Source organism: Apodemus sylvaticus, chromosome 7, assembly GCF_947179515.1.
Source record: "Apodemus sylvaticus chromosome 7, mApoSyl1.1, whole genome shotgun sequence".
Lineage (NCBI taxonomy): Eukaryota > Metazoa > Chordata > Mammalia > Rodentia > Muridae > Apodemus > Apodemus sylvaticus.
The window spans coordinates 95013383-95157561 of NC_067478.1; the positions used below are offsets into that span (position 1 = coordinate 95013383).

The 144179-nt window shown below is 42.4% G+C and overlaps 3 protein-coding genes across 11 annotated transcripts; 2 read left to right on the forward strand and 1 right to left on the reverse strand.

Annotated features, from left to right (window-relative positions):
- Positions 1 to 444: 444 nt before the first annotated feature.
- Ccdc15 (coiled-coil domain containing 15) lies at positions 445 to 83141 on the forward strand. 6 transcript variants are annotated; one of them, XM_052188688.1, is made up of 15 exons: positions 445 to 519; positions 890 to 1075; positions 6370 to 6519; positions 7686 to 7877; positions 20478 to 20591; positions 25446 to 25565; positions 26016 to 26741; positions 28267 to 28389; positions 29816 to 29926; positions 44567 to 44662; positions 45980 to 46083; positions 70759 to 70935; positions 71376 to 71524; positions 72702 to 72825; positions 73620 to 83141. In XM_052188688.1, the coding sequence occupies exons 2-15, from the start codon at positions 896 to 898 to the stop codon at positions 73621 to 73623; spliced, it is 2370 nt and encodes a 789-aa protein (XP_052044648.1). In that variant the 5' UTR covers positions 445 to 519; positions 890 to 895; the 3' UTR covers positions 73624 to 83141. The 6 variants fall into 6 exon arrangements, with proteins under 6 accessions (XP_052044648.1, XP_052044654.1, XP_052044649.1 ...); XM_052188694.1 differs by adding an exon at positions 27615 to 27671 and having other exon boundaries at positions 452 to 1075; XM_052188689.1 differs by having other exon boundaries at positions 452 to 1075; positions 44570 to 44662.
- An 11785-nt stretch (positions 83142 to 94926) lies between these two features.
- On the forward strand, positions 94927 to 119847 carry Slc37a2 (solute carrier family 37 member 2). The gene is made up of 18 exons (XM_052188695.1): positions 94927 to 95279; positions 108285 to 108366; positions 108804 to 108897; positions 109013 to 109091; positions 110456 to 110591; positions 111000 to 111076; positions 111994 to 112160; positions 112587 to 112624; positions 112913 to 113065; positions 113445 to 113535; positions 114940 to 115002; positions 115343 to 115428; positions 116067 to 116115; positions 116271 to 116344; positions 116547 to 116625; positions 116749 to 116846; positions 117087 to 117148; positions 118798 to 119847. Exons 1-18 carry the CDS (start codon positions 95221 to 95223, stop codon positions 118811 to 118813), a joined length of 1503 nt encoding a protein of 500 aa, XP_052044655.1. The 5' UTR covers positions 94927 to 95220; the 3' UTR covers positions 118814 to 119847.
- A 5969-nt stretch (positions 119848 to 125816) lies between these two features.
- Tmem218 (transmembrane protein 218) lies at positions 125817 to 143737 on the reverse strand. 4 transcript variants are annotated; one of them, XM_052188697.1, is made up of 4 exons: positions 143569 to 143737; positions 132854 to 132964; positions 131952 to 132054; positions 125817 to 127832 (listed from the first exon to the last, which is right to left on the reverse strand). In XM_052188697.1, the coding sequence occupies exons 2-4, from the start codon at positions 132961 to 132963 to the stop codon at positions 127698 to 127700; spliced, it is 348 nt and encodes a 115-aa protein (XP_052044657.1). In that variant the 5' UTR covers position 132964; positions 143569 to 143737; the 3' UTR covers positions 125817 to 127697. The 4 variants fall into 4 exon arrangements, with proteins under 4 accessions (XP_052044657.1, XP_052044656.1, XP_052044659.1 ...); XM_052188696.1 differs by lacking the exon at positions 143569 to 143737 and adding an exon at positions 142345 to 142900; XM_052188699.1 differs by lacking the exon at positions 143569 to 143737 and adding an exon at positions 133924 to 134079.
- Between the last annotated feature and the right edge of the window lie 442 nt (positions 143738 to 144179).

Below are 144179 nucleotides of genomic sequence, written 5' to 3' on the forward strand. Positions count from 1 at the left end.
TGGTTCTCAACCTTCTTAATGCTGCGACTCTTTAATACAGTTTTTTATATTGTGGTGACCCTCAACCATAAAATTTGGTTGCGACTTCATAACTGTAAGTTTGCTCCTGCCGTGAATTGTAATGTAAGTATCTCATTGTAGGATATCTGATATGCGACCGCACAATGTGGGGGCGGCCCTCAGGTTGAGAACTGCTGTGTCTTTTCCCGAGATTTCCTCAACGGTGACCGCTTACTCGCTTGTTCAACAAGTCAGAGCTCACAGTGAGATTTGAGACCACTACAGCGCCAGCGTCCACACACCGGCGGAGTCTAAGTCTCTGCGGTTTCCCCAACACGCCCTCGCTCTCCCAACCAAAGGGCAGGAAGCGGACGTGACGTAACCCCAGCGCTCGAATCCCCGCCTTCCCCGCCCAGGGCGGGTGACGAATACGGAAGGGGCAGGGCGGACTTCCGCCGCGGTGTGGCAGTTTGCTGTTTGTCCATTGCGTAGCAGCCCGCGGAGTTTGAGTGTGAGCAGGTCCGGATCGCGGCGGGCTCCAGGCTTCCCAGGTCCCCTATCCAACTGCGCGGGTCTTACAGGAGCCCGCCTTCCTGCCCGGGCTTCAGACGCCACACCTCCTGTGCGCAGGCTTCTTAGGACCCAGGCTCCTACCGGGGCCGCAGGCACCCCCTCCAGCCCCCTGCGGTGGGCCGCAGTTCCGCGGTCATCTCTCGGACTTAATAATAAGTCTTGTCCCCAGTGCTCGCCTATGCTCACCTCCGGGCAGTTTCTCATCTCCCAAGTGAATCCTCGAGTCTTCGACCTCTCGTCTCCGTTCCTTCCAGAAAGTAATTTTTAGACCTTTCCCCTCGTCTTTATTTCTTGTCCCTCTTTCTCTTCTAACCAGAAGTCAATGCCAGGAGGTATGGCGCCCCTCAAGAAGCCTCGGAATCCCAACAAATTGCCCCTGGCTTTAAACCCCACGAAGAGCAAGGACGTTTTGGCAGTGCTGGCTGAGAGGAACCAGGCCATAGTACCAGTTGGGGCTTGGGTGGAACCTGCCTCACCAAATTGGTCGGGAATTCCAGCACATGTGAGTGTCAGTTGGCCCGATTACTGTGATCGCTGCCCGCCTTTTTTATTATTATTATTTTTTTTATTAGCCTCTAATTTTTGGTGCTTAAAGATGAACAGTTGGAGGATGCTGTTTCCATTCTGATACAGGTTATATTCTTGCGTCAAAATTATACAATAATGATGTATTTCCCAAAACTTGCTTCATCTTCAGTTGGCACAATCAAATATTACTTAGTTCCTTCTACATACCAGCAAGTGGACTAGTTTACTTCACAGACATGATTGTTTGCTGTGGAAGGCATAGGTACTGTGTACATCTTCCCGACGCTCTGTAACATAAGAAGAATGACAGTTGGTCACTCTTCAAATGTTAATTAGTTTCTCAGAGTTTATAAGTTTTTAAATGAAGACCCTGGCAAAATGAAATAAGAAATTGAAAGAAAGAGGTCAATCCTGACAGAAACTCTGAGGAAGTTATAAATTCCACGAGGACAAGGAACTTCTTGTTTATTCTTGTTTTGGGGTAAAGTAGGCCCTTCAGGTTGCTGAATGAATGAGGAAATAGGGTGGTAGTTGGCTGTAAAAGAATGGAAATGCAGTAAATGCAGATAGGGTAGAAGCATTTCAGGTGATGGGATGTTTCAAAAGTTTACACATGTAAATATTTGATTCTCTTGCTAACAAATGAGAGCCATTTTGCAAGGTTTTTGTTTGGCTTTGCTTAGAATTTCAACAGACCGTTCCTTAGCTTTGTTCAAATTTTATTGTGTATAGAGAACAAGCCAAGTTCCACACTCCTTTTTAAATTAAATAATATTGCCTAATATACATAGTATTTATGGAATGAATGTAGGAAATATGCAATGTTCTTAGAATATGCAAGGTACTAAACGTGGGTGATTTTAGAGGAAAAACAAGACATTTAAATATTACATAGGGATCTGGGAGGTGGCTTACAGGTAAAAATACTTGTGTGCTAGCCTGATGGACTGAAGTTCTAGTCCCGGAGTCCAGGCGTGAACTGGGTGGAGCCGTGTAATCCCCATAGTCCTGTGTGAGATGAGAGCTGGAGAGACCAGAGGATCTGCCGGGAGCTTGTGGCCTGGAGGGAAGCAGCAGAGAGCAGAGAGACCCTGTGTAGCTGGTCTCTGCTACTTTGCTGGTTCTTCTTTCTTTCACCCTTCTCCACCCCTTCTTTTCTAACCTTTCAACCCCCTGACACTAGACAACAACAACAACAACAAAAGATAGGGAGGAAAGGAAAGAGATCCTTGAGTAAAGTCAGGGGTTAGAAAGGGGGCAGCATTGCTAGTCTACTTTCTGTCTAGAGGCATCAAGTTCCTTGTGGCAAATTTGATCTTTTGTCATCAGGATATCTAATTTCTTCTTGTCTCTTCCTTGAACACAACTACTTAACAAACCCTAAACAACAACCAACTAACCAATGACCCAGCATGTTTTTCAGGGCCCTAACATTTGTATACCATACCCTTTGAAAAGTCCCCAGAATTCCAAACATTACACAGTTGTAGAAACTATCTGCAGCTGGCAAAGTCATGTCCCTGCTAGAGCACGAGGCATCTCATAGTCACCTGCTGTGGACAGTGTTCTGAAGTAGCTGTATATCTCTATACCTAAGATCAGAATGAAAACACATTCTCATAATTTTTTGTGTGTTTTTAGAGAAACTAAAACTCCAAAATGTCACTATAACTGTGCCTAAAACCAGGAAGAGAGCCAACTTCTGAAAAGTCCTCTAATCTCCACATATGAGATCATATTATCAAATGCACACATTTGTACACACATGTATACTTGTATACACTAAATTTTAAAAATGTTGGGCTAGAGAAATGGATGGTTCAGCAGTTAGAATTGGTTGCTCTTCGATAATTCTCAGCACCCATGTATGTGACAGCTAACATCTGTTTTTTAACTCCCAATTCTAGAGAATCTAAAGCTTCTGGTCCCTGAGGGCACTACAGACATGTAGTGTATAGACCAACACCCAAGCAAAACATGCATACACACTTAAAAGATTAAAAACTAATATAAAAAATTATAAATGGCTAGATATAGTGGTATGTGCCTTTTATTCTAGCACTGGGGAGGCAGCGACAGGTACATTTCTGAATTTGAGGACAGCTTGGTCTACGTAGGGCATTCTAAGTCAGACATGGTAAGACCCTATCTCAAACAAAACCGACTCCAAAATATTGATGCTCCCAGATTATAAGTGTTAATAACAATGCAATATAGTAAGTTAATTGTATTTATATTCATAGTGTATATAGTTACACATTCATTGATTTATGCTTACTTTGCTACCTTTTAGGAAGGAACTTAAAAGTTGGACTGCATGTGATTAAATACCAAGAATATCTCTCTTTTTGTTTTTGTTTTTTTTTTTTGTTTTTTTTTTTTTTGTTGTTGTTGTTTTTTTGTTTTTTGGATTTGGTTTTTTGGAGACAGGGTTTCTCTGTATAGCCCTGGCTGTCCTGGAACTCACTCTGTAGACCAGGCTGGCCTCGAACTCAGCAATCCACCTGCCTTTGCCTCCCAGAGTGCTGGAATTACAGGCGTGCACCACCACTGCCCGGCAAGAATATCTCTCTTAATCAAAGAAGAAAGATATGACTAGGTTGGTTGGGAAAGTTTAAAAGAATCTGTATAAGTAGATATGAGGTGATTCTCCTATGAAGGGGATTAAAGACAGTAGGAAGTAAGGAAGTGGCTTTAAAAGGTGGGTTAGGCTGGCTGAGGGAAGGTTTAGTGGAAGGATGGAGGCTGACAGGATTTGAAGATAAGGGGAAACTATAGAAAGTCTTGACTTTATTCACTATTTAATATTTATAAATAAGTTCCATAATCAAGCTGTTTTGATTAGATTAATTGCTTCAAAGTTTTAAGGGTTAGGGAGAGATTAGATTGAGAGGAACAAATTAGAATAAATTAAGACAATTTAGACATACGGCATAACAGAATTTCTTTAGTAATGGGGAATGGAGGAAGGGAATACCTTGAAAAGGGTGTGTGAAGTAGGAATCAGTAAGTAAGAGTTGGTACAAAGTTCTGTTATTACTGAAGTCAGTATACTCTAACAAACTTTATTCCATCTGTTTATGTCTGCGTGTAGTGCAGAGGCCTGAAGGTTTGTAGACATTGGCTCTTTCCTCCCAGCACAGTTTGGAGCTTGGCGATGGACTCAGCTCCTCAGAGCCTTTACCTGCTGAGCTATCTCACTGCCCAATACACCTTTTTAATAACTAAGCCCCCTTTAATCCCCCAGTAGTATTATACTGCTCAAAATCTTTTACCATAACACCCTTCTTCTTTAAGTTCTCATATAGTCAGAATATTAAAGTCTTGAAACACATACAAATTGTCTCCTTTCCTCCCTTTAAATAATTCTACAATCAGTTCCAGACAAAGGGAGTTTGATCAAGCATCTGGTAGAACTCTTTATTACTAAAATATTGGAAATCCATTCTTACTAATAGCCCTGACACTGTCAATTTAGAAACACAGTAAATAGTTACTTCTAAAGCTTGTCTTCTTTAAGGGCATTCCTATTCTAAAGAAGAATTTGACATTTCAAGGTTTGTAAAAGCCTCATAGCTTCAGAAATTCATTTCTCTTTGATAATTAAATTACTGGTAAATTAAATTAATTTGGTAAGTTATACTATTATGAAAAGTCACTGTAGCTGGGTGGTGGTTGCACATGCCTTTAATCCCAGCACTTGGGAGACAGAGGCAGGTAGATTTCTGAGTTCGAGGCCAGCCTGGTCTACAGAGTGAATTCAAGGGCAGCTAGGGCTAAACAGAGAAACACTGTCTGGAAAAAAACAAAACAAAAAAATAAAACAAAACAAAAAAGAAGAAGAAGAAGAAGAAGAAACAACATTACTGTGGTCTTATATATGATTTCTCTCACATGTTAACCCTCCCTCTCCTTATCTTTTGTCATATAACAAATCACATCAGAACATAGTGGCGTAAAGCAGGTAATGCTGTGCATCAGAGTTTACATAGGAGAGTGTGCCTTGTCTTACATGCTTCAGTGTCCTGGGCCTCAGCTGAGGGCTTAAGTAACTGGATAGTTGAGACATCTTAATGGGTCTGCATGTTAAAGTTCTTAGTTCTTTGAAAGCTGTAATGTCCAGTAAGGCTTTTTCATGTGTGTGGACTTGGCCCTACGATGGTTAGAATACCTGGGGCTGGCTGGACATCTTTCCACATCATATGCTAATTTGGCTAGTTGTGCTTCCCTCCAACATGGGAGTCTTAGAGTAGTCAGACTTCTTTTGTGATACTGGCTTTCCCCACAGTAGGCATTCCAGAGTTCCAGTAGAAGTTGCTTAATGATCTTGTTGGGGAAGTCATAGACCCAATGCTTCTGCCTCATTCTGTTGTTTATACAAAGATAAAATTCAGTGTGGGAAACGACTAGGCAATATCATCAATACCAAGAGACTTGACTTATTTAGGTTAAGTTATATCATTTTTGAAGAATAATTTCTATATAATTTAAGCATTAATTCTATCATATGTAAATTATCCAAAGAAAGGAGTGTTAAACATCTTCTGCTCTCAATTCATAATCTAGGAGGAGAGTTAATAAGTGCTACATTTTAATCATATTAAAATCACATTTAATCATTTAAATCATAATCACATATGAAATGTGCTGTAGCAAAGGGCCCATATGAAAGTGCTGGGATGCGGGATAGTTTTGAAGACTTAAGGAGGCCATTGCTAGGAGGGTGAAAGGAAAGCTAAGTTAAAAATGGAGTGAAAGGCACTTGGGAGACAGAGGCAGGAGTTTGAGGTAGCTGCATCTAGTGGTCTGTAGACTAGTTAGGGCTATCACAGTGACATGCCCCTTCCACCCACAGAGTATGGCTAATTCTAAGTATGAAGACATTGAACATTGGGAACATGTCTGGTGAATGGTGAGTCTGTGTACTTATATTAGGAACCATAACACAAATGGGTCAAAATCAGTTTCTTAAGAATTAATGAAGACATCTTTAGTTTTAGTTTAATAAAACATTAAAATTTGATACAAATATTCACGAATTCCATTTTTTTTTAAAACTTTTTCTGGTTTGCTTTGCGTTCTTGGGGCTCCTAACTACACTTAGATCAGTGGTTTCAAACTGTTATTTCCTTGCTCTTCTGGAGAGAGCAGATTATAGAATTGAGCTTTTCTTATTCACAATTATATGCTAATTTTTTTCTGTATTCATGAGTTCCTCATGGGCCAAATCAATGACATCTAAGTCACTTTCTATTTTTTTCATTAAAGACTTCAGCATACATAGTTGAAGAGGAAATAAAGGAACAGCAGCGAAGAAAGCAAGAGTCTCTGAGACATTTTCAGAGACAAGTCAGACAGCGGGTCAATCAGCAGGTTAAGCTGAGGAAAAAGCAACAACTTCACAAGTCGTACAAAGCAGTAAGTTCTGAAGCGGGGTCACGTGAATGGACACGCTGTGAGGCTGTAGCATGGTCACTTGATTTTGGTGGTTAAAAGTCCAAATTTCTACTTTGCATAACCAATTTTCATGTAGCGAAACTATTTTTATTTTTGTTCTATTCTGACTCGCTTTTTACCCCTTTCACTAAATATGTAAAAAAAAAAAAAAAAAACAACAACAACAACAACAACAAAAAAACAGGATTTTGGGTACAGATTTAAATTTGAATTCTTTGTCACCTAGCTATGTGACCTTGGACTAATTACTTCACTTTTCTAATTGCATAATAGTTTCCTTATTTATATAGTAGACAATTGCTGAGTATGGTGGCCCATACCTATAATCTCAGTACTTGGGAGGCTAAGGCAGGAGGATTGCCTAGACCTGGATTTCAGAATGAAACTCTGTGTCAAAAAAATCATCAGTATATACATGTGTATGATTTATGTATCTCCATATGATATATGTTATATATACATGATATTAAGTTTCTATAAACGAACAGAACAGATACGGAATTTATTAGAGTGACTTACAGTCTATGGTTTGACGTCTGTCTGCAGTGGAGAGGCCAGGGATCCTGTACTCATTCAATCCATGGGACTGGATGTATTTGCAGTCCCGGACTGGTGCTATAGTCCAGAGGATCCTTAGAGAGCTGCTACTCTTTGTTTAGTCTGTGCTGGAATCCCAGAGAAGTAGCTTCTGACACCAGCGAGTCAGCAACAGGATAGATGATCTTGCCAGCGAGAGTGAGAACAAGCAGGCAAGAAACCTTCCGGTTTCTTCTTCCATGTTTTTTTATGTGGGCTGCCACCAGAAGGTGGCCTGGATTTGGGGTGTGTCTTCCACCTCATCAAAGAAATCCTTCACAGTGTGCTCAGCTGCTTAGCTTTTAGTTGATTCCGGAAGTAGTAAAGGTGTCAGCCACAATTAGCTATCACAATATGATATGATACTTACAGGATTGTAGAGGAACTAGATGAGATAGCCTGCTTAAATTATTATCACGTTAGTTCCTCGTCAGCTGAGGCCTCCTTCCCCAACTCCCTTGTCCCAGTTGAAAATCTTATAGTTGCTAGAAGGTATTACTTATGTTACAATGGAATAGCATCTCATTTTGCCTCCTCTTTCCTTTGTGTAGGCAGAAAAGGAAGGCTCTATAGTCATGCGGTATTCAGATTCGGCATATTTAACTTCTAAAAGGACAAGTGTTTTCCCTAGCAATTTGAGTGCTGCTGTTGGAAGTTTTAGGTTACCCACTTCCCAGGTGCTTGGTGATGCAACAGAAGATGGAGAGAATCAGAATCAGTTATTTCAACAACAAGCTCAAGCTGTAAGTACAGGTACATTTTGTTTTCTATTTTGATGTTTCCCTTCAGTCCTCTAATGTATAGAGACGATATGTTCAGGGTATAAAACAGATATTAGTTGACCTATTGAGCTTTCCTTTTTCTCCTGTGTATGGGCTTCTTGGGTGTGTGTATGTCTGTGTGTATATGCGTGTACATGTGTAGGCTTGAGTTTCACATCAGTTGACTTTCTCAGTCACTCTCCACCTTATATATTGAGGCAGGGTGTCTTACTGAACTTGGTGCCCACTCCCTATCTCTGACTCCCCTATGTGGGGTCTGCCTTTTTAGATAGCTTCTGCTCTTCACAGTTGCACAGCCAGCTGAGCTCTCCTGCCGCTTCAAACATTTTTTTTTTTTTGGCCACTTTTCATTTATTAAAAATGGGATAGTGTCTATTTTCAGTTTTAAAAAATTGTTTATTTATGGATTGAATGGCTGGTTGGTTGATAATGTCTTGCTGTGTAGCTTAGGCTGATGTGAGACACACAGTCATCTATCACCCAAGTACTGGGGTTATAAAGACACACATTTACACAGCACTGCAGAGGCAAAGGTAGGCAGGTCTCTTAGTTCAAGGCCAACCTGGTTTGCAGAGGAAGTTCCAGGATAGGCAAGCTTAGGCAGTGAAGGTAACTATCAAAACCAGTAAGCTAATAAAGATACAATTGCATGAGGGGGCCATGTTCCAGCCCCAGCAAGCAGAACCTGGCAGCTTCAGCCACGTGTTTCTAGCTTTAGAGTCTAGAGGTCATGGAATTCTTCCTGAGAGACTGAGGAGAGACACAAACCAGGCATGTGTCAGGGGTGTGTCCCCGCTTGGAAGTTTAAAGAGGCCATTAGATGACACTGTGAAGGTGAGGCTTTGATTGCTTTGGCGACACCCTAGTATTGTAGATGACTAGTATCATGCGATATGTGCTGAGGAGAGCTGCCAGCAGGGAGCAGAAACAGCCCAAGAGAGAGAAGTATGCTGCAGTTAAGAAAGCTGACACGAGTTGGAGATCTGAAGAGCCTTGTGTATGGAGATACAGAGTTTGGAGCTTGCCCAGCTGGTTTTGGTCTTGCTTTGATCCAGTGTTTTCTCACTATGCTCCTTTCCTACCCTTCTGGAATGGGAATGTATGCCATGTCATTATATGTTGGAAATATGTAATCTGCTTTTCATTTTGATTTTATAGGGGATTATAGTTAAAAGATTGCATAAGTGTCAAGAGATTTTGAACTTTGGACTTTAAACAGTGGTGAGCCAGTTAAAGACCATAAGGACTTTTGAAGTTGGACTTAATGCCTTCCTGCATTATGATATGGCTACAAGCCTATAGTGACCAGGGAGTGGAATGTGGTAGTTTAAAAGAAGATGGCTCCCTTAGGCCTATAGGAAATGGCACTATTAGGAGGTGTGTCCTTGTTGGAGGAAGTGGTCATTGTGAGGAGGCTTTGAAGTCTCAGATGCTCAAGCCATACCTAGTATGGCAGTCATTTCTTAATGCCTGCTAATCTAGATGTAGAACTCGCAGCTACCTCTCCAACACCATGTCTGTCTGCATGCTTTCTGCCATGATAACAATGGACTAAACCTTTGAACTGAACACTAGACCCAATGAAATGTTTCCTTTATAAGAGTTGATGTGGTCATGATATTTCTTCACAGCAGTAAAACCCTAAGACTTGGTGCTTGACATGGTTGTGTCCATTCAGCAATGCACAGTCATTCAGAATTTCCTCATTTCCCACAGTGCTTGGTTATTATTGAATTGTCATCTATGTAGAAGTAGAGAAAGTATTAGGAGAGACATGCTATCATCTTCAAATCTTGTTCTTAAATTTCTTTTACCCCAAACTTTTTTCACTGTTTTATTTTAATTTTCCTTTTTAAGTTTGTAAATAGGAGCCAGACATTGTGATATATACTTATAGTCTTAGCTTTCAGGAATCAGGTCAGAAATATATAAAGTTTGAGGCCATACTGGGCCATGTAGACTTTGCCGTAATAAAAAAGAAAGAAAAGAACAAAATGAAGAATTTATTAAACTAGACTCTGGATACATTTTAAGCAATAGAAGAGTGAAGGATAGGTTCAGTCTTTACCATTATGATAATATCTATAAATTTTATTGTAATTGTAATAGAATTTTTTCTGACTTGAACACATGTAAGTGAGTCAGCATGTTGAGTGAACACATTATATGTGTTGAGCATTGTAGGGGGTACTAATAATATGTGAAGTAGAACCCTCTATGGGTTTATATTTCCAAAGAGATATACTAGAGTCTGTTATACCCCAAATATTGTGCCATGGGAATTCCAAAGTTTAAATTACAAGGGAAGAGTACAGGGAGAATTCCTGCAAGACAGAATTGAACTATTTATTTTGAATTGGTATGCTGAACTGAATTGATAAATTCAACATTTTGAGATAAGAACAGTAAAACATGTAGGATCTGTTTTGTGCTTGGTATCGTCTAGAATAAGTGATGAAGTTCATAGTTGGTATTTTGTGAAGAAAAAGAACAGAAATGAGGTGAGGTAGGAAATCAGGTTGTAAAGAACCTTAGTATTATGAAACTTTAAAAGTTTGTATACCTTCCTCCTCCTCCCCTTTTTTTCTTGAAAAGAGATGAGTTACTTAAGGATATTGGGCGACGTATTATTAATTAGGTCCTGTGAACTTTTGCCCACACAGCCAATAGTTGTTTTCATTCTTACTATTTCTATTGCACTTTTAATCCACTAGATGTCATTATGAAACCAAACAATGAAATTGTTGAAGCATTAACTCCTTTACTTTATCTAGGACCGATTACATAATGACAAATACAATTTAGTTTCTGAATGTTAGTGCACTTGTCAGTTTTTGTTTTTTTAAGCTGTACAAAAATAGAATAATGGGGTTGGGGTTTTAAGGTTTTTGTTTCTTAACTTTTTATTTTATTATTTAATATGATTGGGTATTTTGCCTGTATATGTATGTCTGTGCATTATGTGTTTTACAGTGCCTGAAGAGGCCAGAAGGAGGCATTGGAACCCCTGGAACTAGGGTTACAGAGGGTTGTGAGCGGTTGTGGGTGCTCAAACTTGAACTAGTGTCCTCGGGGAAGAGCAGCAGTCAGTGCTCCTAACTGCTAAGTTGTCTCTCCAGCTTCTGGCATTGATTTGGTTTAGTTTAGTTTAGTTTAGTTTGTTTTTTTTTCAAGACAAGGCTTCTCTTTGTAACAGCTCTGGCTGTCAAAGACCTCTGCCTGCCTCTGCCTGCCTCTATCTTGGGAGTGCTACCATGCCCAGCCAGCATTGGGTTTTAAAGCTTATCTGATGTTTAAATATTTTAAGGATAAAAATCACTTGGCATCTGGAATATACTTGATAATACAAACATCAGATATTGTCTTAATTATCTTGCTGTTGCCTTGATAAAATACCTTTACAAAAGCAACTTAAGGGAGAAAGGTTTTATTTTGGCTTATAGTTCAGGGCAGTAGTCCACAAGGTAGCAGGCAAGGAAGGGATGGTGGCACAAGCAGGAGGATGGCTGTTTACATTATGCCTGTGCTCAAAAAGCAGAGTCTGTAGGAAATGCAGCCATGCCAAAGCCTCAAGGCTCACCTCAAGTGACCTACTTCCTTCAGCAAAGCTCAGTCTCCTAAAGGTTTCATAACCTTCAACAGCACCTCCAGCTGGAGATCAAGTACTCAAACATATGAGCTTATGTGAAACATTTGACAGTCAAACCACAGGATGTAGAGAGTTATAGGTAAGGCAGGTTTGTCTAGGAGTTAATGCTAAATCTGGGTAATATGCTTGAATTTTATGTACTTAATTATACTTAAATGGAAGGAAGGAGGGAAGGAGAAAAGGAAGGAAGGAAGGAATTGGCTGTAGAGATTGTTCATAGGTTAAGGCTGCTCATCCAAAGGACTCAGGTTCAATTCCCAGCATTCACATGGCAGCTCACACCTGTGATTCCAGTTCCAGAAAATCTGATGCCCTCTTTGGCCCTCTGCAGGCACTGAACACACATGGCACATGGAAGTACAATGCCCATACACATAAAACTAAAATGAATAAATTATAAAAAAGCAAAACAAAAGCAAAACCACACTCAAGCATATAAAATAAATAATTCTAACACTCTTTTGAAAGGTGAATAAATAACATTTTTAGAGGCCAGTGACTCAGAGTAGGAAGGCACTCGCTGCCAAACCTAATGATCTGAGTTCAAGCTCAAAGACCCACATAGTGAAAGGAGAAAACTAATTTCTGCAGACTGTCTTCTGGCCTCTGTACTTCAACTGTGACTTGGTAGGGACATTTGTTTCAACAGGGAAAGGTGCTTGGCACCAGGCCCGATGACTTGAGTTTGATATCTGGGACTCATATGGCGGAGGGAGAGAACCAACTCCTCCAAGTTGTCCTCAGTCCTTCCAGCATTGGTGCACATGTGCGCAAACACACACACATACACACACACACACACACACACACACACACACACAAATAATAAATTAACTGAAGTAAAATAAAAAAAAAATGTGTTTTGGCTAGTTTTCTTCTTTGTCTTACTACCCAACCTTCTTCTAATATTTGATATTCTCTACCTATTGAGTGGCCAAATGTGATTAGGATCAGAAACTAAGGAACCAGAGCTACAGAGTGGGAAGAAGTTCCAAGTGGCCATTTCTTCTTTTAATATGCATTTTCATGGTACCTAAGGTTTTTGAGCATTTGAAAAAAAATACTTCCTGCCATTTGTATTTTTCCTTTTGAGAACTGTCTGCAGTTCATTTGTCCTTTTATTTATTTACACGAGATTTCCCTCTTGTAGCGTTTAACTTTTTCAGTTCTTTTCTTAGTACTGATATTTATCCTTATAGATTTGGATGTTGTGGTGTCTCTTGGTTGTTTCATTTAACTGTATTTTCATTCTTATCATATAACACATTTATCTTTAGATTGTGTAGTTTAGCACTGTTTCTTTTCAGACTATCATGGTTTGTTGTAGTTTTCTGTTTCTCACTGAATATTTTGCTATCTTGTTTTTTAAAAAATAGCTTTTTGGGTAGTATATACAGTAATTAATTTCATTATGAGATTTGTATGTTTATTGCTGTAGCTTGCTCTCAATTGCTCTCTTCTGCTGCTTTCTGTTCTCTATCCTCTCTTGTGCTAGTCTGCCTGTCCCCACTTTTTCTCTCTCTAAAACCTAGGTACTTTAGAAGTGAAAATGTGGTATTTTGTTCCTTTCCTTATTATCTTCTTGTTCTTCTCGCCATTTTAGACCTCTTCTTCTTTCTTAACCCCCTTTACTTTCATATTGTGTTTATGTGGTGTTCACACACACATGTGTGTGTACAGATTGTATGTGTACATTGATTTTGTATATAAGAAAAAATGTGATAATGCACTTGTCTGAGTCTTGTTTCATTTAGCATGGTGATCTCCAGTTCCAGCCAGGTGTAAATGGCATTTCATTACTTTTTATGGATGAATACAATTCCAATGTGTATATCTATCATATATTTTCTCCATTCATTGATAAGTGTTTAGGCAGGCCTTCTATCTTGGTTATTGTAAATAGTGTGCAGTAATAAAATGGCTGTGTTACCATCTCTGTGGTATACTGACTTAGGTTCCTCTGGGTGTAGTCACAGAAATGCTGGAGCTGGCTCACTTGTTAGCTCTGTTTTTAGTTTTTGAGATACTACCTACTGATATTTTCATAGTGGATGCAGTTTGTGTTCTACCAAAAATATATAATAGTCCTTCCCTCTTACATCTTTGCCAGCATTCTAAGTGGGTTTAGATGGAATCTCAGAGCAGTTTTTCTTCTTTTAATATGCATTTTCATGGTACCTAAGGTTTTTGAGCATTTGAAAACATACTTCCTACCATTTGTATTTTTCCTTTTGAGAACTGTCTGCAGTTCATTTGTCCTTTTATTTATTTACACAAGACTCCCCTCTTGTAGCGTTTAACTTTTTCAGTTCTTTATAGATTTGAGGTAGCAATCCTGTCAGTTGAGTAGCCAGTAATGGTTTTCTCTTGTTCTGCAAGGGAAAGCAGTCTGCTGATGGCTTCTTGTGCTATATAGAAGTTTTTTTTTTTTTTTTTTTTTTTTTTTTTTTTTTTTTTTTTTAATCTCATGCAATCCTGCTTGTCAATTAATTCTTGGAAGTATTTTCTGTGGTATTGGACTGCTTTTAGAAAGTTCTTAAAAATCTTTTTTAAATTATTTTTTCATGTTCTTTTTTTTTTTTTTTAGATCCATTTACTTATTATATGTAAGTGCACTGTAGCCAGAAGAGGGCATCAGATCTCTTTACCAGATGGTTGTAAGCCACCATGTGGGTGCTGGGATTTGAACTCTTGACCTTCAGAAGAGCACTCAGTGCTCTTACCCACTGAGCCATCTCTCCAGCCCAGTTCTTACAAATCTTGAAGTGTTTGCTGTGGTTTCCTCTAACAGTTGAATTTCAGGTCTCATATAAAGATCTTATATTTGATCCATTTTTTAAATTTTTATTTATTTGTTTATTTTGGTGCAGGAATGTCATGAATTTAGTTTCTTTCTTTTACATCCTATGTTGTCTCTATTCCCTCATTATGCCACCAGATTTCTATTCTTTATTTTTCCTGGAAATAATTGCTTTTGTAGTTAAGATTTATTTTTTATTTATTTTGGTTATGTATGTCTGTGTGTGGGTTCAAGGAATCTAGAAAAGGACATCAGATCCCGAGCCAGAGTTAAAGGCAGTTGTGAGCCATCCACCTGATGTGAGTCCTCGGAACTAAACTCAGGTCTGGAAGAGAAACCAGCACTCTTAGTCATTAAGCCATCTCTCTTAACTACTTAAATGAGGTGAAATAATTATTATATTATCTGTAAGGTGCTGTCTCATTTTTCTCTATCTGTGCTAAGATACCATGACCTAGGTAACTTACAGAAGAAATAGTTTGTTGGGGCTCATAGTTTCAGAGTGAGTCCATGACCATCATGTTGGGAGGAATGGTAGCAGGCAGGCAGGCAGGCAGGCATTGTGCTGGAGCAGTAGGGAGTCAGGGAGAAGAGGGAGAGAGGAGAGCGTTCTAGTTAGGAATGGTTCAGGCTTTCTAATCCTAAAAGTCCACCCCAAATGACATACCTCCCTCAAGAAGACCACACCTCTTAACCCTTCTCACACAGTTACATCAACTTGGCACCAAGCATTCAGATATACTCGCCTGTGGGGAGTATATCATTTTCATTCAAACCACCACAGGTTCCATTCAGGTAATTCAGGCCAACCCAAGCAAGAGACGAGTTTGCATCAAGAATATACACAGTTGGTACCGAAGAGATTGCATATTGGTCCTTCATAGTCAATATCAGGCTTACTACATGAGACCTTACATCATACTCACTCCCCTACTTTAAAAAATCAGTATAATTTGCAAATTACTGCATTATATTTAAATAAGTTCAACTTTGGTTAGCTATTATGGCATTGCACATATCTTAAATTGATAATGAGTTCCATAGCAACAAAGTAGGGTAGCATTTTTTAGCATTTAGGTTAGCAATATTAATCCCTATCTATGACCTAAATAGTTCTATTATTTTTAGTTCAGTTATGTATAAATTCTGTCTTTCCAATGAGCAGAATCACATGTGAAGGGGGCATAAAAAGAGAGAGAGGGGTTTAGAGAGTGTGGCACGGTGGTGTGAGGGAAGGGAAGGGAAGGGAAGGGAAGGGAAGGGAAGGGAAGGGGGTGCCTAGGCGGGCCCATGGCCATGACCACGTGGAGAGAGGGGGAGGGGAGGAGAGCCCAAGAGGGGCTGAGAGGAGAGAGTGCCAAGAGGCAAGAGCACTCTCATGAGTGATGAGAGAGATCAATGAGAGAGCTATGAGAGAGAGAGAGAGAGAGAGAGAGAGAGAGAGAGAGAGAGAGAGGGAGGAGGAGAGAGGAGAGGAGAGGCAAGTAGCCCTTTTATAGTGGGCCAGGTCTATGGGGCGCAGCATACCTGGCTGTTGCCAGGTAAGTGTGGGGTGGAGTTTAGACAGAATACTAACAACATGGACAAATTAAAAGAGCTAAAGAAAAAAATAATAAACATTGTTAAATTTTACCCTGTATACTTGCTGATTGCTTTAAATTTGTTTTATAATGTAATAATACTGGTCTAGATTTTGACTTTTTTTTTTTAATGGTTTTAGAACTTTATTGTAGAAAAGTAGAGAGAGAAGGTAGAGAAGTAGAGGCTGGCCTTGGCCATGTTGAGGCCATGGAGGGGGGGAAGGGAAAGGGCGGCAGGGGGAGGGGACAAGAGAGTGAAAGAAGAGAGAGGGGAGCAAGAGCAAGAGTTTGACATTTAAATCAACATTTGTATATATACTATAATTTTTATTTCATCAGGCTAAAGTCTTTTTGCTAATGAGTAAAACTGCTTTAGAGCATGATAGATTTTTTTCTGTTTTTGTTACATGTAAAAGACACTGTACCAAGACCTGTATTACTTGATATGCAGCTATTTGGCCACTGTTTCAAGCAGCTAAGGCTGGGGAGGAGTTTGTCAATCTCCAGTAGAGCTTGTGAAATACCTGTTTTCCTCAGAAGACACTGGAAATGGCCCTCTATCAGACAGAAAGAGGATAGTGTCTCTTAAGAGTTAGTGTAAGTGAACGTTTGTTGACTGATGTTTCTATTGGATGGAAGAAAGCGTAGGCATGTGTTCTCTAGGATATGTCTAAGGTCTGAAATAGTATGTATATGTAGTTGTGTACACAAATAAAAGAATAAAGTGTATGTAATATCCATATTTTAAAAACAGAAATACTCTGCCCATTTCTCCCTCCTCAAAAACAACTAATAAGCTGTTCTGTGAGAAAACTTTAGCTGGGGAGATTCAACACACAGCTCTACTCATCCTAGTTAGGGGACACATAACAAACAGATACCATCAAAGTCCAATTTGATGAAGAAGTGTGTTTTATTAGGGTTACTTACAGAAGCAGAGGGAGGGGCTACTAACAGGAATAGAAAGATTCAAAGAGAACTCCCCAGCATGGGTGACAGCTCACTCAGCGGGGAACTGGAGAACACTGCAAAGCCTTCAGGCAGCTCCACAGGTTGGAGAGTGTCCTTCCCAGGTATCTCAGTTGGGCTGAATCTTTTCTAATCTAGTTGGTCTGGTCTGAGTTTCCTTGTGGATTTTCTTCTCGGAGAGTCTTCTTCAAAGCTCAGCTTGTTTGGGTCTCCGGCAGCTGAGTTTTCTAGTCTTCCGTGCATCTCAGCTTCGGTCAGAAGAAGATGCTCAGACTTTATTGCTTACTTTGGGAGAGGCCTAGTGAATCTGGTCAATTCAGCTACTTTGAGTTGCTTACCATCCTGTTTAAAGGCGTCCCTGCAGGATGGGGAATGTTTCAATTTTAGAGGAAACTGTTAGCATACATAAGCATATGTTAGGGAGTGCCACTGATGTCCCGTAGGAGAGGGGACAGTCTGGCCTCTTTTCTTCCCTCTTCATTTCATTACGCATGTACTTTACACCTCTTACCCTGTCTTTATAGTACTATATTATAATTTTGTTTAGATTGAGATTGAGCACAGCTGAATGTGGTAACTGCAATTACTTTTTTATCTGGACTTATATTATTTTTTATTTGTTAGGTTTTCTGTACAGTTTTGAATTTTTCATTTCCAGTAGGTAATTGTTTGATTTTTTAAATTACTGTTTATGTTGATGCATGTGTTGCAGAGTGGGGCTCATGGAGGTCAGAAGAAGGGGTCAGTTCTTTGGAGCTAAAGTTAAGGCAGTTGTAAGTTGCTGCACATGGGTGCTGGAACTAAACTCAGGCCCTTTGGAAGAAGAATATGTGCTCTTAGAGCAGCCAAGCCATTTCAGGATCTTACGTGTTTGTTTTGAGGCAGAGTCTTACATAGCTGAGGTTTTTCTGGAATTTACTACTTAGCAGAGGCTGGCCTTGGGATTGTAGCAATCCTATTGCCGGAATCTCCCAAGTGCTGGGACTCCATCAAGCAAGTTTAAGTCTTGGTTAATCATTTAGTGCAAGTATGTTATAATAAGTAATAGGTGGTAAAAGGATGAGTTATGTGTCTAGTTTTATATAAAAACTTTATATAAATACTTTAAAGTTTGTATTTTGAATATACTTTTAAACATATACATGTAAGTACATTCACATAGTAATTATCATTATCTTGCGATACAAGCGTTCTTTTATACTAGTTTCTTTTAATTATTAAATAATTTTATACTAGTAATAGCTATTTTCTGTTTTTTGTGTGTTGTGTACATCCAGATTACACAATTTAAATGGTTTCAAGTATCAGAAATGTATTTGTTCATGGTTCTAGACTCTAGATATCTAAACTTGATCCTAATCAAGGTAGCAGTAGTATCACACACCTATGGATTTTAGAAAATATGTTCCTTTTCTTCTCCAGCTTTTGGTGTTTATCCACTGCCATGGTTTTGCTTGTAGCTATAGTCTATCAGCCTTTGTGTGCATCTTCACATTATCTCCTCCTTGCTACTGTTCTCTTACAAGGACACTTGTGATGGCAGTTAGTGCCCATGTGGATAATCTGAGATTGTTTCCGTATATCAGTGTTCTTATCCAAACCTGCAAGGACTCTGTTTTTCCTTATAAAGTGTCATTTAGAGTTCTAGGGATTGGGATGTAGTATTTTTGGATAGTCAGTATTCAGACTCTTAAAGTGTCATTGAAAAGTGTTTCACAAGATTTAAGTTTGGCAAAGTGTTAGGGGAGTGAAAGAGAAACAGAACACAGTGCTTTTTCTGGCTGCTGGACCAGTTGAAAAACCTACTTATGACTCAGACTCTAAAAGAAATTAGCAATTGATGGGAAATGAGGATTTTAAACACCTGTTTTTAGATACTTTACAACAGACTACAACAGAAATTTGGAATACTTGGCCTAGTGATCCAGTGGGTCATTGAAACTTATTTTACTTGACAGTAAATAATGCAGCACATGGCTCACTTTAACTCCAACTGCACAGAATGTGTGTTTGCATTGTGAATGGCTGCCTTGATTTCTGTAGCCACTCTGCACTTGATCCAGAAGTCTTCCTTTTGGTAGAATAAAGAGTAATGCTTCAAATTGTTTTATCTGGCTAGAAGTGTAGCTCGCTGGAAGCAAGGATTAAGGAGAGAAGATATACTGTGGAATGTAGGTCTGGTAGTAAGAGTGTTTTTTGTTTTTATCATTAGCTCATTATTAGTAAAAATTATATAGTATTGATTACTATATTGGTAAGTCACAATTTTCTTCAAGGAAGACTTGATACCATTAGCACTTTTTTAATGAGTGGATTAGAAATATTCCTAGCTTTGCTATAATTCCTTTAGTGTAGAGATGCTTATCCTTTACCTAATGCCTTATTTATCCTAAAATTAAAAGATACATAGGCTCTTTTTCTTCTAAGTGAAGAAAATCTTCTTTGAAGATTTAAGAGAGATAAAATAGGTTGTGCTATTGTAAAAGAAAATAGTCATGTGCTAAAATCACTAGAATAAGGAGTAAATGTAAAACTGTGTGATGGTCACATATCAGTTATTTCTTAGAATAATTCAAACAAATTGGTTCTTTTATACACATGTTCAGTCTCCATGAACTTAATGTGATGGTTAGCCTTCATTGTCAACTTGACACACTTTAGAATCACCCCGGGAGAGAGTTTCAGTGAGGGAATATCTGCATTAGGTTGGCCTGTGCACATGTCTGTGGAGGGTGTTTCAATTAAGTTTATTGATGTGGAAAGACCCAGCCCACTGAGGGTGTAGGTACCATTCCCTAGGCCAGGGGCTGAATTATAACAAGAAAGGAGAAATCAAAATGATTACAAGCAAGGAATCAAGTGAGCATGTATGCATTCGTTTCTTTCTGTTCCTGGCTACAATGTGGCTAGCTCTTTGAGTTTCCTGCCTTGGTTTCCCTACAATGATATAGTATAACCTGGAGTTTTAAGATGAAATAAACCACTATTCCCACCCCTACTTCAATCCCTGAGTTGCCTTTGTCAGGTTATTTTTATCACAACAGCAGAAGAAATAATATTTCGGATATTTAGGAAGGCTTCCTGGATGAAAAGGAAATCTGAGAAAAGGCTAATGTTAGTTTCATGTAGTGTTAGTTAGATTCATGTAAATAAGGACGTAAGAGTTTTAGGGGAACTAGGTATGGATACTAGGTATTATAGGAAGGAGTAATAAAAACATTAATGCAAGATGAATAAAGGTAAGGAATGTACTTGGTCAGTAATTTCTAAGTATATTTAGATATTTGGCATTCATGTATAAAACATATATCATTTAAAATAGATTTGATTAATAAACTTTAAATCAAGTCATGAAGTTGCTATTCTAAGATTTATCTTAGAATATTGGCAGCAGTATTATAAAGCACTACGAGCAGATTAAAGTCTCCTTTGCAAGTAATCCTCTTGTCCTAAGTCTGGCTTCTTTTAATAATAGAGACCTGATTTCCTGTTGGAACGACAGTGCATTTGGTATTAAGACTTTAACCTGTTTTTGTTTTCTTTTTTCCACCTTTCCCTGGCAGCTTAGTCAAACTATGAAACAGGCACGTCACCAACTGGCATCCTTTAAAACTGTGAGTGAAAAAAAGACATCAGTGTTTCCAAATGGTGGAAGGAAAAGTTCTCCCACCCAAGAGGTATATTAATTTCCAATATGCTGCTTTAAAAACATACATAAAAGGATAGTTAGCAATTTATTTTTATATCAACATAATTTAGAAATGCAAAATAATTGGAAGTAATCTTTAATAGGGAATGCTTGAATAAATTAAGACATATCTAAATACAGCCATTCTTTTTTTTATTTATTTATTTTATTTTATTTCATTTTATTTATTTATTTATTTATTTTTATTTACATTGCAAATGATTTCCCCTTTTCTGGGTCCCCACTCCCCGCAAGTCCCATAAGCCCTCTTCTGTCCCCCTATTCTTCCATCTACCCCTTCCCACTTCCCTGTTCTGGAATTCCCCTATACTCTTGCACTGAGTCTTTCCAGAACCAGGGCCCACTCCTCCATTCTTTTTGGACCTCATTTAATTTGTGGGCTGAGAAACACCTTAAGAAATGTTCAACATCATTAATCATTAGGGAAATCCAAATCAAAACAACCCTGAGATTTCACCTCACACCAGTCAGAATGGCTAAGGTCAAAAACTCAGGAAACAGCAGGTGTTGGCAAGGATGTGGAGAAAGAGGAACACTCCTCCACTGCTGGTGGGATTGCAAGATGGTGCAACCACTTTGGAAATCAGTCTGGAGGTTCCTCAGAAAACTGGGCATGTCATTTCCTGAGGACGCTGTTATACCACTACTGGGCATATATCCAGAGGATTCTTCAGCATGCAATAAGGACACATGCTCCACTATGTTCATAGCAGCCCTATTTGTAGTAGGCAGAAGCTGGAAAGAACCTAGATGTCCTTCAATGGAGGAATGGATACAAAAAATGTGATATATTTATACAATGGAGTACTATTCAGCCATTAGAAACAATGAATTCATGAAATTCTTAGACAAATGGATTGAGCTGGAGAACATCATACTAAGTGAGGTAACCCAGTCTCAAAAGATCAATCATGGTATGCACTCACTGATAAGTGGATATTAGCCTAGAAACTTTGAATCTTTTTTTTTTAAAGATTTATTTATTGTTATATATAAGTACACTGTAGCTGTCTTCAGACATGCCAGAAGAGGGCGTCAGATTTCATTACGGATGGTTGTGAGCCACCATGTGGTTGCTGGGATTTGAATTCGGAACCTTCGGAAGAGCAGTCAGTGCTCCTAACCACTGAGCCATCTCACCAGCCCAAAATACAGCCATTCTTTAAAAAAAAAAAAAAAAAAAAAAATTATGTGTTTGAATAGTTCCTGAAAATTAGGGAAAACTTTTAGCTGAAAAAAGTAGGATATACACTTACATATTCTGTAGTGTTAATTTAAAAGATATATGTGTTTATTTAACAAATGTTGACATTATGTTTGTGAAAATAAAGACAGATCTGTCAGGGGACTTCTGTACTAGTATGGAAATATATAATTAGTAAATAACCAGAATCTGAAATGAGAAGTTGTGTGTGATAAAGAAAATTGAAAGAAGGAGAGAATGCTGTGTGTACAAACATTTAGAATAGAAACATGGAAATGGTACAGGAAGTTAGGATTGCTCTTCCTTTCCTCCCTTGAACTTGCTGAGAATCAAATACAGGACCTCATAGTTTTGTATCATATTATAGAGGATTTTTATTTCCTTTTGTCTTTTTATTTCATAATATATATGTTTTACTTTCTAATAAGGAAATAGTAAATTTTATTTTTGTTTGTTTTTCAAGACAGGGTTTCTCTATGTAACCTTGGCTGTCTTGGAACTGACTTTGTAGATTAGGCTGGGCTTGAGCTCACAAAGATACCCCTGCCTCTGCCTCCCGAGGGCTGGGATTAAAGGTGTACCACCACTGCCCGGTGTGAGTACTATTTTTTAAATAAAGGAATTTAGTTTTTTTTTTTTTTTTTTTTTGAGACAGGGTTTCTCTGTGTAGCCCTGGCTGTCCTGGAACTCACTCTGTAGACCAGGCTGGCCTCGAACTCAGAAATCCACCTACCTCTGCCTCCCAAGTGTGGGGATTAAAGGCGTGCGCCACCACTGCCTGGCTATGAATTTAGTTCTAAACTTAAGTTTAGAATGCAGAATTAGAAACTAAGTGTAGATTCAAGCTTAAAAATATATTTAGGCCTATATTTGAAAAATGGCATTGTTTGGATGTCCTACTGATTTTAGATTTTACTAGATGGATGCTCAGTTCGTATGTTTTCATGTGTTTGCTCATTGACTTTGACATTCTGGTAGCATGTAGTAAAGCAGACACTTAGGCTTTTCAGTGTGTTTATGCCATAAATGGCTTCTCAGTTCTTTCCCAGTTTCAGTGCCTACTTGGCATATGGCGTGGACCATACACATTGTGTGTTGCTTAACTGCAGCAAGACAGACATTCAGGGAAATGTGCTGCTAGTCGACTTCCTTACTGTGTAAACTCATAATGCATATGTATACAAACCAAAGGTTACAACATCATTCATTAGGCAATAGTCTTATGGGACCCCCACCACATAGGTGGGCTTTTCTTTAAGTGTTGCAACATGGCCTTCAAAGACATCTGTCTCTAAGTTTGTAATTGGCTGGGTACTAAACTATGAATATCTTCCTCTTCAATATTAATTAAAACTTTAAAAATTAAATTTAAAAAGCAAATGGGCATCTATATGTTCACATATGGTAGCCCATCCTAGATATATAGTCACATGGTAACTTCTTCTTAGTATCCTGTTGTGACTTTTGAAATACCTTTTATTTTGTGCCTTGTTTCTTCTTAAGCCTCCCATGGATTCGGACTGTTAGAGTCTATTAGAAAAAGGATTGGACACTTTGTAACATGCCAGGAAAAAGGTGTTGTTAGTTCCTAGAGACTGATATTCTACATTGTTTGGAATATACTCAGACATTTCAATTGGTGTTTTTCCAGAGAAAATAGTGTTCACATAATTAATCCTGTAGAAGAGAGAATTAGTCCTGAGATAACATCCTTGTATAAACCAGTTTCACACGTCAGAGGTGCCATATGACAGTAATTTATTATTATGATGATAATGAGTTCAGGCTCGCTGCTTGTTTCCAGAGAATGTCATGTTCCTTTCCAGACTAAAGAATAGAAATAGATCCACTCCATATAACTGGGAATGATCTATGAAATTAGTGAAACTTTTCTTAGATTTATACTTTCATTATATTTGGCCCATGTTCTGCCTTCCCATATATGTGAAGCAGAAACTACCAATCAAAAAGAAATACATTGTAACCCAGTTAAGTTCTGCAGTCATTTTTTAAATTAGACTTTAGTGGCATTATTTGTTATTGTCATTCAAAATTTGAGATACAAGCACAGCATGTTCTTGCTTGACCCCTGTCAGATTGCCAAGACTGAAATTATGGTCTTCTGTAATCATTAGTGGCTAGAAGAAGCAGGTTACCATTTCCAAAGTTCTTCCAGTAAATTTTATTCCATATGTTGATGTGCGATTTATTTGTATGTTTGAAGTGCAAATAATATTTTTCCCTTTATTCTGAGTAACTGTTTATTCTAGATCATTCATAAAGATTGAGTATCATGAGGACATTGCTTTCTCTAGACCATTTATATATAGATTGGCTTGTTTTACCTCCCCAGAAAGCCCTTTTTTAGAAAACCAGCATATATCAAGATTAATAAATAAACAGAAGAAGAATCCCCCCCCCCCACGAGGTCCATTTAGGCACTTTAATTACGTTGTACTTAAATCAATTACAATGTAATTCCTTTAATTACAGAACTTTATAGAAAATCAAGTAGAGAAATGTAGATATAAATACTTACTGCCCATTTGTATCTCTTGTGAAGAAATGTCTATTGAAAAATTGTAATTGGATCATGTTTTTAATTGTAAAGGTTTATATGTTCTATGTTATGAATATTAGTTTATTAGAAAGTAAACATGTGACCTTCTCCAATTCTGTATACTATCATTTCACTTTATTAGTAGCATCATTTATAGGCTGCAAATTTTAGTTTTGGCGTGATCTAATTTGTTGTTGTCTTTTGCTGTTTGAACTTTTTGTGTTGTAGTTCTTACCCATTGATTGCCCATCATCAGGTTTTACTCCTAGGTCTAAGTACATTAGACTTTGGCTCTTACTTTAAGGTCTATATTCATCTTGAGTTGATTTTCATGAGAGAATTGAAGATGTTGTTCGCATCATTCTTTTTTCATTTGATGCCCAGTTGTCTTAATGCCATTTGCTAGAGTTGTTCTTTGCCCATTGAGTTGTCTTGGCACCCTTGTCAGATATCAGTTCACGATATCAGTTCACGTGTGGGTTTGTTTCTTACCCCTCATCTTTCTAATATCTGTGTTCTGTACGATTTGCTTGTTAATTCTGTTGGCTTTTTCTGTCTTGCTTTTTTATTTAAGCCAGCTGGCATTTTGATAGGGATTCTTGAGTCTGTAAATCAACCTGTAATCTGCAATGTTGGAAATGTGGCCATGGTGTGTGTGTGTGTGTGTGTGCATGTGTGTGTGTATTCAATAAGGTTTGAGGATATTTCCCAGGTTTGTTTCCACTTATGAGTTCATGTTGTTACCTTTAAGTTCTGGGATTACAGATTGTCTACCAAATTCTGTAATATTGCCAAAGAACAATATTGTCTCCCACTGTGAATGTGGGATATCTTTTCATTTATTTAGATCTTTAATTTCTTTTAATTATGTTTTATAGTTTAAAGTATACAGTCTTGTACTTTATAAACATTTAAAGCTATTTGAATATATTCTTTTGTTAGACTTGTTTGCAGTATCTAAAGTCTTATTGTTCTTAAAGTTTTGTTGCAAATATATAGTTTCTACTTATAATGGCTACATTTGGTGGTTTTTATGTAATTCTTTGCTTTTTCTTTAGGACCTTGGCTGTGAGAAATTTTCAGTTGTTGCAGTAAGTGAGGAGAGAGACAAATTGTTTGTGAGCTGCCAGCAGGATCTTCTTTCTGAAAGCAAAGAAAAGGTTTTCAGCAAAGTTCAGGTAAGGCAATAAAATAAACCAAGGCTCTAAGGGCTCCTATCTACAGTCATAGCTACTTGGGAGACTGATGCAGAAGGATTTCAAGTTCCAAGTCAGCCTTGGATACAGAGTGAGTTCAAGGCCAGTCTGAACAATTTTGTAAGAACTTATCCTAAACTAAAAATAAGATTGAGTATGTAGCCCAGTGGTAGAGTGTTTGTCTATTATGCATGAAACCCCAGTTCAATCACCAGTAATGCAAAAAAAAGTGGTTTTCTTTTTTTAAAAAACGTTGACTAAAAGAATTTATATTGACTCAGGCTATTTTAAAGTTGAACAAATACTAATGTTTCATCTTTTATTCTAGTTTTGTTTGATTATGATATCATTTAATAATATTTTAGGACTCAGAAAAAAATCTGGATTTTTGTTACCATCTAACAGTCTGTTTTTATTTATATTTCCTTTTAGAAAGTAAAATTCAAAAATCCCTTATCTGTTGTGATAAAAGAAGACGAGCAGAAGCAGTTATATCCTCATAGCCTTCAGGCTGCTCTTCCAGACACCCAGGATGATTTTGTACAAGTTCAAAATAGACTTCCAGAATCTCAGAGCGATGTGATAGACTTCCAGAATGTTGAGCTTAAAGCTTCAAGAATTGAACCTAAAGCTCCAGGTGTTGACCCAGACACCCAGGCCACTGGAATGGAGTTTCAGACTACAGAGCCAGAGATTCAGGACTTTCCTAAAGTCCAGACTGTTGAGCTAGATGGGAATACTAAGTTGGAAGCCCAGGATTTTCTACCCTCACACCAGGCTTTTCTATCCAGAGACCAAGAATGTCTGCCCAGTTGTCAATACCAGGATTCTTTACCCAAAGATCGCTGTGTTCTCCCTAATTTCCAGAATGATTTACCTAAATACCAGGATCAGCATTTTCTACCAGTAGACCAGGAATTTCTACCTAGAAACCAACTTGCTTTACCCAAAGAACAGAATCATCCACTCAAATACCAGAAGCAGGATCTCCCACCTAAAGAACAGTTTCCCCTGCCCAGACATCAGTATATTTTACCTATATATCAGGACCAAAGAGATCCACATGTTCTTCCTAAATGTCAGGTTCTTGATGTTCTTTCCAAAGGCCAGAATTATCTACACAATTATCAGGAGCAGGATCTTCAACTCCAAAACCAGGTAAAGTAGAACAGGAAGTGGGGTACAAAACACACATGACTCTGAGTTTGCAGTAGAACCTGAAGGATTTCTCTACAGCTGATTTGGAGATTCCTAGCTGGAAATGGCAGTTTCCTGATGATTCTTTTCAAAATGTCAAGGTTCTTACAAAATGGTAAAGTAATGTCAGCAATATATCTCATCTATTTGGGAAATTTATGTATAAAAACAATTCTTTATTAGGATAAAGATTTCTGGTAGCAATCATTTGTTTTGGCAGCTGGAAGTTGGAAAGAGGCATGTCCCACAAGTACCCAATTGTATCTTTCAACAGGTTCCAGGCCAGTTTTCTGCTAGAGATCATTTAGAGGTGAAGGAAGGAGGAGATGTGCAGCAAGAACAGCACTTAGGGTTGTAGTTGGCCAAACTCACCCAAGCTGACAGTTTGTTCCTCTTAACTCACCAATCAGCACATTGTGTTTGCTCTTTTTAAAGCAAATACGGAGAAGCCAGAATCAGTTCTGAGAGGTAGACAAGCGAGTAAAACGCACGCTCTGGTGTCTGTCAAGATCTCCCTGGTGCTTTCAAGTCTCCATCAGCAGCAAAGGAGAGCAGAGAAAGGACAGAGATTAGCAGGAACTTACTGGGGTTTAACTTGGATTTTCAAAGACCCCCAGCTGAACTTGAGAACTGACAAAAAAAATGGCATCCTGCCATTATACTTCATATTACTCTGAATTTAAAAATTACCTTGAAGGCTGGAGAGATGGCTCAGCTGTTAAAGGCTAGGCTCACAACCAAAAATAAAAATTACCCTGAGGTTTTCGCAAGTCTTAAATATCATTTCTGTCATATATTCCACTACACAATGTTTTTTTTTTTTTTTTCTTTTAGGAAGTAAACTTTAAGGAGCCATTCTCTGATGTGAAAGGGAGAGAAATATTTTCTCTGGCAAGTTACCAGTATCTACCTCCCAAACCGCAAGTTCAAGACTTTATCAGAGACAGAGTAGGGCAGAATGGCATTAGTGGGAATGTTGCTCTGAGATTAGAATGGCACTCTACTTTAGGAAGGTTGAACATTGGGTGTAAATCCTCAAGCATTCCACTCTTGGTGGTCTCTTTCTGATCTACCTTACACCTAATCGTAATATGACCCTGTTTTATTTAGTAAACCGTGTAAGTCAAATAAATTCTCCCACTGAAAAAGCAGTTAAACTGTTTTAATTTACCAGTATCATTGTCTATTGCTGATTCCCACAGTATTATCACAAACTCATTGCCCTGGCAGGAAGAATGCAAAAAATAGTAGTTGACCTTAAGCTATGTTAAGGTTGGCGAGTTTGTTAGACTCTCTTGTGTGTAGTTTAGGATTAAGAACTAAAATCGAAAGAGTGTAGCATTGTCACATATTCTAGACTTTCAATATTTCCATGGATTTCTCACTGAAGCAGTTTTGCAATCATGCAAAGATTTTGACTAGCTTATTACCCTGTCTGTTATTATCATGATATTATGTCATTATTACTGTTTTTGTTACCTTTTAGGACATTTTTCTCAAGCAACCCTCAACTTTTATGAGAAGAGAGACAGGGGATGAGGAGTTAGCTTTGGAGTCTCCTCAGTATGCTCCACCTCAGATCCAGGACCAAGTCTTCCTTAGAGAGCAGGTGAGAGCATCTATAGGATGAGGGCCGTGTAACCCCTAAGAAAGGAAAAAAGACCATTACTTCAGTCAGGATTTATGTGGAATACATAAACTTAAGGCTGAGAGTAAAATGTCTAGGTATTTTGAAATGTGCCAAAATAATCTGTGGTTAACTTTAAAATACTCCTAAAAAAAGTTAGAGAAAGAACTGCTCAGTGGGTTAAGAGCATTGGCTGTCTTCCAAAGGAATCAAGTTCAGTTCCTATCACTCATACCGTGGCTTACAGCCTTCTATAGCTACAGTTCCAGGGAATCCAATGTCCCCTTCTGACTTCCGCAGGCACCAGATATACATGGAATGCACAGTCATACACATAGAAAATAAATTTTTAAAAAAATTGGAGAAGTCATAGATGAAAAAAATAAAAGTTGCTAGTAAGGATGCCTTCAAGGGTTTATTATATTAGTTTATTCCTACTTCATGGTGTATTTGAGACACAGACTCACATAAACACACACCTTCTGTTCTGTCAATAGTCTAGGATTTTCTCTCGTATTATAATGAGCCCATTATTTCTGTTGATACAGTTTGTAGTTCCTTTTGATCAAGTGTATCAGACAGACTTTATGTGGAGAGAAATGGAAGTTTGCAAGGGGAGTTGCTGTGGAAGACTACGCATGTTTCCCACAGTATTTGCTACCTAACCTTCCGAGAGAATAAGTAGAAGGAGGGAAGAATGTGCTGCAAAGAACAAAATGCTTAGATTTGGGCCTCAGACTTGACAGGCAGTGCAGTAATTGCTTCAGGTGTATACTGTTAAGGTCAGTAATAATGAACAAAGAACAGAAACAGACTGCCTTTTGTTCTGCTTGCCATTCTGATCGATTAAAACCACTACAGTCCTCATCATAAGCTCTAATTGCTGCTGTAGATGGCATCCTCGTGTTTGGGCAATTTATATTGATATTTATACTGTCTTATAGTACAGGAGCTATGAGCTGGCATCACATGATAGATGAGAAATGGCAAAAGGAGTTATATCCAGAGTACTATGGATTATATGAAATCCAGGACTCACACTCTGCCAGCAAGCAGGTAGAGCGCTGTTTAGTACAGATGGTGTAAGCAGTGGGAAAAATGCTATCTTCATTAATAACATTTTAAAATGATAGCTATCTTCATGAAGTATTAATAGCCAAAACAACTATTTTAGAACCTTATATTCATTATCTTACTGAATTCTTACATAATCTGAGAGATAGATACTGATACCTTGTCTTATAGGTAAAATTTATGATGGTTTTACAGATGGTGCTAAAATTGACAAATATTTCTACTTTTGTAGTATATAACATTCTAGCTTATTTAGATTACCTGGAGCTATGACAGAAGCCTGTAGTATTTTCACTATTATGTCCCGATTTACACAGTCTGATGTGTCTTTCAGAGCCAGCAGCCCTCTGTTAGGACAGCTGAAAGGTGGCAAGAGGCTTTGTATCTCAGGGGCCATGACTGTCTTCCACCCAGACAACGGAGAGATGGGTGTAGCAGGCGACAGGTATGGCAAACCACAGAGTATATATGCTGTCGCAGACATCTTAGTAAGCAGGGAGGCTGATCAAAAACCACATTGCTGTGAAGATTATTTTAGAGCTTGTGCCAGAACTTCTTAGGGTAACATTGGCCAAAGTTTGAGGATATTGAATTAAGATCTCCTGTGTTAAAGGAAATGTCACAAGGCTGTGATCTTATGCACTTCTACTAAAATTCTACTATCCTCTATATTGTTTCTATTTGTGGCTTTATGAACTATTAGAATAAAAGGCTCTAGTGACTAGTAGTGTTAGGGTGCCTGAAGGAGCTCAGCAAATTTCCTCTTGGCCTCTTTAATGGAGTCAAAACGATAGAATGTGGGCTGAGGCTTCTGATGAAGTGCTGCTCTTTGGAACTTTCAGTCTGGACCTGCAGGGTTGGCCTAGGATGTACTGTCATAGCTTCTCCAACACTGTCATGTACATAGTCTGAAGGACCTGGGGGACAAGACCCTTCATCAGTTCTTTCTGTCTCTTATAGTTTATGCTTAAAATGTCCCCCAAAGCTCATTTGAAGGCTTTGTCTCCAGGTGGTGGTGCTGTTGAGAAGTGATTGGATTATGAAGGTACTGACCTCATAAATGGGCTCTAGTAGATCATCACTAGGCCTGTGTCTTGGAAGAATGTACCTTTTCCTGGCCTGTGTCTGTCTCACTCATTCCTGCTCCTGCAATGATGATCTATCTTACATGATCCCAAACAATAGTCCCATAGCATGGTCCCAGAAACAACACATTCACATGAACTTAGGCTGATATCTCTGAAACTAAACCCACACAAGTCTTTAAAGCTTCCCTTAGTTTACTTTATCAGGAATTTTGTTGCGTAAAGAAAATCAAAAGGTGGACATGGTGGCATACATCTTTAATCACAGCACTTGAGGCAGAGGCAGATGGATCTCTCGAGTTTGAAGCCAGCTTGGTCTACATAGATCTTGTCGCAAAAAAAAAAAAAAAAGAAGAGGAGGAGGAGGAAGAGGAAGAAGAAGAAGAAGAAGAAAAGGAGGAGGAGGAGGAGGAGGAGGAGGAGGAGGAGGAGGAGGAGGAGGAGAAAAACTAGAGAGAGAAAGAAAAAAGGAAGGAAGGAAACCAATGCTTTCATAACTATTACTGTGATTACTAGTTATAGATTTTTTTTTTGCCAACATTACCTATTCTGACTATATTAGAGCAAGAGTGGTTTCTTTTTGGATATATATTCTACATTCCTTTATTTTTTTCTTGTAGACTCTTGTACCATTAACTATCTTATATCATTCATGTATCTTAAACTACCTCTCTTGTATAGATGTTCTCAAGTGTTTTCTATTTAAAGAAACAAACAAAAACCCCAAAACTGCTTTGGACCAGAGAGATATGAGTCATTTGTAGAGAGCTTGCCGAGCACGTGCAAGGTCCTTTCTTCCACAGCACCACAGAAACGAAATGAAAATAAGCATTCTCTTGAGTTCTATTCACAGTGGTTTTGAAGATACATAATTCTTCATGATACTCAGATTCTTTTTTACCTAATTGTAATCTGCAAATAATTTTATTGATCATAACAACCAGTTTTTAAAAGTAATCCATGATGACTAGCTTCTTTTTTATCTTCCACTGACTTAGACATATAGACAATTTCTCAGTTACCTATATTCTGATTTCTGTCCTCATCAGTACCCTTGAGCTTGAATACTGTTTGGAAGGTCCTAGATCCATTCTTTTTTTTCTCTTTTTAAAATTTTTTTTATTATATTCAACACAATATTTTTATAACAGTCATAAAAATGATGGACATGTTATTAAATGAACATAAAAAAGATAAGTCTTTTTGTTTGTTTGCTTGTTTTTAACAGAGCTTAAAATCTTGGCTCTTGTTGTGGTATAATCCCTAAATAAGAACAATTTTTATACATTGGAATTCATTGTAATAAGGCTGTACTTCAGTGTCCCTCACATTGCCAAAGGATTTTATTTCCATAGTCGCTAAGCTATGAGTTGACAGTTTTGCTGCGCCAAGGAATGAATTGTAGGCACAATTATTTGGATACAGATTTACTGCTATGGTCAAATCTATTTGACTTGAGTGATTGTCATCATTCTCAGCCCACAAGGAACAGGTTACATTCATTTAAGAAATGGTGTGTGTATTAAGATGGTCTATCCATGAAGTCACTCATCAACTGTTTCAATGAACAATGGTTCTGCTTGAAGGGTGGCACAGAGAGAGGGTAAGATTCTGGTTCATTGGCTGTGATAATTTTTAAAAGCATTCATCTCAGAAAAAGGATAACTTGTAAAGTCATCATCTTCAAAGTTGATACAATAATTATAAATATCAAGCAAAACATTAAGTCTCACTCTTTGTTGTTTTCTTACAAGCCACTTCCCAAATTTATTGTCTACATTTCTTTTGGCTGTATAAATAATATAATACACTGTATAATACACATAGTATAGTGTAAAAACATCAAATAAACAATCCTACTAATAGAGAGGCTGAGATAGAAGCATGATTTCAAGACCATTATGTGGTACACAGCAAGACACTGTCACATACAAACAAACAGAAAGTGTATATGGATTGTACAATATTGGACATATTTCTCCAATTACCAAATTAGACGACTGGGTGACAGCCAACAAATTTCTAATTCTTCATATTTTTGAATTTTAATCGATTAGGATATGTTGGTAATATTAATTTTCATATTAAGAGATAGTAAAGAAAAGTGACTGTTACTTCCTGTTATTTTTGTTGTTAGAGGTAGAATTATGTTTCTGTGGCTATCTTCTTTTGGGTTTGATGAAAGATTCCTTCTTGCTTTTTCTAGGGTGTAGTTTTCCCTCCTTGTCTTGGTGTTTTCCATCTACTATTCTTTGTAGGGCTGGATTTGTGGAAAGATATTGTGTAAATTTGGTTTTGTCATGGAATATTTTTTTTCTCCATCTATGGTAATTGAGAGTTTTTCTATAGTAGTCTAGGCTGGCATTTATGTTCTCTTAGGGTCTGTATGACATCTGCCAAGGATCTTCTAGCTTTCATAGTCTCTGGTGAGGAGTCTGGTGTAATTCTGATAGACCTATCTTTGTATGTTACTTGGCCTTTTTCCCTTATTGCTTTTAATATTCTTTCTTTGTTTAGTGCATTTGGTGTTTTAATTATTATGTGATGGGAGGAATTTCATTTCTGGTCCAGTCTATTTGGAGTTCTGTAGGCTTCTTGTATGTTTATGGGCATCTCTTTCTTTAGGTTAGGAAAGTTTTCCTCTATAATTTTGTTGAAGGTATTTACTGACCCTTTAAGTTGGGAATCGTCACTCTCTTCTATACCTATAATCCTTAGGTTTAGTCATTGTGTCCTGGATTTCCTGGATGTTTTGGGTTAGGAGCTTTTTGCTTTTTGCATCTGCATTGACTGTTGTTAATGTTTTCTATGATATCTTCTGCACCTGAGATTCTCTATTCTATCTCTTGTATTTTGTTGGTGATGCTTGCATCTATGACTCCTGATCTCTTTCCTAGATTTTCTAGCACCAGGGTTGTCTCTCTTTGTGATTTATTGTTTCTAGTTCCATTTTTAAATCCTGGATGGTTTTGTTCGTTTCCTTTGCCTGTTTGATTGTGTTTTCCTGTAATTCTTTAAGGGATTTTTAAAAAAGATTTATTGTTATATGTAAGTACACTATAGCTGTATTCAAACACACCAGAAGAGGGTGTCAGATCTCATTACAGATGGTTGTGAGCCCCCATGTGGTTGCTGGGATTTGAACTCAGGACCTTTGGAAGAGCAGTCAGTGCTCTAACTGCTGAGCCATCTCTCCAGGCCCCTTTAAGGGATTTTTGTGTTTACTTTTTAAGGGCTGCTAGCTGTTTACCTGTGTTCTCCTGTACTTCTTCTTCTTCTTTTTTTTTTTAAAGATTTATTTATCGTTATATGTAAGTATACTGTAGCTGTCTTCAGACACACCAGAAGAGGGCATCAGATCTCATTTTTGATGGTTGTGAGGCACCATGTGGTTGCTGGGATTTGAACTCAGGACCTTCAGAAGAACAGTCAGTTCTCTTAACTCCTGAGCCATCTCACCAGCCCTCTCCTGTACTTCTTTAAGGGAGTTATTTATGTCCTTCTTAAAGTTCTTTATTATTATCCTGAGAAGTGATTTTAGATCCGAATCTTGCTTTTCCGGTGTGATGGTGTTGCTGTGGTGTGATTTTCTATGGTAGAAGAATTGGGTTCTGATGATGCCAAGTAACCTTGGTTTCCGTTGCTTCTGTTCTTATGCTTGCCTCCTGACATCTTGTTATCTCTAGTACTATTTTCCCTCGATATATCTGATTGGAGCCTGTCCTTCCTGTGATTCTGGTTGTGTCAGAATTCTTCAGAGTTAAGCTGTCTCTGTGATCCTGTGATTCTGGGATCCTGTAATCCTGTGATCCTGTGATTCTATAATCCTGGGCTTGTAAGAGCTCCTGGGAATGGAGCTTTCTCTGGGTGTTGTGGGACTGACTGTGGAGTTTGTGCCTAAGGACTGCTCAGGGCACTGGCCCAGACTGGAAGCCCTAGATCCATTCTTGTAATCAGTGGGTACTTGTCTTCTGATATGCTGTTGACCCTTTGCAGCATTGCAATAGAAAACTGCTTGTTCCCCAACCCTTTCCCCTTTGTGATTCACTCCTAAAATTTTGATCACCTTTTTGAGCCTTCCTGTTTACTGAATTTGTTTTCTGTTGGTATGCTGTATTTTTAAAATTACTGAACAGTTTCAGCTTCTGTTTCTCAGTTTCTCTCCCTTCCTTCCTTTCATCCTCTCTACCTCTCCCTTACCATATCCATAGCATTTACTTCTGTGACTTCAGCTGCCAGATATTTTATTTTGATGATTTTGAAATCTATTTAAGAATACCCAGTGACTATCTCAATTCTTATATTCTACAGCTACCCCAAATTGAGGATGTTCTGTGTGCTCATTCCATAATAGTCACTTTACCCACTTAATGGTGCAAGATACAATCCTAGGGATGATTTTTATATCTGCCCCACACCCTGATTTTAGGTCCTTTTTTCTTTTCTTTCTTTTTTTTTTTTTTAAAGATTTATTTATTTATTTTGTGTATATAAGTATACACTATAGCTATCTGCAGACACACCAGAAGAGGGTGTTGGATCCCATTATAGATGGTTGTGAGCCACCATGTGGTTGCTGGGAATTGAACTAAGGACCTCTGGAAGAACAGTACTCTTGACTGCTGAGCCATCTCTCCAGCCCTAGGTCCTTTTTCAATTAGAAAAATTTTATTTTTATTGTGTGCTTATGCTGTAACGTGATTCACATTCCATGGAGTATATGTAGAGGTCAGGGACAGTTTAGTAGAGTCAAGTCATCATTAGCTTCACTGTCATCGTGACCCACCTGAGAAGAGGGAACCTCAGCTGAGGAATTGCTTCCATCAGCTAGGCCTTCGGGCATGTATGGGGGGAATCTTCTTATTTGCTCCTTGATGTAGGAGGTCCAGCTGACTGTGAATGATGCTACTCATGGCCAGGTGGTCATGGGTTATATAAGGTAGGAAGATGAGCAAGTCAGAGGAGGCGGGCCATGGAAACAACATTCCTCCATGGTCTCTGCTTCAGGTCCTGATTTAGGTTCAATGGTGGGCTATAATCTGTGAGCCAGATAAACCCTTTCCTTTCCTAGGTTGCTTTTGGCTAGTGTTTATCCGTCACAGAATGGAGACCCAAACTAGAATAGTAGGCCGTCTCTAGTCTACAGTTCCTTGAGTTCTGGAATCAACCTTAAGCCTCCAGGCTTGTGCAAATCTCCTTTCCTCAAGTCATCTTGCCTCCTCAGATCCTTTTGATAAGGCAGATTGGGGCAGTTTCACGTTAAACTTTTCTTCTTGCTATCATTTTAGCTCAGGCCTTTGACATTGGTTAACTGGTTTTTTAATTGACGCCCACTGTCTATCTCCACTTTGTCTGATCTAGGAAACTGACTTCCTGGCCTTGACATTTTTATTCTCTTTCAATTTATCTTTAACAATACAGTCAGACAGAGCCTGTTATTTGTAGATGCCAATTTAACTTTAGTACTCCCAAATAGATCAATTAGGAAGATTCATTTCAATAATTTTCAATACAAAATTTTAAATGCAGAAGTATAGATAGTATAAAGATCAAAGTTATCTTTCCATATTCTGTTTCCTCAGCCTTTCCTTTTCTCTAGCTATACTACTGTCAACAGTTTAAAGCTCATCAATCTGGACCACTTAATTTGCATACACATGCATAGATGCGTACATTCAATTTTTTTTTTTTTTTAAGACAGGGTATCTCTGTGTAGCCCTGGCTTTCCTGGAACTCACTCTGTAGACCAGACTGGCCTTGAACTCAGAAATCCACCTGCCTCTGCCTCCCAAGTGCTGGGATTAAAGGCATGCACCACCACCGCCTGGCTTCAAATTTTTTATTGGACTGTGTATCACATATGTTTTTAGATAATGACATTGTGTATCGAGCATTCAGCTTTATAAACTTCAACTATTAAACTGTGATACTATATTTATTTTTATGTATAGTAGAAAAATATAAACAATCAGGTATACTTATACCCTCTTGAATATGTTTGTAAATTCTTACATCTGTGACTTCTTTTCATTTACCCCCTGGAAGCCAATAGCAGACACCACTCCAAACTAACCCCTTGCCCCAGATTATGACAAACAGAAATGTATGCAGGCATTATCACAAGTGCCTGGAAGATAGTTTTATCCATAGATAAGTTTTAAAAGGAAAAAATTTTAAAAATGAATATGAGGAAGAAATAATGAAATATGAAGAAGTAATTCTTTTTTTCTTATATGATGAAAACCTTATAAAATATTTAAAACAAAACGTTTGGCTATGTGCATGTAATTCACAGATAAATTCTTGTGGAAATTTTTTCCTTTTTTGATATGTATGTATGTATGTATGTATATATGTATGTATGTATTTATTTATTTATTTTTATACTCCAGATTTTATTTTCCCCTCCTGGTGGTCTACCTTCCTACTGTTCCACATCCCATACTTCCTCCCAACCCTTCCCGTCTCCACAAGGATGTTCCCCACAACCCCTATCCAACTAGATCTCTAAACTCTCTGGGGCCTCCAGTCTCTTGAGGGTTAGTTGCATCTTCTCTGGCTGAACCCTGCAATCCTCTGCTGTATATGTGTTGGGGGCCTCGTATCAGCTGGTGTATGCTGCCTGGTTGATGGTCTGGTGTTTGAGAGATTTCTGGGGTCCAGGTTAATTGAGACTGCTGGTCTTCCTACAGGGTTGTCCGCCTCCTCATCTTCTTCCAGCCTTTCCCTAACTCAACCACAGGGATCAGCAGCTTCTGTCCATTGATTGGGTGCAAATATCTTCTTCTGACTCTTTCAACTGCTTGTTAGGTTTTCTGGAGTGCGTTCATGATAGGTCCCTTTTGGTGAGCGCTCCATAGCCTCAGTAATAGTGTCAGGCCTTGGGGCCTCCCCTTGAGCTGGATCCCACTCTGGGTCTGTTGCTGCACCTTCTTTTCCTCAGACTCCTCTCCATTTCCATCCCCGCAGTTCCTTCAGACAGGGACAAATATGGGTCAGAGTTGTAACTGTGGGATGGCAACCCCCTCTCTCACTTGATGCCCTGTCTTCTCACTGGAGGTGGGCTCCATAAGTTCCCTCTCCCCACTGTTGGGCATTTCATCCAAGGTCCCTCCCTTTGAGTCCTTAGAGTCTCTCACCTCCCAGGTCTCTGGCACATTCCAGAGGGTCCCCCCAACCTCCTACCTCCTGAGTTTGCCTGTTTCCACTCTCTCCACTGACCCTCAGGGCTTTAGTCCTTTTCCCTCACCTAATACCAGATCAGGTTCCCCTCTCCCCCCTACCCCCCCCCTTCACTTTCCCTCCCGAGTCCCCCTCTCCCTCCCTACTTGTAATTGCTTTCTTCTCCCTCCCAAGTGGGACTGAAGTGTCCTCAGGTTGTTGACCTATTTTAGTTCTGTGGACTGTATCTTGGGTATTCTGTACTTTTCTTATTTCTCTCTCTCTCTCTCTCTCTCTCTTTCTCTCTCCCCCCCCTCTGTTTCTCCTTCTTTCTTTCTTTCTTTCTTTCTTTCTTTCTTTCTTTCTTTCTTTCTTTCTTTCTTTCTTTCTTTCTTTCTTTCTGTCTTTCTTTCCTTCTCCTCCTCCCCCTCCTTCTTTTTTTGGCTAATATCCACTTATTAGTACATACGATGCATGCCCTTTGGGGTCTGAATTACCGCATTCAGGATGATATTTTCTAGTTCCATCTATATGCCTGCAAAACTCAAGCTGTCCTTGTTCTTAGTAACTGAGTAGTATTCCATTGTGTAAATGAACCACATTTTCTGTATCCATTCTTCTGTCATGGAACATCTGGGTTGTTTCCAGCTTCTGACTATCACAAATAAGGCCTCTATGAACGTAGTGGAACACATACCCCTGTGGCATGGTGGGGCATCGTTCAGGTTTATTCCCAAGAGTGATATAGCTGGGTCTTCAGGTAGATCTATTTCCAATTTTCTGAGGAACCTCCAGTTTGATTTCCAGAGTGGTTGTACCAGTTTGCAATCGCACCAGCAATGGAGGAATGTTCTCTTTCTCCATATTCTTGCCATGTGCTGTCACCTGAGATTTTGATCTTAGTCATTCTGATTGGTATAGGTGGAATTTCAGGATTGTTTTGATTTTCATTTCTCTGATCAATAAGGACTTTGGACATTTGTTTAGGTGCTTCTCAGCCTTTCAGGATTCCTCTGTTGTGAATTCTTGGTTTAATTCTAGACACCATTTTTTGATTGGGTTTGTTTTTTGTTTGTTTTTTTGTTTTGTTTTGTTTTGTTTGATGTTTAGTTCCTTAAGTTCTTTATGTATTTTGGATATTAGCCCTGTATCTGATGTCAGGTTAGTGAAGATTTTTTCCCAATCTGTAGGTTGCCAATTTGTCTTATTGACTATGTCCTTTGCCTTACAGAAGCTTTCCAGTTTCATGAGATCCCATTTATCAATTTTTGATAAACCCAGAATAGCCAAAACAATTCTTTACAATAAAAGAATGCTCTGACTCTCTTCCTCTCTCTCTTGCCTCTTGTTCCCTTTTCCCTGCTCCCTTCCCCCTTCCATTCCTCCCTCTCCCCATGGGTGGCCTCTACTCCTCTACTCTCTTCTTCTCTCCGCCTTTCTCTGCCTCTACTGCCCTCCTAACTCTCCTCCCCATGCCCTGAATGAACTCTATTCTATACTAAAACAAAACAACACAACACAACAACAACAACAACAAACCAATAAAAGAATGGCTGGGGAGATCTCCAACCCTGACCTCAAGCTTTACTACAGAGCAATAGTGATAAACATTGCATGGTATTGGTACAGAGACAGATATGTGAATCAACGGAATAGAATTGAAGACCCAGAAATAAAACTACACACTTACGGACACTTGATCCTTGACAAAGACATCAAAAATATACAACGGAAAAAAGACAACATCTTCAATAAATGGTGCTGGTTTCTCTGTATGTATGTAGAAAAATGAAAATAGAGCCATATTTGTCACCTTGCACAAAGCTCAAGTCCAAGTGGATTAAGGACCTCAACATAAAACCAGATATACTGGATCTAATAGAAGAGAAAGTGGGAAAGTGTGCCAACTCATTGGCACAGGGGGAACGTTCCTAAATAGAACTCCAATGTTCATGCTCTTGTGGAATGTTTAAACACTAGAGAAAGACAGAGGGCTAGGGATAGTAGTGCAGTGCTTGATGGATGAGAACCTGGGAAATCCTGTGGTCCCAGAATACTTGAATATTTAAGACATGTAACAAAATTTGCCATGCAAACCATTTTATTTATAATATAAATATATTTTTGAATTCTTGAAACAGAGTCTTCATATACAGCATATATAGCTCAGATTAGTCATGAACATGAAATCTTGCCTCGGTCTCCAAATATTGGAATTACAGGTATTAGCCACCAGTCAGCTCATTTTAAACATTTTCAAATATATGCTCCAGTGGCAGTAAGTATCTACACAGTATTAGTCTATCACCTGTCTGTATCTAAAACATTTTTAACCATATATATCTGAAACTGTATACTAATTAAAAGCCTGCCACTCTCCTGCTGTACCATCCTGCTTCCAATCTCAGAGTCTGATTATTTAAGTACCTTATGACAAAGTTTCATACAATATTTGTTGTCTTATGACTACCCCACTTCATTTAGCATAAAGCTATAGCATAGTACAGTATTTTCCTTTTAAAATCTTCAATAATGTGTATATGTATGTGTGTTTATGTGTTATATTTTATTCATCCATTAATGGACACTTGTGTTGTTTGTAAATAAGATCTAACAAACATGGGTGTATAACATTGAAATGTCCCTTTCTGCTGCTGAATCCAGTGACTAGAGTGACAGTAATGGGACAAGCTACCAAGTGTGAGATGGAAGGCTTTTCACACCCAAGTTCCATCTTGTCAGAGGTTAGAGGTTACAAACTGGAAAGCTTACATGGTGGTTCTGGAAATCTAAATTTAGCTGTAGCCGGGTGAGCACCGGGCTGATGATTGACTTTTTTTTTTTTTTTTTTTTTTTTTTGGTGTTTGTGGTGGTAAATCAGGGACTCATGCATGCTGGCAACTGTTCCACTTTGGGGCTTTACCGCTAGCCTGACAATTCTTGTAGTAATTGTGTTACATGATTTTGATGCTGTCTATAGGTCACCGGGAATACCGGGGATTCCTGGTTTCTGTAAACTTAATGCTGATGAGTAGGAAGTCATCCCGCCAGTGACTCTTTTGGATGTTTTTCATTACTTTTATTTTTAGGCAATGCTGATGACAGTATTAAGTATTTGGAAAATGGAGCCGGGCGGTGGTGGTGCAAGCCTGTAATCCCAGCACTCTGGGAGGCAGAGGCAGGCGGATTTCTGAGTTCAAGGCCAGCCTGGTCTACAGAGTGAGTTCCAGGATAGCCAGGGCTATACAGAGAAACCCTGTCTCGAAAAAACCAAATCCAAAAAAAAAAAAAAAAGTATTTGGAAAATGGGTCATAAGGGAGCAAGGCAAAATAGACACAATGAAAAATAGATTTGCTCTGCTTTTAGGACATAAGTTAACCCATTCAGTTTCAGTTAACAGACTTATCATGTACGAGTGAATTAACCTACCTGCTTTGGGGTGTATAATACTTCTGATCTCTGGGATAAAAACTTAAAGGAGGAAACACTTATTTTGGTTCATGATTTTGAAAGGTTCACTCCATAGTTTCTTGATCCCAGGTACTTGAGTAAAATATCATTGTGGTAGCAGTATGTGAGCAGGGAGTTCAAGTCTTGGTAGACAGAGGGGAAGGGACTGGGAACCCAGTGTAAACTTCACTGTCACATTCCCAGTGGGCTACTTCAACTAGGCCCTATGTCCTAAATGTTCTAAAACCTAGCAAAAGAGCACCAATACTATGTATGTTAATAGCCATTTCTCTAATACTATTTGTTGAAGAGACTGTTTTTTCTCCACTGAATGGTCTTGGCTTCCTTATCTAGAGCATTTGACCATATGTGCCATGGTTTATTTAAAGTCATTTAGTTAATATACATTTTATATTTGTTTTACATATTTTTATATAAAGGTCTTGATTTAATTTATATGCTTTGGCTGGGGATATAACCCAGTAGTAGAGTGTTTGCTTCATGTGCTCAAGCCTCTGGGTTTCAGCCCCAGCACCACAAAGAGAAAATACATGTGGTTGACCCTTAGCATTGATCTCAAGCAGCAGCATCTTAACTCAAACCTGAATAAAACTTATCTCACATGTATTTTCTCTGTGATAGGTGAAGATCTTTTCCCAATTTGTTGGTTGCCGATTTGTCCTTTTGATGGTGTCCTTTGCTTTACAGAAACTTTGTAATTTTATGAGGTCCCATTTGTCAATTCTTGATCTTAGAGCATACGCTATTGGTGTTCTGTTCAGGAACTTTCCCCCTGTACTGATGTCCTCAAGGGTCTTCCCCAGTTTCTTTTCTATTAGCTTCAGAGTGTCTGGCTTTATATGTAGGTCCTTGATCCATTAGGAGTTGAGCTTAGTACAAGGAGACAAGGATGGATCAATTCGCATTCTTCTGCATGCTGGCCTCCAGTTGAACCAGCACCATTTGTTGAAAAGGCTATCTTTTTTTCTATTGGATGTTTTCAGCCCCTTTGTCGAGGATCAAGTGACCATAGGAGTGTGGGTTCATTTCTGGATCTTCAATCCTGTTCCATTGATCCTCCTGCCTGTCACTGTACCAATACCATGCAGTTTTTAACACTATTGTTCTGTAGTATCGCTTGAGGTCAGGGATACTGATTCCCCCAGAATTTCTTTTGTTGTTGAGAATAGTTTTAGCTATCCTGGGTTTTTTGTTATTCCAGATGAATTTGAGAATTGCTCTTTCTAACTCTATGAAGAATTGAGTTGGGATTTTGATGGGTATTGTGTTGAATTTGTATATTGCTTTTGGCAAAATGGCCATTTTAACTATATTAATCCTGTCAATCCATGAGCATGGGAGGTTTTTCCATTTTTTGAGGTCTTCTTCCATTTCCTTCTTCAGAGTCTTGAAGTTCTTGTCATACAGATCTTTCACATGTTTGGTAAGAGTCACCCCAAGGTACTTTATACTGTTTGTGGCTATTGTGAAGGATGTCATTTCCCTAATTTCTTTCTTAGCCTGCTTATCCTTTGAGTATAGGAAGGCTACTGATTTGCTTGAGTTGATTTTATAACCAGCCACTTTGCTGAAGTTGTTTATCAGCTGTAGGAGTTCTCTAGTGGAGTTTTTTGGGTCACTTAGGTACACTATCATGTCATCTGCAAATAATGATAGTTTGACTTCTTCCTTTCCAATTTGTATCCTTTTGACCTCCTTAGGTTGTCTAATTGCCCGAGCTAGTACTTCAAGTACAGTATTGAAAAGATAAGGAGAAAGGGGGCAGCCCTGTCTAGTCCCTGATTATAGTGGGATTGCTTCAAGTTTCTCTCCATTTAGTTTGATGCTGGCTACCGGTTTGCTGTTTATTGCTTTTACTATGTTAGGTATGGGCCTTGAATTCCTGTTCTTTCCAAGACTTTAAGCATGAAAGGATGCTGAATTTTGTCAAATGCTTTTTCAGCATCCAATGAAATGACCATGTGGTTTTTTTCATTGAGTTTGTTTATGTAGTGGATTGCATTGGTGGATTTCCGTATATTGAACCAACCCTGCATCCCTGGGATAAAGCCTACTTGATCATGGTGGATGATTGTTTTTATGTGTTCTTGGATTTGGTTGGCAAGAATTTTATTGAGTATTTTTGCATCAATGTTCAAGGGAAATTGGTCTGAAGTTCTCTTTCTTTGTTGGATCTTTGTGTGGTTTTGGTATCAGCGTAAATGTGGCTTCATTGAAGGAATTGGGTAGTGTTCCTTCTGTTTCTATTTTGTGGAATGGTTTGAAGAGTATTGGTGTTAGGTCTTCTTTGAAGGTCTGATAGAATTCTGCACTGAAGCCATCTGGTCCTGTGCTTTTTTGGGGTTTGATGAAAGAAGGTAACTATCTTGCTTTTTCCAGGGTGTCGTTTCCCTCCTTGTATTGGAGTTTTCCTCCTATTATTCTTTGTAGAGCTGGGTTTGTAGAAAGATACTGTGTAAATTTGGTTTTGTCATGGAATATCTTGGTTTCTCCATCTATTGTGATTCAGAGTTTTGCTGGATATAGTAGTCTTGGCCGACATTTGTGTTCTCTTAGAGTCTGTTTGAGATCTGCCCAGGATCTTCTAGCTTTCATGGTCTCTGGTGAGAAGTCTGGTGTGATTCTGATAGGTCTTCCTTTATATGTTCTTGGCATTTTTCTCTTGCTGCCTTTAATACTCTTTCTTTGTTTAGTACATTTGGGGTTTTGATTATTATGTGACGAGAGGTATTTCTGCGCAGGTCCAGTCTGTTTGGAGTTCTGTAGGCTTCTTGTATATTCATGGGCATCTCTCTCTTTAAGTTGGGAAAGTTTTCTTCCATAATTTTATTGAAGATATTTGCTGGCCCTTTCAGCTGTAAATCTTCACTCTCATCTATACCTATAATCCTTAGGTTTGGTCTTCTCATTGTGTCCTGGATTTCCCGGATGTTTTGGGTTACTAGCTTTTTGCATTTTCCATACTGATCTGAATGCGTATGTAGTTTGTGAATAAGATAGTACAAATGTACAGTTTGGTATTTTCTGAGCACTCAGGGTTGGCAGCCAGCAGTCAGTATGAAAACACTTTCATCACTTCCAAAAGATTCTGTTGCCTGGAGCCGTCTGTTTCTACAGTCCTCTTCCCTCTAGTACTGAAGATCAATACTTTTTAAAATAAGGAATTTTAAAGTAATTTTTTCTTTTTAAAAGTTAGAAATTATTGCTTGGCTTATGAAATGCCCAGGTGGGTATACTAACATTAAGACTTTTTCTAGAAAGTATAGTAGGTAATCAGCCCCAGGTTCTTCCATGCCAAACCAGACAGAATCGAGAGGATTCCCAGAGCTTTTGGCAGTTTTGTCACGTTTGTCATTGGGCTTTGTAGCAGGTCTTTGAGGAGTATCAGTCGGGACTGAGCACCGAGCAGCAGGCTCTGCTGGCATTTCAATCTGGAGTGGATCGAGAAGAAGACAAAAAAGAGGTATGCAATGGTACTGCTTCTGAATTCTGTGTGAAGTTAGACGCAGTTCACTAGTCTAACTCATTAGAACCCAGGCTCCGGGGCTGGAGATATAGCTCAGCAGGTAAGAGCCCTTCGAGAGAACCTGAGTTCAGTTCCCAGCCCCTATATGGTAGCTCATAGCCACCTTACAGCACCAGTCTCGGATGCCTTCTTCTGGCCTTTGCAAGCACTGAGTGCACTTGGTATAGAGGCCTACATATATGCAAAATACTTTGCGAACATACACAAGAGAAACGAAAGATGATTTGAGTGACCCAAAATGCCTATTACCTGCTGGGATATATAAAAATCAATATTTTTTTTAATGGAAAAGAAAAATCAGAAATTTCAACAATATTAAGTCAGTATGATATGCTTACCTTCTCTTACAGGCTCTTGGGCTGTAAGAGAACTTAAGCATATCATACTTAACTGCATTATCTTAGCTTATCATTTGAGCTGCATTTGTGTGAAATCAAAGATTTGATTCAAGTGAATTTCTAGCCGTACATATTTGCCACTATAACTTATATAAGGGAATACTTTTATGTATGGCTTCCTTGGCCCTTCTGTGAAAAGGTACAGTTTTAAATCCTAGCCGTCCATGTGCCAGTGTTAAATGGGAAGCATTCTTCTGATGCATCTTCAATAATGAGAGTCACTCTTCATATTAAGATTCTTTAACCAAAGTGTATGTGCAGCTATGTCATCTTGTTGAGAAGCCTGTGTCCTTGAAAGAGAGCATGTTAATCCAGAGGTGTAAACAGATCATGCGCAGAATAGGAGCTCTTGCTTTTATTATACTCATTCTGTTTATGAGCATGATTCTCTGATATGCTTTATCTCTTGCCATGTGTGGCTAGGCTTGGAGTACAGTTTTGTGATGTGATTTTAGTCTTTACTAGTTAAATGGCTATCGTTCTATTATAGAATGCCTCCCTTCCTTTCTCTGCGGCCCTGCTTTTATGATACTGCTTGAGAGCACAGAGTAAATACAGTATGTGCCTTATTGTGTCAAATATAATAATTTCTTAGGTACTGTTGACAAGTGGACTGTACTGAGAGCAATCTCATACACTTGTGTGTGTGTTTAGATCATATTAACTATTTCAGCTTTTACTAAGGGTAAATAAACTAAATTTTCACTTTTACTAGTTTGTCTATTAACAAAATAGCTATGTACTTGAAAATAGTCCTGTTGTCAATGCAGAAGAAAGTTAATGGCTTTATCACTTGTAACTTTGTTATGTGACACTTGTCTGAATGGACTTGATGATGTTAACTTCTTTCCTTTAGCGTCAAAAGCAGTATCTGAGACACAGGAGGCTTTTCATGGATATTGAGAGAGAACAAGTGAAAGAACAGAACAGACAAAAGGAACAAAAGAGGAGGATTGAAAAGTAAGTTCTTTGATTCTTATGCTGAGACTGAAATGACCAGTCAGGGTAAGGGAATGCTTGCTAACACCAAGGGCTAGAAGTCACCACATGGGCTCATTGGTAAAGCACATGCTTAGCGTTCGTGGCACCTTGGGCTCAGTCCACAGCCGCTCACCACCCACTACCCTAAAGGGAAAAAGGAGGAGGGGGGAGGGGGAGCAGTAATCAGGCAGTAGTCTCTGTGGGTGTTTTTTTTTATTGTTATTTTCTTTTTTTTTTTTGAGACACATTCACTTTGTAGGAACTCATTATCTAGACCAAGCAAGCTAACTTCAAACTTGTAGTCATCTTCCTGCCTCTGTGTCCCAAGAGCTAGGATTACAGGTGCACTGCCATGTCTTACTTGTTTGATTTTTTTTTTATAAACTTAATTTTTTAAAAGTTTTTAAGTTCATAGTGAAATTGAGTACTATAACCTCCCGCCTCCAGACACATACAGCTTTCCCACCAGTACACTTTGTTCTGTAGATGAGCAGACATGAGCACACTAGCACCCACAGTTCATGGCGTGCTGTAAAATTCCTTTTTGGTGTTGCATATTCATTTCCATTGCCCTGAAACCTGTGCTTGGCCATTTCCTCCTCTAAGGCCATCACTCCTCAGGCTCTGTGGTTTCACTTCCTCCAGCGTGTGTGTCAGCTTTTCAGGTCAGTTTCCTATGGTTAGTGATATGCATTTAAGGTTCTTGCACTTCCTTTCATGTTTCCATAGTTGTTTCTTTTTAAAATGTATTGTGTGTATTTGGGGAGTACTCTTATGTAGAGGTCAGAAGACAGCCTATGAGAGTTTTTTTTGTATCCTAAGGATCAACTCAGGTTGTCAAGTTGGTGGCAAACACTTTTACTGGTTGATCCATCTTATAGGCCAAATAGCTATTTTGAATAAAACTACTATAACAACTGCTATGTGAATTTTCCTAAGGACATATATTGTTGGCTCATTTGGGTAAATATGAAGTGCGATTTCTAGATCATGTGCAAAGTGTGCTTTTCTATCTTTGTAAGAAATGTCCATAGTATCTTCCACAGAGGCACCTTTTGCATTCCCACCAGCAGTGAGGATTCCTGTTGCTCATGTCCTTGTCAGCATGTGGTGGTGTCAGGGCTTGAGGTCTGGACGCTCTAATAAACGTATATTAGAGAAATGGTGTCTTACTGTCACCGTTCAGCTCCCTGATGACCTGTGACATACAGTATCTTCCCACAAGCTTACTTGCCATCTGCTGATCTTCTTGGGTTCGGCGTCTCTTCAGGTCTGTTGTCTATTTTTTAATTGGGTCATTTGTTTTTATTTTTATTGTATATTTTTATTAATTTTCTGTACAATATATTTTGATCATATTCTTTCCTGTCCTCAACTCTCCACAGATCCTCCCCACTCCCTACCCACCCAGCTTTATGTTCTTTTTTTCAAAACAAACAAACCTAAAATATCAAAATAAACTAAAAAAAACCCATTAAGACTAAAAAACAAACAAAACAAAACATGCACAGAAATCTCTGAAATCTGTCTTTTGGTGGCCAGCTACTCCTGGGTGTTGGGTGGTAGATAATACCCAGTGAGACTCCATTTGAAAAATTCTGGTTTTTCTTTTCCTGTCAGGTATCAGTTGCAAGTAGCCTCTGGTTAGGTGTGGCACTTTGTGTCTATGTCCCTTTCTCAATGATGAGGTTTTCTGGTTTGAACCTGTGTAGGTCATGCTTTTTTGGTCTCTTTGAGTTCATATGTTTATCCGTCTACATCTGGAAAATGCTTTTTCCTTAGAGCCATCCCCCTCCCACCTCTGACTCTGGCACTTTTTCTGTTTCCTCTTCACATAGACCCTGAGCCTTGAGGGGAGGGGTTTGGTAAAGACATCCTATTTAGGACAGACCGCTCCAAAGTCTCACTCTCTGCACACTGTCCAGTTGTGGATCTCAATGTTAATTTCATCTACTTCAGGAAGAGTCTTCTCAAATGAGAATTGAGTGGTTTTTGCACTATAGGTATAACTATGTCATCAGGAGTCATTTTATTGCTATGTTCCTTTAGCAGAATAATAGTATTAGGCTCAAGATAAAATTCCTTTAAGCTCGTGACCTGTCTCGTCTCATGTTCTCAGACACTTTAGCAGTATTGCAGTGGGTCGTTAAACCCAATCAGAAGATGGTTGGTCACTCCTATAACGTACCATTCAGGCCTGTCTCTGTTAAGGTACAAAGCTTGTAGCTGCGTGATCTTGATGCTTGCTTTGCTCCTTCAGCAGCGTGCCTAGTCCCTTTCAGCACCGTGAAGGCAAGTCAGGAGGGAAGCGTGATACTGGATTTTATTTTGATTTTTAAGACTCATATAGAGTACAAGATCTTTTTTAAAATTTTTTTGAAATATTTTCTTTCAGTCTCTGTCATATCTTTTCATTCCTCTCTCATACCTTTTCAGAGCAGAAGATTTTAATGAAGTCTAATTTATTATTTCTTTTTTGTAGATTAATTCTACCACATGCACATCATCTAGCTTTGTCAGTTCTGTTATATTCTAGGAGCTATATGGTTTTATTTTATGTTTGGCTCCATAATTCATTTTGGGTAGGGGTTGTTTTTGCTTTTTAAGACAAGACCCAGGCTGGTCTGGAACTCAGTGTATATAAGAATACTTCTGAACTGTTGTACCTACTTCCTGCTCCTCTCAGTACTGAGAGTACAGATCTTGATTGCACTATGCCTGCTTTAGAAGTGGTTTTTGTTTCTTCTTGTTGTTTATTGTTTCGCTTTGTTTTTTTTTTTTTTTTTTTTTGAAAACAGGATCTTGCAGTTAAGACCAGATTGGTCTTGAACTCATAATCTTTCTGTTTAAGGCACTGAAGCTTTGGGATTATAGATATATGTGTCACCATGCCTGACTGCACTGTTTGACTTAAGTTTTTATAAGTATACAAGGTCTGTGTTTGAAGTAATTTATTTTGCATGAAGATAATCATATTTTTCCCATAACCATTATTGAAAAGACTGTTTTTTTCTTCATTATGTTCCTTTGTTCCTTTGCGATTTATGTCCTTCTGAAATCTCTGTCCAAGCCTATTGATCTGTTTGTTCATTCCTTTGAAAATATCACAGTCTTGATTGTTTTAGATGCTTATTAAGTCTGGAGCTACAGCCTTCCATCTTCTTTCTGATCCTCTTCCACTGTCTCAGCTCTCCTTTTACTTTACAGACTTTACAGTTACTTTATCTGAGTCCAAAAGTATTTGCTTGGCTTTATAACTTGGGGAGGGGGTTATTGTTTGTTTGTTTTGTTTTTTGGGGGTGGGTAACTTTATGTGTGTGAGTGTATTGCTCACATGTATGTCTGTGTACCACATGAATACATGTCTGTTGCCTACATAGGTCAGAAGTCAGAGTCAAATCTCCTGGACCTGGAGTTACAGACAGTTGTGAGTTGCCATGTGGGTGCTGGGAATTAAAGCGGGGTCCTCTGGAAGAGCAGCCAGTGCTCTTAGCTGCCCAGCATCTCCCTAGCTCTGCTTTGTTACTCTTTCTTCTCTTTTCTTTCCCCTCTGCCTCTCTGATTGCTAACATAGTCAAATCTTCTCTTTTTTTTTTTTTGAAGATTTTTCAAATTAATTTATTTCTTTTTTTATTCAATATATTTTTATTTACATTTCAAATGATTTCCCCTTTTCTAGCCCCCCCACTCCCCGAAAGTCCCGTAAGCCCCCTTCTCTCCCCCTGTCCTCCCACCCACCCCTTCCCACTTCCCCGTGCTGGTTTTGCCGAATACTGCTTCACTGAGTCTTTCCAGAACAAGGGGCCACTCTTCCTTTCTTCTTGTACCTCATTTGATGTGTAGATTATGTTTTGGGTATTCCAGGTTTCTAGGTTAATATCCACTTATTAGTGAGTGCATACCATGATTCACCTTTTGAGTCTGGGTTACCTCACTTAGTATGATGTTCTCTAGTTCGATCCATTTGCCTAAGAATTTCATGAATTCATTGTTTCTAATGGCTGAATAGTACTCCATTGTGTAGATATACCACATTTTTTGCATCCACTCTTCTGTTGAGGGATACCTGGGTTCTTTCCAGCATCTGGCAATTATAAATAGGGCTGCTATGAACATAGTAGAGCATGTATCCTTATTACATGGTGGGGAATCCTCTGGGTATATGCCCAGGAGTGGTATAGCAGGATCTTCGGGCAGTGAGGTGCCCAGTTTTCGGAGGAACTGCCAGACTGATTTCCAGAGTGGTTGTACCAATTTGCAACCCCACCAGCAGTGAAGAAGTGTTCCTCTTTCTCCACACCCTCTCCAACACCTGCTATCTCCTGAACTTTTAATCTTAGCCATTCTGACTGGTGTAAGGTGAAATCTCAGGGTTGTTTTGATTTGCATTTCCCTAATGACTAATGAAGTTGAGCATTTTTTAAGATGTTTCTCCGCCATCCGAAGTTCTTCAGGTGAGAATTCTTTGTTTAACTCTGTACCCCATTTTTTAATAGGGTTGTTTGGTTTTCTGGAGTCTAACTTCTTGAGTTCTTTATATATATTGGATATTAGCCCTCTATCTGATGTAGGATTGGTGAAGATCTTTTCCCAATTTGTTGGTTGCCGGATTTGTCCTCTTGATGGTGTCCTTTGCCTTACAGAAACTCTGTAATTTTATGAGGTCCCATTTGTCAATTCTTGATCTTAGAGCATACGCTATTGGTGTTCTGTTCAGAAACTTTCTCCCTGTACCGATGTCCTCAAGGGTCTTCCCCAGTTTCTTTTCTATTAGCTTCTGAGTGTCTGGCTTTATGTGGAGGTCCTTGATCCATTTGGATTTGAGCTTAGTACAAGGAGACAAGGATGGATCAATTCGCATTCTTCTGCATGCTGACCTCCAGTTGAACCAGCACCATTTGTTGAAAAGGCTATCTTTTTTCCATTGGATGTTTTCAGCCTCTTTGTCGAGGATCAAGTGGCCATAGGTGTGTGGGTTCATTTCTGGATCTTCAATCCTGTTCCATTGATCCTCCTGCCTGTCACTGTACCAATACCATGCAGTTTTTAACACTATTGTTTTGTAGCATTGCTTGAGGTCAGGGATACTAATTCCCCCAGACTTTCTTTTGTTGCTGAGAATAGTTTTAGCTATCCTGGGTTTTTTGTTATTCCAGATGAATTTGAGAATTGCTCTTTCTAACTCTGTGAAGAATTGAGTTGGGATTTTGATGGGTATTGCATTGAATCTGTAGATTACTTTTGGCAAAATGGCCATTTTAACTATTTTGATTCTACCAATCCATGAGCATGGGAGGTTTTCCCATTTTTTGAGGTCTTCTTCCATTTCCTTCTTCAGAGTCTTGAAGTTCTTGTCATACAGATCTTTCACATGTTTGGTAAGAGTCACCCCAAGGTACTTTATACTGTTTGTGGCTATTGTGAAGGATGTCATTTCCCTAATTTCTTTCTCAGCCTGCTTATCCTTTGAGTATAGGAAGGCTACTGATTTGCTTGAGTTGATTTTATAACCAGCCACTTTGCTGAAGTTGTTTATCAGCTGTAGGAGTTCTCTAGTGGAGTTTTTTGGGTCACTTAGGTACACTATCATGTCATCTGCAAATAATGATAGTTTGACTTCTTCCTTTCCAATTTGTATCCCTTTGACCTCCTTATGTTGTCGAATTGCCTGAGCTAGTACCTCAAGTACAATATTGAAAAGATAAGGAGAAAGGGGGCAGCCTTGTCTGGTCCCTGATTTCAGTGGGATTGCTTCAAGTTTCTCTCCATTTAGTTTGATGCTGGCTACCGGTTTGCTGTATATTGCTTTTACTATGTTTAGGTAAGGGTCTTGAATTCCTGTTCTTTCCAAGACTTTAAGCATGAAAGGATGCTGAATTTTGTCAAATGTTTTTTCAGTATCCAATGAAATGACCATGTGGTTTTTTTCATTGAGTTTGTTTATGTAGTGAATTGCATTGACATATACAGCATAATACTAAACTTTTGCCATATATGAAAGATGAGCAAATTTGCATACTAATTAAATGGATGTGCTTATTTAGTTTTACATAAATAATTATACATTGACTTGAATATTTGACCTTCAGTTCATAGAGGATTTTCAACATTTTTCAGAGTTGATATTTTGAGTTGATAATCATTAATGCTGAGAATGCCCTTCAAATAAATTTGTAGTACAAAATGGCTGAAGTATGTTCATGGTCTTGTTAGATGTTGCTAGAAATTATTTTCTAATCCAAGCCAAAATGTATTTAATAGTTTTTTAAGTGAAATTCAGTTAGCAACTTTTAACAATAATTTTTAAAAATGAAATATTCTAACACAATATAATCTAGAGATTTACTAACTTGGAGCTTCTCAGCTAATGCAATCCTAAGATATAATAATTTCATCTTGAGAAATGATGTAGGAACATACAAAAAGTGTTTGTTTTAAGAACAGGAGATTTTCTATGAAAAACACTGCAATTTACAACATAACAGTACTCTCAGATCTCTGTTGCGGTATCTCAGGTCCGGCTTAGTGGCACGGCATGCTCAGTACATGGTGAGCACTAAACTCAGAATAAAGGCTGGAGGTCATGATGGAACTTTGAATTTTCACTGTTAGGTATTTGAAAATTTTTTCCTTTTGCCAAAATTGTTGTGAGCCATCTATTAAGTTGCCTTATCCTATATGAGAGAGTGGCACACAGTTTTAAGAAATTGGGCACTAGAGAAGCAGACTGAATTCCCGCCCTAAAGAAGACTGTCATCTGCCATGTTTTTGATGAATGGATATGTTTTGAGAGCACAGGTTGCTGGGCATGGTAGCAGTGAGTCTTGGCCAGTGACACCAAGGGGCTTGGAAAACAGGGCAATTCTGGTGGCAAACCAGGCACCCATAGCCAGAGGGCTCCAATAGGGCTGCCTGTGCCTTGCCTTTTCAAGACAGGAGCTCATTATATACCCCAGATTGCTCTCAAATTTCACCTGCCTGAGTGCTGTAACTACAGGCTTGTACTATCATGCCCAACTTGATTGATTGATTGATTGATATTGATTGTTATAGATTGTTATACTGTGGCTCAGACCCTGAGCTTAGCTTTGTACCTGCTATCACACACTTGACTACTGAGATAAACCCTCAACCCCTATGCTATTTCTTCTCCTTCTGCTTCTTGCCTTTGCATTTCTTCCTCCTCTCCCCTACCCCTCCCTCCTCCTCCTGGTGACAGTTCTCCTTCACTACCTTCTCCTTGTTGGGCTTTGTTTTAGAGATTTATTTGTAAGTACATATATGTATGTGTGTCTGTACATGAGTATATGTGTGCACCTGTGAATCCAGAGCAGGATATTTTCCCTGGAGCTGGAGGTATGAGTGAGTGCTGAGAATTGAACTCTAGTGATTGTCAAGAGTAGTGCCTACTCTTAACCACTGGTCTGTCTCTCCATCTCATTTTGTTTGTTTTGTTTTTCAATATTTAGGACATTATGTAGCCCAGGGTATCCTCAAAATCTCCATATAGCCAATTGTGGTCTTGAACCCCTCCTGACACTACTCCTGAATGCTGGAATCACAGGCTTAACCATGATACTTTGCCAGACCATGTATTTCTTTTCCTCCCCCTCCCCCCATCAGTAGACTTTAAGATAATTTTCCTTCTGACTGAATATCCTAGTTCTTTCACAGTAGAATGTACAAGGACACAGGAAGTTTTTATATGACACTCCAGTGGTGAGACTGGATTTCCTTTGGGGGTGTTTGTTATTGTGTATGTCTTTATTTTTATATAATTATATATCTCACTTCCAAGGTATGTAACAATACTGATAATACTGTTGTCTGAAAAACACTTGATAAACTGTGTAAAGGCGGGCAGTAGGGTGGGGTGGATTGTGTGTGTGGTGGGATAGGTTGGTGGGTCCTGGAAGAAATCCTTATGAAGTTATCTAGTGTAGTTTTTGGTAGAGCTCTAATATCTTAACAGTTTTCTTTTCTTTTTGAAGCAGGGTTTTAAGTGGCCGAGGTTGATTTGAACTAAACCTGTAGTTGAGGATGACCTTGAACTCCTGATCCTCCTACTGTACCTCTCAGCTTCTGAAATTGCAGGCATGCTTGGATGGAACCTACAGCTTTGTGTAGTTTAGGCAAGCAGTCAACTAACTGCTGCATCCCTAGCTCAGATAATCTGTGTTCTTAATGTTCTTCAGAATTGTGTACTCTTTCACAATAACAACACTAGGGTTTAAGTAAGAATATTGACTCTGAGGATGTAATACATAGCTATATTTATCTTACTATGTCTTATCTTTTAGCCATAATTATGGTCTGATCAGCATTAAAGATATCTTTCAGTTCTTTGTAGGTCCAATAGGTCAAAGACAGAATAGAAATGCATTTAGCTCAGTTTATTGCTTTTTATCACTGTCTTCTTGTAGATAATCATATCCCCATAGATTTATATTCTTTTTTTTTTTTTGCGGGGGGTTGGATTTGGTTTGTCAAGACAGGGTTTCTCTGTATAGCCCTGGCTGTCCTGGAACTCACTCTGTAGACCAGGCTGGCCTTGAACTCAGAAATCCACCTGCCTCTGCCTCCTAGAGTGCTGGGATTACAGGTGTGTGCCACCACGCCTGGCTAGATTTATATTCTTGACCTCAGGAAATAATATGAGAGTTACTGATTGTTTTATAAGTAGCATCAGAAGGCTTAAAATCATCACATTGACACATAATTAAAAATTTTTTTTTGCTTTTTTCTTGTTGAAGCAACTAAAATGCATTCTTTGATGGAGGTTGTGTGTTTTAACTTGAATGCAAAAAACACTTTCTAAAATAATCATGTGTCTGCTTTGTAAGCATGAATTTATAGCTGCTTCTCTCTGCCCAATTATGAGAATTAGATGATATGGTTTCCACTAATTTAGCAGCTGCTTATGGTGATAAGAGAAATGGAAACCACAACACCAGTCTTTAAAACTCCTACACAGTAGATTTGGCTGAGGAAAATGGAAACAGATAAATAAGTAGATCATCATCATGCTTTGTATTAAGACTTATAAAGCATCCACTCCCAGCTCTGCTTCCTACCTCCTTATAAAATGAAGATAATATTATATATCTTGTAAAGGTGCTGTGTTGATGAAAATAAGGTAGTATCTTATCTGAATGAACTTGACAAAGAGTTTGGAATATAGTACATTTTCAATAGCTGTTAGTAGCTGCTATTATTATAAGACATAAAAGATGACTGTAGAGATGGCTCAGCGGTTAAGAGCACTGGCTGCTCTTCTAGAGGTCCTGAGTTCAATTCCCATCAGCCACAAGGTGACTCACAACCATCTGTAATGAGATCCAATGCCCTCTTCTGGTATATCCAAAGATAGCTACAGTGTACTCATATACATAAAATAAATAAAATCTTTAAAAAGAATGAAAGAAAGATAGAAAGAAAGAAAAGAAAAGAAATAAAGAAAAGGATATGCGAGAGCATAGAAACTGTTTTCAACCAAAATTGAGGGCCTGGATTGCAGAAAGGGGTTGACTTCTCGAACTTAGGTATTGGATTACTAGGAACTGTATGAGATAAAGATGGAATTGTAGGTTAAAGGACTACCATTGCAAAGCAGTGATTTGTAAGATAATATGACATTTCTGGTGTGATCAGAGCTAAATAAATGGCAAGATGTGAGCCTTAAAACGTAAAGACAAGATCATAAAGAGCTTAGTGTGTCAGGAGGAAGTTGGACTTTATACTGAAAACAGAAGCCCAGTTAAAGGCATTGAGGGGGTAGATAAGACTGACGGCTAGGAGGTTATTGAAATAAGACAAGAAAGTGAAGTTAAATTGAAAATATATATGAAACCCTTGTTGTGGATCAGTTACATACAGATTACTGTGCTTAGCTGACTCAGCCATCCTTCACGGTAGCAGTAACTAGCCAGTGTATGAACTGTGCTAGGTACGATACCTAATACTTTAGAGATATTAGCTAATTTGCAGATTTCCATAACATGATAAGCTAGATTTTATTTTTTTCATTTTAAAGATGAGAAAATGAGCCCTAGAAAGGTTGGGCGGTCTGCCTGATGTAAGATTACACTTACAAGTGGCAGAACTGGGACTTTATCCCAGATTTGGTGCCATCACCTGAGTTTAGAAATATTTAACATGGCTTGTCACACGTGACAAGACCAAGGTGGTAAAGAGTAGAAGGCAGTTTTATGAGGGGAATTTAAGGGTGAGTCCTACCTGGCTACCAAGTGAATGAGGTACTGGTAAGCACAGCTCCCAGGAAGAAGTGTGGGTAGAGGGTACTGGGGTATTTGAGCTTGAGGCACATAAAGATTTCAGTAGGAAATGCTAAACTCTTCTTCTGTTATTGTCGTTGTCATTATTAGAGATGGGTCTTATATATCTTAGCTTAGTCTTGAAGTCACTATGTAACTGAGGACAACCCTGAACTCCTAGACTATAGATGCCTGTATGTCCTGAGTGCTGGGATTCCAGGTGTGAACTGCCATGCATGCTGTACAAGTACCCTGTAATTGAGCTACATCCCTAGCCCTTGCTAAGGAGTAATATTTTGAGAATCGGGGAATGGGAGTCATGGAAAGGGCTGGATAGGAAAGCAGTAGGAGCAGAGATTGAGACTGCGCTGGGTTAGGCTGTAGGCTTTAGTCCTGTGGGTCAAAGAGGCAGACTTAGACCTTCTTGAGAAGCTATTTTTCCTAGCAGAGCACCTCTTTCACTTAAGAATAAGTCAGTTTCTCCATCATAGAAACCACATTCTTTCTAGTTTGATCATATTATTAGTGTTGGCAAATGTTCATGATTGCACAGGAAGAAAGTCCAGGGAGTCAAAAGATAACCCCAATTTTCAGTTTGATGCCTTTATTTTAGTTTCACTTTGTAAAGACTTAGTGCTGTGCTTGGCCTTACTGTATGGAAGAGGACTAACTTATGAGAAGAGTTTTTGTAGGGCACAGTGACACACACCTTTAATCCCAGAATTAGGGAGGCAGGGCCAGGTGAATCTCTGTAAATTCAAGGCCAGCCTGGTCTGTATAGTGAGTTCCAAGCTAGCCAAAACTACCTAATGAAACCAGATCTCAAAAAAACAAAACAAAGCAAAACAAAACAAAATTTTTGAGATGTTTCCTTAATTAGAAGGTAATATTTTATATTACTTTATGTACAATTTCATTGTAATTATCAATGTTTTTAGAGTATACTTCAGATGTATAAACATTAGTATCTACTTGTTTAGTTGTGTATACACCCAGTATATTGAATTTATAGACCAATTTGCAGTTTTTCAGATTCTTATCTCTCTTTTATTGAAAAATTGACATTGGTTTGAATGTGCCTTTAACATTACCAGATAGATGTTGTAATAACACTCACACCATTGTTCTGACTTCCTTCCTCTAGTTTCTATTGTCTATTAGTAAAGGGTATGTTTGCATAAGAAGTTTTGAAGACAGTAGAGAATAGAATCGTGTTTATAGAGCAGTTGTTTATCAACCTTTTCTGAAAGTAATCTATGGTAGTAATTCTTATTCTGAGAATTCTGGCCAAAGCTATGGATTTACCTAGGAGAATGCCTATGAGATATCCAGTGGAAATATCAAATTGTCATATAAATAGACTTGGATCCCAGGGGGTGGGAGGATGGGTTGGGGGAAACCAGGAAAGGGTATAACGTTTGAAATGTAAATGAAGAATATATTCAATTTTAAAAATGTGGGGAAAACAACCAAACAACCAACCAAACAAAAAGAGTCATTCTAGTCAGAAGGAACTTCGTATGAAGTTGTTAGTGCCTAAACTATCATCTGTTTTGAATATATCCAGATCTTTTCTTTTGTATTTCGTCATTGAAAGTCTCACTCTGCTTCATTACTGACCTTAACAAGTATGAATGTCCTCAAAGTATGTTTCTTTTTAATTTTTTATTAGATATTTTCTTTATTTACATTTAAAATATTATCCCCTTTCCTCATTTCCCCTCCAAAAACCCCCTATCCCATTCCCCCTCCCCCTGTTCACCAACCCACCCACTCCCACTTTCCTGACCTGGCGTTCCCCTACACTGGGGCATCGAGCCTTCACAGTACCAATGGCTTCTCCTCTCATTGATGTCTAAACCATCCTCTGCTATATATGCAGCTGGAGTCATTGGTCCTTCCATGTGTACTCTTTGGTTGGTGTTTTAGTCCCTGGGAGCTCTGGAGGGACTGGTTGGTACATATTATTGTTCCATCCATTTGCCTAAGAATTTCATGAGTTCATTGTTTTTAATAGCCAAGTAGTACTCCATTGTGTAAATGTACCACATTTTCTGTATCCATTCCTCTGTTGAGGGACATCTGGGTTCTTGAACATGTGTCCTTATTACATGTTGGAGCATCTTCTGGGCATATGCCCAGGAGTGGTATAGCTGGGTCAAAGTATGTTTCTTAACTGACTGTCTTTTGAAAAGTTATTTGGTTAGTGGTCTCTGGAAACCCACTAGTAGGCACACCCACTTGTAGGCACACCAAAGAATGTTTTACTAGTGCCCTATGTGTTCTCAATTCAGTCAAGCTGATCAAGATGAATCATTACAGAGAAGAATTGGGGAGGGATGCTTGGTGGCCACCATGGCATTGCAGATGCAGCAGTTGTAAGCACACTCAAAAGCTTGGGTCACCATAGTATAGTTCACAGTAAAATAAAGTAGTAGTGAGCAGGGCTGGAGAGAAGTAGTGAGCAGGACTCAGGAGTTAAGAGCACTAGTTCTAGAGGACCCAGGTTTGTTTCCCAGAACCAGCATGGTGGTTAACAACCATCTGTAACTCCAGTTCCAGGGGATCTAAAGCAATCTTTCCTCCCCACCCCCGAAAGCATGCCTTTAATCTCAGGAGGCAGGGCAGGCAGATCCTTGTGAGTTCAAGACCAGCCAAGACATCCAGGGCTACACGGAGAAACCGTGTCTTTAAAAAAAAAAAAAAAAAAAAAAAAGACATAACAAAACAAGAATGAAACCAACCCCCCCCACCCCCAACAAACCAAACTGTTCTTTACGCTAGGATCTTTTAGATCCTAGCCCAAAGCCGCTGTCATCCTAAGCTCTCCTGTCATGTGGTGTGTTTTCTGTCTTTTCCTCATTGCCTCGCTTATGCTGAGTGCAGCATATAGTCATTGCGGTCTGTATCTGTGCCTGTGCTGGGTTTTCCACATCCCCTGTCTCACATCCCCATGCCTCACCTGCCTTTAAAGCTTGTCTTTCCTGGTATAAAGAGATTCCCTGTGCCCAGGTTGCAATAATGAGATTTCTCACCTCTGCCCTATTACACCTGTATGTTGTACTGCAGTTTCAGTCATATCATAAAAACAGTTTTTATGTGCTTTGAGAAATACTTGACTTAGATTTACAGGGGTAGCTCAGAAAAGATGGCAAATGTGAGAAGGCAGTTGTGAGAAAATCCTTTTTTAAAGTGGTCATTTCTCTCTCCTGGGAGTGGCTTGTGGTTAGCAGTCAGAATATGGATGAATTGGCTCAACGCTTACAACATCCTGCCTATTTTTCAGGTGCCTGATCTTTTAGTTTTTGTAGAACTTAATTTAATCTAATAAAATGGAGGATTTAATTCCCCCTGGAGCTCACAACCACCCCAGCTCCAGGGTCTCTGACACCTTGCAGGCAGAACATCAAATACATAAAGTAGAATAAATCTTTGGAAAATGTAAGTATGAATTTTCTCTACACGACTTCTCAGATGATAATCTTACTTGCTGTAAAGTAATTTTTAGCAATTGACCTGGACAGCATGTATTTATGACTTCTAGACTTCTATATCTTAACTCAAGATATTTTTCTCATCTTATTTTAGGGGGTTGAACTCACGACTTTGCAGGTCTAAGCATACTTTCTACAACTGTGTTATAACCCTAACATGTCATGTTTCCTAGCCAAAGCTGTTTAAATGTTTTCATTATTTCTTTCATTGCCCTCACTGCTAATTTCCTCTCTAGTTATAATTGGAGATTTAACTAGATATAATTTATTGATGTGCAGTAAACTGTAACGACAGCATAAAAGTTGATAAAGTGTGTATGTGTGTACATTTTGTATATGCATGTGCACACATGTATTTATAGCCTAGAGTATATAATAAGTGTATGCTCAGTTTTTACCTTATATTTTGAGAAAGGGTCTTGCTGAGCCTGGAGCTTAGCATTTCTGCTAGACTGGCTGACTGTCCAGTGACCTGAAAAGATCTACCTGTCTTTTCAGACAGGCCAGAGATGGCATCACCCACAATAGGATGGGCCCTCTATCCTGGGTTAGCAGACACATGCCACTGCACCTGCCTTTTTCTTGGGTGTTGAAAAATCCAAACTAAGACCCTCATGCTGGCATGGCAAACACTTTAATGACTGACTGGGCCAGCTTCCCAGTACCAAAAGTTGATAAGTTTTGAAATATGTAATGTATGAAACCACCATCAGTGTCATGACAGTAAACATACCTGTTGTGCTGGCTAGTTTTATGTCATCTTGACACAGGCTGCAGTCATCTGAAAGGAGGGAACTACAATTAAACAATGTCTCCTCCTGATTGGGCTGTAGGGAATTTTCTTAATTAGTGATTAATGGGGGAGGGCCCATCCTATTGTGGGTGATGCCATTTCTGGCCTTAGTAGTCCAGGGTTCTAAAAGAAAGCAGGCAGAGTAAGCTAGTAATCAGCAACCTTGGTGGCTTCTGCATCCGCTTCTGCCTCTGGGTTCCAGCCCTACTTCAGTTTGTATCCTGACTTCCTTTAGTGATGAGCTGTACTGTAAAAGAGTAAGCCTAGTAAACCAAATGGCTTTTGGTCAAGGTCACAACAATAGTAACCCTAACTAGGTCATCTGGCATCCCCACAACTCTTGTCATGTCCCTTGGCATCCTTCTGTACCCTCCTCTAACCCAGGCAATTCTAGTCTGCTTTTTGAGTGGACTGGTTTGCATATTTTAGAGTTATATTTGAGCATACTTTGGAGATACTATGGGTTTGGTTCCCGAACCACTGCACTAAAGTGAATATCACAAAAAGAAAGCTACTTGGATTGTATTTCCACTGCATATAAAAGATATCTTTTATAGCCTATTAAATGTATAATAGCATTGAATCTAAAAATATATACTATATATACTTTTAAAACATTTTATTGGTTTTTGTGGATTTCAAATCTTGCACCCCAATCCCATTCATCTCCCTGTCACCTTGTACCCAACCCTCCATCCTTGCAATCTTCCCTCCCAAAAGAAGAAAGAAATCTTGTTGTGATATGTCTTAGTTACTGCTGTGAACAGACACCATGACTAAGGCAACTCTTATAAGGACAACATTTAATTGGGACTGGCTGACAGGTTCAGAGGTTCAGTCCATTATCATCAAGGCCAGAGCATGGCAACATCCAGGCAGGCATAGTGCAGGAGTAGCTGAGATTTCTACATCTTCATCTGAAGGCTGCTAGCAGAATACTGGCTTTCAGGCAGCTAGGATGAGGGTCATAAAGCCCACACCCATAGTGACACACCTACTCCAACAGGGCCACACCTTCTAATAGTGCCACTCCCTGGGCTGAGCATATACAAACCATCATGTCCCACTCCTTGGCCCCCAAAGGGTTGTTTAAACACTCGAGTCTATGGGGGCCATATATAAACATAGCATAATGCCAAATACATTAATCCAACTTCCAGAGTCTCCATAGTTTATAGTAGTCTCAACAGTGTTAAAAGTCCAAAGCTCAAGGTCTCTTCTGAGATTCATCCAATCACTTAACTGTAATCCCCAAAGCAAGACAGGAAACCATCTGAGCAAACTCCAAACTCTGCTTCTCCATGTTTGATGTCAAAGCAGTCTTCAGATCTCCAACTCCTTTTTCATCTTTGTTGACTGCAACAAACTTCTTTCTCCTGGGCTGGTTCTACTCCCTGTTTGCAGCTTTTCTCAGCAGATAGCCCATGGCTCTGGCATCTCAAACATCTTGGGGTCTCCAGGGCAACTTCAGTGTTTCAGCTTCTTGTTTCAATGTCTGGGATCCACACATGACCTTCTAGGCTCCTCCAGGGGGCTAGCATCACTTCTCCATCTCTGCCCTCTGTAGCACTCCAAGCTCAGTTTGATCCATTGCCATTCCTGTTCTTGGTGGTCATCCCATGGTACTGGCATCTCCTCCAACACGCTGGGGTCTTCCACTGCAACTAGGCTTCACCAGTAGCCTCTCATAGGCTCTCTTTATGGTTACAAGCCTCAATTCCTTTGCATGATCTCTTTAGTCCTGGGCTATGAACTGCAACTGGGGCTACACCTTCATCAGTGGCCTTCCATGGCCTCTCACAATGCCAAGCCTCAGCTGCTCTTCATGATGCCTTCATGCCTTCAAAACCAGTACCACCTGGAGGACTCTTACACATTACCAAGTATAACTGCAGCCAAAAGGTACAGCCTTGGCTATCTCTGTAACACAGTTTCTTTGTGCTCTCAGAAAACACCTCCCAGAATATTTTACCTCAGTGATGCTGGTCTCTTCTTAATCCCCATTAATTTCTTAGCTCCAGCTAACCAGCATCAATTTTCTCAGTAGTCCCTTTTATTCTGAACTCTAAAGCCAGAGCCATGTGGCCAAAGCAGCCAAATTCTGCTGCTTGTTGGGGCTGGAACATGGCCCCTTGTTCTATTACATTATCACCAGCTTTCTGTTTTCCAGTTCCTTCACTGCCTAAGCTTGGCTGTCCTGGAACTTGCTCTGTAGATTGACTTTGAACGCAGAGATCTGTAAGCACTGGGATTAAAGGTGTGGGCCACCAACCTGGATTTAAGTTTTTCTTTACCTAGAATTTGCTCTGTTCTAGACTGGCCTTGAACTCAGAGATCAGCTTGTCTTTGCCTCCTGGGATTAAAAGCTTGAACTACTGGATCTAAATTTAGCCTGGTAGAATCTTGCCATAGGTAACTACTCCCTTAATTCAATTTAATATCCTTGAACACTGGATCCAGCTACATTTCACATCCTGTTTCCCCTTTAATACTTGAACCATATATTTTATATTTTTCCTTTATCACCTTGCTATGCTTGTTTAAAATGTTCTCCATGAGACTTAACCAGAGAACAAAGTCTCTGTTGGGCTTTTTTTGAGACTTCCTTTGTCAGTGTAATTAATATCAATCTCTTTACCTTAGCCTCAGGTAGACTCTTCAGACAAGGGCAAAAAGTAGCCAAATTCTTCACCAAATTACCACAAAAACACATACTGAAATTCTCCACTGAAACCTCTTGGGCCAGGTCCACACAATTCAGATCATTCTCAGTTACAAAGTCTTCCATATTCCTACTAGGATAGCCCATTAAGTCCCATTTAAATCATTCCACTACTTTCCAAATCCAAAGCCCCAAAATCCAAACAAAAGCATGGTCAAGCCTATCACAGCAATACCCCTCTCTTGGTACTAACTTGTGTCTTAGGGTTTTACTGCTGTGAACAGACACTATGACCAAAGCAACTCTTATAAGGGCAGCATTTAATTGGGGTTGGCTTATAGGTTCAGAGGTTCAGTCCATTATCATCAAGGCAGGAGCATGGTAGCATCCAGGAAGACATGGTGTAGGAGGAGCTGAGAGTTCTACATCTTCATCTAAAGACTGCTAGTAGAATAATGACTTCTAGGCAGCTAGGATGAGCCCACAACCACAGTGACACACCTATTCCAACAGGGCCACACCTACTCCAACAGTGTCACACTTTCTAATAGTGCCACTCCCTGGGCTGAACATAGGCAAACCATCATATGATATCTGTAGTGTGTCACAGTGTATCCCATAGCATACTCTTTTGTCCATAATTGCAATCAGTCATTGATCTGGTTTGAGGCCTTTGGCTTCTCCTGCACTACTTCCAATACTGGAATCTCATGGGATTCCTCTCAGATATCCTGTTGTTGCTCTGTGCCATGTAGATCCTGTAGTTTTGGATCTGGAGGACTGGCCTCTTCATGAGCTCCATTAGTTCATTGATGGGGTAGATGTTGGAGTGGGCCAACTCAAAGCACTGAATCTGAGTCTGAGAGGTATCTGAGCTGGTTAACTCACCTGCTCCCCTGCACCCACACTTCTAGGGCAAGCTTTCCATCACTGCCCTGCCTAGTTCAACCAGTGTTGCAGCCAGCAAAAGACAGAACCAGCTCTCATGTACTTGGTGCTGGCTCACCTGTGTTCAAACCATCAGACCTGCTCTCCTGAGTATTGTAGCAGGTAAGGGGCTGGGCCAGCTTTCCCCATCTTATACCCTCAGGGCTGGCTCACCCACAACCATGCCCTACCACCAGAGTCAGTTCTACTGTGTTGCCCAGTGAAGATGTAGAGTTTCTTGAGTACTGCAGCCCATGAGGGGCAAAGCCAGCTCTTTCGCTCTCGTGTCCCTGGCACCAGCTCTCTGGCCTGCGGAATGTGGCAGGGGGTGAGAGTAGGGAAGAGTATCTCTTCCGCTAACCCACCCCCTGACATCCCCATCTTTCCCACTCCCCCCCTTCAGCCCACCCCTCACTGGACTGGTGGTTGGCTCAGGCTCACTCCCTGCCCAGGCCGCATGGCCCCAGGTAAAGGTTATCTCTGGCAGGGATCATCTTGGCCATGATCTGCTACATGAGGACTGTGGGGTGCTGGATTAGTGGCCGGCTAGAGCTTGCTCCCCAACAGGACCTGGGGGTCCTGGTAAAGGTGGTCTTGTCTCAGGCTCACTCCCCATCCTTTAATCCTAACACTGGGAAGGCAGAGGCAAGAAGATCTCTGTGATTGGAGGCCAGCCTGGTCTATATAGTGAGTTCTAAGCCAGCTAGGGCTACCTAGTGAGACCATGCCTCAAATTCTTTATAAATAAATGTTGACAATCATTTGAGTCTTTAACAAACTGTAATCTTTTTATTAGTTGAATCTCTTTTTCTTATGTTAATGGCTGCTGACTTATCAGAGTGATGGTTACTGAGGATTGGAATGGCTATGGCATTTTTTTAAAATTTATTTTTATTTTGAGACAGGGTCTCTCATTCACTTTGTAGTCCAAGCTGGGCTAGAACTTGCTGTGTAGCTCAGACTAGCCTTGATCTTCTGCAGATTCCTGGATAATAGTTTCTTACAATAAGATAACAGTACTGTTAACTGACTCTTCTTTTTATGAATATATCTCTTTGGTACATGGTACTACTTGATAGCATTTTTCCACAGTAATATTTTCAAATTTAGAGTAAAGGGCTTGGGCTGTTGCTTGGCTGAATTAAAGAGTGATTGCCTAGTGTTGTGTCCCTTGGCTTGATGTGTGGTCCAAGAAAGTAGTAGAAGAGGGGAGAATTGTAACTGGAGGAAAGAGGGAGACTTGTGAGTTAGAGCCCTGCCTGGGCTGTGTAATGAGACCCTGAGCAGAACAAACAAGCAAAGGCTTCTTAAACCCTGCTGCTGCTTCATGAACTAGGTTCTTAAGATGTTGTAAATCCTTCATTTCAACTGTGTTCCCCGCAACGTAAGCAGAAGTAGAATTTTTTTACCAAAACACTGTGTTCCTTGTTCATCTCTTGACTGTAACTCCTGATCATTTGTCATGTCTCTGTCAGAGGTTGGTGGATCTTCAGGCTTCACTTCAAACTCTAGTTTTCATGGTTTTCCCTCTGCAATCTGTAGCTATTTTCTCCACTTTAGGTTTGGATCTCTGAATGTCAACCATAAAGCTTGGCATCAACCTCAGTCAAGATCCGTAATAATATTTTCTTTAGCCTCCTACAGAATGGCTCTTACTGGCAATGAATCCTTTCCAGAACACTTACACTTTACTTTGCCCAGATGAAGCATTAGTCCTACAGATCTAAAACTACAGGATCTGCATGACACAGGGCAACAACAGGATATCTAAGAGGAATCTGATGAGATTCCAGTATTGGAAGTAGTGCAGCAGAAGCCAAAGCCCTCAAACCAGATCAATCAGTCTTGGGGATTGAAGCTCATTATCAACAAAGATTACTCATTTTTTCAGAAGAGCCCTTTTTTCCCCAAAGAAGTACTTTTCAACAGTAGGTTTAAACTTCTGTATAACTAGGCTAAGGATATAGCTCCCCTGGTAGACTGCTTGGCTAGTACACACACACACACACACACACACACACACACACACACGGGTCTGACTGCAGCACCACAGAAATTGTGTGAGAGTACATACCTGTGATCTCAGCACTAAGGAAGAGACAAGAGAGCCAGAAGTCATCCCTTGAGTTCTCATTAGCCTTAATGTCATCTTGACCTATCCTGTACTTCTTTGAAAGAAGCTTTAATTGACGATTTGCCTGGATCAGGTTGGTCCATGGGTGTATCTATGAGGAACTGTGGTTTTTAATTGATGTAGTCTGCAGGCCCAGCCCGCTATGGGTGGGTGCCACTTGTTCCTCAGGCGTGTAGTCCTGAGCTGTATAAAAAGCTAGCTAAGCATGAGCCAGGCAATGAGCCCAAGAGCAAGCCGACAAGCTGCCTTCCTCCATAGTTTCTGGTAATTAGGTTCCTGGTTGACTTCCTGCCTTGACCTCCCTTTATGATGGACTGTGACCTAGAAGTCTAAGACGAAGTAAAGTCTTTTCCATTAAGAAGGGACCAGATATTTTCTCCCAGCAACAGAAAGGAAACTAGAACAGTAGACGACATGAGGAATTCCAGGCCATCCTGGGACACAGGGGCCTGTCACAGAATTTCTTCTAGAAACATTTAAATGGATGTTTTGTCATTTAGGTCTGTCCCATTTAGAACACAAGCAAAGTGTATAATCCTTAGGTCTCTGAGGATTTTCAGGGTGCGAAATGAGCAGTGGCTTTAAGTTAAAGGCACTCTAGCACCTAATGAAATAGACACCTCATACTTTGAGGTTTGTAGCTGGGCATGGACTTGGTCTTAAAGCTCCAGTGAAACTTGCTTACAAGTTTTAGTATGCTTATAGTATGCCTTGTCTTGACTAAATACCTGACATATGAGACAGGTGTGTACTTCAGTCTTAAAAGAAGCTGTCAAACTATTTTCCAAAGTGATAGTATCAATATGACTGCAAACAAAGAAAAGCCACAGATAAGAAGTGGGTCCAATCCAGAAAATGTGTCCTTTAAATTTAGCCTCGCATAGTCTCAGGACATGAACAAAATAGAGACAAATGACTTGAGGAATAGACATTAATTGCCCCTAGCTCCGTTCCCAGTAGGACTTATTATGTCCACCCAAGGCATTATGAACACAGGTTTTACTGCTCACACTTCTGTCAGCATTCTGAGCAAAGAGAATCAAACAACATATTAAGAGGGCAACATATTATTACCAAGGGGGTTGTGCCCCAGGAACAGAGTTTGATTTAACATTTAGTAGAAGGAATGGAGGGAGAGCAGGAAGAAAGCTACATTATTACATTGCAAAATCCAACATCCATTTAAAAAATTTTAAAACCTTTTCAAAAATGGGAAAGATTTTGGCAAAGGACATCTATTGAATAATTTACTGCTAATGTATTTCATATGAAAGACTAAATGCTTTTTTTCCAAACCAGATGGTGCCCATTCTTGTCACATCTATTCAAGTCACACTGAAAGTTCTAGTCAATCTAGCAAGAAAAAGAAATAAAACAGTCTAATTTAGACAAAGAAATGAAGCTGCCTTTATTTGAAAAATGACATGTTCATTTTGTAAAACACCACTGAAATTTGAAAGGGAGTTTTAGTAAGGTTGTAGGGCACATTGCTGTCTCAAACTCCTGTATGCTGTCAACAACCATTAGTGGAAATTTTAAAACAATATCATATTATACCAGACATAGACAGGATAGACATGGGGGCCGCATAGCTCGGTAGTGTCATGCTTCCCTAGTAAGCATAAGGCCCTGGGTTCAGTCCTCAGCTCCAGAAAACAAATAGACAAAATATATTATTTTATTATGTGTGTGTTGAGAGATAATAACTTGTGCCTTTGTTATTCTGATTTGGGATTTTGTTTAGTTTAAGAGTAATAAGGCTAGTGCTGTTGAATGGGAGGGAAGAACTTTGTCCTCTCCAGTCTTTTTGGGTGAGTGACAGCAGGCTGGCTGGCTTTCTTTCTTTCTTTCTTTCTTTCTTTCTTTCTTTCTTTCTTTCTTTTTTCTTTTCTTTTCTTTTCTTTTCTTCCTTTCTTTCTTTCTTTCTTTCTTTCTTTCTTTCTTTCTTTCTTTCTTTCTTTCTTTCTTTCTTTCTTTCTTTCTTTCTTTCTTTCTTTCTTAAGTGTTTGGTAGAACTTGCTTTTAAACCTATGTGATTCTGAACTTTTCACTGTGAAAATCTTAACTATAATTTCATTCTTGCAACTGAAGGACTATAAGTAATGTATATCTTTCACATTGTAACTTCACCAAAGTTGTCAAATTTATTGGCACAAAATTGTCCTGAGCTTTCTATATTACAGTAGACTCAGTAATTATCATTTCATTTATATATTAATAATTTGTATCTTTTCTCTCACAGACTGACTCAACAGTTATTAAAAAACTAATTTTGTTTCCTATTATTTTTGTTTTCAGTTTGACAGTTTGGTCCAGATCTCTGTTATTTCCTTTATTATTTCTTCTCTTATACTTATTTCGAGTTTGACTTTTCTCTTTGTAATTTTCTTGAGGTAGAAGCTAATCTTTAATCTGAGGGCCTTTTTATGTATTTAATGCTAGAAATTTACTTCTGTGTACTTTTTTAAATTTTATTTTATGTATATGGATGTTTTTCCTGCACATGTATGTACCAATGTGTGTTCCTGGTGTCTGCAGAGGCCAGAAAGGGCATCAGATCCCCTGCAACTAGAATTATAGACAATTATGAGCTGCCATATGGATGCTGGAAATTCAAATGGGTCCTCAGAAGAGCGGCCAGTGCTCTTCTCTTCTGAGTCATCTTTCCAGCCTCCCATTGAAATATTCTTTAGCTGAACTCTACCAACTGAGGTATCCTCAGCTACTTTTTAAAAAATGGTAGAGCTAGTCTGATGGATTTTAGATGTCTCCTAGAACTCTCTTTAGTCTAGGCTAGCCTCAAACTCAGAGAGATCCACTTGCCTCTGCCTTTCAAGTATTGGGATTAAAGGTGTGCACCACCATGTCCAGTACAGAGCTTTTGAAACATCAAAACCCATTTTCAGTGGCACATTTTCTCCAACAAGAACACACCCCTTAGTCCTTTCAAAATAGTTCCATTTCCTGGTGACCAAACATTCAAATCTATGAGCCAATGGGGGCAATTCTATGTGGACATATGTTGATTGGATATCTGTACTGGTTGTTGTTTTTTGTTTTTTGTTTTGTTTATTTTTGGCTTTTTTATTTTGTTTTTTTTTTTTTATTTTGTTTTTGCTACATGACACAAACCTAGACATACCTTAGGAAAAGAATTCCTAATTGAGAAAATGCCTGCGTTAATACTGGCCTTTATGCAAGTCTTTGACATATTTTCTGGATTAATGATGAGTGTGGAAGGGGCCACCTCACTGTAATCTGTGCACACTTGGCCAGGTGGGCCTGAGTTATATAAGAAAGCAGTATAAGCAAGCTAGGAGAAAGCTAGTAAGTAGCATTCCTTCATGACTTCTACTTTGATTCCTGCCTCCAGTTATTGCTTAAAGTTCCTGACTTCCCTGATAGGTGGGCTCTGACTTTTGAGTTGTAAGATAAAACATAGACCCTTCCTCCTTAAATTGTCTTTATCTTGGTGTTTATTATAACAGTAGAAACTCTAAGACAATATCTAACATTATGATTTATTTTTTACCTTTTGGTTGGTAAGTGTATTGCTGTTACAAATGTGTTTTACTCAGGGAATCCATCAAGCTACATTTGAGTTTTCCCCTGTGCTATTGTCTAGAAACATTGAAGGCACTAACTGTTGGCAATAATAGAGATTGTTTTTCTATTTCTCATCTATTAGGGACTACAATGTTTTGCTAGTTGATGTCAGTGTCTTAAAAGCTGTAATTTCTAGTGTTTTATCTTGTTGGCTCCTTCCTTCCTTCCTTCTTTCCTTCCTTCTTTCCTTCCTTCCTTCCTTCCTTCCTTCCTTCCTTCCTTCCTTCCTTCCTTCCTTCCTTCCTTCCTTCCTTCTTTTCATTTTCTTGAGACAGGGTTGCTGTATGTAGCCTTGGCTACCCTAGAACTAGCTCTATAGGCCAGGCTGGCCTCAAGCTCAGACATCCCTCTGCCTCCTGAGTTCTGGGATTAAAGTCAAGAGTCAGTACTATCTGGCCTTATTTGCATTTTAAGTTTCTATGATATAAGGACAAATCTGATTACTGTTACATTGGTTTTGGTAGTGACATATGTATGTCCTACCTACCATTACTTTTAACCTGAGCTTGTTTTTGTGCTAGGATTCTTACATAAAATGTTTTACTCACCAGTTCTCATTTCCCTTTGAGAACAGATTTCTATAGGTAATTCGAAGATAAACTCATGCCAGTCAGCATGAACACTTTCTGAAGATGCTCTTAGATTGATGAACTGGTTTTGTGATTCTCATTTTTTTGAGGGCATTTCTTGAGTTATTTGGGTCAGGAAACTAATTTTAAATAACAGTTTTAGAAAATTCTAATGATGTTTTGTTTCATTTGCAGAATTAAGAAAAGGAAAGAAGAACAGCGCTACGCTGAAGAGCAGAGACTACTAAGAATGAACTGTCCTGAAGAACCTTATTCAGAAGAGAGGATAAGTGATGCGTTATCCCAGTTACAGCTGGACGAGATGAAAGGAGCCAGAGATAAACAGCAACAGAGAGAAAAAGAATACGTAAGGTGATTTTACATGTTCTGCATGAAATAAATTCGGGGTCTAGAAGGGACCTAGTAGAAAGTAGGCTTTATCATATTCCTTAACAGACTTGCTTTAACCTGGTGATGGTGGCCCATGCTTTTAATCTCAGTACTCAGGAAGCAGAGGCAGGTGCATCTCTGAGTTCCAGGACAGCCAGAGCTACACAGAGAAATCCTGTCTCAAAAAATACAAAGTCAGAGACACTGTATGCCTTCTCATACTTTTCCTTATTTAGGGTGCATGCTCCACTAATATTTTGATTAACTAGGACCTGTTGGGACTAATATTGCATTTTCCTAGTGCCATGTCCTACTGCATAGAAAGACTAGAGGTACAGAGGAGAGAAATCTGGCTACAAAATCAGGTACATGCATATTATTCTCCTAGTAGTTGATTTACCTGACCACCTGTATTTTTATAGATATGTAGAAGCTTTACGAGCCCAGGTCCAGGAGAAAATGAAGCTTTATAATATCACTTTACCTCCACTATGCTGTTGTGGTCCTGATTTTTGGGATGCTCATCCTGATACCTGTGCCAACAATTGCATTTTCTATAAAAACTACAGAGGTAAGTTTCTTAAGGAATAGTTGAGTCCCAATGGCAATTAAAATTAAATATCTCTATATAGTAATTGAAGAGATTTTTATTTATACCTTTATAAAACAAATATGTGAGACAATGAAAATTATTATAGTTTCATTTCTGATTGGTCCTGCTTATGATGGAGCGTTTCCAGCTCATTACACTGTATAGAAGAGGACTTAGATTCCAGATCTTCCCTTAATTGAACACTATTGAGATATTGTTCTTGCTGGGTGGTAGTGCACATTCCTTTAAACCCAGAACTTGGGAGGCAGAGTTAGATGGAGCTCTTGGAGTTCCAGGCCAGTCTGGTCTACAGAATGAGTTCCAGGACTGCCAAGGCTACACAGAGAGAGTCTGTCTTGAGAAAAAGCAACAGTTTATCCTTTATGGCTAAATTAGGAGTCTGTTATCCTCCTGCTTTAATGGTATCTGATAAAGACTTAAAAGCATACATTCATATTAGGTGTTCTGCTGGGGACAACAAGAAAGATGAGAACCTCTATCAAGAGTCCCAGGCAGAGACAGTGGAGGAAGTCCTTTCTGTAATGTCTCCTGCCCAGCATTGAGTACTGACTTATAGAACATAAGAACGTTGTTAACCTCACATAAACACTGAAAATGCTTCATCTGTGTGATATAATTTATTGGTCCTATAAGTTACTTTAAAACTTCTTATGACTATATGAAATGCATGACATATTTTATATACTTCTCCCTAGTCTCAAGCCACACTCTAGCCTCACCAAACTTCCCCTTATTCTTTTTGTATCTCATATACTTAGTCCTCTACCTATATTGCTTGTTTTCTTTCCTCCTGTTTATCCCTCGCAAAACCCACTTTTAATTGGTCCATTTTCTCACATCTTTCCAGGGTTCCCTAGCTGTTCATTCATATCCATCTTCCTATTGCGATGACATTTTATATATGCCTGTGGAAGCACTTTTTACTACAGCTTTATTTGTTGACATTTTCTATAATCTCTTTTCTTTCCTCATAGAGAGTTAGCCTCTATTGTCAGTACTCAATAAATATTTATTCTGTGGCTAGAATGGATGCCTATGGCGTTTTGGGTAATGAAGCAGTGCCAACAGGAAAAAGAAGTGGGAGAGCTACCTAGAGTCTAACTTTATTCATCATTGTGCAAACCTTCATTTGCAGCATATAATCGGGCATTGCATTCAGTCATCAATTCTTCTGATATCTCTGAGGGGAACGCAACTCTTCGAAATGCCATTCGTAATTTTGCTTCTGCACATAGACGGACTCCAAAACAAAGTCTCCAGTAAGAGTCTGAAATCAGTACTAATGACGTAGTATTTCCACCTTCATTTAAAATCAACCACAAAAATTATATAGGAAAGGCTGTTAAGATGTATACGATGTATTATCTGGAAGGAAAACAAGTCCACATAACTGTCTAGCTGCCTTGGGACCAACATTGACTGCCAAATGTGTCTCTGGTTTAGACCTTTATGGAGCCTGTTATTTTTAAAGTAATTGGAGAAGGAAGGTTTCTCTTACTTTTTTGCTGGACTTTTTAAAAGAATTGTATTTTAAGCTTTTTATTCAGTTAGAGAAACTCATGAGAAATCTTTGACATTATCTTACTATCATCTTTCTGAAATTGTCTTTTGAATCTTGACAGTACTGAAAGAGTTTGAAGAGGGAGAAAAGAAATGGACTTCTGAGCTCTAATGCTCATCTATAGTGCCATTGGGTTTTCTAATTTTATGTAAGAATTAGAGATGAGAAGAATTTGAATTTAGCATACATTTTCTTAAAAATTTTTCCTCCCATCTCTTTTAGTTTTTAAATGACTGCCTTTTTTCATTCAGTGACATTGAGTACAGGACTTTAAACTTTATTTTATATTAAATTTGTTTGAGATTTTTTTTTTATTCTTAGTATATGAGTGTTTGCTTTAGTGTAGGTACAGAGGGCTCTGGAACATGAGTTAACTCAGCAAAGAATTCTGCAGTTTGTCTAAAAATTACTGTATATCTACTCTGCATAATAACTTAAGAGAAAACAAAACAAAACCCAAACATTTCTCATTCTAACTTCTCTTTTTCACAGCTGAAGAGTGTCAGTAAGATGCTGTGTCACGTAGAAAACACAGACACCCTGGAGCTATCGGAAGCACTAGTGCCAACAGTTCAGCCGCACAGAGCACCCCTGAGCTACAGCCCTTCCAAAAGGCATTTTCCTCGTGCCAAGCAAGGAGCATCAAGAGTTTGTTTTTGGAATTTTGTTTACTTTACAAACTATAGATATGTTTTATGTCCAGTTTTCAATTTGGGTTTTAGAGCTAATAATGACATCACCTCACAAGCCGAAAGCATAATGCTAGAAACATCTTCAAATGCCTTGTCACACCAACAGCAAAGTGCGAAGTAAGGAGAGCGCAAGAGCGCCTTTTAATGTTAAAGTGTTTGTAAACATGTATGACTGGGATTCAGTTTCAAGAGCTCCAGAAACACATGTCCACTTCATGTAAACCAGACGTTTTGAGAAGCTGCAGTGTTCTCACAGTTAGTGAGAATCTAACTGGTTAGATTCTAACTTAAACTTAGTGAGGGCAATAGACACAGCTCAGATAAGATGTGTGGATTATGGTCTGCCCCTCTTTATGTGTTTGCAAGAGTCAGATGAGCATTTTCAGTTGAGCATGGTGGTACGTGTCTTTAATCCCACTACTGTGGAGGCTGATGTAGAAGGATCAGGAGATTAGGGACACCTGAACTACATGAAACTGTCTCAAAAAAACCCTTTAAGCCAAATAAAGTAGTTGTTTTTCCTTCTGCTTCTGCTTCTGTTGCTATTCCTCATCTTCTTTTTGTGAACAAATCAATAGGATTCTTTTTACTGTCAGACTTTCCTTGATTTGTACTTGTGGCATCCTTCTCCTATTTCTCCTCGGCTTCCCCACCTCACTGATGCAGGGCTGCTTTTCTCTGCTACTTAAGCTGCTCAGCATCTCACTCACATCAACTGTTGTGTTTGTTTAACCACATCTACAAATAGAGAATCCCAGGATTTGTGGATTTGGTCTTGGGCCAGAGTTCTAAACAAAACAAAAAGAATACAGACAGTGGTCTGCAGGCAGCCATAGTGCTCATTTCCTGCAGGCTTCCTCAAAGCTGGTCTACAGTCCTTCATTTGCCAAATGGGAGAACTTTTTCTAACTTTGTCATTTCATAATTTTAAATTTCCCTTCTGAGGCATTGTCTGGAGACAATTCTTAGAGCACTTAAGTAAATCCTGCAATATTGGGAAGGACATTGGCTCTTCTTCTTGTGGTCTTCTCTGCCTGTCTACGTAAAGAAGTCATAAGCAGTCAAAAGCCTTTGGTTTATTGGGTCACTTTTAGTCATTCTGATGTATTGTTCTCTAGGAAATGCAGAGCACAGCACAAGGATCTCTGACCTCAGTCTAGCTCTCTCCATGACAACCAACTTTTATTTAATTGTTACTCATTAAAAATGTTAACAGTAAACCATAAGGAACCTATAATGGCAGTCACTTTGGAGTCTTCCCACTCCAAAATCCCTTTCTAATCCTAGGTAACCATTAATCTATTTCTTTTATGTATAAATAAGCCTATATGTGACTTCTCTTCTAAATGGAATATACAGTATGAGCTCTTTTTGACTGAACCTTTTCAGTTAGCCTGATGTCAAGACTCATCTGTATTGTCATATTCACTAATGTGTTGAATAGTATTGACCGTAATCGTACCATTAAAAGTATTTATTGTTTTATCGTCTATTAGTGGATACTAGTAGACATTTGGGGTTTTCCACGTGGTTATTACGAATCCTACTATGAGCACTTGCTCTCAGGATTCTGTAGTACATGTTTTCATTTCATGGTGTATGGGAGTAGAGTGCTGGAATCACATAGTAGCTTTGTGTTTAACTTTTGACCAACTGTAAACTCTTTTCCAAAGTATCCATACTATTTTTCATTTGCTAGAACATGTAAAGAGAGGCTCAGTGTTCTTCACCAACATTCATCTCTGACAGGTGGCTATGATGTGGTATTCATTGCGGTTTTAAGTTCCTCCTAGCAGTTGGTTATGTTTTCATGTGCCTGTTGGCTGAGTGGGTCTGTTTTTTGAAGATGTTTGTCAGATGCTTTACCAGCTTCATAATTGGGTTATATTTTTATTACAGAATTATGTTGTACAAATTTTTAATTCCAATTCTGGGTTTCTACACTACCTTTGATCATTTAAAAGACACACACAACCTTTATATTTACAGTAAGCCTTAAACAGTACAAGAGCTGGGCAGATACCTATCTACCTTCTCTGCTATTAGAATCCACCCTCTTGTGATAACCCAGAGTTATTACTTACTATATTTTATCTGGGCTGTTCTAAACTCCAGCTGGCCCGCTCTCAGGACCATGTTTTCATGGCTCACCTAACCATGGTGGCTTCTCTTCCTCCTGCACTTTCTTCATTCTCTCCTGGTTCTCCTTAGACCCCAAGCCCTGGAAACCTACACCCCACTTTTGTCTCTTCTGCCTAACTATTGGCTGTTGGCATCTTTATTTACCAACCAAAAATAGCTTAGTTAGGGCCACAGGTTTGCTTGAGGACTCCAGGTCTTGGGGGCCACCACTTAGCATTACAGTAGATAGCAAAACCAAACCTCAACAGAATTAGAGGAGCTCCTAATGTATTCTACACATCTCACATTCTGGGGATTATCTTTTTTTTTTTTTTCTTTTTTGAGACAGGGTCTCACTGTAGTTCTGGCTGTCCTGGAAGTCACTTTGCAGAACAGGCTGGCTTTGAACTCACAAAGAGTTCTCAGGCTCTGCCTCCCAAACGTTGGGATTAAAGAGTGTAACACCTGCTTCTTTTCACTTTCTTAGTGGCTTTTGCAGCTTGTAGTACACACTTACATTTAATGAAAATAATGTAATGAAAAAATGTATAAATTTTATACATTTATATACATTTGTGACCTGTGCTTTTGCTATAGTCTGAAAAGCCATTACTTGATCCAAAGCCACAAGTGTTTATGTGTTTTGTTCTGAGAGTTTTAACTGTTGATTTTAGAGTTATTTACTATCCAGTTTGAGCTAATGTGTGTCAAAGGTCATTCTTTTACATACAGTGGATACCTAGTATCCCACTATCACTTGTTAAAGACTACCATTTGTCCCATAGAATTGACTGGAAATATCAGAGCTTACTTGTAAGATCTCTGTTGTGCACCATTTATCACTGTGTCTGTCCTTATATAGAATATTTCTGGAGCCGGGCGGTGGTGGTGCAGGCCTGTAATCCCAGCACTCTGGGAGGCAGAGGCAGGTGGATTTCTGAGTTCGAGGCTAGCCTGGTCTACAGAGTGAGTTCCAGGACAGTCAGGACTACACTGAGAAACCCTGTCTTGGAAAAAAACCAAATCTAAAAAACCAAAAAACCAAGAATATTTCTGGAATACAATAACTTTGTGATAAGTTTGAAGTTCACAAGTGTAAGCCCTACCTACCTCTGTCCTTTTTTAAAAAGATAATTTTACTTTTCTAAGTCCATATATTTTTATGAGTTTTAAGGTTGCTTTTCTACCAAAACCAAAACAAAACAAAACAACAACAAACAAAACGAAGAAAAACAAAAGAGTAGCTGAATTCTGATAGGAAGCATACTGAATTACTGAGTAATTTGGGAATAATTGGCATCTGACCCTTGAACATAGGATGAGCTCTCATATGTGTATGGCTTTAATTTTTCTGCCTGTGTTTTACATTTACAGAGGACAAAACTTGTATGTAGATTAAACATGTTCCTAATGTTATTGTATTGATGTTCGTGTAAATGAAATTGCCTTGTTTTTCCTTTCTCTCCACTTTGAGCCTGGTCTTACGTTACTTAGGCAGGTCTCAAACTCAGTGTATAGTCTAGAATGTCCTCCCCAATTTGTCTTTTTGAGTGCTGAAGTTATAGGCATGTACTACCACACCCACTTGATGCAGTGCTGGGGACTGAACCTGGGGTTTTCTGAGTGCTGAGCAACTGCTACATCCTCAGCCCATAATTTCATTTTTTAATTATTATTTTGTGGGGCATATGTGTGTGGGGCATATATGTTGAGGTGCTATCACTGCTTACAAATGGAGGTCAGAAGACAACTTCAAAAGTTGGTTGTTCTCCTTCCGCTGGGATCCAAGGTTACAACTCAGGTCATCAGGCTGGCTCACCAAGCGCTGTATCCACTGAGCCATCTCTCCAGCGCTAGCCAGGAATATTTTATATGTTGAATCTTGTCCTTTTAAAATAGAACCTTACTTCCAGCTCAGCATTTTGTTTCTTTTTCTTGTCTAATTACTTGTTTTGTTACTGGTTAGAACATCATGCACAAAATCATTCAGTACTTTAAGAGCACAGAATTTTTTTGTCTTTAATTTTTTTAGTCTTTATGGTTATTTATAAGATTTGATGAAGTTCCCTTTTATTACTAGCTTAGTGAGTGCTGTTATCCTAGAGTTGTTGGATTTTATCTGGTGCTTTTCTGCATCTACTATTATTATGTATTCTTTGGTGGTTTTGTTTTTGGTTTTGTTTTTGGTGTTTTGGATCAGGGCCTTGCTGTGTCATGTGGGCTAAGCCAGCCTCAAACTTACACTCTTGCCTTAAACATTTTTTAATTGGTTTTCTTGTGTTATTACAACATTACTTTCCTAGGATATGTAGTATTGGCTTTTTTTTTTTTAGTCCTCACACAGTTTTTTGTTTGTTTGTTTGTTTGTTTGTTTGTTCTAAGTTTGTTTTTCTGAAACAGGTGTTTGACTTGTATGATCTCAAGTTAGTAAAATGATGATAAAACTGGCCCATTGAATATCATCAGAAAACTATAAGTCTTTTAGTTTCAGTCTATATATAAAAGTTTCAAGACGTCTTAGTTTGGGTTGTATTGCTGTGAAGAGACACCATGACCAGGACAACATTTAATTGGAGCTGGCTTACAGTTTTAAAACTTTAGTCCATTATCACCTTGGTGAGAAGCATGGCAGCAGGCAAACATGGTGTCTTAGTCAGGGTTTCTATTCCTGCACAAACATCGTGACCAAGAAGCAAGTTGGGGAGGAAAGGGTTTATTGAGCTTACACTTCCATGTTGCAGTTCATCACTAAAGGAAGTCAGGACGGGAACTCAAGCAGGTCAGGAAGCAGGAGCTGATGCAGAGGCCATGGAGGGATGTTTCTTACTGGCTTGCTTCCCCTGGCTTGCTCAGCCTGCTCTCTTATAGAACCCAAGAACACCAGCCCAAAGGTGGTACCACCCACAAGGGGCCCTCACCACTTGATCACTAATTGAGAAAATGCCCCCCAGCTGGATCTCATGGAGGCACTTCCCCAACTGAAGCTCCTTTTTCTTTGATAACTCCAGCCTGTGTCAAGTTGACACACAAAACCAGCCAGTACACATGGTTTTGAGAAAGAGCTGAGAGTTCTACATCTGGATCAACAGGCAGCAGGAAGAGAGTGACAATGAGTCTGGGTCGAGCATTTGAAACCTCAAAGCAAAGCTCATGCCACTGACACTCCAACAAGACCACACCTTCTGCTAGTGCCACTCCCCAGTGACCAGCATTCAAATCTATGAGCCTGTGGAGGCCATTCTTTCTCAAACCACCACAGATGTGAATGTTCCTGTGCTGGAGTCTGGTCATATGTTAACAGTGGCCTGTGGTTCCGTCAGAGCAGTAGCATTGATCAAGAAGAAGCAAGTCACCTGTCACACATGGTGGCAGTGGGATGAATTCTGTTTGACGTGTTAAATATGCTTTGGAAGGAAATCTGGAATCCAGGTTTCTTGTTTTGTTCCTGAATTTGCAAGACTTGTTCTGGCTAGTTTTATGTCTATTTGACACAAGTTGGAGTCACCAGAGAGGAGGGAGCCTCATTTGACAAAACGGCTCCATAAGATTTGGTTATAGGAAAGCCTGTAGGGCATTTTATTCACTGGTGATTGATGTGGGAGGGCTCAGCTATTGTGAATGGTGCCACCCCTGGGCTGGCGGTCCTGGGTTCCATAAAAGAGCAGGCTGAGCAAGCCATGGGGAGAAAGCCAGTAAGCAACCCTCCTCCATGGCTTCTGTATCAGCTCCTGCCTCCAGGTTCTTTCCCTGCTTGAATTCTTGTCCTGACTTCCTTTGATGATAAACCATGTTGTGGAACTATAAGGAGAATAAACCTTTTCCTTCCCAACTTGCTTTTGGTCATGGTACATTATCACAGCAATAGAAATCCTAACTAAGACAATGGTAAATCAGAATTTGCAGGGTAAACTTTAATTGCCTTCCTAGATTAGCTGAGAACTTTGAGGAAAAAGAGGCTAGAAGATAAAAACTGATTCTAAAGAGATGGATTCTGACTTATGGAGCAGGGATTGGGTTTGGGGGAAGGAAAAGGACTAAATTTGGACCCAGAATTTAAAGTAGCGTATGCCTGAGGAGTGTCCCTCAGAGTGTTTGCTTAGCATGTATAAGGCTGGGAGTTTGATGCCAATACAGAGTGAGTGAGCGAGTGGATAAGTAAGTAGGGTATTTAAGTTGGAAAAAAAAAGACTGAATAAGAATGAATATTGGGGGCTGGAGGGATGCTTCCATGATTATTAAAAGGACTGTCTACTCTGCCAGAAGGCCTGAGTTCAATTCCCAGCACTCACATGGCAGCTCATAATCATCTGTAACTCCAGGACTAGTGCTCTGATGCCCTCTACAGGCCCAGGCACTGTGTGCACATGGTGCACAGACATACATGCAGGCTAAACACCCATACACATAAAAAGTTTTTTAAAAAAAGTAAGTGAATGAATACTCCTTGGATAGCTGTTCATATTCTCTGTAGGTTTTTCCTCCTCTCTATTATTTATGACAAGGCTTTTTGTATGCATGAAGAAATAGACAATAGGGAACCTTCACAGCTCCCACCATTGTATCTACATAGGCACACCTGCCTGTCCCTACTTAATCCCTGCTACTGTGGAGCTCTCGTTCTGTCCTGTCCTGTCCTGTCCTGTCCTGTCCTGTCCTGTGGCTGAAGCAAGTCCCCCATCTCCTCAAAGGCATTGCCTCAGTACTTCTCTTCACTACATCATTAATTTCTCCCATGCCAAGCATGGTGGCAGCACATGTCTTTAATCTCAGCACAGGGACAGGAGACAGTCAGGCAGATCATGAGAGTTCAAGACCAGCCTGGTATATAGAGCAAGTTCTAGGACATCCAGGGCTACACAGAGATACTCTGTCCCAAAACAGAACAAAAGTTCCTAACTATTAAAATATTCCTACAGGTACACAGAACTGTAATTTTTTCCATATTGAAAACCAGCCAACTTAAAAAAAAATAGAAGAGAAAAAAAAGGAAAAACAAAACAAAACTTGGTTTACTTAATATACTTTCAGTTACCACTAAACTTCTTTGTTTCCTTTTAAAACATCATCCCTGAGTTCTCAATACGTACTGCTCCTTCTCATGTTCTGCCTTGATCATACATTAGCAGTTTGTCTTTACCACTCTAGTGAAAATGTTCTTCAGATTGGGTATGGCGGGGCACGCACCAGAGAGGCTGAGGCTGGTGGACCCTGTGTTCCATGCCAAAGTCACCAGTGGCTTCTACACCGCTAAATCCAAAGGTCATTTTCAAACTTCATCCTAATAATCAATAGAATTCAACATAAGTGATCCATCTTTTTTTTTTAATCGCCTTATCACCCGGCTTCCCCACCACCAAAGTTGTAAATTGTTTCTCTTCTTCTCTATCTTTCCCTCCCCTTGCTCCTCTGAGCTTTTTTCTAGGTCTGTGGTGTTAAGTATCAACTATATATGAACAAAAGCTTTGAGCTTTGTTTCTCTGGCTCCTGACTTCTCTCTCATCTCCAGAGTCAGACATTTGGCTGCTTGGGTGACATTTCTCTATGGTTGGTTTCCCAAAGATGTGTGCTTTTCACACTCTACCCAGTCTCAATTAATGACAGTTCTGCCCAAACATTGTAGAAGTCATTGGCTCTTCTTTACCTTCCTCTCAACCTTCATCATTCCATTAGCAAATGATGCCCTGTGTCTACCCTCAGTGTTTCTCTAGTTCCTATTTCCACTGCTTGACATGTTCCAAGCTGTCTTTCTTGTAGATTACTTGTGACTTGTCTAACTGTGCTCCCTCACTTTCTTCCCTTCTCCTCCTCCCCTTCCTTTTCCTCCCTTCCCCTCCCCTTCCTTTTCCTCCCCTCCCCTCCACTCCCCTTCCTTTTCCTCCCCTCCCCTCCCCTGTCCTCCCCTTCTCTCCCTTCCCCTCCCCTTCTCTTCTCCCCTCCTCTCCTTTCGCCTCCCCTCCCCTCCTCCCCTCTTCCCCTCTCCTCCCCTCTTCTCCCTTCCCCTGCCCTCCTCTTCTTCCCTCTCTTCTTCTCCCTTCCCCTCCTCTTCTCTCCTCTCCTCTTTCTTCCCTTTCCTCCCTCTCCCTTTCCCCCCTCCCTCTCCACCAAGACAGGTATCCTGTAATCCATGCTGCTCTTAAACTCTCTATGTAGCCAAGAATGACCTTGAATATCTCATCCTCCTGCCTCCAACCACTCAAATACTAGGATTACAGGTGTACACTGCTACACTTGGCTCCAACTTTAGCACATCTTCCTCTAAAGCCAATCTTCCCCTCTCTACCTCCTAACAACACAATGTTTACATACTCCAGTCCACTTCAAGTAAATTAGCAATGACTGTTCCTTATTATATGCCTATCCATCTCAGTGAATGTCATTTCCATCTAATTTATTTTCAGCAAAAATTGTGGAGTCACTCTCCACTTTTTCTATGCATACAAGTTTTATTGGTTTTATCCTTAGAATACACTCAGAATTCATCTGTTCTCATGCTGCTTGTCCCGTTACAGTATGCTGGCCCACATCTGCATTGTTCCTGAGTTAGCACAGCAGCCTCCTACTAGGCGTTCTTGCTTCTGTTTATGTGCAGCACCTACATTGCTCTTAGTACAGTAGCCAGAGCCAGGCTTTCAGAATTAGATTGGTCGTGCCATGCCACTCCTGCACAAACTTTCCTTTGTCTACGGATCTTTGGCTTGTCCTTCCAGTGTCGTGCAGGACTTAGCACTGTGATTTCAGGCAGACCTGAGCCTTTTCTCCTGCCTCTTTCCTCTCTGCTTTGATTGGCCACACTGACTTATTCTAACTTGGACACTCCAAGGACACGTTTGCTTCAAGGCTTTTTCATCTGCTGTCTTGTGTCTTCTTCCTCTGATAATAGTTGACTTGTGTCCTTCGTCTTTGTTCAAATGTAGTTTATCACAAGACCTTCCTAATGAGCTAAAGTGCCCCTTCCTACTCACCCCTGACACAAGGGCTCTATATTCTCTCTTTAAATGTTTCCTTTATGTGACTTAGCCTATGTGGTGGATTATTTATTTTGTATTTTTCTTCTTTCCACTGGATTGTATACTTCTTAAACAGACTTTTATTTGTATTTGTTAAATTCTGTTACAAATCCCCAATGTAAAGGTTGTGCCTGATACTTACTGGACTCTGTCAATATTTATTAAATCATTAAACTTGTCCCCCACTCCCTTTTCTTCTGTGTTCTGTTTCATTGTTTTCAGTAGAATGTTCAACACAGAATAATTGCAAAATTCAGCTGTGCATAAATGGAGGTAATACTTAAGTATAATAGTTTTAAATAAGCATTTAACCACAACTCAAGTCTTACAAGCATCCGGACTCAGGGTCAGCATAGCAGAGCTGCCTCACCTCTTGGACCTGCAATGGTGGCATGACCCCTCATTTGGAGTGCCTGTAGAGAATGCGATCTTACTGAGCCCCTTTCTAGGACTTCCCTATCCTCTTTCTATATAGACTTAGTCTGCCCAGAATAAAGATAGTTGGAATTTGTTAAAGTTAATTCTTCATGATACATAGTCTTATCTAATGTAGTATTTCCTTAGAGAAGTCGTTGGGTTTCATTTTGCCTGGTTTCACATTCCCTTGTTGCTGCTGTAATTTAGGTCAAATAATTGTCTCTGGGCAGTGATTTTTGATAAAATAAGAGGACTGTATGATGTGATTTTCAGCACAGCTCTAATACAGCATGCATGTGTTCTGCTTTTTACTTTTGCCCTCACTCTCACATTTTGTAGTTGATTTGCTCTTCTTACTGAGTGTAGACTACTGGCAGATTTGACTTGTCGGAGATAAGGGTACAACAAGGTCTCTGTGCTGCCCACTGATCCTGTCCGAGTGCACCAGGAAGACAGAACAGAAGAACTGACAGTAAAGGCATGAATTTAGCCAGAGGGACACAAGCATTGAGTCTTACCCAGATTCCCTTCATTGCCTGCTAGTGACTACGCCAAGAGCTAGAGCTCTGTTGTAGAGGCAAGTTTAGGGTCATGTACTAACAGGGATGTCTGCCTGTTTCCTTGTGATAACAACCATCAAGAGTTTCTAGCTAGTCCAACCTGCAAGAGCTTGTTCCAGATGCTTCTATTTAGGAAATGTCTATGTTCTCTCCCTTGTATTGTTGCAGTTATTACTTAATTGTCCAGGCCTCACCCTTACCTTTTTAGCCCTTTTATGATAGGCAGGAATAGGATTGTCAACAACTTTATTGACCACCTACTGTAAACTGAGACCAGAAACTGCTTCTGTCTTTTAACCATTTGAATTAAAGAAAAGGAGATAGCAGGTATCACTTTTCTATTCCACTTTTAGAAGCAAAAATATTTCTTCTAGTTTATCTTTTATATATAGTCATCACTTTGTGTCTCATTGTAGGTATTTTTAGGTTTCTCAGATGGGGGTGGGGGAACCACTTGAGAGATTTGAAAATATAAAGAAAGATAAAACAAATGTGTATTCAGTTCTTTGTGTTGGGTGATTTCTTAAAATTTGTTGCTTAAGATTTTTAAAGCTTTCTTAAAGTAAAAATAAATGATATATTTCACTATGCTCTCAGTATTGCTGATAATCCTAACAGGGTATGCTGTGTCAAACACACAAATTGGATTCCAAAAATTAAGGTATTTGGTGTTGCAACAGGAATCACGTCTTCATGGCCCTAGCTGAAATTTTGTCCGTATGCTTCCCCACAGGTTCCAGTAGCTCTAGCACTCACTAATAGGTCAACCATGGGCCGGCCGGTCAGCTATTGTCTGAATCTTCTAACCCTCCCAGCATGACAAAAAGGAAAGCAAAGTGAAACAAGGCCTCCCATAAAGTGTTTCTGCAAAAAGAAAAGGAAAAGGGTTATAACTATATCAGTCTTTCAGCATTTTATAAAAAACCCAGGTTCTGGAAGAACACTCAAGGATAGCACGTAATTCTGGTTAAGTAAAAGCTACATTACACTTTTAGTCACAGTGCAGAAGGCAGAGGCAGACAGATCTCTTGAGTTCAAAGCCAGCCTAGTCTACATAGTGAAACTTTTTCTCAAAACAGTTAACTTATTATATAAAACAGATCCTAAAACTCTCAGGATCCATGGTATATGATAAATTAACTTTTACTCATCTAGAACAGTACTTAACATGTGTGTTAGAGAATGGTCACTTAAGAAATTTTCTGATCTAGATACTAATACTGTATAAAGAGAAAAGCCTTGAGTATTCACAGTAATTAGGAACAAGTTCACCATGAGGAAGCAGATATTTAGAACATAGATCATCGTATAGGAAAACTGAAACTGTTTTTTTAAAACAAGCTAGTGCTTTATATTCTGGAATAAAAGATGCATAAACATGACTTCCGAGTATAACATGTGAACCATGTTTGAATGCTGAGAGAAGAAAGTCTGGAAAAGGTAACTTGGACTCATCCAAAAACTTGTAGAGTCAGTTACTCACATCCTGAGGCTTGAGATGTAACTTGGTGTAGCAGTAGTTTGTTAACTGCTTTGTGCTTCCGATGGGTCGCACACGCGCTATCTGGATTCTCGAATGAGACACACACCCCAATTAATTTTAATATACCTTGACTAAATGCCTAGGCATTTCTAATCTTTCCCACTACTAGCAAACACTCCTCTCCAGTACTCCTAGTTAACATCTTTTAAAATCTGTATTTTATTTCTGTTACCCAAACACAATTGGGAAAGCTGCCCATGTGGCCACTTTCCTTGATTCTCATACATTGGGTGGGCTTTAGGTCTGGTCTTTCCTCTTCCCAGTCATGTAATCTCTGCTTGCTTCCTCTCTCCTCAAAGTAATGCCTCAGTCTACGTGCCCAGCCATTGGCCATTGGCGCTATATTGACTGATCAAAAACCAATTGGGAACGAAGACCTTCAGCATTTGGACACACAGATTCCCAATTTTGGGAGCCAGATTAATTCAAAGCATTAGAACCGATCCCCAAGGGGCTGGAGAGATGGTTTCAGTGGTTAGGAGCACTGATGCCCTTCCAGAGGTCCTGAGTCCAGTTCCGAGCAACCACATGGTGGCTCACAACCATCTGTAATGGGATCTGTTGCCCTCTGCTGCGTGTCTGAAGACAGCTACCGTGTACTCATATACATAAATAAATTTGAAAAAAAACCCAATTCCCCAACAACGTGGTGCTAAAGCAATTGTCCTAGTATGTTGAAGGCCCCGTGTTCAGTCCTCAGTACCACAAACCCAAAAGGAAAAAGAAGCCAGCAATAAAAAAGAAAACATCTATGTCAACATGGACACATACACTGAGGTTGGAATGAGGAAAATGAAATTCAGTCTTGAGATTCATCCTAATTCAACAAAATAAGACAGCAGAGCTGATAACAAAAGCTTGATAATACTGGGTCCCGGGGCAGGTTTGTGAGAATCCTGATGCTCTCCGCTTTATTTTGTGTTTGAGGGGTTTTTGTTTTGGTCTTTTTTGTTTTGTTTTGTTTTATTTGTTTTTTAAAATAATTTACAGCATAAGTCTTAAACCTGAAATGTTACTGCCCCTTTGCCCCCTCCCCTGTATAAGGAGATTTAAAGGAGGTGGTGTTATTTCACAGTTTTGGAACTTCTGACACAGGCATTTTCTGACGGTGAATAGAACCTAGCAGCTACAGACTAAATAGAAATGAGGTTCAGGCTAGTGGCTGGGTCTCTGTGGAGGCTCCCTAGCATAGCTCACCATGAGTAATCAGAGAGGCACCTCGCCACCTGGTTTTATGAAGTATATCTGTGAATTCCCAGCCCTATAAAAGTTGAGAAATCAAGGAGGTAAAACCATAGAGAGCTTAGGGTAAAAATGAAAAGGACAAATGAGTAGTTTAGTGAAGACAGCTTTGAAATCTTTGGCTGAAATGGGGATAAGAATATCCATTGCATTTAATTCAAAGACGCTAAAAAGTTATGTCTATTTCTATCTTCCCTCTAAACAAAATCTCTAGAAATTGAAAATTTGTACTTTCATGTCATGTAAATTTATAAACATTTTAATCTAGAAACACTTCCCCATTTTAAAAATACAATTTGTTTGTTTTAGAAATGGAATCAGTTTTCCTGTAAAAATGACCCAGTTTCCAGATTTCTGCTTCCTTATAAATATATGGTTTGTTTCTATTTACATGCCAAAATTGTCCTTTGATATTGAAACTCTTTCTTGCTTTATCTTCAGAGTGTGCACTCCTGTGCGAGAGTGTGTGGAGTGGATAAGACTGTGATTATGTTTCAAATCCTGGTCCTTCCCAATGCCAGCTTTTTAGATGGGAAAAACAAAACCTCATAGAATTCTGAGAATTCAGTGAGATAACATGTACAGTGGCTAACCTAGTGGCTAGCACATAGTATGTAAAGTGAAATTTTTATACTAATAGCAGAATCACTATCTTCAGTATCATTCGTAATACCATATGTGAATATCTCTATACAGCCATTGTAGATGTTCTTTAACAATTCAAGAGGCAAGGCCTTCTCTACAACACAAGCATATTGGTCTATTGCTGTCTCAAGGTCTCTTAATGAGCTGGGCTAGTGAGGCATAGGAATACAAGTACATCTACTATGGCTTTTATGCTACTGCCTAAGTAAAAACATTGTCTGCATCCCTAGGTTATGATGACATTGAATTTGATTATTTGATTTTATTCATTGTTCCATCCTATACTAAATCTACTGTGCGTGCGCGCGCGCGCACGCGCGCGCGCGCGCACACACACACACACACACACACACACACGCAAGTTTTTTTTAAAGTTGGAAGATGAAGGAAAGAGAGTTTGCCAAATAAGTGGGTGTGCCAATTAAATTGCAAATCAGCCTGCCCTCCCTCTTGCTCAATCTGAGGGTGAGTTGACGCCTGTTTGTAAATCCTTCCTGGTTCAAAGCTGAAGGGTACCCTCATCTAAGGAGATCCGCCCATTTTTGAAGTGCAAGGATTGAGTTATGGTTCAGTATAAAGAGGCCCATGTGGGCACAATGTTTTCTCTAAGGAATAAAAAACATTTTGTCATAAAATAAAGGTACAAGAACATCTTTTTCTGCCATGCACCAGGACATTGTATTGTATACATAAAAAAAAAAAAACAAAACAACAACAACAAAAAAACCTGACTTTGGCTGAAAGAAAAGGTGGGAGGAGGGGGGTACTGGAGAGATGGCTCAGTGGTTTAGAGCACTGGCTGCACTTGTAATGAATCCGGGGTTTGATTCTTAGCTCCCACATGTTGACTCAGCCACCTGTAATTCCAGCTACAGGATTCTGTGTCTCATTCTCACCCTGTCAATAACTTCAGTCATTGACATTAGATACAGTGGAGCCTGCGAGAGGGTAACCGGCACATGAGGAGCGAGAACTGAGAGTAGGACTAGCAATGGGAGAGCAAAGGGAGTCGGAAGCAGAGTGGGATGGAGCGTGAACTAACACAGCAGGAATGAGCGGTTCAGCTAGTCCTGAGTTCTGACAACAGTTGCTGTTTATTATCACCTTTGTAGATTTACATGTAATGGCTCAATCTGGGAGTCCTTTGATTAAGGAATGTCGTCTGACACAGACAAGTGCTGACAGCTGAAGACGGTTGGTGCTCAGTAAATATGCATGCCTTGCTTCCCATTGTTTAAACCCCTCATCTCCTACCTCTTCCTCTTGATGATTGCCAAGGTGGAAATGTATAGATGAGTGGCTCATCAATATACAGTTCATGAATTAGTTTGGCTCTAAAAGCGTAGTACAGTTGGACCTTCCTTTCTGTATTCTGGAGCACTGAGGCAGCAGGAACAGGGAATTTGTTCAGGCTATTATAGGTGGTATGATTCTGTTTATCTGACATGCAGGAAATGTACTGTGAGGCTCCTTTATGTGCCTGTGTTTGCTGGGAGCCCTTATCTTTGTAGTTGGGACTAGAAATCTGGCTAAGATGAGTTTAGGTTGGGTATTGCCCCTTTGTAAATCTCATGGGGTTGATAGCCTCTCCTTGGGGCTGTAGAGAGCTGGGAGCACTTAGATCAGTTGGCACGAGTGTCCCTTAGGATTAACTGGCTTTTGTGTGAGTGAAGTGCCCTTTGAATTTTTCAACCTTAAGCACTTACTTCCTTTGAGGCAAAGTGCTCTGTGAAAACTTGCCTGATCTCTCTTCTGTTCAGAAACTTCCCAACATAGTATAGCTACTTAAACTCTTTCACACAGAGGCATTCCACCCCACTTGATAATTGTTTACAGATTTTTAAAACAGATTTACTTAGTTTTATCTTATATGTACAGGTGTTTTGCCTGTACATATATGTATGCATGTACCGCCTGCATGCCTGGTACCTCCAGAGGCAAGAAGAGAGTGTTGGATCTCCTGAAACTGGAGGTACAGACAAGTTGTGAGCCACCATTTGAGTGCTGGTAAGCAAACCTGGCTGCTCCAAAAGTCCAGTATAGTTTTAACTATTGAGTCGTCTCTCCAGCCCCAGGACTGATGCTTTAACCCAGGGCATTGCTGCACAACCCCCATGCTGTGTGATATAACGATATGGTAAGAACCTGGAAACCCATGACGTGTTTGTGCTTTTCTCAGGTGATGCCTGTCCATCTCTATGGCTAGAGCTCAGTTGTTATAAACTGGGAAAGATCTTGTTCCAGTTCATTACTAGGAAGTGGGGGCAGAAAGAGTTAAGAAAAGTGCTTTAAAAAATGATGAGGGTCTCAGAATAAGAATTTCTGACAAGATAGATGTCAAATCAGAGAATTTAGGTCAACTCAACAACTAATCCCTGAGTCGTGCAGCCTGCCTGTTAGGTTGTGCAGATCAAGGCTGGCCAATGTTTGTGCATATCTGTCTGCCTCAATATACCAGGTTTAGATCCAAGGAAGCTCCACATGATCCAGATACAGAATGACTCCGCTGTAACCAAGATCCTTTGTGTTGCCCAATAAACATAACCTCATCTTTCCCCACCCCCATCACTGTCCCAACACAAGGCCATCTTTACATCCTTTCATCTTCATAATTTTTCACTACAACATATACAAATGAAATCATCTACTACTTGGCTTTTTGATATAACCATTTATTTTATTTTATTTTATTATTTGTTTGTTTGTTTGTTTACTTATTTATTTCCAAGACAGGGTTTCAAGATAGTGTGGCTGTCCTGGACCAGGCTGGCTTCACATTCAGAGATCACTTTGCTCTGCCTCCTGAGTGCTGGGATTAAAGGTACGTACTACCTATACCAGGCTTGAAACCATTTCCTCATTGAGAGACATGTATTAAGTTTTGCTATTTAGATGAGCCGCTATGGACATTTATGTTCTGGGTTTTGCGTGGATAGAAATATTCACTTAATCAGTATACATGCCCAAGAATGAAACTTAACTATATGGTAAATACATTTCAAACTTAAACAATGACTCTGTGTTCATGCGTTCATGCATGTGCCACGGTGCACATGTGGAGATCAGAAAGCAGTTTTTGGAAGTCCGTTCTTTCCTTCCATTGTGTGGGTTCCGAGGACGGACTCTGGTTCTCAGGCAAGGCAGCATGCATCTTACCTGCTAAGCCATCTTGCTGACGCACAGTTTATATTTCCTAGGAAAGTGACAGTATGTTCTAGGGTCATGGTTTTTTGTTTTTGACCTACTCTGCTAAATGCCAATGAGTAAAAGTATAGGTTTCCACTTGGTCCTCACTGTCACCCTTGTGGGACCAAGTATACCTCATTACTATTAAGATGAGTGAGAATTCTGACTAGGCCTCTATTGACAGTCATGTGAGGAAGAATGGACCTTCTAACTGTTCGCCTCTGGACTTCCAATGGTAATTTGGTGTATGGGATGGAGTACTCATTATCACTGGAAGGAGGCAAAAGTTTCTTCACATTTGAAGTTCTCAAATGCCACCTTAGGGCTCGGGGATCCGTTGCAGACAGGTGTAAGCAGAAATCTAGGTCTCCTACAGTCTGGCTGACAGGAGTGGAGAGCTGTAGTGTTCTGACTGGCGCTTGTTTGGAGTGGGCTGCTTATTGCCTGGCTGCTCTTTGCTTGTTCCTTTGACTGGACATAGTTAACTTTTTTGGGCACTTTCCTTCCTCCCTTCTGATGTTATCTATGTTAGCCAGGTTTAACCTAGGATTCATATTCCTGCCTCTGCCTCCCAAGTGCTAGGGTTTAAAATATGGACCACTAGGCTCAGCATTTCTGAGCCCTTCATGAAACCCTCTTACCGTAGCAGCCTGCTGTCCACAGGATAAAGTCTCAACCTGTTAGCATGGCCATTTGCTGTTCTTAGCCACCTCACTACCGATAAGAACAGTCAGATCTTCGGTAGTTTTCTACCACATACATGTGGAAAATCGTCGCCAGCTATGCTTAGTTCCTTGTTACCCTTCTTCAGTACCGTGCTTTTAGTGGTATGTTGTTTTGCAGATGTGCTCTGTGGGTCCCACCTTCTCTTCTCTACATGGTAAGCTAGCCATTCCTCAGATCTGGACATGTTACATATAGTGAAGCCTCCTGATATTAAGAAGCATTTGATCCCGTCACAGGGTTATCCTAGCTGTATGAACACACTCTGTAGCGTGCTTTCCTGATTGCATCAGTTTACCAACTTACTCTTGAGGTGGGACTATGCTTCTCTGATCTATTGAGCTGTAAATCCTTTGAGGTTAGGCACTATGCCTGTCTTATCAGTTTGTCCTCAGCCTAGCACAGAACTGACATTGGGCAAATGTGTATTAAATCAGTAAATGGATGAATTACTACCTTCACCCAGAGACCATCAGCACCTTGTGAGACTGGTTGTGAGACGAACTCCCTTTGACTATTGCCATTTACCTCTCCTTAGTTTTCCCTTAGCAAAGCAACTTTGAGAGATTATAATAATTAAGCACTGTTCCGCCTTCTGTAAGGGCTTTGAGGTTGTGCTGTTTCTGGACTGCTGGTCTGCTAGTGTCCCGGGGAGCCTGAATACGGGAGAAGAGGTGTGAGAAGCCAGTTCTCCAGGACATTAGTAACCAGCAGTCCAGCCTCTGGTAAATCGAGCCCCCTGTTTGTAACTGCTCTTTATTAGGCTGGAGCTTTCCTTTGATCTGGACATGTTACAGAAACCTAGCTTTCACTGAGTGGCATGGCATAGGTTTGTCTTGCACACTAGCATACTTTTAAGGATTGTAAGACAAGCCTGTGCCACTGTACACATCAGCTCTTCGTAAGAACTCCGATCCAATGTGTAATCAGACACGCATAATCTCTCTACTTAAAAGAATTACTGAACATGTCAGGCACTATTACATAGTTTTATATAAGTAACTCCTAGTTCTTACAGACACTTCGCACTGCAGGTGTTACTGTCCATGTTTTGTGGCCATGGGAAATGAGAATCAGAATTGTCCCTGACTCTAAGCAGTGTTTTATATTTTTAGTGTCCATCTCTCAATGAAAAAATCCTAGTATTATATTTCTCCCAATATCCCGACTTCCTGCCCATTCAATCACATGTCTTGAGATATGGTTCTTCTGTTGTCTGTTTTATAAGACAGAAATGGGAGGAAGGAAATGCATTTTTAAGGTGATGCTTCTGTGTTTGCTGATATTTTATGTTCTTCAGCCTAGTAACTTCTTTTGGCATTTGGTTGCTAATATTCAGGAGTATTCAAGGCCTTTTGTCCTGTTCACAAAACCAAGAAAGACACTCATTGCTAAGAGTCTAAACAGAAAGCCTAGAAAGTCACATGGGTCATCAGTGAAATTCAGTAGCAGTTGAAACTGATGCTTGGTGCCTAAAATAAGTTATTGAGTTGAGTTTTTTCATCACGAGTGCCTAATACTGAGCCACAGAAATTAGAGGGCTGCCAATCAGGAGTTAGGGTTTTTCCTTCAGTGGCTGACTGAGTGGCTCCTCCTTCCTCATTTCTTCAAACACTGGTCGCATCCCACAGGGTTTGAGAAGGTGCCGTGTGGGGGTGTCAGATACAACAGGAAGGTGATTCAGGAGTGGAGAGGTGCTGTTAGTGGGGAGAAGGAATACCTGGGGTGTAACATCCCTCTGTGTCACTCTCAAGCAGCAGGAAGCGGGGAGCAGCACCCAGATCACCTACAGGAGCAAGTGAAAATGGGTTCCAGGGCTAACAGGCATGCCCTGTGTGCCATTCTAACCCTGGGCAGGGGTGCCTGGCTCGGATCCATAGGCAGCAAAGACCGAGGACTGGCTCTGCGGATGCGACTATGGAAGAGACACCAGCACACCTCTAGAAAAGCGTGCGAAACAAAGAGTAGTGCGCCTGTCTTTCAAATAGAGAGACAGCTGTCCTCTGCTGAAGTCTAGCTAGCACCACCGAAGCCCTGGCAGTAGTCTCTCTGTTCCTCCACTGATACCTGCTTACTGAGTAACCTCAGAAGACCTGCAGCTTCCTTGGTTCATTTGTATTGCAACCTGAGCCTTCTCTTAGTCCCCTAGAAATCAGTAGCTGTCATTCTGAGGATGCCAGCTCACTCTGTTGTGACTTCTGTTTAATCAGGAGTGTTTGCCACCAGGGTTTGGAGTGCCCCAGGGCAATGAGAGCTTAAAGTCATGCTACCCATTTTGATAATTCCCACTTCACTGAATGGTAAGAAAGGGGTGAGTACAGGAAGGGATGAGTACTTGGGCAGTGTATGGAGTTTATTTATTTAGTGTGTGTGTGTGTGTGTGTGTGTGTGTGTGTGTGTGTGTTTTATTTGGTGCATTTGTCTGTGTATGCACATATGGTGGCCAGAGTAGGACCCTGAGTATCTTCTGTCATTCTCCATTATTTTCTTAAGACAGGGTTTCTTATTGAATAACAAATACTCAGCTTTGGGTGGGCTGGCTGGCCAGCCAGTGGGGCTGTCAGGGTCTAATTGTCTTCGTCCCCTAGTGCCGAGGTCACTGGCCTGGGCAGCCATGCCTGGCTTTTTATGTGTGTGCTGGAGACTCAAACTCAGGTTTTCATGCTTTGCAGAGGAAGTGCTCTTACTGAGCTATCTCCCCAGACCCTGTACTTAGGGATTTCACTGAGTAGGGATACTCTTGCTTTCCAGCATTTTACACAACAGGGCATTTGTGCCTCCTGCCTATTGCCTTTCTCCTTCCTCTAACCCTTTACCCCTACCCTTGACTTGTTGCCTTTATTTCTGGCACTAGACCCATACTCCCAACTGCTGGTGTTATCCAAGGCTTTTATAACTCAGCTTACCCTCTTTCTGCTTGATACCAGGGCTGCCGAGCCAAGCCCATTATCCTGAGTCCTCCACTGTTTGGTGGAGCTGTTGCTGCACCTCCCTGACCTTGCTCTGAATACTGGGCACTCCTAGGAGTTAGGGGTGGGTGGGGTTAGGGCTGAAACCCATTTGCACAGACACATTCCTATTTTATGTACTATTAACAAGTTTACTTTTGAGGCGAATACTTTCCCTTTCCACCCTCGGTATTTTGCCCTCGGTTTCCTACACAAGAATCTCATCACAGCTTCTTTTTATAGGTGCAAATATACCCTAAAATCTTCAAGCTAGAGGCAGTCATTTTTATGAGCACGGAAGACCCTTGTAGCTCTTCACTGCCACCTGGCTGCGTGCCTGGAAAGGGGAGACTGAGTATTGGCGATGTAGTTACTGCAGGCAGAACTGGCTAGTGGAGCTTTAGGAAGGCTCCCGGCAGGCTTAGTGAACTGCAATCTGAGCAGGCAGAACTAGAACCTGAGAGGTGGGTTTGGGGATCCTTTTCCTCTCGGAGACACTTCCAGGGCTCCCGAAGATCACGTGTCAGTGTGGTGGTCCCACTGCGTTCACTCGCACAAAGCGCCTGATTTGCTTTGTGTCAGGGCACAGAACCACTCAGGACAGGTAGCACTTGCAGGAGACCGGACGTCACACAGAATTGATGACTAGTAGAGCTGCTGATTTCAGTTCCCCATCCCCTTGTGGGTAGTGAAACGGAAAAGCGCAGACAAGAAAGAGGAGCCCCAGAAAACTCAAGACTACTGATTTCCGACAAGGAGAGAAAGTTCGAGAAAACAGATGGCAGTGCATAAAAAACAGTGGCTAGTAAGCACAGAGAGATAGCTAGGGTTTGCACTCGGCGCGACCTAGAGGGCAGGACGGTCGTGCTCAAGGGGCGGGGGCTCTGGCCCTGGGCCTGCCTGGGGCGGGCCAGCCGGCGGGGCATTTAAATCGCTGCTGACGTCTGGCGGAGACGCGCGCCGGCTCTGCACCCTCCCTAACCCCAGCTTCGAGTACCGGCGCCGCAAGATGCGGTCTTCCCTGGCTCCGGGTATCTGGTTCCTCCGTGCCTTCTCTAGGGACAGCTGGTGAGCAGGGCTGAGGAGGGAGGCTGCCAAGATGCGCAGAGACTTGCTCGGGCAGCGGATGTTTCTGCTCGTCCCTGGAGTGGGGGATGGGGTTTTAGTTCTATTTGGCAGGGCTCCTTCGGTGGCGCAGGCGTGGAAGGTTAGTAACACAGAACTATTAATTCCACATTAGCCCAGACTTCTGTAATAACTTCGATGCCTAGGAGTCTTCATCCTTTCTGGTTTGTCACCTGTATCTGCAAACACAGGCGCACAAGCGGGTACCTGTGGAGGGCCTCCAAGTCTTATCTGTGTATTTAGGGGATCCGGATTTACCTGTGGGGAACCGAGGCCAAGAACTGGTAGGATATAAATGGAGCCAGAGAGCTTAGGTCCCTTATTGATTGGATTAGGTAAACAAGCCAGAAATCACTGGTTATGCTAAGCCTGCTTGGGGGCACCGTTCCAGCCTCTGTGATCAGAGCTGCTGCTGCTCCGACACTGGGTGGTCACCCTTAAAAGTGTGAGCTGGCATTTACAGCAGCTGTCCCCAAGACCACAAGGTCACCCTTGTGCTGGAGAAAAAGTTTTAGCCAATCTCCATTGAGCTTTTGGGGCAGCTTACTTGGTCAGCAAGAGGTGGGGAAGGGAGGGTGTTAAAATATTTTGTTAGTTACCATCATTTATAAACTATAAAACTTAACAAAATAGTCAGTTGTCGGCTTCCTTTGAAAAAACAGATACAGCATTACCAAATCTAAATTCTCAAACTAAACTAAGGGTCATCTTTAGACTGGGAAGATTCTTGGTGATCAGTCTGGCCTGGTTTTAAAAAATGTCATTTTGTTTCCAGGCCTCTCAGGCTAAATCGTCAGATTCAAAATTCTGTACATGGTTTATGTGATCCTTTTTAAATTTGCAACTTTTAAACAGTTTTATGTTTTCAGAAAGATATAAAATGACTCTCAAAAGGAGATAAGCATGAGTGTGAGAGAGTGTGCGGCCCTCATAATGAAGATGTCACAATTGGGTAGAAAGAGAATTCAAGGAGAGGGCGGAGCTCCCGCTCAGCGGGTGTGGAAGGCAGCAACTGGGGCACAGCAGTACACTTGCTGTCCCTGACTTCACACTTAAAGGTGGCTGAGATGATCTGGTTTCATGTTACGTATAGTTTACCACAATTTTTAAAAGCATAATACAAATAAACTCATTTATACATTAAGACTCTTGAAGCTATCTCACTAGTAGACATATTTTATATGACTTATCGATAAGCTACCACTTCAGAGAGTAAAATTGCTCAGTGTCAAGAAAAACTAAGATCAGGATAAATGACAGACTAGATTCAGGTAATCTAGAAGGTGTTCTCTCTCTAAAACATCGTTTTCTTTATGGAATCCACTTCAGGGTTTTTATTTTGTTTTGTTTTTTTAATCTGTAAGAAAAAATTTTGATCACACAATGATAAAGTGGGTCTCCTTAGATTTAATCTCATTTTTAAGTTACAGACAGTAAAAACGTTAATTAACCAGATAGGTCATATTAAATTTGTGCTGCTGCAAGTTTTCATAAGGAATTTTTAAAAAAAATTTAAGGTGTGTGTGTGTGTGTGTGTGTGCTGTGTGTGCGCGCGTGTATTTGTGTGTGTCCATCCTTCGATGGTGGTGGTGTATGTGTGTCTCTGTGGAGGCCTGAAGTCACTTCAGGTGCCTGCCTTCAGGAGCCATCCAGCTTAGTTTTTGAGACAGGGTTCCTCACTGGGACCCAGACTGTACTATTCAGTTCCACAGAACTTTCGGTAGGTAGCTCGGCCTGTCTCTGCCTTCCCAGGCCTGGGAGCACAGGTGCAGCCACCACCTTGTCAGGGGGTTAAGGCGGTGCTGAGGATGAAGCTCAGATGGCGCAGCAAGCGCTTTGCTGACTGAGCCCTGTTCTTTCGTAAGTAGCCATTCATAATTTTTTAAAATAGCCAAGATACAATTATGTATTGCCTTGAGATAAGATGCCAAAAAACTGTCTTTACCAGATTTTACCTGCTATAGATTTGGGCAGATCCCTCTTTCTTTATGTTTCCCCAACCCCCAAATATCATAAGGCTTTTAGATGTAAAAAACTGGCTCTCTTTTACCTGTAAGACAGGGAACTTAGAAAACCATTCTCCTTGAAGTGCTCTGTTAGTATTGACTCCATCCAGTGAGCCTCAGACCCTTCAAAGGGGCTGATATAGTTGATATTAAATAGACATCCTGGTCGAATACAATGTCCAGACAAGGCCCTGGTTACATAATCAGGTTCTAAATATGCTCTTGTTAAAAAAGAAGAGATTCTTACTGAAGCTTTATAAATAGCCACATCACCTGTAAAGCAACTCACTGAAAGCTTCTACATTCTGAGGAGTTCACTTTAAAAAACAAAACAAAACACAATGCCTATTAAATTGTCATGGGTTATGGATCACCTGGGAGGAAAGAGAAAGGTCTTCCTTATACTGCATCCTGAAAATGGAGCACTATAATAACATTTCAAGTCGACGTGACAGTCATTGGTAGCTCACTTATTCCTGTGTGATTAGTGCTGGTCCTGCACATCCTGGCTTAGCAATCTCTGGAACGCAGTTTCTCAGGAAGAGCAGAAGTCTCCTTAACTGTCCACTACTGTGTACTTAAAGTTGTTCAAGTGGGACTGTCAGAAGAGTAAGTACTCAATTTATAACGAACAAGCACATGTTCTAGAGAGGAAAAACTTTTAGACTTTTACAACATACAAAAAACCTGAGCTGGCCTGAAGAGGTGCCTCATTCCCTAAGAGCACTGGCTGCCCTCCTAGAGGGCCCACGATCGATTCCCAGCACTCACATGGCAGCTCACAGCCATCTGTCACTCTAGTTCCAGGGGATTCGACATCCTCTGGCCTCCGTTGGAACCAGACATGAAAGTGGTGCACATACATGCAGGCAAACACTCAAACATGTAGAATAAAAATAAATACATCCCTAAAGAAATGTGAAACTCTTTCACATAATATGCAAAGGCTATAAACAACAAAAGTTTGGGGCACGTCCCTAAGCGTCTGATTTGTAGGTAAGGATCAGTGCTCTGGTAAGTTGCTGTATTTCAAATTAAAGAAATAGAACTGTAACCTTGTAACACGTTAGCTGGTAGCTGGCATGCTGGCAGACAACTCTGCATATTGCTATGAGACAAAGCAACATCAGGATCATCAGTGGAAACATGTGGCTAGGCCTGTAATTGTCTGATACTCAGGAAGCTGAGGCCGGAGGATTGTGAATTCAAGGCCAATCTGGGCAAGTAGGGGGACTCTATTTCAAAACAGAAAATAAAAAAAGGCTGAGCTTGCAGTTTCCTGGTAGAGCACTTGCCTCGAACACACAGGACCCTAGTCTCAATCTCTAATTACCACAAAACAAAACACCAAAAACAACAACAACAAAACAAAAACAAAGCAAACAAACAAACAAAACAGAGACAGCATCCAAAAAGCTGGTAATTTGTCATACAGAAATTTCTGAACTATTTATACAAAATGATGGCATTTTACCTGTATGAGTTTAATGTAGAGAAAACTGCTTTTCTCTTCTGATTTCCCAGTGATGCTAATGCTAACTGGTGGGCATTGGTTTGCAAAGCCATCTTAGTTTGAGTATTTCTCTTTTTAAAAGGTAAAAGATAAAATCTAGATGGTTTTCCAGGAACTCTGATTTTCACTATTATGTGAAGCAAGTCACCAAGTCGGAGCGTGCCCTGACATGATTTTATCACACTCACTTGAATCTCTTAAGACTTAAAACACTTGCACCCACTACTGTCCGAGGCAAACTGCATTGCCATCCACAAAACACAGCAGTAACCGTGAGCCGCAAATGCTTCTACCACCAAGCTACAACCTCATCCCAAAGTAGCACCTAGCTGGGAAAATGAGGGTGAATCGTTGTTAGAATCTGTCACACTCCAGCCGCTCAGTACAGGAACGCACACGACACAACACAGTCTTCTAAACACACATCCGTTGTGCACCGTCTACACCAGTCTTGAACTGCTTATATAGCAAGTGTGACCTTGAATTCCTGGGCTCAGGGCCTTGACCTTGCTAGACAAGCGCTCTGCCAACTGAGCTCAGTCCCACCTGCCACTAACGGCTATGCTCTGCAAAGTCCAAAACATACAGGAATCCCTTTATCGCTCTGCACTTTTGAGTTATTCACTTTTTAGAGCTTTTTTTTCTCATCAGTAGAGGCAAGGTGGTTCTAGAGGGTGCATCTGAAAGCTCATGGAAAGACACCCGACCTCTGTGGCTGATAGAGGACCCTCAGTAGATGCTCTCTTCCATTTTTCTAGAGTGTGGTGACTTTAGATGCTTCCCTGCCCCAAGAATCAAAGTGTAGTTCTGCTGAAAAAAATGTTATACCGGACTCTGGGGCTCACAGAACATGAAAGCATCATCTCACCTTCTTGGAAGAAGCTTGGTAGAGCTGAAGAGTTGCTGTGCCCACAGCAGTCACTCATCTTATTTTTATTTTGTCTTGTTTGTTTATTTGGCTTTGCGGCCCTAGGTGTGGAACCCAAGGTCCTGGGTAAGCCAAGCCAAGCCAAGCGCTCTGCTCCTGAGCACTGAGCTGGCAATGTTAGAGGTGGCACCGTATGCACCGAGTGTCAAAGGGCAGTGATTCATACACTCACGGGGCCTTTTAGAGGTCAGTTGAATTGATTTTGAAGAAGCCCGCCTCCTGTGAGTATGAAGTAGATAGAGATAGAGGTAGAAACTGCTTAGCGTGTAAGAAGCCTGCAGCAACGGTGACTCCCTCTGTGGTTAGCAAAGATCATTACAGATGGATTTTAAACCAGTGCACATTTCCTGTGCTAGACAAAACATAAGCTGAGGTGGAGACAACAGGATAAGGACTTACAGTGTGAAAGAAAGTTACAAACGAACGAAGTAGACGTGAAGATAACAGACAGTCTTGGACTCTTCACCTGTGAAGTATGGATAATAGGCTACCTACTCATAAGATTGCTGAGGTTTAAACGGAAAGTGTTTGGATGGGTGCCAGGCTCACATAAAGTCCCAAGGAAGCCTTACTACTAACTGCCATTCTGTGAGCTTGTCATACTACTGCATACAATGTATTAGTGATTTTTTAAAAAATGAACCGTCAGTTCCCCCCCTGGGACGTACTGATAAAATGAGAGGCAGAGAAACCTGTAGTTTGTACAGCATCATATCGCTGGCAGATGACTGAAATGGAGTTGGATCCAGGTTAATCTGACTCCTAAGCCTTCCTTCCCTCTTCCCACTGTGCTCCTGATGATCACATGGGTGGAAAGCAGAGGTTACACTGTCATTTTAGACAAACCACTTAATTTCTCTGAGGCCACATCTCCTTAACGATGAAAGCAAAATTGCAATTTGTATATCTTACGATGATATTAATAAGATTAAATGAGAAGCGTGTTTTTTATATTTAGTTTTTTTTCAAGACAGGGTTTCTCTGGGCAGTCTTGGCTGTCCTGGAACTAGCTCAGTAGACTAGGCTGACCTCAGACCGACTGCCTCTGCCTCCTTGGTGGGGTCACAGGTGTGCGGCCACCACGGCCTGGGCCCATCCTTAAAAGAATATTTTTAATTGCAATAGAATGATATCACATTCCTTCCTCGCTACCCTTCCCTTAACTTCTCCCAGCTCTCCACCTTGAGCCCCTCCCTCTGGTAGATAGTCTCTTTATCTGTAAGATGCTTATGTAAAAGAAAAGCTTTTAAAAGCTCTTAGGCCTCCTCCTAGGTGGGAGGTGGGATCGGTTGGGCAGGATTATTGTTTGTTGTAGGAGGGATTCACCCTTTGGGAGGAGGCCACCTTAGTCATTAAATCTGCCTGTCTTTGTCTGGGTGCTGGTTGTTTGGCAGCCAGAGCGTAGAGCTGCGAGCAGGTGGCCCCAGCTGTGTGGAGTTTCAGCTCAGTAGGTGTTTCCACGCCCTGTCAAGACCAAGTCCACTACTGGCTCTTTGTGAGCCACCAAACATCCAGGGGTCCCTAGCCCTAGGTCTGCCTGGTTCCTTGCCTTTTGTGCCAATATCTTCGTGGGCATCCCTGGGGCCAGCTGACAGCACGGGCATCTTTCCAGAGAGATGACTGTGGCTGGTGCTTATAGGGCAGGGTGAGCTTCCTGAGGCCTTCTGAGGAGGACAATCCCAGGACCTGGAGGAGGGAGCGAGTGGCACTGTGCTGGAGGAGCAGGAATGGGTGTGGAGGGAGCCGGCTTTCACAGGCCCAGGCCGGAGGGTGAAGCCTGACTCCCACGCTGTTTGTGTTTTCCCCTTACCTTGATCTTCCCAGGGAGGCTGGGCGATGCTGACAGACTGCTCTGTGTTGTGGAGTTGGTGAGGAAGGTAGGGCAGACAAGAACTCCAGCACACACGGAGAGAAGCTGTCCGTGCTGGGTATTTGTACACCTGTTACGTTTGTGAGTCCTTGTGACAGTTTTGGGCAATGCTTTATTCTTTTATTTTAAAAATAAAACTGAGGCTTGAGAGGTTAAACAGTTTGCTCGAAAGTCACAGTAAGTTAGCAGAACTGGAAATGGAGGCTCAGCTTCCTTTGACTTAAGTCTGATGTCCTTTTCCCTATTCTGTGGCTGGAGGACTGGAATCAGATCTGAGTCCCAGGTGGTTCCTGCCTCTCATCTTGTTTTCCTGGTTCCTTTAAGGAGATGCTTGATAGGGGCAGCAGAAAGAACTGCTAAAGGGGCTGGAGAGATGGCTCAGCGGGTCAGAGCACTCTGCTCTTCCAGAGGTCCTGAGTTCAATTCCCAGCAACCACATGGTGGCTCACAGCCATCTGTAATGGGATCTGATGCCCTCTTCTGGTGTGTCTGAAGACAGCGACAGTGTGCTCATATTAAAACAAAACAAGCAAGCAAACAAAAACTGCTTAAGGAGAGCTGTGGTGAAAGCTAGGGCTACCTTATCCTGCAGAGCAGTGATTCCAAGGAAGCTGGAGTCTCCCATCTTCCAGTCACCAGCATGTGACCTGAAGGCCCATCCCCCACATCTTACTGAAGCTCAACTGCAGCTGCTTTCTGGGCTTCCTCTTTTCCTGCCCGTGTTTCCTCTTTCCCTTCTTAAAGGACAAATCCATGTGACACCTCCCTCCCAACCCCCACCACATTGATGGGGCTGCCAGCTCAAGTTGTGTGGACTGTCTAGGAGATCGTAAATGGCTTGGAGTTCTCGGGATCTTTCTTCCACCAAACTGTGCCAGCACTCACTGGGATTAGAGTTAGACAGTCCCAAAGTAACACTAGCACAAGGCCCAAAAGCTGTCGTGGGTTAACGAGCCAGTCCATGGAAGCCCAAGCTTCTGGCTGGCATTGAGTGTTGTATTAGAGAGATCTCGTGCACATAAGGCCCTGCCCCAAGATCCTTTCCAGACAAGAGACCACTGGCCGGTAACCACAGCAACTGAGAACTTTCTAGATGAAAATTTGTGGCTAAGGTGATTATTTACTTATTATTTGAGAAGAAAGCCAAGGCCAAATAGGGGAACCCTATGAGCTCAGAATGAATGCACAGGCTGTAAGCTGCAGCAGGAGTTGTTAAGGGTGCAAATTTGTGGGCTTCAGAAGAGCTTGCAGAGCCCTGAAATCAGACTCCGCCCCCATCTGATTGTCACTAAGTTGGAGTGATGGTGGGGAACCTGGGTGGGATGAATCACTACTTCCTTCACCTGTAGCTTAGGCCTTGGGTCTAGAGTTCTGCATACTCAGGAGACAGGATGAGGCTAGAACCAGGCCTCCTAAAGGTCCTAGAAGGAAGGCCCTCATCCTACTGTGAGGACCACCGTATCCCCACCTAGGCTCTGTTCAGAATACAGCCTTCGTTCAGGAGCGTGGAACTTTCACATCTTAGCTAGCTGAGCCGTAAGCCATCTCCATCTCTCAGAGCAGTACCTAAGACCCAGCTAGAGGAGGAAGAGGAGGAGGAAGAAGAGGAAGAGGAAGAGGAAGAGGAGGACAAGAGGCCTGGGATTCCACAGGCCTGCTCCCTGCCCCAAGAAAGTTTTCTGCTCAGAGTCCTTCCTAGCCTGTCCTGTCTCTGCTTCCTCTTGTATGCTGCCTGCATGACTCAGGACTCTGCCCCTTGGGTATCTGTCCTTGGCTGGCCCTTCCCCACTAGGGTATCACCCAGTGTTAGTGGACGACTTAGTAGAAGGTGAGGGTGGTGGCACAGCCCAAATTGATCCTGGTCTGGTAGTTACTGTACCCAGCCCTATCCTTTTCAGAACCCGCTGACCCTAGAACTGGCACACCCAGGAACAGGTCACCAGGTTCATTTCCTCAGGGGAAGTGCCAAGGTCACCTGCAGCCACATCCTGAGGCAGGTCTGGTCATCGAGGCTGTCCCAGGTTGAAGCAGGGGTGGTTATCGGTGACTGAGAGTCTCTAAACCCCCATTGTCTCTAAGTCATGGGCAAGGCCATCAAAGAAGGAGATGTAGAGCAAAGAAAGAGGAGGTGGGGGACAGGGTTGACTGAGGAGAGGTTTCTACCTCTCCAGAGATCAGAGGCTGCTCTTGGGGTCGTAATGGCTTGTTGTGGTAGCAATAAAGGTACTTAGGGGTGGTGTCTGTTCATTATCTATTGCTACTGTGGGACACATTGTTCCCTGTTCATAGCCCAGAAACATTCTTAGTGCAAAGTCTTAATGAAGTTGATAAAGCTATTATCGAGGTCTTGGGAAAGAATAAGTTGGATTGTCAGCTAATACTTAAGAGATAGCTAGTCCCTCTCTATCTGACTTGGTTATTAAATAACCGGCATATGGAGGAGGAGGTGGGACGCTAATTAAAAGTGCTAACAAAAAAGACTCACAGGGTCGTGGGACAGCTGACCCTATGTGGAGTAGTCTGGGAGCCTTGCCCCACATGTTCCTTGGCCCCTGGACTGCTTGCCCAGTCCAGCTCTGCGTGAGGGCAGCCATTCCTTGCCCTGTGGCTCTGCAAGTCTTCTCCCTGTGCCTCCTATGAGGCGTCTTGGTTCTTGAGGGAAGGAAGGGCTTGTGAGAAGTGAAACTGCAGGTCCTGCCCTGCTCAGAGTCCTCAGCTGTGAGCTTTTGTTCCTTGAGGTCTCAGTCTAGCTCCACCTTTAACCTACCCACCGTGTTCCTAGGCCCCTTTGCTGACAGCACCTGGGGCCCTTGTCATGAACACCTGATGTGCCCTGATAGGAGCACTGGCTAGTAGGAAGGAGGCCTGACTCCAACACTGATGGGGCCCCAGCTTCACCTTCCACCCTCTAGAGGCCAGGTAGGAAGCCCCAGAGAAAACCAATATCAGGCTAACACCATATAGCACAGGCTAGAAACCCTGGCTCTCAAGGAACCTGTCTTTCATGCTAACTTAGGGGTCAGGCTTTTGTTGGGAGATTGGGCTCTAGGTTGGTAGGCCCCTGCAGGGCTGAAAAAAAATTATAGCTTCCGAATACCAGTATGGACTAGCTGATAATCCTGTCTGCCCTGAGGAAGACCTCAGCTACTCAGAGTCACTTTACCATATGGTTGCAGACTCTCTTGCAGCTACCCTACCCTCCATAAACAAGTGAAGTTACTAGCAATCCTAGGTCTTTGTGTCTTAGGAGACTTAGGTAGGCATCCTTGAGAGGTAGGGAGGAAGGACTAATGGCCTCCAAATTTCTGCCAGGCAGGAAAGTCCTAAAACATCCCTTGTAAAGCAAGAGTTCTGGTTCTTCTTCCTATGTTAATCTGAAACAACACCAGCCATTTTTAAGCATCCACTGGGTGTCAGGAATGTTGTAAGATCTGTAACAAACATCTGTCAAGACTTCTGTGAACAAGGCAAGAAAGTCCTTTTTAGAAGAGTAGACAGGTTTAGAGAATAAGATTATCTTTTGCCTGATTTTAAGTCCTTACTTGTTGTCCCTACAGACATGATTTTGAAATACATCTAAGGCATAAGAAGCTGCCATGTAGGATGGAAAGGCACAGGGATGGGCACCACCCCACAGTGAGGAAGCTCCTGTGGGGCTTCCCCCTGGCTTCACCTGGCTCAGAGCCAGAGCACCCACTCCTAGGAAGGTCTCGCCCTTCCAGTAGCTTCTTGTCCTTTTCAAGAGATAGCCCAAACTCTACCTCTCGGCACACAGAGCCCTACCTGGCCTGGGCCCTACCTCATCTAGCCACGTTTGCTTCTGGGCTTGGCTTACTCTCCTCTTCAAGGTATCCTAGGCCATGCAGTGTGCCCACACCGGCAGTGTTATTTCACGCCTGTGCCTTCCCTGATGCTTCTTCCCTGACCCATCTCCCAGCCCTGGCTGACTTAGCCATCTCCTGCTTGATTTCTGAAACCAACCATATCTCCTGGAACCTTTTCCCGACACCACTGCTATCCCACTGGGCTTGGTGTGCCTCTTGTACTCCCCTGTGACACAAGGCTTCCTGCTGTTACGGCACAGACACTCCAATTCTCCGTGTGTGTTTGTTTCCCCCACTGACCTATGAGCTGCAGAAGGAAGGGTCTTTCTTCCCATCTCTCTTGGAGTCGCCAGATCCCTAATATGACATGGTAGGCATAGAGGTGGTTACAAGGGGAGTCTTGTTTCTTCCAAGAATATTTGGATTTTAGATTGGACATTGATATGACTGTTCTCTACAATGGCTTTTCCTATCTATGGTTGGAAGGGTCGGGGCTCTGGATGAAAAGCGTATGGAACAGATAAGGATGAATACTCAGGTGGGAGGAAGCCAGGAAAAGGTGGGCTGGACCTGCCTCCCTGGGATGCTCCTGATAAATGGCAGTTAAGCAGTGTGGGTGTCGGAAGTTGACATGAAGGGAGAAGGGTTCAAACAGCTGGCTTGGTTACAGTTCATGAGGCATCTGGCATGTCTGCTGAGGTACAACCTCTGGCTTCCCAGGTAACATTGGGGTCTTCTGTTGACCAGTCATCACGGCTGTGCTCTCAGGGGCTCCAGTGGGACTTCCATTCTTAAAGATGTTTCCAGTAAAGACCTGATATGTCATGACTGTGGCCACACACACACACACACACACACACACACCTGTGGCCCTGGCATCTCTGTGTGGTCACGCAAGCTGAGCTCTGTGGCACTTAAAGGGTACTTAGTCCAGGTACCCAAGGACTAGGATGACAGTGACATAGTACAGTTGAAGAAGCCAGAAGCAGAAAGAGCTGACCTGGAGAGTGAGTGGAGGTTGCCACTCAAAGCTGCCTGCTTTTCCTGGATTGGGCAAAGTTACAGTTAACGATAAGGCTGCAGAGTCCTTCTATCTATTGCTTTTTGCCTAGACTAGTTGTGCACTCTCTCTAAAGTTTCTCAGAAAATTCTAGAAATCACTGAACTAGGAATCAGCTAGATGGCAATGGGTAGACCTGGAAAGCTTTCGTGTCACTGAGCTTTTTAATATCAATCACTGGGACAGGCAAGCATCTGGGGGTAGCCTTGGCTTCCTTGACATCCCTAGAAGACCTGTGTGAGCCACAGAGGTGTCTTGGGAACAAGTAGCCAAAGAGGTGCTTTGAGATTGGGTCTCATTATGTAGTCCAGGCTGGCCTCATATTCCCAGTCCTCCTGCCTCAGCCTCCTGAATTCTGGGACAACAGGTGTGCACAACCATCCAAGGTTAAGAATTAAGAATACAGGACTGGAGAGATGGCTCAGCAGTTAAGAGCACTGACTGCTCTTCCAGAGGTCCTGAGTTCAAATCCCAGCAACCACATGGTGGCTCACAACCATCAGTAATGAGACCTGATGCCCTCTTCTGGTGTGTCTGAAGACAGATACGGTGTACTCACATATAATAATAAATAAATCTTAAAAAAGAATTAAGAATACAGTGCAGGAATAGTAACAGATGCCCGGGGAGGAAACTTAAATCCAGGGTGAAGTGAGACAGGGTTTGGCAGTTCAACTCAACTCAGGCTCTGCAGAAACACCTTTCATTTCACAAGAAGTGGCCTGCCTTGCTTAATTACATGCTTGAGGAAGTGAGGTTGGAGTTTGGAGGCAGATTACCAGACAGGGCAGGGTGAGCATCCAATATCTGCCCTAGGTTTATGGAGCCAAGGGAGATGAGTGCTCCAGGGACTGCTCATCGTCCTCCCCTACCCTATTCTTTAGTAAGCAGAGGCTCTGAGCCTTCTGCCTGTCTAACGTTTCTTTCAGGCTGGTGGTTTGTTTGCTGGTGGTTGAAACCCAGGGCTTCAAGCATACTAATCCTGTGTTCTGCCTCTGAGCTGTACCTTCAGGTCCATTCTGAGATCCATTTTCCATGCACCTCCTGGATCCTGATTGCTGATTCAGCTCAGCTGATGCCTTGCTGGGGAAACAGTGACTCAGCAGGGTGCTGCAGGCTCCTCCCCAGACCCTTGGGTGGGTGAAGTGGGTATGCTGCTGTGGAAACTTTGAGAGAGTCCTCATTGGACTGCTCTTTCCAGCCAGCTGGCCCATGAGTTAGGCAGGAGGGCAGGGGAAAGAACATGGGATCCGTGAGCCACAGAGGAAAGAATGATCTTTCTGTCCAGTGGAATCGACTAGCCAGGAACCCTGAGGGAGAAGACTCAGGTTTCGTCACCAGCTGTCTCAGCTGAGTCATCTCTTCCGATAGTCTGGGCCTAGTCTGCTGTCGTCTAAGCATAAGGGAAATGTGAACCTCACTCTGTAGATAGACCCCTTTCTCCTTTAATTCCATCCAATGCCCATCTGTGGTCATACCTGTTCTACACAAATAGACACAGAGACAGCACTGCCTCAGGGAGACCCTAGAGAGGCTAAGAGGTTGGAAAGAAGGTGGCAAGAGTGGTGTGTGTGTGTGTGTGTGTGTGTGTGTGCAGACAGAGGTCCTTTGCTCCCAGACACTCCTGGCCTCTGCCGCAGGAACTTGTGTCTAGAAGAGAGCCTGAAGGCAAAATGTGGGTGGCGCCGAGGTCTTGAGGATGTTCTGGCCTGGCTTCTGAAGACTGGGATGCCCCTCTCTTCTCCAGGTTCCGTGGCTTCATCCTGCTGCTCACCTTCTTCATTTATGCCTGCTATCACATGTCCAGAAAACCCATCAGCATCGTTAAGGTGAGGCTGGTGGGTAAGGAAGAGTGTGGGACATGTGAGACCTGGCAGATGTGTGCTGCAGTTGGGTGCTCTAGACCTCAGACAGTCCCCTGCTTGGTCACCCTTCCACCCGGCAGACACCCACTGTTGGTGGCTCTTTGCTACACCCCTCCTGCAACGTTTTCCTACACATTCCTCTTACGTTCACCTTCCAGACAGCACCGTTGGTTGGTGTGGGTAAGCTAAGAAGGCAGGGGGTACAGGCTCTGTGGATTCTGTTAGTGAATATTGGATGGCCACCCACCCCTGTTGGAGGAGGTACTGGCAGGAAGGAGCGTGGACTGTGGTAGGAAGCAGAGGTGTTTATGATTGAGTAGCAGGTTTCTTGCTTCTCTCTGAGCCAAGTGGGCTCCAGGGGATGGTATGGCCCTTGACCCCTGTATGCCATTGCCTCCCAGAGCCGCCTGCACCAGAACTGCTCAGAGGTGGTCAGACCCGTTAACGACACCCACGATCTCAATGATACCACCTGGTGCAGCTGGAGTCCATTTGGTAAGGCCAGGGCACACTGCCGCCTCTAAGCCTCAGTCCCTCCTTGGAAGTGAAAGGGACCTTCCTGAGGGGGCGGCCACCCAGCCAGGTTCCTGTCGTTCCCATCTGCTTTCAGACAAAGATGACTACAAGGAGTTACTGGGCGCTGTGGACAATGCCTTCCTAGTGGCTTATGCCATCGGCATGTTTATTAGGTAAGAGAAAGGCAGAGCTCGTGCCCATTGTGGGTGCAGCGGGGTGGGTGGGCGGACACTTCACAACTGCTGTTTCTTCTGACTGACCTGGGGCCACAGGCTGATGTGAGGGAGATGAAAGTGCCTCAGTGTGGGGCTGAGACCAAAGCTCCACCCGGGCTATCAGTCCGTGGCCAGCCATCTTCCTTCTCTGTGGTCACCAAACTGTCCCTCCACCTGCTGCTGCTGGACCCTGCTCTTAGCAGCCCTTTTCCGACAAAGCTTCCTAGGTGCACCATTTAAGGAAGTGTTGGTGGGTGTGACCAGGGTCCTCTAAGCACAGCCCTGGACACGTAGATTCCCAAGGAGAGCTTACCCAGTGCTGTCCAAACTATACAGCCAGTGTGGGTCTCACCCAACAAACACGGAATTTGCTGCCAGAAATCACTGATGGACAAGGCGTGGTGTGGCCTTCAAGGAGCTCACAGCCCAGTAGAGGACCCTCTCTTAGCAGCTAATTGAGAAGTGTTCACGTGTTGGGTAGTCTTGCAGTGCAAGCCTGGACTGAAGACAAGGAGTTAAGGAAGGCACTGGAGGAGGTGATCCTTGAAATGTGACGAACCATGGGTGTTGGCAGTAGGAAAGGACACCCAAGCTGGACGCACCAGAGAGCACAGTGGGGCGAGCAGGGAACAGTGTGGAGTGCAGGTGGAGCCTCTCACAAGGTCACCAGAGGGGTAGAGAAGCAACAGGGAGACAGGGCTAAATTTAGGATAAGGTCATTTGCAGAGGGCATGCTCCAGAATATGGAATGGGAGAACTGTGTGGGGGCTTTAGCTAGGCATGAGGGAGAGAGAAACTGAGGTAGGCTTGAGGCAGACAAGGTAGGTTACGAGCTAGCATGAGTGCTGCCTGAGCCGCTGAACTCGGGGACAGATGGCGTTTCAGAGGCTCCCACGATGAAAGGACGGAGAATCTCGAGTTTAGAGGGTTGAGTTTGCATTGCTTTAGGGACAGCCAAGTAAAGGTATCCAGAGGGCACTCTGAACATGACCCTGAAGCATGGAGAGACACACGGGGCCCAAACACATGCCGGAGGGGATGTTCCACTCATCAAGTTGATGAAAGAGACTGTGCTGGAAGGACACACGTGACATGGAGTGGCCAGCCAGCAAGGAGGGACATGGGCAACCGAATTGTCAGAGTCGCGCCATATAAAGCAGATGATCCCTGGAAGGGAGGACCGGGATCCAGCCTTGGAAAACAGTAGAACGCAGATCAGCACTGGCCACCATGGCTACAGTGGCTTCAGTAGTCTAGGCTGGGAGAGGGAGATGGTAGAGTGGACATAGCTAACCTGGAGATCACCCCATCTTTCTCTCCAGTGGGATCTTTGGTGAGCGGCTGCCCCTGCGTTACTACCTCTCGGCTGGAATGGTGCTGAGTGGCCTGTTCACCTCGCTCTTTGGCCTGGGGTACTTCTGGAATATCCACATGCTCTGGTACTTTGTGCTCATTCAGGTATGAGTCTATGGAGCACCTGGGCCTTGTTCCCCTCAAAGAGAGGTCCCTTTGGGTCCCTGGCCATCCCCAGGTCAGAGTACATGGGGACTTGGTCTCCTTGTTCCAGTCCTTCTGTCGCCCTGCTCAGGACCCCGTTCCAACCGCTCAAAGTCTCAAACGACTGGCTCAGTGAGCCTGCCTTGGGTACTGCACTGAATCTGCTTGAGATGTGTGAGAAGTCAGGTCTCAGCTCACATGATCTCGAGCCAGGAGAAGCCAGCCCGTGTGACTGTGTGTGGGCGTGCAAGTGTGGGAAAGGCATGGTTCACAGTGCGGGGTGTGTGGAGGGCTGCTGAGCCCTGCCATTGAACCACCGCTAGCCAAGGTGTTTGAGGTAACTCCCCCCTCTCTCTCTCCCTTCTACAGATCTGTAACGGGCTTGTTCAGACCACGGGCTGGCCATCTGTGGTGACCTGTGTCGGCAACTGGTTTGGGAAGGGAAAGTGAGTGTGATGAGGGAGTGCGAACAGCCCTGATCAGGGCCAGGGGTGGTGGGGGTACTGGAGTACTCTCAGGGGAAAAGACTGGGAAATGTGTCTTCTTGCTGGGTCTTGCCCACTGAGAAGAAATGACTCTGAGGTTGAAGGGCAGGGCTATTTCTCTATCTTTAGGACCTAGCCACAGAGCAGGCACCTTAGTTATAATTCTTGTAACAGGTGAATTTCCAGTTTTCATTGAAGAGAAAAGTCTCCACCACTGTTTTCTTAGACTGGTTTTTGTGTAAGCTTGCTTGTCGCTTACCCTCAGCACTGATGGCCTGAACAGGTCGACTGCTGGCACTGGGGGTTACTGTTTTCTTCAGTACGCATGGCACCTCCTAACTAGATACCAGTAGGGAAATGCAGCAAGTTATGGCCATTGAAAAATCACCAGATGTTTCCAGATGTCCCCCGAGGGGCAGAATCAGCCCCCAGTTGAAGACTACTGTTAGAGTGATATCAATGGGGGTCAAAGAGAAGAATGGAAGGTTCATGATTTCCCTGTGGTCAGAGACCCCATCTGAGCTTGTCCTAGGAGCCGGCTACAGCAATGGCCAAGGCAGTGCTATCACCTGCTTGACAGCAGCCCAGGGGGCTTTGCTTCACTGTCTGGGGACTCAGAGAATATCAGTTGTGGATACATCCCAAAGGCTAGACGCAGCCAGCCGTTTGAGCTTGGCTGGGATGGTTATATTTTTGTATTTTCTTAGCATAAAATTAATTTTATTACTCAAAGCTAATTTAAAATAAAGTTCAATCAATGAAAAACATACATACCTCACATATATATTTGTGTCTTTTTTATATTATTTTACTTGTTCACTTTACATGCTGCTCACTGCCCCCCTCCCAGTTACCCCCCTCCCTTCCCTTCTCTTCAGGCGGGGATTCATCATGGGCATCTGGAACTCTCACACGTCTGTGGGCAACATTCTGGGCTCCCTGATCGCAGGAGTCTGGGTGAACCAGCACTGGGGCCTGTCATTCATCGTGCCTGGGATTATCACTGCTATCATGGGTGTCATCACCTTCCTCTTTCTTATTGAATGTGAGTGGACCCTTCCCAACCCATGCTGTAAGGTGTGTTCAGCTGGATATTCTGTGAGCATTGCTGCTCAGGGTATTGGATGACTAGCTCTGGGATCCTGAAACTGTCCTTTCATCTGTAAAGTGACAGTAGTGCTTGCCCCATAGGACTTCTGAAGGTGTAAGAGAGACACTGTAGCTTCAATGTTTTATCTGTAGTGTGTGTTCTGACAAAGGGCTGTGTAGACAGCTACTCATTCTCCCTGAGTTGGCAAGGCCAGCTATTAGTCCAAGAGGCAGTTGAGAGTTTCTGGAAGAGGCAGGCAGGTCTAGAAAGCCTGCTCCCTTAATGCTGGGGGTCAAGACTTGTAGAGCTGACTCTGCACTAGCTTAGACCACTGTAAAGGGAGAGTCTGACCTCTTGGCAACCTCCTTGTTTATCCCCCAGATCCAGAAGATGTGGACTGTACCCCCCCTCAGCATCATGTGAGTTTGCCACCCCAGCCCTAGCCCTGCCTTCCTTACCACATCGCAGGAACTGGCCATGGGAGGACCAAGAGTTGGAGGAGAGAGCTGTGGTCTTCTAGTGACTTCATGGACCCAGTTTTGGGCTCTTAGGTTAAATGCCCCACAACCCGATGTGCCTGCCAGCCCAAGAGAGAAACACACCTTCCCCAGGATGGGCATCCCCTTCCTGTCAACAGGGCTGTCCTTCCCATTAGAGAAGGTTGGTACATGGCCCTGCCCACAGGAGGGATCATCTTCTTTCCTCAGGGTGACCTGGAGAAGGAACAGGACAATCTTGAGGATCCCGTGAATAGTCCCTACAGTAGCAGGGAGAGTAATATGGACAGTGCAGCTAGATCCTCCAAGGAGCAGGGCCCTGAGCCTGAAGCCATCAGTTTCCTGGGGGCACTCAAAATCCCGGTGAGATGTTTGTGGAATGAAGGGAAGAAAGTCTCTCTAATGTTTTTCATTAGAGTTGAGGGGATGGGGTGCTAGGGGTGACAGGTGGTTTCAGGAATTTCCATCCAGACTGTGGGGTGGCTGCTTGCAAGGGGCAGCATATACAGGAAGTCTATCTAGTCGTGATGTACAGCATTAGGGGGCAGCATATCCAGGAGGTCTATCTCGTCATGATGTATAGCATTAGGCACACTGCTGCCATTAGGACAGGGTGTGTATCTGAGGTTGCTTTGTGTGGGAGCGATGACAGTCGTGGAGTAGTGCTAGCCCCCTGGGCGCCTCCAGCAGACTGCACATCTCTTGAGCTCCTTTCCATTGTGCCGTCTCCTGTGCTTTCCAGGGTGTGATCGAGTTCTCTCTATGTCTGCTCTTTGCCAAGTTGGTCAGCTACACCTTTCTCTACTGGCTGCCCTTGTACATCGCCAATGTGGGTAAGTCCAGGGGAAGAGGGGCTGAGAAAAAGGGGCCCTGAGGAGGCCACAGCTACTTCTGGTGCAGGGAGGATACCATACTTGGGTTTCATTCCAGTACACAGGCACGGCTAAGGCCCGTGCGTGTCTCCAGCCACCTGCCCCCTTGGAGCAGAGTTGAGCCTTAGGAGCAAAATCTCTGTCCTGCGGTCCTTTTTTCTCTAGCCCGAGTGTGGGCTGCTTGGCTCAAAGGTGGGCGGAGGTCTGCCTTGAACACCTCCAGTTCAAGGAAGAGGCTGCGTGAGCTTTCCTACTCTGGGCTCCAGAGCTCCTCTTTCAAGGACCGTTATGGGTGTGATATGTTTGTACTGGGGTCTTCTGGGCTACACTGAGGGAGCTGCCCCAATACACTGGTCACTCTCCACTGCTCCTGCCCAAGGATGCAAAGATGAAAGGAGATGACTGTGGGGTTGATTTCCACCTGCTCAGAGTCTCTGGTTTGCCACTGATAGGTGACATTCCAAAAAGCCACATTCTCTGCTTTGCTGGCCCCCAAGATTCAGAGAGCCACACCCCTTACCCAAGACCTTTTGCCCAGAGCTGCTTTCCTCTTTCCTAGCTGTGGGAAAAGACAGCAACTGTCCTGACACACACACACACACACACACACACACACATACACACACACACACACACACACACACACACACACACACACACACACACACGGGCGAGCAGGAAACCATGGGGATTAGTCACGGCCAGATCATAGCTCTACATGAGGTGCCCTGGTAGTAGTACTATGGTAGAGTACTACTGCTATGGTAGAGTAGTAGTACTGGTAGAGTACTATGGCAGCTTTGCAGACATTGTGACTCTGTTTTGTGGCTTTTTGCTGACTTCAGAGTATGAATCAGCCTTGAGGGTGGAGTTAGAAGCCAGGCTTTTCGATGTTCCCCTTCTGTAAACCCAGAGTCCCGGTCTCCCTACAGGTCTCCTTCTGTGGCTGTGAGCATTAGTACAGACCTAAGGTGGCCTGCCTAGGAAGGGCCCTACGGAGCCTGCTTCTATGTCAGGAGTAGGTCAAGAAGACAGCGGCTCCCATGCTCAGTCAGAACGATTATAGGCCAGGAGGAGAGTTGGGGATGCTGTCGTGGGCAGGTACCAGGCCAGCAGGAGAGGCCTTTCTGTGAAAGGCTTAGGTCATCCTTCAGGCAGAGAGCAGTTCAGGACTTGGCTCTGAAGGGGTGTGTGCCAAGCTGCTGCAGACTCACCTGGTGGCCCTAGCCAATCGCGTGGCCGTGGAGCCTCAGGCTTTTCCTCAGACTGGATTAATGTGTCACAGGAAGTCTTCTGGCTGCGCCATTCAGGAGCCCTGTTCCAAACCTCCCTGAGTGTCTGATTATGTTTTTGTGTTTTCCACAGCTCACTTTAGTGCCAAGGAGGCCGGGGACCTCTCCACGCTCTTCGATGTTGGTGGCATCATAGGTGAGGCCCTGTCCTGCCCTGACGTGCTGTCTTTCTGTTTGCTTCTATGCAGAGGCACAGAAAGAAGGGACAGCCGGCCATGATCTGGGCAGAGAGGAAAAGCCTCCTGCTGTATTCTCATTGCTGTTCCTGCTAGACTGCGTGGGCCTAAGAAAAATGATCATTGCGCTCTGGTTTCTTGGGGTGATGGGAACAGGGGTGTTGGGGGGGAGACGACAGGGGGAGGTGGTGGTTCTTAAGGCCAGCCCAGCACTAGGCAGGGTGTTGGGACAAAACTGGGTAGCAGATGAGGAAGTGCATGCGGTGTCAGGGACAGCGTGTAAATGAGCGTGTGTTGCAGGTGGCATCGCGGCAGGGCTCATCAGCGACTACACCAGTGGCAGGGCCACCACTTGCTGCGTCATGCTCATCTTGGCTGCTCCCATGGTACGTGCAGTCTCAGCATGGTGTCTAGGGCCTCACACCCATGTGTCCACCCCTATATGTGCATACATAGGTATGTCTGTGTTCATGTGTTTATGTGTATTCCTGAGCACATGTAGAGAAAGAAAAGCGAGAGTCAGCAGAGGACCAGGCTCTGTGAAGAGACCAGGATTAATAATCCCAGAATGGGATTAGTGATTTTCTAGCCTTGGTGGAGAAAGGAGACACCAGCTATGACTTTTTTTTTTTTTTTGGACCAAGAAACAATAGAGATTGAGGATAGACACAAGAAAAGTTTTTTTTTGGGAGGGGGAAATTATAGAGCCATACATGGTGGTGCATGCCTGTAACCCCGGGACTTGGGAGGTAGAGGCAGGGGGAATCAGGAGTTCAAAGTCTTCCTCAGCTACAGAGTGAGTTTCAGTAAACCCTGTGTTGCATGATACCCATTTCAAAACAGCAGGAAAAAAAAATTAGAGATTAGCATAGTTAGACCATCCATTTCGAGACACATACAGACCTGAGAAGTTTGGACATACAAGGCCAGAAAACCAAGTGATATGTGGGATTCCAGAGCAGGCAGGAGCCAGTCCAGACCCAGGGCTAGCCAGCAAGAGGAAAACATGTCCTTCTTCCTCCAGATGTTCCTGTACAACTACATTGGTCAGAATGGGATAACCAGTTCCATAGGTGAGGAGATGGGGTGACTCCCACCCAGCCACTCGTGAGCCCGGGGAACTCCATGATGTGGGTATGGCGCCAAGGGCATGGACCCCACTTGCTCTGGACTTGGGGCTGCACACGGCCCCTCATCTCTAATAATGCCATCTCTGCTGTCTTCCCAGTGATGCTAATTATCTGTGGGGTCCTGGTCAATGGCCCTTATGCACTCATTACCACAGCTGTCTCTGCTGACCTGGTAAGTGGGCCACTTGTGGGCACCAGGCTGGGCTGAGGGTGGGCTGGGGGCTCTGTCTACAGAGACATTTCCACCTGCAGAACCTCCACGGGCTCTTTCCTTTCAACTTCACCCACCCACCTCAAGCTAGCTTTCTCCCAGGACTGCTCTTCCTGAGCGGTTTTGCTTAGCTTGAGCTGTCCCCTCCATCCTGTCTCTCCAGGGCACACACGAGAGCCTGAAGGGTAATGCCAAGGCCCTCTCCACTGTCACAGCCATCATTGACGGCACCGGCTCCATAGGTTTGTTACTGGTTTGGGCTCCTGGCAGCTGAACCCCAGACTTGTTATGGGCGGGCCCCCAGTGCACTGTCCCAGGCGGTCGGGGAAGGTGTGTATAGTGCTCTCATGAGACTTTCTGTATAGGTGCGGCTCTGGGGCCCCTGCTGGCTGGGCTCATTTCCCCCACAGGCTGGAACAACGTGTTCTACATGCTCATCTCTGCCGACGTCTTGGCTTGCTTGGTAAGAGTCCTTGGGCCACACAGATGTCGGTTAGGGGATGCGTTATGTGGACAGTTTGGAACTCAGTATAACACACCGGGGCTTCTGGGAGGTCAAGAATGGCAGCTGCCCTCGGCTCAGAATTACTTCCTCCTGTGAGGAATGCTGTTCAGCTAACTTCTCAGCCGCCTGTCACACAGGTCAGCTGAGCCTAGAAGCTCACAGTGTCTTCCCTTCCCTTTCTACCTTGGACCCCCACAGCTCCTCTGCAGGCTGGTGTACAAAGAGATCCTGGCCTGGAGGACCCGGAGCAGAAACAGTGGGTGAGTGTCCTGGCAGTGGAAGCCATTCTCCTACCCTCACTTCTAGGACTCATCCCAGGGCTCAGTTACTCTATGCTGTCTGTGCTGGTCCACTGTGGGCCTCAGGAGCCCTGCAGCTGCGCCCCCTTGACGTGCTGTTGGACCCCCCTCCCACTCCAGAACTACTAACCTCGCCTCTGTTGTCCCGTGTATCTCCATAGCTCTAGTCTGGCCCTAACCCACCCGCGATAGTATTTTCCTCAAGTCCCATGACTGTTGTGAGTATTTTCTCCAAGTATGACTAATATGCCATCGCAACGTGGGCTGCATGGGAATCCTCTCCTCTCCTGCGCGTGATTTCCCTCCTGCCCCTCAGCTTTCTCTGTTTCCTTGGGAGCCATACCTGGAGATTCAAGCTAGTCAGAGCATGGTGCTTGGGAACTATTTCTCAGGGGATCTGAGATGCTACAGGGGGCTTTGGACACACCCGTAGGGCAAAGGGGCCAGAGATCCAGAATCTCTTCTTCTCTGAACTGAGGCTGAGCTGCAGACGCCTCCTAAATGTCAGAAATCATCTGACCCCTCTGCCTGGGCTGTGCAGAAAAGGGCAACTGCCAATCAAAGCCTCTGGAACAAATTGCAAACAGTGCTTAGTGCGGTGTGCTTTCTGCCTGGTGTCCAGAGGTGGTGGGTGTGGGAGTCGCAGAGGTCAGTGACTGAGTCAGAGGCCGGGGTGCTGGTGACTGGGCGACTGTCCCTGAGGCCTTTCTGGGACTTCTGGCAGAATTATCTTACAAAGAAAAGAAGCTGGTAAAGCCTGGACCTGGGCCGGATGGTAAACGTGAAGAGCCACCTCCTGGGGGCATGGTAAACCCACAGTGTCTGGGGAAGCGCTTGCACTTTAAGAAGGCTTCACACAGGCAAAAACGGGGCACATGTGGAGGCATTCACAGGGTCTGCCCTGCCCTGCCCTGCCCTGCCCTGCCCTGCTCTGCCCCGGAGGGGAGCAGGGGGCTGGACAGCATAGTTTTCTCCTTTCACCTGCATTCTTCAGGCTAGGCTTGAAGGGAGCCAGGAAGAGAAAGAAAAGCAGACAGGGAGAAAAGTGTGTAGTGAGCTGGAGTGGAGGCCAGCCTCGCCTCCCCGAGGCGCCTCAGCCTCCTTGGGAGGCAGGTATTCTCTTTTGAAGTGAGGAGTCAGCCCTGGCAGGACCTAGAACCCCAGGTTTGTGGGGGTAGGCTGGCTTTCCCGGCACCGCAGCTCTCCCAGGCTGGGTCTTCCTAGAAGGCGCAGTAAGGAATGGGTGATGATTTACTGGGCCGGGGAGAGCTCTGGGCTGAGAGCCTGAAGTCCCAGGGTTCTCCGTCTCTGTCCGCTCACCTCTAGCTAAGACCTTGGCGGACTTCTCAGTCTCTGCTTCGTTGAACATAATGGGGATGTCATTCTCCAACGCCTGGCAGGGTTGGTCTGAGGCGCAGAGAAAATGAGATAGGGAATGATGCTTTTTGTGAAGTGGCCAAATGTGTCAGAAACACTGTTTCCCATATTTGGACTTGTTAGCACCTGCCCAGCAAGTAAAGGGGGCCCCAATTACGACGGCCGACCTGAAAGGCAGAAGCCTATTACGTTATAGCTGACTCTCCCTCCACCCCATCCCCCTGTTCATGCAGGTACAAACAAATCTGAGGCCTCAATCGGAAGAGCAGCGTGGGTCGTCCCTGCTGGGTCCCCAGCAGGCTCCACGAGCAAGAGAACAGAAACGCCCATCCCAGGGTGAGGCAAAGCCTCCTCCCGATCTAACCAGTCCAGTCCAAAACCGCCCTGCCACTAGGGAAGGGTACGAAGCCTCTGTGGGGACCACTGAGCACCCACTGTGGGAAAGTGGCCGACTTCGAGGCCTGAGCTCAGGAAACCGCCATCAGAATCAGTGGGCTGAACACAGAAAGGACGGGCAGGTTCAGACTCTTGCTTGTTTGGATTCCAAGGCCTAGAAAAGGTGCATCTCTCCTTCCCATGTTAAATTATAACCTCTAATTATCCTGTACCTACGAGGGATTCAGCCTTGTTTCAAAGGTGCCAGCCGGGCCTCTCTGTGTCTCTGTCCGTGAATTACGCTTTCTGTATTTCCCCAAGTAGGACCCTCTTGATCTGTCCTCCCCTCGATCCTGTTAATAACTCGGCCACTTTGAAGCATTAGCCACCGCCCTTGCAGAGCCAAGGCTCGGATGGGGTACGGGAGCTGTTGTGAGTACTGAATGTAGGGGAACTCACTCTTGGGCTCTTGACCATGCCCACTCTCCCAGCCCAGTACCTCCCTTGCCTCACCCTGAAGATGCCTCAGTGGATGAAGACACTGGGGGCAGTGCTATGAAGAGGAAGGGGTGTTGTATACAACTGCAAATGCCAGTGTGAAGTAAGCACTGGGCACTCACACCCTGGCAGCTCTCCTGTGAGAAGGAACAGGAAGTGACTATGGAAAGGACTTAACCCTGAGCACAGGTGCCAACTTCAGCAAGAAATGAAGATACACTGGAAACATCCGAGGAACCGCTACTGAGCAGTTGCTAGGAGACATCTTGCAGCCACCCTCTGCCTGGTGTTCTGATGCCACGTGCCTTCCACTCTGAGTCCTGGTTCACAACATGCCAGGCTGACTCCTGGCATTTCCGCCTGACCTCTAAGCTGCCCGTCAGCACCAATACAGATTTCCTTTGCCAACTGAGCCTCTGTTTATCCTTGGTAGGGTCTGGCATAGCAGCAGCCGTGGGGCTCCTGAGGGGCCGTGGAGCACTGTCATATGAACAACAAAGATTGGTGTTCTGGGGCTGTGACAGCTGGCATTCCCAGAGGGCACTGCTCGTGACACTGGAAACGTGCAGTACAACAGGAGCCTAGACCCCCATACAAGATACATCCATTGCATTTCCTAGGCTCCTGTGTCAGTCAGTGTGTTCGCTAGATACACTGGCCTCAGCAATGAAACATAAAGCTCGCCTGCCTGATCCTCACTTTGGTTCTGCAGGAAGCAGTCAGTCAGGAACATCTTATACTTGGGACCCGGTACAGGGCAGGGCCAACACATGGTAGTCTGCTCAATATTCACAAAAATCTCTCCAGACCAGAAAGACTGACATTATGTGGAAAGGACAGACTTTAAGGCAAAGCTGTGTTGCGTCTGTAGACCACTAGATGGTGACAGCATCCCGTGGTAGAGTCCAGGGCAGGCAGGTGTTGCCTTTCCTTTTCAGAGAAAGAAGACTGCTTTCTGGACTCCCGGATTCCTCCCTACCAGTCTCTTTGAGGGGTCAATGTGGAAGGAGTGGTTCTTGGAGGTCTTCTGCATCCCATCTCATTACTTACCACATTCTTCCTGTTTCCTCTTCTAGAACAGGGGAATTACATTGCTCGAGGGATAGGATGGGTGTGAAGGGAGCTAAGTGTCAGTCACACATGCTGCTCTTGACTCCTTAGCAGAGAAGACCGTTGTTTATATGAAAATAGAAACAACACAAGCCAAAAAGCACAGTGACCTAAGCTGAGGGCAAAATCACTCATCAGTCCAGATCTGATGCGACAGGGCTGGTAGGGGCGATCCTGGTGACTTCACATGTGACAGCATCTGAAGGAAGAATTCACGGGCCTTGGATAATCCATATGACAAGACAGTGAGAAGGAGAAGACAGAAGAAGCTAATATAAATCTTGTAATGTTATCCTATGCTGGGATAAGGACCAGAGCCTGAACAAACAAACACATGCACTCCAGGCAGGCAAGAGAGGCATTAGAAAGCTCCAAAAGATTTGTGGGAGCCCAGAGCCAGGCCTCAGAAGTGAGGACTTAGGCTGTAGGTGTAAGAAGAGGGTTGGAGGAACCCCCAAAGGTTGTGGGACCACCGCCCCCAAGTACCGTGGCCAGGTTCTCTGCGCCCCTAGCATCCCAGCTCTGAGCACATTGTGTTCACCAGAGGCCTGGTACCTGCCTTCTCTTAGGCCTCGGCACTCACACGGGGCTAATGCAGGAACATTACGTTAATTAGTTATTCATTTAATTTAACTTCACATTTGGTCTCAATTAAGCTTAAAATGTTCTTCCTTATAGATGCTACAATAGCATGTGTAATTAAAAGGCAATAACTCTTTGTGTTTTTCCTTTAGAGATCCACTGGGAGGCTGGGCTAGTGTGTCTGAGGAGGGGTGTGTGGGGAGGAGGCTGAAGGGGAAGAGCCTCCTGCTGAGCATTTGGAGGCTTCACTGCGGGTGTGAGGAGGGTCCAGCCTGAGGTGGGTGTGAGGAGGGTCCAGCCTGAGGTGGGGATGGCGCTGCAGGGAGCCCTGAGACCTAGACAGAGCAACAGACCTTGTCCCTGAGGCTGTTCAAGTAAGGGAAGTTTGGGAATGGAAGGAGGCCATCCTTACAGCTGGAAAATGGGACCCTATATTCTGTAGTTGGTATAATGCCCCCACCCAGAATGTCTACACCCCAATTCTTAGAACCCATAAATATACTGTGCTACATGATAAAGGAGACTTCGGGACTGTGAGATGGGTTGTCAAGTGAGCCCAGGATAACAAGTCTCTCAGTGATGACAGTGAGGCAGGGGTGGGAGAGATTTGAACATGTTACATTGCTGGGTTTGGAATCCAGAAAGGGCTCACCAACCCTGGAATGTGAGTGACTTCTAGAAGCTGAAAAATTGCAAATAGATCCTCCCCTAGAATCTCTCCTACAGTACTGTCCTTAGCCCTGTGAGACAGTAAGATAAAACGTGTGCATTGCTGTAAGCCACGTGAAGTTTGTAATGTGTTACAGCAGCAATAGCAAACTAATACGCGTCATTAGTGTAAAACAAGACATGACCAACTTACAGTCAGAAGCATAGGAAACAGAAGTGTCCGGTGCTGGGAAGCTGGCTCAGTGGGTAAAGCGCTTGGTGTGCAAGCATGAGGAACTGAGCTGGAACTCCAGAACACACTTGAAGAAGAAAAGTGTAGGGGCAAGTAATTATCCAGCACCTGAGAGGCAGAAGCAGGCAGATAGCAAGCTCCAGGCTGGCGAGAACTTACCTAAGACAAACAAAAACCAAGATAGGTGGCATCTGACAGTGACACCCGAGGTTCATGGCCTTCACATACATACATATCCATCACCCATGCGCATGTGCATGTGCCAAAATCCTCAAACATTAACACGAATACAGGGGTGGCCACATAGCATCTAGTACGGCAGCATCCTTTTAGAAATCCCTGCTCCCTCTTCTGGCTGCTACACGGTGGGTGCCCCAATCAGAGCTCATCAATGACATCATCTTTCGGTATACCTTAACTACTTTGTCCCACACTCCTGCCCAGTTCCAGACTTGGGACTTCCTCCCCACAATTGACAGCTGCTTCTAGGGGCTTCTCTCACGTAGATCTGTGCTGCCTGAACCTGGTCCCTTTAATCCTGTTTGTGCCTTACAGACACAGTATAAGTGTTAGGAGCTTCAACACTGAGCCACACTGCCTCCCTTCCAACCTTGACCCCTAAATCCCCCGTGTTGATGGTTCCCCCAGTGTGCACCTGTCATGTCAGTTGGAGACACTAACAAGACCCACTTAATAGACTTGACACATGAGGACAAAGCACTTACAGTGCGCTTTGAGAATGCCTGGCATCTTTGCTGCATGTCATAAAACTGCCATGTCTGCGTGAATGGCATGTGCTTATTTCCAGGTTTGGGCTTGGGGTTAAAGGGTCAGTTCGATCAACTGAAAAGCCCTTTCCGGTCCTAAACTGTCACATTCCACTCAGGGTAATCAACAGGTTTCCAGATTATTTTCTGTATCTGATTCTCGCATCTGGTTAAGCCAAAGGCTGGGCTGACATGTTTATCATTTGTTCTCATCAGTGTTAGTCGTTCTAAAGGATTTTTACCTTTACAGACACGAGTGGGGGAAACGGTGGGTGCAAACAGCTGACCAATGGAAAACTAAGGAGTTGTTTGAAAGCACAGCTTGATCTTTAAGGTATGAGATAAAAAAGAATGGATGAGGAGTTAGTGTTGGCACTTCAGGTCTGAGAGACCCTTCCTCTGCCTGTTTCTCATCTGTGAAATAACAGCACACTTCTTTACACACTGGGAATCAAAAAGGAACATGTAGCTTCTTCAGCGATGGGACTGAGTTGATAGGAAAGGTTAGGTCTTCAAGATTAGAACAGGAAACTCATCACTGTATTAGAATAAAAACCCATGGACTGCCCAGGAACCCTCGCCCTGATCCCTTTGCCTGACTCCATCAGCACACATGCACTGGGCACTCAGCGGTGTGGAAGGGCAGATGTGCTGCTTACACGGAGGGAGGGAGGAAGCGCTGTGCTCTCGGTGCCTGTGCACTGATACAAGCCCTCTGCTGCAGTTTAACATTAATTATCTGAAACCCCTGATCAGAAAAGAATCGAGTTTTTCTACCCAATTACCAGTGAGAAATTTTTAAGTTGCTTATCAAAATATTACTCAACATGCTCAGCTGGTTTGAGAGATTTCTAAACCATTACAGGGTATGGCTTAACTGACTGGACAAACATTCTGCCATGATGGAGCTGGGAGGGTACTGATGCTCTAGCCTGCCAGGACACCGGCCTGCAGCGCCATCAAGGACTTGTTCTCTCACACAGCGGAGAATCGCCACTCCTTCTGGACAGTGAATGAACAGCACAGCCTGCCCTGTTGAGAGAATGGCTAATGGGCCCTGAGATGATCTGGGTGGGTGTCTGAGGAATAACCCTAAGCTAGCCCTGTCTGCAGGCAGGCTCCGGACACAAGGAGGGATGCCTCATGTTGACTTCTCTGAAATCCATTGGTTCATTTGTTTAGCCTTCCATTTCTGGACTTTTGTTGTTGTTCTTGTTATTTGTCTTTTAAGGTTGGACATGATTACCTTTAGTATGAAGAAAGTAAGTAATCATTTCCTTTCACCATACTAGTTCTTACAGATAAGAACTGTAGAAGGCAAGCCAAGATGAAATACTTGATATGGTGTGTGTGTGTGTGCATTGTATAAAGCCAGCTCTTAATACATAAGCCTGTGATATCAATTTAAAAAAATCGGATAGCAATGATATATGGGAAGATATTTAGATTTTTCACCTTTACCAAAATTCCTCCCTCTGTAGATAACTAAAATCTCACAGATACTAACTACTGACTTTATAGATTATTTTGGTTTTGTATGTTTAAAGATTTATTTAATAATTATATACATGAATGCTCTGTCTTCATGGACATCAGAAGAGGGAATCAGATCCCATTACAGATGGTTGTGAGCCACCATGTGGTTGCTTAGAATTGAACTCAGGACCCTTGGAAGACCAGTCAGTGTTCTTAACCACCGAGCCATCCATCTCTTTAGCCCCACTTTTGTAAGTTTTTATTTTTAAGCTCAAGGACAAGTTTATTACAATTTAAAAACTCCAGGCCAGGCAAGCTGTTGATCTCAGGAGTTGCCGGAAGAGGAAAATGCAGAAGGAGAAAAGCCTTGTGGTCCCAACATTCACCCCGGACTGGAAGCTAGCACCACATGGCAGGGAGGCCATGTTCCTTTAGAGAAAGAGTAAGGAAGCCCAAACTGTCAGAAAAAGCATACTTAGGTTCTGGCCAACAGAAAGAAAGAAAGAAATCTGAAAGAAAGAGAAAAAATTAAAACGTTGCCTCTTTCCGAGTCAGTATTTAGAAAGGTAAGCAGCCCTACCTAAGTGTAGTATCTCACTAAAAGGATAATTACTCCAGCCATTCTTTAGTATAGCTAAAGTGATCCTGCCACCCTAGCAGTGATCCCTTGGCCAGGCGGTTGACCTGGCCCAACTAGGATGTTAGGTCCCTACTCGGGCCAGAGATTCCACTCTCTTGACCAGTTCACTCTCAATGGGCTTTGATTGCTACTGTAAGAGTCCTCCTTCTGAAGCTTTGTCTTCATCCTCTGATTTACGTCACCCTAAATCATTTAGGAACTAGATCAGGGATCAGAGCCTCTCCCTCCCCCCACCAACACTTTTGATATCTTTTGATCTTTAGTTGGATACCTTTGCAAAGGAATGAGAAAGGTAGATTCGTGGTCAGGAATTCATATATATATGAATCCTTCCAGAGTTTCCTTGCCAGCAGGCTTCTTGGGAGGAAGCACATGGCACTCTGTGCCTGTCAGGGTCGGCGCTCCACTTGGGCTGGCTCAGGCCCTCTACAGGAAGGCTCACAGGTACCCGGAAGCTCTGTGCACTGAGGCGAATAGCCTGAGCTCCAGACTGCCCACCGCCCTCACAGTGTCCACATGTTCTCCCCTCCCTTCCATTCTCAGAACAACATTTCTTTGTTTCTTCCCCATAAGCCCTAGGTCAGACTAGAATTTCATTTGAAGGTTTCTGAATGACAGCTCATCTGGAAGGGTTGTAGAGGGCAGCTGTATCTGGTCCTTACCAGCCGTGACTCCCAGTAGACGCTGGTTTCCGCCTCTTCTCATTGGGCTGAGCTCCTATGACATGGCAGAAGTGGGTGTTTCTATACGCCAACAGCAGTATCAAGGAGATAGGAAAGAGAAGTGGCAACCTCTCTCAAGTTCCCAACCAGTAGGTCACAAATCGACAGCAGCAGCTGTCAGCCCTTATCCTTCACAGGGTAGGATATCACATACCCTGTATATCAGTTATTTACATTGCAATTCATTTTTTAAGTTTTTTAAAAAAGATTTATTTATTATGTATATATGATTACACTGTAGCTGTCTTCAGACACACCAGAAGAGGGCATCAGATCTTTACAGATGGTTGTGAGCCACCATGTGGTTGCTGGGAATTGAACTCAGAACCTTTGGAAGACCAGTCAGTGCTCTTAACCACTGAACCATCTCTCCAGCCCCTACATTACAATTCATAACCAGCAACATTACAGTTATGAAGTAGCAATGAAAATACTTTCATGGCTGGGTTTACCACAACAGGAGGAGCTGGATTAAGGGGCTGCGGCATCAGAAGGGCGGAGAATCCACTGGTGTAGGTCTTCTACTGTGAGAGAGACTGGCTTCTGCCACATCTGGGCTTACCAGGTGGCTGCTCTGTGAAGCCTGGGAAAGTTCATCACCTTAAACGTCAAGATTTTTCTACTTAAAAATAAGAGCAATAATAATAAGTTGTTATAAAACTTAAGTCTCAAAGAAGTCACTGCAGCCTAGGCACCTCGCTGGCTCTATCACCTTTCCTGCGTGTTCTCCAGGCTCTCAGACTCCCCTTCACGTTGCTCTAGAGAGACAAGGCAGCACTTCCAAAGCGACCCAGACTGGACCCTCCACCCCATTCAGGGACAAATTTTATTGAGCTTGGATGTTAGACAAATGTGAAGTTATACTATAATGCTGAGAATATACATCCCTTAATTATTTTGGAGGAAGAATTTCCAAGATGAAAACATAGAGGCAGGCATGTGGGACGCATCTATAATCCTAGTACCCAAGAAGCCTGAGGCAGAAGGAGCCAGAGTTCAAGACAGCTCTGGACCAGCTTGGAATCAACCAACTAATCAACTGATCAAGAAGATAAAAAGAGCCAGGCCTGATGGTTCAGGTCTAAAATCCCAGCGACTTGGGAAACCAAGGCAGGATGGCAAGCTCAAACAAAGCCTGTCTTGGCTACAAAGAAAGTTCAAGGCCAGCCTAGGAAACAGTGGAATTGTTCTTCCAGACAAAATGTAAGTAGAGGGATAGGATGGTCGAGTACACATGTGAGGTCCTGGGTTCAATCTGTAGTACTGCCAAAGGACAAAAGGAAAAGAAAAAAGAAAGGGCCAAAGCCCAAAATTGATGCATACATAATACTCAATACTTAAATAAGGCACCCAGAGGCTACCTCTCTTGGGAGAAAAAGACCTAAGACACATGGCAGGACGACATCTAACATTTCCATACCTCCCTTCTAATCTCTAAGTAAACTTCAAATGTATATATACACAAAAGCTGTAGCCAGGAGTTTGAAGAGCAAGCCCTTTGGTGGTAGTTTATTGTGTTATTAGAACTCAGGCAAGTGCTGCATACTATCTTTACAGAGTTCCATGGAACTGCACATGATGGTCAATAACTGCTGCCTGATACATCTTCCATACTTTCTCATTAAAGCAATATTGTGTTAAATGACTTTCTCTTCCAAATGGTTCCAAATGCTCAACTGAGAACTTATAATTTATATGTTATTAAAAAGGACCAGCTTCTTCTGTTGGACAGCAAAGCCCAAAACTCCTTTTCCCCAAATCTCTACTCACAGCTTGACTGAACGTTTACCCAAGGCAGGCCACTGTTACTACTGTTCATTCAAAACAGACAGAAATCCGAGCACGGGTTCTGAGAAGACATTTGTACCTGTCTTGATGGTGACAATTTGCATCCATGGACTCTGCTTTGCTACAGAGTTTCTGGAGGCCAGGGCTCAGGAGGTTTGCCTTGGCTACAAATGGTTATTCCTCTGGTCTGAAGACATGAAGGTGTTCAAGGCTCCAGAGATTGCCTTTGCGCTCATCCGTGATGTCAACATGTCCCGTGTTTCCATTACCGTGCTCAGCAGGACCTCAGTGGTTTGGCATAGATTGGCTCCAGCACATGATGAGTAAGAAGCAGAAAGAGGCCTCCAAGAAAGACAGCGCTGAGGAAAGCCAGCAGGACATAGCGGCCGATGAAAAAGGCATCCACAATCTGGAGAGAGAAAACATTAAAACGGAATCTCTGCCACTCCGACGCCCTGCCTGTGTGACCCTGATGGCTGTGCCAGGAGTTTCTTTGTAACTTCAAGTAGCATCCTGCTCTAGGTTCCCTCTGCATTTGGGTAAGAAAACTTTTAGCTTCCAGAGTAGAAAATATAAGGTTTTCATAGAAAAAGAGGAAGAGGAGAAGGAAGAGAAGGAAGAAGAAGAAAAGGAGGAGGAGGAAGAGGAAGAGGAGGAAGAGCAACAACGACTAATAATAATAAGGCACAGGAAACCAATGGCTCAATTGAGGGGAAAGAGTAGCTTTCGGAATGAGGACCTGAAGCTTTCATCAGAAGGGCTCTGAACCCTAATTGCAAGGCAGTGCGGGAAAGTGGCCACTTAGCTAAGATATTAAAGCGCTAAAAGGGTATGTAACCTGCCCAATCATACAGCTGGTTGCCTAGTAACCAGTCATATGGGAAGCCCTAATTTTATTGGTCTTTGTTGACAAAAACCTGTATCTGGTATTGGCTTTGCCCAGATGTCTGCTGTCCACTTCTAAGGAACAGAGCTCTGTTCTCCTCAAAGCTAAGTGGTGGTGCTTAAATGGACAGGGAAAGCAGGTATCATAAACCAAATGATTGCCTAACTTACTTCACAGATACAATGAAAACCCATTTCCTGGAGAGATTCCCAAATACCTGACAGCAATGGTCACAGCCTAAAGAATGGCCCAGAGATCCTAATCCCTAGAGCCCATGAACTCATGGATTGCATGACCAAGTGGAGTTAAGGCTTGGCCTGGAAGTAGGCAGATGAGCTTGGATTATCCAACCCAGGGAGGCCCAATGTTAAAAAGAGTCCTTAAGATGGCAGAAAGGGCACAGTGCCCAGCCGCCATCCTCCCACGCAGTGGAGGTGTGGGTGAAGAACAACATTTGCAAACACGGCCCCTGTGGAGCTCTCCTGTCAGTCTGGCTCCTGTGCTTGGTGGCCTTCAGGGTCTGTGCTGAAGCTTGTCTTCCAGGCTCCAGGGTGGACACAAGCGAATACCTTCCCAGCCTCCCTCGTCTGCCAGTCCTTTGTCACCATGCTGTCCATGCATACTTGAAAGTATCAGAGTATCCACAAGCATACATGGGGTTTCTGTCCCACAACAACATTCACAGTTATAGGCCACACACACACACACACACACACACACACACACACATATACACATATATACACACACATATACACACACATACACACACATATACACATACACACACATATACACATACACACACACACATACACACACATATACACACATATACATACACATATATACACACATACACACACATATACACATACACACACATACACACACACACACACACACACACACACACACACACACACACACACGTTTTTCTTTGCAATACTTGACATCTTGGTACCGTGCTTGGTCTTACAGGAGTTGTGCATGAAAGCAGATCTCTGAGACCAGTCTTAGTCGCCCATGACATCCCTTGCATGAAACATGTTGTTATTTATTGTTTTGTGGCTAACTGGAACCCAGAGTCACCAGGGAAGCTAGTGCAGGGGTTCCTTACGCACCACCTGCGTTCTAAAGGTTCCTGGGTGGCTGTGTGTGGGTGTGGCTGGCTGTGTGTGGTAGGAGCCAAACCTGTTCACTGAAGCAGTGCCCAGGCCTGTCGATTTTAAGATGAATTTTGTGAATCTCCCCCTTTTGTGTTTCACTGTGTCATATCAGTATAAGAAAAATAAAATTTGGAGTTATTAAAAAAAAAAAAAGAGTCCTTAAAAGCTAACGATATGCTGGAGGCAGAGGTAGGCGGATCTCCACTGTATTTCAGACCAGCCAAGGCTACATAGGAAGACCTTGTCTCAAGAAACGAAACAGAATGAAAGAAGAAGCAGAAACTACGTTCAGGAAAAGAGATGTGAGATGGATACAGTAAGAGAAATGACACACTGCTCTGCAGATGGCCACAGACGGAAGCCATGGGCCAGGCACCAGGAGCTGGAGACATCAGCAAGCAGGCATTGTTCCAGAACCGCCGGAAAGATGCATGGCCCTGCCCGCCCTCGGTTTTAACTCAGGGAGATTGGTGGGCTGCTAACGTACACAATTGTAGATGACAAATCTATGGTAGGAACCATTATGCCGGCAGGAATTTGTTACAGCAGCAACAGAAGGCTAATACAGTGTTGATGAACAAAGTACCTGAACATTGTACTCAGTGGTAAGGGTGAGATCCAAAGACATCAAGAAGAAGGCTGAGGGCACCCCAGCTGCTCCAGAGACTACCCCAACAGTCAACTGACAACCAAGGTCAGTTTGATAAAACAGCTTTAACATAACTTTGACCTTGGCTCTGGTACTGAACAAGTCTCTCGCGGGCTACATGTTTGCTCGCTCGACTGTTTCACTTTTTAATTAGCCAATTAGCAGGCCTTGGGTGCAGAAGGCCCAGGCCATGTATTATTGATATGGTATTGAGCCAGGCTGCTGCAGGGGCCAGCCCTCAGAACCTGAAAATGAAAACTCCAATTCTGCCGGCCATGCTGACAAACATATTTTGCTCAATCCCGATTGTCTCCTGAGTCTGAAACTCATATGACAGAAGAGAAGGATTGATTTGGAAAGGATGCTTGCTCTGTGCCTTTTCCAGTAGTCACATCTGCAATAATTACAAATATGGCGGCACGGTATCCCTCTTTTCTCCTAAAAACAAAGAAACTGGGGTAGGCCAGTTGCAAAGAAGAGCCTGACACCCAAGGGAATAAATCCTGGAATCTGTGGTAAGCATAATTTTCCTTAGAGTTTCCAGAGCTAATTTTCTTCCTCTCACTTTCATTAGTCTTAGGTAGAGCTGGAAGCATGTGTTCATGTTACTTTAAAAAAGTATGTTATTTTGTGGGCTATATCAAATTGGCAGTCTTTCAGATCTGGAGAATGGTCTTTGATATTCTATTGAGTTACAACAAGTGTGAAGATTTTTGGGGGGGGGAGGTGTGTGGTTTTAGAGACAGTGTTTCTCTGTGTAGCTCTGCCTGTCCTAGAACTCACTCTGTAGACCAAGCTGCCCTCAAACTTAGAAATCCTCTGTCTCTGCCCCCTAAGTGCTGGGATTAAAGGCATATGAGACCATTGTCCAGTAAAAATTTGAAGATTCTGAGGGCAGAGCTCAGCTTAAATCCTTACTCTGCTTTTTCCTGGACAGTGTGAATTTGGGCAGATCCGCTGACCCTCTTACCCAGAAAGCAAGAGCACCTAACTTAGGGTGTGTTTTCAATGAGACGGTATAAACAAGGGGTTTAGCACAAGCCTCTCAATACAGTAATCCTTTAAGAATGTTAGCTATTAGCATGGCTTCTACTTCAAAATTAAAATAGCCACTGGGAGGAATCAGAATGCCACAAGAAGATGCAATGGGCAGACAGGTCAGTACCCTTAGCAAGAGCCTGTGGGTCTGAGACCAGCCACACATGGTAGAACCAGAGCCTCAGGTCAGGAATGAACCAGACCACATGAGGTCTGCAGAAATGGGGCGATGACAGAGGTGATACAAATCGATTTCCAGAAGTAGGGGCTGGCAGCTGAGGTCTAAGGGATGAAGATGACAGTCATTAGCATAGAACACATCTGTAACTTCACCTTCTGCTTTCCCGGGAAAGGCTCCTCTTACCCACTGTCCTTGATGGAGATGGTTCTCTTAACACAACAGTGGGAACAGTCAACCTCAGGACGGGGAATCATGTCACTCAGCACCCTGAGAGCACTACACCCGTTTTGACCAGGATCTGAGACTCCAACCCAGTGCTACCAGGAATGGGGACCACCACCCTTCCTGGTCAGTTCCTAGTTCCTAACGGTTTTCCTGTCTCTAAGTAAGGAGTGGCTCTCCACACTGTCATTCAACTTGACACAATGATGGCCACCAGGTAAATCAGTGCCTGGCAGGGCTGCAGGTGGGACTCATAAGAGCCTTTCCCAGGTAAAGGGACAGGGGCCTTGCAGGTCCTTTGGAGCCCCATTGTTGTTTGAACAGCTCACAGGGCAGGGGGGAGGGGCTGAGATGAGGGGAAAAATGAAACCCAATAGCTTTACCTTCATTTCGCCTTCTGGGGCTGGGAATTCACCAGCTCGAGGGAAAAGCAATAGAACTGTGGTAATGATCAGAGCACCGAGGAAGACAAAGACGATGGAGAACCTGGGGACAGAGACCTGAGTGTCAGATGCACTGCAGACAGTCTTCTTGTAACCGGTAGGCCTGTGCTGGCTTGTCCCAGCGGTCACAGTCCCTGAAGGTTCACAAAGTCCTCCACCTCAAAGCCTTGTTTCCCGGACACGTGCCAGCTGGGTATATTCCTACTTATTCCTGGTAACTCCAAATTCCTAACAATGGGAATTCATAGTTTTCTGCACCAAGTGTCCATTCATGCACCCAGATATACCCATCCCTCCTATCCCCACACACCTTTGTTCTTTCAGACCAGAGCACTTCGACAAATACTGTAGCTTTCCGTTTATTACCGTCACAACCCTGACATAGTGTGTGTCTCAAGTGTCTCCAGGATTAGGTTATGGCTTGCTACAGAGCGCCAGGCCAACTCACTGTAAACTTCAGTGTTTGTGGGCCCAGGGTAGGGCCTTAAGGATTGGACCAAGCATGTGCCATAAATCTGAACAATTAGACAAAACTTCTACCTACAAGCCCCAAGGAACTCAATATCGGCCAAAGTGGATTTTCCCGTCTTCTCTGTTCTCCCTCCCACCCTCCATCTCCTCCACAGTGAGAACAGAAGAACACGCTTCCGTTCCCCTCCCACCTCTACCTCAGAGCATAAATAACACAGTTAGTGCTTATGATAAGAGGTTAAAATGCAACTCGCTCAAACTGCCAGTAATTACAAAAATGATCTTCTGAATTCTAAATGTTTAATGAGCGTCAGCGATTTTTGCCTCTAATTGCTTTTACCTAGGACTCCCGGCTGGAAAGAATGCCTTACCTAGCTATCCCAGAGGCTCTGGATAACAGCGCACACAGCAGCAACACCAGAACCCAGATCAGAGCGAGGAGGAACACGCCAGCACCCACTCCCAGCACCATGCCAGCCATCCTAGGGGACAGAGAGCGGCATTAGCCTCTGGTCACCCCCGCCTCCCTCCCGTGCGCACCTACTGTTCAGACAACACAGAAAACCTGAACTCAGTTTGAGGAATCTTAATGGCAAATACGTCAGGAGGCTCACTCATGGCCGGTCTTTCATTTGCAGGACTGTCCAGCCCCAGAGTCCCTTAATGAAAACCAGGAATGCAGAACCCAGAGCTTCCTTTATGTGTGAGCAGGGTGGGGGTAGGTGGGAGAGGGCTGGAGTGAGGCTGCTTTCTGCTGTGCCTATTGTCATTTCAAATTTGGCCTCTTCGGTTCCACTTTGACTTCTGGAGTCCACGTTAGAAATCCGAGCTCTTTCCCCCTACAAACTCTAACCAAGTCTTCTCCAAAGTCTGAAGAAAGCCAAGGCTTCAGTTAAATCTGAGGTATGAACTTGAACTCAAAAGGTAATCACAAGACAGAAATTTCTACTCTGTTGTCAGGTTCTCATTCACAGAAGAAAACTCCCAGTCCCTAAAACAACAGACATCACCCCCTTTGGGTACATTCGATATGCTAAGTGTTTTACAAGACCTGGCCTGTTTGGTGGTGGCAATCAGAAAGGTCTTAGGTCACAGCTATACAAGAGACAAGTTAGTGTTGTTTTCCTAGTTGTGGCTCACAGCAGGAATTCCTTCTTTCAGTTCTTGAGACCACTGATGTAAATTAGAGGTGTCCAGATGGCCATGCGCCCCCTGCAGGATCTAAGGGAGGATGCTTCCTTGGGTCTAGTTTCTGGTGACTCCAGCCATTGCCTGGCTTGTCCCTCCAGTAACTGTCATCTCCACATGACATTTCCCTTCTCTGTCTTCTGTCTGCCCATTGTCACCAGATTTAAGGTCTAATCCCACATGCAAAGATCCTTTTGCCAAATAAATCACATGTACAGACATAGAGAGTTAGGATATCTTGGGGGCGGGGCACCTTCACTTCACTCATGAGGCAACACCGTTCCTGAGCACGTTCCTGAGTTTCCTTTTTACAGTGTCAGGGGCAGACCTTAGGAAAACAGCTTCGTCCTCAGGTTTCTTCGATGGAAATAGACAGGTATTCCATTGCAAGCTTGTTGGGAAAAAGAGACTGTAAGCATGAACTGGGGAAGGGAAGAGAAGGGAGGGGAGGGGAAAGGAGGGGAGGAGAAAAGGGAGGGGAGGGGGCGGGGAAGGGGAGGGGAGTATATTTAATCACCATCGTGCTGTGCCCACCGGGGGAAGCATTTTGCTCCTACTTAGGGATGATGAAGGTAACTGAGATACATACTCCAGCCAAGCTTCAGGTCTATTAGACACCAACATGACGCAAACACCTATCCATATTGCATTCTTATTTGCAGCAAAAGCAAATACTGAGAGCTGAGACAGTGAGAAGGTTAAGGGGGAGCAGCACTTGCACACTGGGGAAGGGATCAGTGGTGGGACGGTGGTGTGGAGGGAGTTCCCGTGCCTCTGTCGTCCCTGCAGAGCACTCTGCCCTCATCGGAGCCCTGTGGGCATCATGCCAGTAACTGCAGCACTGAGTGCTTCCTTGTCCTCAGATCTCTGTACTTGATGTTTCCAGAGGTAGGATTAGACCGTCAGTGGTGATTTGGGTGGCTGGACTGGCCTCTCCTCATAGTTCACAATGTGGCTTCATCAGAGGGAGGTCAATCCTCAGACAGCCCTTCCCTGACTTACCAGCTAAAGTAGCTCTCCAAAAGAGTTAGTCTCTGTTTCTTTCAGAGCACTCTTCATGACCCAGGCTCCTGCATGCCAGGCAAATGCCCAACTACTGATCCCAGCCTCAGCCTCCACGGTTAGCTCTTCTATCCACTTGCTTACAAGTTCATTTTCTGTCTCTTATTAAGACAATAAGCTCCTGAGGACAGACACTGTTTTGTCCACCCTGTTCTCAACAGTTCTCAGCATAAAGACGATGTAAAACAAATAATGTGCTGGTGAAGACAGGAAGCCATGCTGGTCAGTCTGAAAACTCAGGTGAAGGAGAGCTAAGGCCACAGCGACAGGGTGTGGACAGATGGTGGGAACTGCTGGTTAATGCGCTGCACGGGGCTAACGGGGGAAGATGGGAACGGCTGGTTAATGTACTTCACCAGCCTAACAGCAAAAGTGCCTAACAAAATGGAAATTTTAAAACCATACATGTAAAAAGGTAACATTCTGAAGTGCTTTGAATTTAATGTACCCCCAAAGCCTGATGGGTAAGCAGGACCTGGGATCAAAGTCTGCAGTGGTTCTGACAGGACATGGAGGCCTAAGAGGGTTCTCCAGTGGCGCCTCAGCCCATGACGCAGGAACAGTTCATAATGCACAAGGACAGTTCATAATGCAGTTCTAAATCCTAAACCTACACTATCTGTAAGTGCAGAGTTAGGGTCCCACTACTAGGCAGCGTGGGATTCCCAATAGGAACTACAATAAAAGTGAGAAACCTGCAAATCCCAAAGAGGCTAAAGTAAAGTTGCTGTTGGGGAACCCCTCAGTAGGCACACAAGGTTCCTTCAAGAATAAATCTGAGCAGACTAGGGAGGCGATTAAGTCAGTAAAGTGCCTACTGCACAAGCAAGTTCTAATCTCTGGCACCCATGTAAAAGCAGTGGTGGCCATCTGTAATCCCAGCACTGGGGAGTAGGGAAAGGAAGGCCCCGGAGCTCATTGGTGGTCAGTCTAGCCGACTGGTGAGCTCCAGGCTCCGTGGGAAATCCTGTCTGAAAAATAAGATAGAGAAGCAACCAAAGAAGACACCTGGCGTTGACCTCTGGCCTCTACCCAACACTTTCATATTAGTAACAAGAACTACTATGTACACAGGAATACTTGAACACACACACACACACACACACACACATACCACATAAACATACATCCAACCTACACACACAATTTTAAAAAGAAAAATAAATCTGGAATAAGCCAGGAGGTTGGGATCAACAGCAGAGCAGTTGCCTACCATGAATAAGGCTGCGGGTACAATCCTCTGTGCCACACAGAGTGTGAAATTTTTAATTTTATAGTATGCAGCAACAGTCATAGTGAATATGAGCACCCCAGAGTTGACTGCTGAAAGAGTCTCATTCTGGATTTTTAAAAACTTAAAAGTAGCTCTTTACATTAAGTGACAGAAAAGGCAAATGAAAGATGAAAACACTCAATCTGTAAAAGATATGTGAGGTGACACTTGGAAAACAATGGCAGGGAAGGGAGGGAACAGAGGCAAAGACACCCAATACACACAGAGCTCTCTCTTCTAGGACGAAAGTCCCGGAGAGCCGCTTCATCCTCATGTAAACACGCCAAGCACTGCTGAACTGCACCCTGGGAACGGCTAGGACGAGGAAATTCGTCTTGTGTGGTTTGCCCCAAAAGGGTAAAACAAAATAAAATAGTTAGTGGGGCATGATTTGTAACAAGATAGCATATGTAAAGATTTGAAACTATCAATAAGAACAGGTTTGAGAGAAATGATTTAGTCCAGAGATGTAACCTGGAGGACATATGAACCTAACCACAAAACCTCCAAACGTACAGTCAAAAAGACAAGAGCACTACAGTAAATGACACACCCAAGTTAATGGAGTTTACCATTATTTCAGAAATAGATCAGAGAAAAAAAATGAGATCCAACTTCACACAGAGGATAGCTGAATGGTCAATACATGTATGAAGTCCTTACCTCACTAGCCACCAGAAAAATGCAAATTAAAAACCAAGTGAAGAATCTCTATATGTCTACCAGATGGTGAAAAGGACGATGGCAGACAGTCTATAGGGATGTAGAACATTATGTACACAGTCCATAACACGCATGGCAGCAACCAACAATGTGGGTGAATCTCACAAGCATCAAGCGAAGGGCAGAGTGAAAAGTTCGCTGTAGACTCAAATTACGTAATGTTCAAAAACAGGTCCAACTGCTCCAGGGCACTGTCAGGAGTCTGTTTACCTTGAGTGATGGGATGGGGTGTGGAGAATAGAACTGTTCTTTGATCTGGGAGTTGGTTACCTGACTTTGTAACTTTGGTAATCTGTAGCTAGATATACACTAGGTTATGCCATTTCTGTATGTGTCATATTTCACTACAGAACCTTTTCTGAATGACTCAATGGTCATTAGATAGTTAATAAAATAAAGAGAGCAACCTTTTTTTTAAAAAAGTGAAATGCACTTTTTAAAAATATAGTGATTTGGAGCTGGTGAGATGGCTCAGCAGTTAAGAGCACTAACTACTCTTCCAGAGGTCCTGAGTTCAGTTCCCAGCAACTACATGGTGGCTCACAATCATCTGTAATAGGATCTGATGTCCTCTTTTGGTCCTCTTTTGGTATATCTGAAGACAGCAACACTGTACTCACATACATATAATAAATAAATCTTTGAAAAAAGGGTAGTGATTCTTTACGATATATGAATCTACATCATCACATACAGCACATGACAAGCAACAGAATATGGTACCCCAGTATTTCAAGTCATTTAGGGGTTGTGGGGACAAAATTAAGGGGCTGATATGAAACAGGTGGTCATGAGATATCTCTTTTTAAAAAATATTTGTTTTATATATGTGAGTATACTGTCTCTGTCTTCAGACACCAGAAGAGGGCATTGGATTTTATTACAGATGGTTGGGGGCCACCATGCGGTTGCTGGGAATTGAACTCAGGACCTCTAGAAGAGCAGTCAGTGCTCATAACCGCTGAGCCATCTCTCCAGCCCCATGAGCTATCTCTTAAAGCGAGGTGACAGGTGAGGTGATATTGCCTTCACTGTCTTCTAAACATCTGAATATAGAGTTCAAATTTGCATAGTAAAAATAGGCATGCATATGTACACATCTGTAAATAGGATTAAGTACAACACATATTTGTAAGTGGTTTGCAGCTAAAATCATGCAATTTTATGCAAAGGTCTTTGAAAAGTACCTGGATAGCAGAATAAAGCAGGCTGCACAGAGAAGTAACTCATGCTTTCAGATGAGATGGTTTAATTAAAAGATCTCAATTTTTCTTAACATGAAAACTCAGTACAGTTCTAACCAAAATCCAAAAATACTTTTTTTTAAGGAGTGGGAAAATGAATCCTAAATTCACACAGGAGAGTAAAGAGCCAAGAATAGCCAACAGCACTCTCAGAACAAGGAATGGCAATGTGCTTTTCTTGTCACCAACTGCCACAGGCACGTTATGAAACCAAGGTAATTAAAACAGTGTGACAGTGGGACAAAGACACGTGGACCAGTCATACGAAACGGAAAGCCCAGACACAGATCTGGGCATTTGTGAGGACTTCATACTCCCTAGGAAGTGGCTGGATTTATGGCCCAGTTTGAAAAAGGGTTTCCCAGTGGTGGTAACACAGATGATTATCTAACCAGGAAACAATGAAACCCGACCTCTACTCATAGCATGTACAGAAGTCGATTTTTAGTGGAAGTAATTCATGATGAAACGGCATATGTTTAAGTGTATGAACGGTCGGGCTGACGACACGAGAATACATAATGAAGTACAGTAGTCAGATGCTCGCCTAAACTTAGCATCACCATGAGTGCGAACGAAAGCTCCGCATGCGGACCATGCAGGTGTGTTGTGCTGGCAACTCAAATACCACGAGCTGTGCCGCCTTCAGTTAGATGATTTTTCTAGACCGAGGAACAAGTTCCAAACCACAGATCAGTATAATTTCCCCTTGAATTACATTCCTGGAAATTGCACTTCACTGAACTGTGCCAAAAATTACATTATGTTAACACAAAAAATGGAGTTAGGTTCTAGGCCCAGATAATTATTAAATGAGTATCCTAGAGGGCACGGGAAAGTTACACAAGATACAGGGTGATTCTTCATTTGGGGACTCTCCCAGCATTCCACAACATCTAACATTCCCAGCTCTCTGGCATATTCCAACCACAATAATAACTAAATATGGCCTCACAGATCCTCAAACGTCCTTTGGTGGCACCTCCCTTGAAAGTTCAAAAACACTTGTAGAAACTCTCATATAAGGAGACACACATAAGGGCATTCATTGCAATTCTAATAGCAAAGAGGAGGTAAAAGCCACACACCTATGAAATGGATTTATTGTAGTCTCATCATGAACACTTCAAATGAGTGGACGTGATCTATATACAGGGACACACAATATATCTCAAAAGCAGTGCTGACTGACAAAAGCGGCCTGTGTCTGTCCTGCCGCGGGGCTGTGTCTATAGTGGGGGACTGAGGCAGAAGTGTCTCTAGATCCAGGCCAGCAAGGCCCTATCTTAAACAAACAGACACAAATACACATTGAAAGATACGGAAGCACATAAGCAGCTGCCCTTTCTTCTCCCCTTCCAGGGACAGGGTTTAGAGACACACGGCGTGGTCCAGTGTTTGACATGCTGTGGTAGGTTTTCCTACAATACAGCCTCTAAGAAAAACGAGGCTGTCTCGAGCCCTGGCAACAGGAAGTTTCACTTTCAAACCAAAAAAGGCTGGGGTGCGCCCAGGAAGACTTCGAGGGGTTCCTGCTGTAGGATATAATGTCCTCATGAGATGGTCTAAGACAAAGCAGCAGGGCCTATGGTGGTCCCACGGGTGCTAAGTGTGTCTGTGACACGGTCAAGTGGCTTTCCTTATTGAGGAGCAGAAAACTTGTAAACCTATTGAAGGCATGGAGTCAGAAAGAAAAATAAACATGGAGTTTTTTAAAGTAATAATAATAATGATAAAAAATCATAGCTTGAGGGGAAAAAAGTAAATAAAAGTAAGCTGTAAACTGAAATCCAAAATATATAATTTGCATTTTGAACTTAAAAGTTATCTTCAATTATATACATATATACATATACACACATACACATATACATACACACATACACACATACCCATATGTACACATACACATATACACACATACACATATACACACATACACATATACATATACACATATATACATATACACACATATACATATATACAATACATACACATATACACATATATACATATACACATATATACATATACACATATATACATATACACATATACATATATACAATACATACACATATACACATATATACATATATATACTCATACACATATACACATATATACACACACATACACACACACACACACACACACACACACACACACATATATAGCAAAAGTATAATGGCAAATAGGCGGGAAAAATGGTTCAGTCAATAAAGTGCTTGCCCTGGAAGCAGGAGGATTTAGATTATTGAACTTATGTAAGAAATGCTTTTAACTCCAGTGCTGGAAAGTTAGAGACAGGAGGCTCCTTGGAGCTGGCTGGTCAGCCTCTCTAGCCTAGTTAAACTCTAGATCAATGAGACCCTGTCTCAAATGAAGTAGACAAGTGTTCTTGAGGATGACACCTGAGGTTATCCTGCAGCTTCTGCAGGCACACATGTAAGTGCACCAACCCTGAACACACATAACAAACAACAACAACAACAACAACAAATTGTACACAGCAATTCTGGTAAATCTCTGTGAGGGAGGAAGAAAACAATGGGACCAGCAAAGAGAATAAAAGGAATTTTAACAATTTGGGATCTTCATTTCTTTAAGATAAAAACCATGAGCGGAATGCCAATATTTATAAATCTGGTTGGCAGACCCCTCTATTTACTAGAGACTTCAGTAGCCTCTAGTTCTCAAACACTTGTGAGACCTATGAGACCTACTGTATTTATTTATTTATTTATTTATTTATTTATTTATTTATTTTATGTATATGAGTACACTGTAGCTGTACAGATGATGGTTGTGAGCCATCATGTGGTTGCTGGGAATTGAACTCAGGACATCTGCTCTCTCAGATCCCAAGATGTATTTTTTATTATATGTAAGTACATTTTAGCTCTCTTCAGACACTCCAGAAGAGGATGTCAGATCTCATTACGGGTGGTTGTGAGCCACCATGTGGTTGCTGGGATTTGAACTCAGGACCTTTGGAAGAATAGTCAGTGCTCTTAACCACTGAGCCATCTCTCCAGCCGAGACCTACTTCTAAAATTGTTTCAATGTTTATTTTTATTGTGTGTGCATTGGTCTTTGCCTGCATATATGTCTGTGTGAGGGTGTCTGATCCCCCGAGACAGGCAGTTGTGAGCTGCCACGAGGATGGTGGGAATCGAACCTAGGTCCTCTGCTAGTGTTAACTGCTGAGCCATCTCCCCAGGCTGAGACGTATGAGACTTCTTAATTTTTATAAGATAACTAATAGCTCAGTTTAGTGATTTCAGGCCAACTCCCTGAGTGGCTGACGCAGAAGAATTTCAAGTTCCAGGCCCAGCTGGGCCATCTGGTAAGACTGTTTGAAAATAAAGTTATCAAAAACAAACAACAAACTAACATGAGGGAGGGTCAGAGTTACCCAGTGGCAGGGCTTTTGCTTAGAATCAAAACTTAATCCCCACATCAGAGTGTACTTTACAGGATTTGGGAGCAGGGAGCAGAGACTGGAGATGGGTAATCAGTTAGGAGACTGCCACAATTCTACAAATAAGAACACTTGTCTTAGCTATGGAAATGGAAAGGGGTCAAAAGGGATATCAGAAACAACTAGCGTGACTGGCCGCGCAGATGAGGCTGCCCTGTAGGAAACCAGGATTAGCTGCGCTGTTTTGGATATTGTACAATAACCTGGAAGACATAAACAAACACTAATCACCCAGAAATCAGGATAAATGACAGCTGAGGCTGAGAACATCAGAAGCATTGATCCTCTATCCCCACAGATGCTGATTTGCTCAGGTGACATCAAGTTACATCTACAGTATGAATTTTAAGTGATAGGATAAACATCTCCGAGCCCTTATAAAAAGAGGGTCATTATTTTATAACCAAACCATTCTCTTCAGGTTCTTTTAATTTTTTTTTTTTTTTTATTGATGTGCGTGTATGTGTGATGTTTGTGCAGGTGCTTGTGGAGGCCAGAAGAGGGCATTAGATTCTGAAACTGGAGTTACAGGGGGTTTTAAGCCTGGACTGAGCCATCTCTCCAGTCCCAGTGAACTTCTGCTGCTCCTGCATCTACGGTCCCTGAGATTACACAGGTGTGTGGCACACTGGGGATAGAACTTGGGGTTTGTGCATGCTAGGTGTAGTGTGACATCTGAGCTATAAACCCCAAACCTCAGGAATAGCTAAATTATTTGTTAATAAGATTTGATTAAAACAACAACAAAAACAAGTCCATTTACTTAAGACCCAGAATACCATACAAATATTCTTTGAGAGTCTGATGCTTAAGACAACACAATTTTAAGAGTAAATTCATTTGAAAACAAGTAACCGTAAGAACAATTTTTGTAAATATAAGCACCTTGTGTAGCAGTTGACAAAAGCAAGACAAGGCCAGGGGTTTTGTTGTTTGCTTTGCTCCCTGATGGAGGCAGTGAGGGCCCCTGTGAAGTTTCTCCAGACCCTTTTGAATGTCTTATGTCCCGAATTCTTCCTCCACCTAAGGTTGGTTCTACAGGCCCTTTCACCCATTTTCCAGGGAAAAATGGAAAAAAAAATTCCCGCATCTAGGGCTCACTGGATGAAAACTATCATGCTCACCACCAGGCTGAGGATCTTTGTTTGTTTGTTTTTATTTTTCTAGACAGGGTTTCTTTGTGTACTCTTGGCTGTCCTGGAACTAGACCGGGCTGGACTCAAGCTCAAAGAACTGACAGCCTCTCTGCCTCCGGAGAGTTGAGATTAAAGGTAGAGGCCATCATAGCAGGATACGCTGGGGATCCTAAGGGAGAAAACTAATACCTTTTCAGAGGTCAGTTTACTGTCTGGGGCAGATGGAGATTACAGACAAGGCAGTGTGTCTTAAGGCTGTTGGTGAATGATACCCCAAATTTCAGAATCAAGCCCTTGAAAGCAATAGAAAATGATAGGTTACTACTGGACAGGATTGCCTTTCTGGAGAAATCTTTTTGTCTCGGGTAAAGCTTTGTAGACTAGGCTTGCCTCGAATTTATAAAGATGTGACTGCCTGAGCCTCCAGCGTGCTGCAACTAAAGATTAGCGCCATGACACCCGGCTCTCTTTTCAGCTTTTTAAAAATTGCTTATTCCAAACCTTCAAAAGCAGTTAGGATGGCCTGGTGTGGTAGTAAACATCTATCATCCTAGCATTCAAAAGGCTGGGGCAAAAGGACCACAAGTTTGGGGCTGGTCTGGGATATTTAGCAAGGCCCATCTCAAAACAAAACAAAACAAAACAAAACAAATAAACCAAAAACCAAATTGGAAGACTGAGCACCCACACTTTTATTTTCTACTTTAAAAACTTCTGCTTCGTTTGGGTTTTGAAACTTTAGGCTAATGCCAAATCAACTGCCATGGTCCCTAAGACCAGGTGACACCTGACTAACAGCAGAAAGTGGGTGCACCGCCGTCCTGCCCTTTTTACAAGGCAGGCAGCGATTCAGTCTGCAGGGTGCACCATACATCAGCTGCCAGCACCGCTGCTGGGAACACTGGATCTGAGCAGTAATCCCAGGTCTGCGGCCGGGATGACCTGCAGTGGTCCGCGCGCCAACCGCCCTCACCTTCCAGGCCTCCGCGGCCAGCCTCCCGGCCTCACCTGGCTCTCAGGTTCCTCACCCGGGCTCACCCCTCGCTCTCCGTCCCCTTCACCAGGGCTTTGGTCTACTTTGGACGAATCATAAGTAGGGGTTCATTTAAGAAATTAATGATGGACCAATCAAAGCCGCTCTTACAGCACTTAGCCTCTTCCTCACTGGCCGACGTTTGCTGTGCCTCCGGGCAACGCAAAGCGTGGTGGGTGGGTGGTGTGACGTCAGTCTCCTTTCCGTCCTTCGATTGGTCAATATGTACTGTCCTCAGTTACGATTGGATAGCAATGCGTGTCAATCACACCTCTGTGATTAAACCCTTGGACAACTACGCGTAATAGCTTCTCACTGTGCTGGTTAAGATTACTCCAGAGAGCTGTTCCGTCTAGACACCAGCGCCTGCCTCGCTGCCTGTCTGATGACCAGTCCGCGGGAGGGGCCAAGGATTGTGGGGACAATCAAATCGGCTTGGCATTTCAGGATCCTTAACATCCCTCCTGACTTGAATCCAGATTACTAGTTAAAATAACAACACATTCTATTATACTTACTTAGCCTTATTTTTTGGTCGTTTTTCCTCCCTT

Bases quoted from the DNA above. Each gene is read 5' to 3' on its own strand.
- Ccdc15 (XM_052188694.1), top strand. From the start codon at position 896: ATGCCAGGAGGTATGGCGCCCCTCAAGAAGCCTCGGAATCCCAACAAA. The intron at 20,592-25,445 runs GTATATTAATTT...CTTTTTCTTTAG, and splicing joins AAAGTTCTCCCACCCAAGAG to GACCTTGGCTGTGAGAAATT. The intron at 26,742-27,614 runs GTAAAGTAGAAC...TTTTTCTTTTAG, and splicing joins ATCTTCAACTCCAAAACCAG to GAAGTAAACTTTAAGGAGCC.
- Slc37a2 (XM_052188695.1), top strand. From the start codon at position 95,221: ATGCGGTCTTCCCTGGCTCCGGGTATCTGGTTCCTCCGTGCCTTCTCT. The intron at 95,280-108,284 runs GTGAGCAGGGCT...TCTCTTCTCCAG, and splicing joins GCCTTCTCTAGGGACAGCTG to GTTCCGTGGCTTCATCCTGC. The intron at 113,066-113,444 runs GTGAGATGTTTG...TGTGCTTTCCAG, and splicing joins TGGGGGCACTCAAAATCCCG to GGTGTGATCGAGTTCTCTCT.
- Tmem218 (XM_052188696.1), bottom strand. From the start codon at position 142,514: ATGGGTGAAAGGGCCTGTAGAACCAACCTTAGGTGGAGGAAGAATTCG. The intron at 132,965-142,344 runs GTGCTTATATTT...TCTGTCCCCTAG, and splicing joins TTTGTCAACTGCTACACAAG to GATGGCTGGCATGGTGCTGG. The intron at 127,833-131,951 runs GTAAAGCTATTG...TTCTCTCTCCAG, and splicing joins CCCCAGAAGGCGAAATGAAG to ATTGTGGATGCCTTTTTCAT.